The following is a 142465-nucleotide window of genomic DNA, read 5'->3' as shown; positions in this document are numbered from 1 at the left end:
AGGATGGTGGTGTTACCAGAGGATTCAGGAATGCCTGTGATGAAGTCAACAGCTACGTGGGACCAGGGTCTGTGAGGGATTGGCAAAGTTTAAAGCTTCCCGGAAGGGAGAGGAGGGCTTTTGGTTTGGGCACAGACTGGACAGGAGAGTATGTAATCCCTTACATCGGATGCCAGTGAGGACCACCAGAACTTCCGGGCTAGAAGGTTGGTGGTTCGTGTAATGCCCGAATGTCCTGACCCCAAGGACGTGTGGCACCATTGCATCAGTTGGGGTCTAACAGCTGCTGGTACGTAACTCCTCCCAACTGGTGTCTCAGGAGGAGCCGGGTCTGAGGTTAGGGCTTCTTGTATGGCAGAGTGAACCTCCCACTGTACCGGTCCCATAATGCAAGAGGAAGGAAGAATGGGTGTAGGGTCTGAGTTATTGGTCAGAAGGTCAAACTGACAGGAGAGAGCATCAGCTTTTACGTTTCTTTCCAAGGATGTAAGTAACATGAAAATAGAAGCGTGTGAAGAGAGCCCAGCGGGCTTGTCTGGAGTTAAACCTCTTGGCCCCTCTGATATATTCCAGATCAGTTTACCATGATCTGTTAGGACGAGAAAGGGATGTTGTGTGCCCTCCAACCAGTGGCGCCACTCCTCGAGGGCCATCTTGATGGCGAGGAGTTCTGTACCCCACATCGTAATTCCTCTCAGCGGGGATAACTTCCTGGAGAAGAAAGGCACAGGGATGTGATTTGGGAGGTGTTCCCACCCGCTGAGAGAGTATGGCTCCTACTTCGGAGGCATCCACCTCCAGTGTGAAAGGAAGGGTCAGATCAGGTTGGCAAAGGACAGGAGCTGAGGTCAAGAGGTGTGTCAAGTTGTTGAACGCAGTCAGGGCGGTATCAGTCCATTGAAGGGTATTTTGGCTGGTAAGGGCAGTGAGAGGAGCAGCGGTAGAACTGACGATAGAAGTTGGAGAACCCAATAAAACGTTGGAGTTACTTAACGGTGGTGGGTTTGGGCCAGTTACTGACGACGGTGACTTTGTTCTCATCCATGCTGACCCCTCCAGGTGTCAGTACGAAGCCGAGGAAGTTTACCAAGGTTACGTGGAAGGCACTCTTTTCAGTCTTCACATAAAGGTTATGGTCAAGGAGCCGTTGAAGAACCTTTTGCACATGCTGTGTGTGTTTCTTCAGGGAGTAGGAGTAAATCAGGATGTCATCAATGTAGACAATGAGAAAGCGGTTGATCATATCCTGGAAAACCTCGTTCATAAAGGATTGGAAGATGGCGGGGGCGTTCGAAAGGCTGTAGAGCATGACCGGGTATTCGTAGTGCTCTCGAGTGGTGATAAAGGCCATCTTCCATTCGTTGCCTTCACGTATACGGACAAGGTTATATGCACTTCGCAGGTCGAGTTTAGTTTAGATGTTGGCGCGGCCCACTTGTTCAAGGGTCGCTGGGATCAGAGGGAATGGTTCTTGACCGTGACGTCATTCAGGAAATGATAATCAACACAAGGACGGAGCCCACCGTCATTTTTTTCAATGAAGAAGAAGCTGGACGCAGCCGGGGAAGAAGAAGGATGAATGAAACCGTTTGAGTGATTCATCAAATGTAGTTCTCCATTGCCTCATTTTCTGGGATAGATAGGGTGTAAACACAGTCCTTCAGTGGGGACACTCCAGCCAGGGAGTAAGTCAATAGCACAGTCTCCTGGGCGATGTGGTGGCAGAGTGGAGGCCTTGACTTTGCTGAAGACATTTCTGTACTGGGCATATTCAGATGGTATGGTGGGTGGCACTGCTGAGGCAGAGTCCTCAATGGTGGTTGCTCTACAGGGTAGGCTGAGACAACTGGAGAATCAGGTAAAGACCAGGACAGTAGATCACCTTGTTGCCACGAGATGGCAGGTTCACGACGACAAAGCCAGGGGTGTCCAAGGATGAGTGGCTGTTTGGGGGATGAGAGTTCCATGAGTCGAATGGTTTCGGTGTGGAAGACGTCAATCTGGAGGGTGACGCTCTGTGTCAGGTGCGTGATGAAGCCCGTGCCCAATGGCTGCCCGTCCAGGGTGTTAATCCTTAAGGGAGGGGTGACAGGTGTTAGATCAATGTCAAGCGCTTGTACTAGCTGGTGATCGATAAAATGACCTGCTGCTCCCGAATCTATCAAGCCTTCTACTTACTTGATAACTCCCTTCACGGTTATCAATACTGGGATGATCTATAGGACGACCGGAGGGTCGTCCTATAGATGATCGAATAACTCACAAACAAAAATACAGTGACAATGTAGCAAATAACTCACGCAAAAACAAACAAAAATACAGTGACAATGTAGCAAATAACTCACGCAAAAACAAACAGAAGAAAATGTAATTCTACAGACCAACTGCGTAGCTACATTTAGCCTCTGCATTATTATCATTATTATTATTATTATTATAGATGATCGAATACGATCTTAAATGATCGAATACCCTTTTTTAAATTTCACCTTTATTTAACCAGGTAGGCCAGTTGAGAACAAGTTCTCATTTACAACTGCGACCTGGCCAAGATAAAGCAAAGCAGTGCGACAAAAACAACACAGAGTTACACATGGGATAAACAAACGTACAGTCAATAACACAATAGAAAAATCTGTATACAGTTTGTGCAAATGAAGTAAGGGAGGTAAGGCAATAAATAGGCCAATAGTGGCGAAGTAATTACAATTTAGCAATTTACACTGGAGTGATAGATGTGCAGATGAGGATGTGCAAGTAGAAATACAGGTGTGCAAAAGAGCAGAAAAACAAAAACAAATATGGGTATGTAGTTGGTTGGATGGGCTATTTACAGATGAGTGTGTACAGCTGCAGTGATCGGTAAGCTGCTCTGACAGCTGAGGCTTAAAGTTCGTGAGGGAGATATAAGTCTCCCTTTTCAGGGATTTTTGCAATTCGTTCCAGTCATTTCCAGCAGAGAACTGGAAGGAAAGGCGGCCAAAGGAGGTGTTGGCTTTGGGGATGACCAGTGAAATATACCTGCTGGAGCGCGTGCTACGGTGATCAGTGAGCTGAGATAAGGCGGAGCTTTACCTAGCAAAGACTTATAGATGACCTGAAGCCAGTGGGTTTGGCGACGAATATGTAGTGAGGACCAGCCAACGAGAGCATACAAGTCGCAGTGGTGGGTAGTATATGGGGCTTTGGTGACAAAACAGATGGCACTGTGATAGACTGCATCCAATTTGCTGAGTAGAGTGTTGGAGGCTATTTTGTAAATGACGTCTCAAGGATCGGTAGGATAGTCAGTTTTACAAGGGTATGTTTGGCAGCATGACTGAAGGAGGCGTTGTTGCGAAGTAGGAAGCCGATTCTAGATTTAACTTTGGATTGGAGATGCTTAATGTGAGTCTGGAAGGAGAGTTTGCAGTCTAGCCAGACACCTAAGTATTTATAGTTGTCCACATATTCTAAGACAGAACCGTCCAGAGTAGTGATGCTAGTCGGGCGGGTGAGGGCAGCGATCGGTTGAAGAGCATGCATTTAGTTTTACTAGCATTTAAGAGCAGTTGGAGGCCACGGAAGGAGTGTTGTATGGCGTTGAAGCACGTTTGGAGGTTTGTTAACACAGTGTACCTCTTTAAAGAGGCGGTGGCCCAATCCAGGGCTTTGCCTGTGAGTAGAGACAACAAAATCCACCCTGCTCTTGTCGGTGGCGAAGTTAGTGGGCTGTGCTCAATGTATTTGCTGCATTGCGTCAGAAATCCCTGACATTTCCTAGGTATACCGTCATATTTTCCAGGAATGGGTATGAACGAAGGAGGGCTATGGGTTATGATACCGGGCATCGGAGGAGTAGGGATAGGCTGGCGGAGAAGATGTCAAATTTCCTCCATAAGCTCCCCTTGCTGGGTTAGGCGCCGCTGTAGCTCCGCTGAATCCATTTCGTTTTTAGGTAAGGTATTCTGTAATGAATACTCAGGGAGAAAAAGGTGTAGATTCACGCGCAGAGCGCGGCAGATGTTTATTATGCCTTCGCAGAAGGCAGGAATCATGGTCGCAGGCAATGGTCAAACACAGGTAGGTAGTCAAAAACAAACAATACCTCACAACCATACAAACAGAAAGAACTGAACTACAGTGGAAGTCGGAGTTTACATACACTAAGGTTGGAGTCATTAAAACTTGTTTTTCAACCACTCCACAAATTTCTTGTTAACAAACTATAGTTTTGGCAAGTCGGTTAGGACATCTACTTTGTGCATGACACAAGTAATTTTCCCAACAATTGTTTACAGACAGATTATTTCCCTTATAATTCACTGTATCACAATTCCAGCGGGTCAGCAGTTTACATACACAACGTTGACTGTGCCTTTAAACAGTTTGGAAAATTCTAGAAAATGATGTCATGGCTTTAGAAGCTTCTTATAGGCTAATTTACATCATTTGAGTCAACTGGAGGTGTACCTGTGGATGTATTTCAAGGCCTACCTTCAAACTCAGTGCCTCTTTGCTTGACATCATGGGAAAATCAAAAGAAATCAGCCAAGACCTCAGAAAAAAAATTGTAGACCTCCACAAGTCTGGTTCATCCTTGGGAGCAATTTCCAAACACCTGAAGGTACCACGTTCATCTGTACAAACAATAGTACGCAAGTATAAACACCATGAGACCATGCAACCATCATACCGCTCAGGAAGGAGAAATGTTCTGTCTCCTAGAGATGAATGTACTTTGGTGTGAAAAGTGCAAGGAAGAAGCCACTGCTCAAAAACTGCCATAAAAAAGCCAGACTACGGTTTGTAACTACATATAGGGACAAAGATCGTACTTTTTGATGAAATGTCCTCTGGTTTGATGAAATAAAATAGAACTGTTTGGCCATAATGACCATCGTTATGTTTGGAGGAAAAAGGGGGAGACTTGGAAGCCGAAGAACACCATCCCAACCGTGAAGCACAGGGGTGGCAGCATCATGTTGTGGGGTGCTTTGCTGCAGGAGGGACTGGTGCACTTCACAAAATAGATGGCATCATGAGGCAGGAAAATTATGTGGATATATTGAAGCAACATCTCAAGACATCAGTCAGGAAGTTCAAGCTTGGTCGCAAATGGGTCTTCCAAATGGACAATGACCCCAAGCATACTTCCAAAGTTGTGGCAAAATGTCTTAAGGACGACAAAGTCAAGGTATTGGAGTGGCCATCACAAAGCCGTGACCTCAATCCTATAGAAAATGTGTGGGAAGAACTCAAAAAGTGTGTGCGAGCAAGGAGGCCTACAAACCTGACTCAGGTACACCAGCTCTGTCAGGAGGAATTGGACAAAATTCACGCAACTTATTGTGGGAAGCTTGTGGAAGGCTAACCAAAACATTTGACCCAAGTTAAACAATTTAAAGGCAATGCTACCAAATAATAATTGAGTGTATGTAAGCTTGTGACCCACTGGGAATGTGATGAAAGAAATCAAAGCTGAAATAAATAATTCTCTCTACTATTATTCTGACACTTCACATTCTTAAAATAAAGTGGAGATCCTTACTGACCTAAGACAGGGAATTTTAAAAGTTAATGTCCAAGTCAAGAAAGCTTATACCAGCAGCCAGCATCACTTGCCGCGACTGGTAACGTTACTCGTTGGTACTCTTTCAAACCCTTGTCAGATACGCCAGTGAGTGAAATTAGCTACATATTAGGAGTTGAGAACTAAAGTTCACATCGTTAGAAAATCGATATTTCCCTCTTTATAATTAAACATTTGTTTAGTCTGTTGTTGCTAGCGATATTCATAAAAACATTAAAATAAAACATTTATAATACATTTTCGAAGGCTGGGTTCCCCGGTTGAATACCCATGTTCTAAAGGCATACCAGCTAAGATAGCTGGTCTTAGCTGGTATGCCTGCTGGCAAGGTTGGAAGACTTTAGAACATGGGTATTCAACCAGGGAACCGGGCCTTCGAAAATATATATTATACATGTTTTATTTTAATATTTTTATGAAGCTAGCTACTCTAACTTGATTGATAGCCTGAAATGGCTTCTTGGTAGCTAGTTATGTGGTTGGGAGATTGGGAACCTATCTGGGCTAGCTAAAGCCGACTTCATAAAACTGCTGAGTGGCTAGTAAAAAAAAAAGAAGTGTCCCCTAAGGGGCATGATGCCTCTTGAGTGAACCACAGAGAAAGGTAACCTGATTGCAATACTGTGAAATTAATGAATCATCTAAAAACATGGTTTTTCTTCTAGCTGGGTACTCATACTAGGCCCTAGACATACCATTCGCATCCCCTAACCAATCCAATCTCTGTTTCAACTTAGACCTAGTGTACAGCATCTTTACATGGAAAAGTGACTATTCACAGGAGTTAATGTTAGGCCTATATACAGTATATATTTACTTGAGCCAACTATGCACATATGGAGTTCCTGTAGGGGCCCCATTCCAACATGAATTTTCCCAGATTAAGACTTTGCCAGCTTGTGACACATATTTCTAGCATATTTTCTCACTATGATGAGACAATGTATTAATGGTGGGCTTTATTCTAATGTAATTTAAAATCTCTGTTCAAGTGTTTTTTCCAAATAATGGTCCAACATGAATGCTATTTTTTGACGCCAATGAGCAAACATTTTTGTATTAAGGAAGGAATAGGTGATAAGTTGCACAAAAAAACAATATTATATTGGCCAGCATGCAAATGGTCAACCACTACTCCAAGCCAAACGCTACTCCACACCAACGGAGGTATGTAGCAAACAACAAAGCAGAATAATTTAGTGTGAGTCGTCAGGCTAGTAAGTACTATGTATATAACAACAATGTGATTATACAATTTGTAATAGCAGTTATTAGAGAGGTTCATAATTATTGAGAGTAAAACAAATGGCTTTTATTGTACAAAGCATTGTGAATGCTTCAGTGTTCCAAACACACAAAAAGGATGAAACAAGAAATAAAAAATCCTGTTAGAAATAAAACATTGAGGCCAAATTTTACCTTGAAAAATTAATTTTATATTTCGGAGGCAAGATAGCATTTACTAAAGCATATTAAAATTATAACATATGGATCCTGAAATGTCAACCACACAATTGATAAAATAACCTTCTCTTCTAATTAAATTAACTGCTAATTCTAAATAAACAATTTTCTAAGCGTTTACTATAACTGCATACAGACTGTCTAAATCCCTTAACAATGGTGCACTAACTGAGGTAACATTTCTCTTGTACAACACAAAATGTCATTAAAATATCTTCTTTACCATTGGTTAAAAAAACACACAAAAAAACAGGTAAGAAACACACTTAACCTGAGTTAGATTTGTGAAAACCAGGATGATGAAAACATGTGTGTTTCTTATGGCAAGAGTAGCCTACTAACGAGAAGTTCTTTGGTGGCAAAGGAACATCTAACCTTACTATGGGTGCAGAATGAATGGTGGTCAGTAACAGTGCGAGTTGAGAAGAGAGGCAAAATAACAACCCATAAAATGAAGGCACTACAAATGTTTCCAGGTAGGCTACAACAAATGGTGTATTAAAGGCACTGTGTGAGAGAGATGTAGCGCTCTATTGATAGTATGCATTACTGTACAAATAGCACTATGCACTGAGTGTACAAAACATTACGAACTCCTCCTCTTTCCATGACAGACTGAACAGGTAAATCCAGGTGAAAGCTATGATCCCTTATTGATGTCACTTGTTAAATCCACTTCAAATCAGTGTAGATGAAGGGGAGGAGACAGTTTAAATAATGTTTTTTAAGCCTTGACACAATTGAGACATGGATTGTGTGTGTGCCATTCAGAGGGTGAATGGGCAAGACAAAATATTTTAGTGCCTTTGAACAGAGTATGGTAGTAGATGCCAGGCCCACCGGTTTGAGTGTGTCAAGAACTGCAACGCTGCTGGGTTTTTCATGCTCAACAGTTTCCCGTGTGTATCAAGAACAGTCCACCACCCAAAGGACATCCAACCAACTTGACACAACTGTGGGAAGCATTGGAGTCATCATCGGGCCAGCATCCCTGTGGAATGCTTTCGACATCTTGTAGAGTCCATGCCCCGACAAATTGAGGCTGTTCTGAGGGCAAAAGGGGGTGCAACTCAATAGTAGGAAGGTGTTGCTAATGTTTTGTACACTCAGTGTAGGTAGCGATATCACTGGTCACAAGGAGAACATTGACTAAGGGGCGGCTAAATTTGACCAGCACAATTATAATATATTACAGTGCGAATATTGAGAGGGCTTTGCCGCTGAGGTGAAATGTTGATGACGCAGAAAGATAGAATGCCGTTTGCAGTTTTAGTACAAATTACTACAAAGGTAAACAGCTGATGTTACATTATGATGTTATATTAATCGGTGCACCTCTATGGATGTAATGCTACAATCTCATTACTAATAAACCAAACCTTTAGTAGTGAATGTAATACAAACGACATCTTTTGACACAATTAATTAGATCAGAAAACAAATGATGTATGAAAACTGACCAAAGCTTTTCACCTCCTTATGCTGCATAATATTTACATCTTTCCCTTTTCGGTAGATGGTAGAATTGTACACCGAGACTGGAATAACGCTTGTCGAGGGAATCCCTCCTGGAATTGACATAATTCTTTTGAACATACTGATCTCAGTGCAGTGTAACATTCTCCTCTGGGTCAGCTATAGATGTACTGCAGATGTTTCTCTCTTCTGACCCTAACATTGGTTCATTTCGGCTATTAATCTCTTCATTTGAGCATCAAACTTCCTTCCAACCTGCTGCACTTCTTTCTCTCTTCATTGTCGACTCCTGCACAAACTTCCTTTTTCTTTTTTTGGGGGTATAGCTTTGAGTGCTTAAACTCTGTTGTCTGTAAACAAAGCAGAGAATAGAACAAATCAAATCAGGTGAGAAAATGTCTCAAAACTGTAGTTGGGTCGTTCCACGAAATGAGTGACTTTTGAGTCCCTTTGATATTTTAAGTAAAAATTGTTCACCAATGTTAGATTCAATTAAGTGACCTTTAATATAGACCACATGGAGAATTCAATAAATCAGATTTTCAATATGAATAAAGACTTGCTAAAGTGCCAAAATTCAGCAATGTGGTTCAGATTGGCACCCTCTGTGACTTCTAGGAAGATTTTAATCCACTTAACCCCAACATTTCTCCAAGTTTCCACCATCATTGTAAAGCCCTAGTTATTTTGTTGCTTTGACAAAGTAATTTCTGAAGATGCTTATTTATTTAATGTGATTAGTGATTCACTTACATCTGTCCCTCATATTAAGGTCAACCCTGTTACGTGAACTTAACTCTAATCTTTTTGTCCATTTTCTGGTGTTTTGTGGTGGAAAACCGAGCAGGTCAAGCACAACACATCCACCCTATTACCCATATACAGACAGGATAGAAATGCAAAAAATGTATAATAATTGTGAAGCTTGCATTGCTCATCCCTGTTTCACACAACAAGCTTCCATTTCCCCTGTCAAAAGGGGATTTATGGCTGATTTAAGATGAAATCATGAACCTTGTTACTATCTCCCCTGTTACTTTTTTTGGCACGTAATAGGCACTTACTATAGTCATTTTTATTTATTTAACCTTTTGCGATGGGAAAATGTGTTTTTTTATGAAAATTAGGTGAAATCAAATGTTATTTTCTTTTTACGAAATTCATTCTCTAAAGGCACCGAATTGGTGGAACGACCCAGTTCATAGCAAAGCTGCAACCTTATCTAAATCACCCACCAGTGGGCGCTGCTGTGTGCTGCCTGGTGCTCTTGATGACCAGAAAGATGGTGTAGGCGTCATAGGCAAACAGGATCCCAGCCAGCAGGCCAAACACCTAAGGGAATGGAAGAACTGTTAATATAAACATATTCTAAGCACCAAGTTCTACTTTTCAGTGATTAATTGGTCTGAAGTATTGGAGAGCTGAAGAAGCAGGCAATTTGAGATGCTCTAGTTTGTTTCTATTTAAAAATCTCAGGGTGGTTAGACATTTGACTCACCCCTCCTGCAATACGGGCGCCGTCCCCGGCTCCACCAATCACACAGATCAGAGAGGTGATAAGGTACAGGGCTGCACCAATAGTAGCACGGATAAAATCCTGAGAGGAATAGACCAACATTAGTGAATGATTGTCCTTCTAATGGCAATTGGAAAGTCCTTGTGTTACTGTCTGTTTTTATGTCTGTGTGCTTCTCTTTCTCTGTGTGTGTGTGTGTGTGTCTCTAGGTATGTGTGTCTAGGTGTGTGTGTGTGTGCATGTGTGTTTGTGTGCGTGTGTCTGTGTAAACATATATACTGTACTCACACTCCAGACCCAGTGGACCACCTGGAAGGACTTGTCCATTTCCGTCATGAAGACGACAAAGAAGATGGTGGCTAACACCATCTCACAGATGGCCACTGCAGAATAACCTCCATACAATGACGCAGCATAGCAGATTAGGATGATAAAACTGATGAGCTGAAAGAAAATGACAGACAATTAATTTGGGGGAAAGGTAGAGTGAGAGAAAGAGGAGAGAAAAAAAAGCCTGCATGAAAATATTCAGTGTAATATGTTTATAAAGGTACTTAGAAAATGCCAAATCTGTAGGGCAAAAATTGCTTTTATGCTCAATTAATCTGTAGCCGAAATGCTTGAATTTGGGATGTTATTCATAACATTTCCTTTTTAGGAAATTACTGCTACGTATCCCAGAATCCTTGGGGAACGTCTCGCTGTAGTTTACAACAAACTAACAATTTGGCTCCAGATTCCTCCCTTTCCTTTGAATTAGCAGTTCAGGTTGAATGACATGATTAAAACTCATCCCAGACAGCAGATCAGCAGTGATAGGAACAGTCATCTCAGAGTCATTTCCACCACATGAAGATGGTGTGACGGTTGACTTAAGACCATATTTTATCCACGATAGTCTTCTACTCCAAGACCCAGGCTGAGTGAGACCAGGGGGCAGCAATGTCAAATGGACAGACACCATAACTGCCATGTCACACACAAACACTAGCATCTCCCACATCAAACAGGACACAATAAACACAGTCTATACGGGGTTAAAGACCCTGTGTTGACACAACGAAGTACACAAACAACCGAGGCTGTCACAAAACACATGCAACAAAAAACATAGTAGCCAACAGAGCCAATCAGTTTAAAGGCCTATATCACACTGAGTAAGATCCCCAGTGCTGGGATTGATATTTTTTATCCTAAACACGCATGTCTTTCTTTAACATGTTGCTTTAATTTTATCTACAGAGGGGTCTGTACCAAGTCAAGAATGCATTTTTCCATCAGAAAAAAACCCAGCTGGCATTCCCTTCAGTCCATTCCAGTGAAATAGGGTCAGTGTGGAGAGTACATAAACTTGGACAGCCCACAGTGTAGCAGCAACACCAGCCCTTACTGAATCTCTCTATTGTTGCTGCTGTTGAGCTATGATTCTGGGTGGGTAGATATATTTAAATACAACCACAGACAGGTTTTGAAAGAATGGTCACATTTCATGGTGCCACTTGACATCACAAAGCCTTTGTGAGGATGACAAAGATGTTACTGACTTAGATGTTCAGGGAAGATATTGGAGATTGTCAACTTTGCTTGCAATTGCAAAGCTACCCTTTTTTTATTTGATTTGTCACAGAGCAGTAAGCCAAGTTAGGGCAAACCCAGTCAAAAGCGTGGTAGTAGCCTACAGATGATGCAATAAACTGCCCCCCCCCCCCCCCTCCCGGCACACATCAGTGCTTCGTGTGTTCCAGAGACTGGCACGAGCTGCCTCTGTGCACTTGTGGGGTGGCCGGGGCGAGGGGCCTACACAATGAGGCTCTATTCTGTTCTGGCCTCAGCCAGCTGCTCTAAGGGGAACCGGCTAATGAAGAGGCCGTCACATGGAGAAAAACCCACTATCCAAAAGCCCTTCACAACAAAAAAGGGCCTGCGATGTTGACATCTCACTGTTACACCACAGGAAAAACTGCTCCGTTTCTGACCAGACTGAAGACCCAGATGGAATCTGTTCAGTCCTCCTATGGAAAATGACCAACATTTTGTCAATGATTACAGTCAATATATTAACAAACTAAAACAGGAACAGAGTGGCAACCAAAAACACAGAGAGATGTAACTATACACACAATCTCACACAAAGAAATGCCAGGAAAAGTTCAACTGATGTTTCAATGGAACTAGCTTCTCTGAATAGTATCGGGATGAGGCAAAATACAATTTCTAAGCACAGTAATAAGAACAGAATAAGCTACTGCAATGCCTACATCACTCAGCTTACATGGAAGCGATTGCTCATCATCCAGGGAGTGTCACACTGACTATGTTTCACTTTGACATTAGCTAGCTTCTCACAGAGCATGTTCAAAACCAATGAACCAATTCATTGTTTGCGCTACAAAGGTAAAAAGCATATCAAACATTCTTCGTCCCAATTCAGTTTAAATGTGAGAATTGGCAGAACAATCTGAGATAGCTCCAAAAATATTTTTGGTATGCTGGCATGGAATCACCCTTTTGGAGTATGGCTTCCATAGGCCCATTTAAGTTCAGAAGCCAAGAACCATAGTGTCAGAGTGTCAATCCTTTACAGTACATGGGGTTACTATGAAACATTGGGTGAGGAAATTAGTATTTCCCGACTGATTAATGATGGCAAGAGTTGTCTTCTTGTGTATCTCACATCACATGATCCTCCTCTCCCTGATGGAGTATTCTTTGCTCTGTATGAACTACAGTATGTAAACTGTCTGAGACACCTACCATCTCTCGTCCTGTGACTTTCATACTTTCTCCCGGGCTGTTGTGATGTTCCACAAGGGGGGGGTCATCCACCTGACCTGTGTCTCCAGCGAGGTGTGAAACTGTCCTTGAATGCCAAGCCAGGTCAATAAGAGTTGCAAGCTAAGCGATTCCTGCATTCTTTATCCCAGGCTTCAGCAACCTCACACATCCTCTGGAATTTCCATTACCTCTGCAAAGCACTGACTCTTAACATGTGGTGAAACACTGACCTCCGGGATCTGAGTCTAGGAACCCCCTTGCTAGAATAAACTCTACACATACACTACATGACCAAAAGTACCTAAATCATGGGCATTAATATGGAGTTGGTCCCCCTTTGCTTCTATAACAGCCTCCACTCTTCTGGGAAGGTTTTCCACTAGATGTTGGAACATTGCTGCGGGGACTTATTCAGCCACAAGAGCAGTAGTGAGGTCGGGTACTGATGTTGGGCGATTAGGTCTGGCTCGCAGTCAGCATTCCAATTCATCCCAAAAGTGTTCATCTGTCAAACCCAGATTCGTCCGTCTGACTACCAGATTGTGAAGCGTGATTCATCACTCCAGACAACGCGTTTCTATTGCTCTAGAGTCCAATGGCATTGAGCTTTACACCACTCCAGCCGACGCTTGGCATTATGCATGGTGATCTTAGGCTTGTGTGTGGCTGCTCGGCCATGGAAACACATTTCATGAAGCTCCCAACGAACAGTTCTTCTGCTGATGTTGCTTCCAGAGGCAGTTTGGAACTCGGTAGTGAGTGTTGCAAACGAGGACAGAAGATTTGTACGTGCTACGTGCTTCAGCACTAGACGTTTGCACTTGACAATAACAGCACGTTCAGTTGACCGGGACAGCTCTAGCAGGGAAGAAATTTGACGAACTGACTTTTTGGAAAGGTGGCATCCTATGACGGTGCCGTGTTGAAAGTCACTGAGCTCTTCAGTAAGGCCATTCTACCACCAATGTTTGTCTATGGAGATTACATGGCCGTGTGCTCGATTTTATACACCTGTCAGCAACGGGTGTGGCTGAAATAGCAGAATCCACTCATTTGAAGGGGTGTTCAAACTTTTCTATATATGATATATCTATTTTCAGAAAAGGTCAATTATCTTTGACTGTTTAAATAACTTATGAAAGAGATTGGTGTGTTTTTTCACCACCTAATCATGGAATGGGGTTGTTCAATGACAGAAATGTATTTGGTTTAAATCTATCACTTGATGGTTTCATTTCAGAGAGACAAATGATCATGTTTTGCGGCAAAGCGCTATATATCCGCCTCACTCTCAGAGAAATAAGTAGCACTGCTAGGTTTTACCCAGTCAAATAACAAATAACATTTTTAATAAAGAACTGTACAAATGATACATTTGTGACATCAATACGAAACAATCTTTTTTTAAATTAATTAAAACAGTAATATGAGATCTGTATGTAAAATAGCGACATTCATTTTAAGATCGCTAGGTGAGACAACCACATATAACAGTCAAATATACAGGATACAAATATTCAATTCCAGCTAAACAATGGATATATAGTGTTTGCAACAAAACCCATTTTAATGGATATCTAAAATACTTGAATAAAAAATCTGAGTACAGTAATATTTTACACACACATGAATGCACCCATAAGCAATCATTTCTGATGAAAAAACACAAATGTGAAAAATTGGAGGATATAGTGTTTCAGAAAGAAACTCTTAAAATTCTAGAACTTGCTAGAATTATAATCTATTCTGTTCCATTTTATGAGAAAGCTCAGTCTGTGAGTTACTACCCCCTTTAGAACAGAACACCTATCATACTCAATAGTGCTTATCCTGTCTAGCCCCGGGGTTCCGCCAGCGGAACTCCTCCCACATTCCACTGAAAAGGCAGAGCGCGAAATTCAAAAAATATTTTTTAGAAATATTTAACTTTCACACATTAACAAGTCCAATACAGCTAATGAAAGATACACATCGTGTGAATCCAGCCAACATGTCCGATTTTTTAAATGTTTTACAGGGAAAACACAATATATATTTATGTTAGCTCACCAACAAATAGAAAAAAGCAGACATTTTTCACAGCACAGGTAGCATGCACAAAATCAACCAAACTAACCTAGAACAAACCAAAGAAACCAAGAAACAACTTCATCAGATGACAGTCTTATAACATGTTATACAATAAATCTATGTTTTGTTCGAAAAATGTGCATATTTCAGGTATAAATCATAGTTTACATTGCGGCTACAATCAGAAATTGCACCGAAAGCAGCCAGAATAATTACAGACACCAACGTGACATACCGAAATACTCATCATAAAACATTTCTGAAAAATACATGGTGTATAGCAAATGAAAGACAAAGATCTTGTGAATACAGACAATATTTCCGATTTTGTAAGTGTTTTACAGCGAAAACATAATATAGCATTATATTAGCTTACTACAATAGCCTACCACACTACCGCATTCATTCATCAAGGCACGTTAGCGATAGCAATAGGCACGTTAGCGTTAGCGAATAAACCAGCAAAAGATATTAAATTTCACTAACCTTCATAAACCTTCCTCAGATGACAGTCCTATAACATCAGGTTATACATACACTTATGTTTTGTTCGAAAATGTGCATATTTAGAGCTGAAATCCGTGGTTATACAACGTAGCATAACGTAGCATAACGTGCTAACGTAGCATCTTTTCCCAAGAATGTGCGGATATTTCTATTAGACTCTCACCTATTCTGACCAAATAGCTATTCATAAACATTACAAAAAAATACATGTTGTATAGGAAACGATAGATCCATTAGTTCTTAATGCAATCGCAGTGTTAGAATTCTAAAAATATCTTCATTACGACATAAGACTTAGTTATGGTAAGGGAATAACCAAAACCTGAGCGCAAAGCTACTAGTACACAGTTCGACAGATATATGAAATAGCATCACAAAATGGTTCCTACTTTTGCTGATCTTCTATCAGAATGTTGTACCTTTGGTCCTTTGTCCAGAAGCGTCTTTGTTTGGATTCAGAACGTTCTTTTTCCCTCTTGAATTAGCAAGCACACTGGCCATGCGGCGCTAAGCTCTCCAACGTCAACAAAGTCAAACAACGCAACACAACTAACGTCCCGAATAAATTTCAATAATCTAATGAAACTATATTGAAAAAACATACTTTAGGATGATATTGTAACATGTATCAAATAAAATCAAAGCCGGAGATCATATTCGCCCATAACGACTGGTTTCCAGTAGGCAATAACAGGTCCCAACACGCGCCTTGCAGAAAACAGAAAATGGGGGACACGTTGTTCCAAGAAGGCTTATTCAACGTCAGACAGAGATAATCAACTCCTTTTTCCTCTCACTTCCTCTTGACATCCGGGTGAAGGTGTATGACGTGCAAGTATAGCCATACCTATCATGCCCATTTATAGGCAGTCACTTGAACAGAACATAGATTTCAGACTTTCCACTTCCTGGTCACAAAGTGTGCTGCCAAATGAGTTCTGTTTTACCCACAGACAAAATTCCAACGGTTTTAGAAACTAGAGAGTGTTTTCTATCCAATAGTAATAATAATATGCATATTGTACGAGCAAGAATTGAGTACGAGGCCGTTTAAATTGGAGACGTTTTTCCCCAAAAGTGAAAACAGCACCCCCTGTCCTCTTAACTTTACAAAAGGAGAGATTCACCAGTGCTGATTTCTTAGGGCAGTGAGAACACTGAGCAACAAGATAGGCAATCAGTATGCATGCAGCAACTCCACCAGAGTAGTGGGATAGCCCTCTTCAATGCACTTAGACATGGGTAACAAAGACCCCAAAGGACACTTACCCTACAATACATCTCATGGATGTAGAGCACATTAAAAGGGGTCTACTGTGTACAAAAACACTTGGCCTGCTTGAAGTTATTCATGTCTATTCCTGGAGTGCCTTTACATACATCCTGGTTAACTCAATCCAGATGGGTTTAGCATAATGTTGAAAAAAAAAATAGTTTGATTGGCCTGTGCATAATTTTGGATGTCATCTGCAGTGCATTCCTCTTTCCATCAAACCATGTACCCACTTTGTCTCTCTCTGGTTGTGCTCAACAGTTGTGTTTGTTCTACATTTGATGGGCTCCTGTGTGGCGCAGCGGTCTAAGGCACTGCATCTTAGAACGATTCCAGGCTGTATCACAACATAGGGCAGCGCACAATTAGCCCAGCGTTGTCTGGGTTAGGGTTTGGCCGGGGTAGGCTGTCATTGTAAATAAGAATTTGTTCTTAACTGACTTGCCTAGTTAAATACAAAAATATAGGCTGGATTTCAAATGTCCATATATGATTGGACATAGGCTACAGTTTGCTGAAAGATGATTAAATAAACCTTTATTTGAATTTGGCCACAGTTACATGCTGACCAGACCAGACAAGTCGCGTGTGCGAGCACTGCAAAATAAATGTACTCATACATGTTATTCAATTATTGCACCCACACTGCTCGCGCACGTCAGCGAGCTCATGCGTGGCCAGGTCGCTAAAATAGAAATTGGTTCTATTTGTGACGCTCAACATGCTGCAAGGTACGTCCTCTCCAATCAGGTTTTTAGAAGCATATACCCACGTGGGGGATTGAAAGATGAACTTAGGTTCATTCCGGTCAGTTGTAGTAATGCTGTAAAGTTGGTTGCCAACTGCCATATAAAGTCCAAAGAAGAAAAGCCATATAAAGTCCAAAGAAGAAAAAGAAGCCTGAAGGAAGGAGGAGAGATGACGAGAAACAAATTCGGTTTACAGTTTTATCTGTGGATTAATTGTCAAAGCATTTCAGGTAAAATAACAACCCAATGTTTATATACCAGGACAAATAAACAAGCAACAGCAAGCTAGCTAGCTAAATTGGCATAAATGTTTAATGCTTTTTGACCTGTCCCCAAATTAATATAATTGGTTCAGTGTTTGTTTTGATATTTCAACCTGCGTGTCCTGATCGCTTCTGGTGTAGGTGAACAAAATCAATGTGCACGCAATGGTGCACGCGCGTCCAGTTTGGTCCAGATGTCCAGTTTGGTCAGCTTGTTAGTCTACATAACAAGGTTTTCATATTTTTTTTAATTCTTATTTGTTTTTCTATTTTTATTTGAAATTCAGTTTAGTTTAAGTTAGTTTTAGACCTGTTTTGCTAGTTTATTTATTTATATTTTCATTTCAGTATTAGGGACAGAAAGCATGCGTGGGTAACAAGATCCCAATTTGACTTAAGATTCTGATGATTATCCACATTTATCCAAAGTCAAATCCAAAGTCAAAGTCGGTCCAAACATCAAATTTCATAGGCGTTTTCAAAAGCCTGATTTGCTGCTGCAGCTGCCACTCCTTCATGTGGCTCCTCCTACAATAATTCCAAATGTTTAAATGAAGGATTAAGGTTTGGAATATCCCCATGAAATTGATTGAAATTAAATGGTTGGTATGCAGATGCTGCATGGACATTTCACCAGTAAAATTTGAAGAATTATTATTATTATCATTAATTGACAATGAGAAATGTGAAGGGAGGGTGACCACAAAAAAATGTATTGGTAAAGTAGAGGTAAAGAAAAACATGCGCAGAACGTGATTCGGATGTCCAACTCCGGGTAAAATTGATCCAGGGGGGCGGGGCAGTTACCTAGAAGCCGCAGCCTTAATTTATGAAGTCAACCTCAATGTGACTTAGATTTAAAATGAATATTGTCGAGACAGGTTTAAAAAATATGGTGGAAGGAAAAGCTCTCTAGCCCATATACTAATCCATTGCTTTTTAAATTTAGTAGTACATGTAAGAATCAAGTTAGCTACCTAGACATTTTTTTCCCTGTTAGCTAGTGATAGCTAGTGATAGTGATGCATAAATTAGGCCTATTTGAAACAACGTCATCTCCTGACCACATTTTTAACAGCCACATTCAGTAGCATGAAACCCCCCTAAAGCTTGAAACTCCCGTTACAGTTTAGATTTTTTAAAACATTTATATCTGAACATAATTCATGGTGGTTATTTTATTTTAGTTCGTTTGGGGGTCAAAGATAATCATTTCAGTATAGTTTTAGTTTTTTTAGATGGGTTTGTTAATTATTTTATTTCAGTTTTTTTTTTAAAGATTAGTTTGCGTTTTAATTTCAGTTTTAGTTTACTATAATAACCTTGCTACATAACGGAGCATTAATGAGCACAACATCAAAGAGAAGGAGTTTTACACATTTACAGCTAGGTAGTAAATGTGTAAAATTTCTTCGGCATGCCAACTCCTTATCAATCTTAGGGAGAGGTCTGTCATCCTTCCATGACTAATTGTCACACATAATCATAACTATTATGGATATCCTGTAGTATGTGACCCTATGTGCCAAATAAGGGGAGATTCACGCACAACACCACATTAGAAGTGACAGGTGGAAGCTCTTAACCCTTGGCCTACAAACCCAGCCCTTGGTCTGGCCCCTACCTCCAAGCGCACATGGTTCTCATTCTAGTTCCAGTTCCTCTAAGTCCAAATAACTGTGTCAACGATTTTAAAATGGCTCCATTCATTATCATGCTATGATCAAATCATTGGAATAACATCATGGAAATACTCACAGATCTGTATAGCAAAAACAGCTGTAGGTAAATGAACTACGCCCACATAGCCTATTCAGTTATGATCTAAGATACATTTTTGTAAACTAGTAGGTTTACTTATTGCTTAATAGAGGCCTATGCTAAGGATATGAATGCAAACCTAAAGTAGTATGTCATCATAACAAGGATATATTCTAGGGAATTATATTATATTTCTACAACAGAGCTTTCATTCATAGTTTGGAAACTCCTAAATAGCAGTAAGTTTAGGTTGCAGCAGTAGTCTACTCCTTGTGTGAGGCTTTAAGAGTAAATGGAAACAAACGTACTATTTCTGCAGCAAGAGTAGTTCCTTTTCGGGTCCTCACGTAGCCATTCAGTTTCTCCAGGCAGCCCGCAGCGACACTGGCCTCTGTATCAGCCATAATGAAATTAAATGTATAATTTACCAGCTAAGTATAACGGCTGATATTGCAGAACTCAACGAAGACACAAGTTACATTCAGTAGGGAAAAAGCGGACTGCTGTTGCCTCCTAACTTCGGGGTTTTTCTTCTCTCCAACTTGCGACTCCTTCGAATGGGTGAGTAATAGCAACTTCCTGGACTAGAGAACAAAATTGGAAGGAGGGAGTAAAGACGGGCAAACGGGGCGTTGGCTTTAACTTTTCTCTAGAGATTTAGGTGGTGGTGGTGGTGGTGGTGGTGGGGGAACGGAGGTGGGTTTGCTCCAACTGTTGCTGTGATTCATAACTGTTGCTGTGATTAATTTATGGAAGTTATTTATCGTTCATTAACATTATAGCCATCAGCAATATGTTTTCTCAAGTTCAGTGGGCAGAAACTAATGGAAAGCATTAGACATATCCTATGCAGTTGCTGTATGACAAGCCTCTATTTGCTTTGGCAACACCGTCGACTATGTTCTTGACAACGTAACTAGAACTGCCTACTGGTAGGCACATACGGGAACCACTTCTTTGTGCGCAGCTTTCTCACCCAGGGGGTGTGAACAGTAGTTTTTAGAGCAAACAGATTCGGAGCAGTTGCCCACGGCTATGCATGACACGTTACCTTTTTGTAAAATGTGTAGTTTCATTTACTTTGCTCTATGCAGAATAGAATAGGAATAGAACAGAATTCTATTGTTCATTTATTGTTCATTAGAGGAGCAATCTCAGTGGTGTAGTGGAGGGTATACCCACTTATTTTTCAATAGGCATTGCGCATACTCACTTAACCCTTTCATGCGTGAGTTCCAAATATCTCTAACGGTCGCCCCAGCGTGAGTTGTTTTATGCACGTGATGGTAGAACGTTCTCTCCAATTCCAGAATGTGATTGTTATGTAACAGTACATTTAATCTGCGCTGCCCTCAAACCAAAGCACGCCGCCTGTTTTATTTGTCAATTTTAAATTCTTTTCTAAACAGTTTTTTATTTTAGAATAACAGTTTGAAATGAGGTGTGTTCCGCCTCATTCATTCACATAAAAGTAGTCATTTTTACTTTTGCGGACCAATTAATTGTTTTGACATTTCTGACCCGGACAAAATTCCCCAAACACTTCTCAATTGTTTGTGCAGTTCAAGTCTGCAGACATTTACTCATCTGCCGTCCTGCATACACGTGTTCATATTTTCCACCTGTCGCCTGCATCACAATCAAAGTTGTTTTCGTTACCAATAATAACTTTGGAAATGAGTGCGTTTCTATCAAAGTGCCTTATTACGTTATAATAGTTTCTGCATGTCGTGTTATGTCGTTTCTACTGTAGCATCATGTTTTTGTGTATATTCCTTATAACCGCGGACACGCGATGTAACGTTACTCATTTCATAACATGTATGGTGTTATACTCAATGCTTAGGTATCTAGCTACAGTCTTATTAGCTCTGGAAAACAATGCTAATTGCGTCACGGATGTATTAGCATGTGTTGTATGTTGAAGCTACCCTGGCCTTTTGACTCCCAAGTGGCACAGCGTCTCAGTGCTAGAGGCGTCACTACAGACACCCATCTTCAAATCCAGACTGAGTTTCTATCAAAGTAAGTGCCTAATTACGTTATAATAGTTTCTGTGTCGTGTTATACCGTTTCTACTGTAGCTCACTGTGTGTATGGAGCATAATATATTTGTGTATATTCCTTATAACCGCGGACACGCTAGGTAACGTTACTCATGTTACTCACCTTTTATGGTGTTATATTCAATCGTGCTTATGTAGCTAGTTACATTATTCTATTAGCTCTGTAAAACAATGCTAAATGCGTCAGAAGTATTGGCATGTTGTATTTTGACGCTACCCTGGAAAAATATCTTATACCACTTGGTCGTTTTCTGAGTTCATTCCACAAAGCTGTTTATCATGTCGGCCTTATCCACTGCCCCCATTTTGAGGTAATAGTCAAGCACGCAGTCTGGTTTGATGTTTCTCTGTCTGGTTTGTTTCTCTCTCCCGTCAGGTGGTTCACCTTCCCTGTGGCCGACATGGTTGCTGTATGGACAGTGGAGAGGACATGGACGTCTCGTTTGTCATGGCACTTTACTGCCAGCTGTTGACATCTCTTGTTTTGTATACCGGGTCATTTAGGATGGCAGTAGCGTTGATGATGAAATGCAGTCATAGCAGCAGAACTAGAAAGCAGTCTTGGGAAAAGAGGGTGGCAAAGAAGGGAGTTGCAAACATAGGATCTCTGCTCCAGTATTCTCTTAGGGAGTTCTTCTTTACTGTCACCAGGAATGTATACATTTCACTAATTGTGGTTGTCCCCCCACTCCTGGTGTAACAGTATAACTTTACGTCTGTCCCCTCGCCCATACCCGGGCGCGAACCAGGGACCCTCTGCACACATCAACAACAGTCACCCACGAAGCATCGTTACCCATCGCTCCACAAAAGCCGCGGCCCATGCTGAGCAAGGGGAACCACTACTTCAAGGTTTCAGAGCAAGTGACGTAACTGATTGAAACGCTATTAGCGCGTACCCGCTAACTAGCTAGCCATTTCACATCCGTTACACTGGCTCTCTCTTATCCTGTAGCTCCAAGGCATAGCGATTGGTCTCTACTATGTCTCCCACCAGCTCCTCTGTCAGAAACAACTTGAAGCACTCTACCTCAGATGGAAATGGCAAGGGGCGTTGCACTCCAGACTGGGACTCATCAACACAATCAGCAGGGCCAGGAGGGGTGAAATGGCTGGCAGCCTTCCAGCTACCACAGAACTCCTGTACTTCATCCACTGTCAGTCTGACACCATCACCACCAGCATCTTCTAATGGAACTGGGACTTTGTCAGTGGACAAGGGGTCCTCAGATTCAGGGTTCTCAATGGCTACAAGGTTGGGGGGCAGCTCCTCACTGTCAGAATCTGATTCCTGACTTTCATAGTCAGACTCAAAATCTCCAGAATTTCCACATTTGTGAGTTGTCTCCTTTTGAAAGTTATTGCTAATGCTACAGCTTAGCTCACTATCTACATACATAAACAACAACACTGAATGGTTTAGAGTGGGAGGGTACGTGGTTGACTGCCGGCACGCGCCACTTGTCTCAATAAATCACTATCAGAAAATGTTTTGTGTGGCAATTATTTGTGTATTTACTGTTTTATTCACATGTTTTCAATTCTATGTGACAAATCATGCACAGATTGTAATGGGCACATATGTGTGTAAAATACTTTTTTGAAGGTTGTACTGATGAGCTAAGCTAATTCCAGCTGTGTTGACATACAATGCATTCTGGGTTTCACGTAATCGTCTGTTTGACCAAAGATGTTATAACAAAATGAGGTGAGTAAGAGTTCACTCATTTTTTGAGGACTTCCGGAAATGAAGGGTGGGATGTGAACGACAGTGATTGACACACCCCTTCAACATGCATACTATAAACAGACCAAACTCATCTTGTCTTCTCTTATTATCTTCGGTTTCTGTGAGGAACAAATGCATGGCTACGCTGAAACTAACCGTCGGATTACTTTCGATTTCAAAAGTGTTTTACCTAATTATTTCGATCAATGGTGAGCTCACCCGTGATGTGATTAATTATACATAATAATTGCTATTAGCTAATTCATATTGTAGTTTATGTCAGCCGAGAGTTAGAAAATATTACTGCTTGTGTTGGGTCAATCTTTCCTCAGTTAGCGCTTGGACAAATGTAGCCTACATTTTTCCGGTTAGGATGATTGTGTTATGCTATATATACTTCTGTGAATATCTGAACATTGCATCCCAAAATAAACTGCTCACATTCTGGACATAACTTTGTAAGGACTGTTTTTGTGTAAATAGTTTCTGAAAAAAGTGTGGCCAGCTCAAACGCTGATTGTTGCGTCATTCGAAACTGGCCGTTCTAAACGAGCGTTCTAAATGAGTGTTCTAATCACACGGGTGTGATCTTACGCTTCAGGGACCACTGTAGAACGATCACACCCGTGTGATGTTACGTGTGAAAGGGTTAATCCTCATTGATACTTATCAAAGTAGTGTAGTGCAGGTATACGCCCTATCAATGAATAGTGCTGATGGAACAGAATGTTTTACTTAAAATGTTGATAAGCTATTTCTTCACATTTTAGGCACAACAATGTGCACACGGGCAGTAGGCGAATTAATGCACAGAGATGGAAATATCCGTGAGAAAGAGGGGGGATTTAAAGATGCAACAACTATCTTGGGTTGCTAATATGATTAACATAATGCATTTGGCTGCTAGCCAAGTAAATAACGTTTAAAGAAAATCAATAGAACAGAACGCATATGAGTAAGTCTTTAAAAACAATTGCCTGCACGTTTCTATGTTTTTTTGTGTGGCTATAGGCTACTTTGAAGCAACGTAAGACATGCCTCATAATATGAAGTAAAACGTCCAGGTTTCAAACAATTGAGGAACAAGGAAAATATAGCGATGCTAATGATAGGCCTAACTGTCTTCTGCTAGATGGAAAGGCTTTCCCAAAAACCTTCTCTATTAAATCTTAACTAGCTACAAAGTAGCCCATGCCTACCGGTCAGAATTATATCATTATTATTATTTGCATTAATCAAGTGGCCATTTATTTTGCAAACTACATCTCAAGTGCTACAGAAACAATGCCAATCAAATAATAGTGGTAGGTGCCTGCACACTTGAATTAAAGGGTAACTACCTTCAAAAATCTAAACTGTGAACAACCAATATGGGATTGATCATTCACAGTGTATGTCACTGTTTCTCATAGAATTTTTCACACAGGGCACATTTCCTTCGCCAGGCTTGCCGTTTTGATTTTTGTGTGTGCAAAATTAGAGCATACCCACTTCTCCAGGCACAATTACACCACTGGGTAATCTGGAGTTCAAACAATAACAAAGCAACTTCCCCGCCACCTTTTTGGGCAAACAGTTTAAGGATAGTGCTGGAGAGGACCTCTCAAGTAGCACAGCGGTCTAAGGCACTGCTGTGCTAGAGTGCTAGAGGTGTCACTACAAACCCGGGTTCGATCCCAGGCTGTGTCGCAGCTGGCCGCGACCAGGAGACCCATGAGGCTGTGCAAAATTGGTCCAGCGTCGTCCGGGTTAAGGGAGGGTTTAGCCGGCCGGGATGTCCTTGTCCCATCACCCTCTAGCGACTCCTTGTGGTGGGCTGGGCTCATGCACGCTGACTTTGGACGCCAGCTGTACGGTGTTTCCTCCGACACATTGGTGCGGCTGGCTTCCGGATTAAGTGAGGAGTGTGTCAAGAAGCAGTGCGGCTTGGTGGGGTCGTGTTTCAGAAGACGCATGGCTCTCGACCTTTGCCTCTCCCAAGTCCGTACGGGAATTGCAGCGATGGGACAAGACTGTAACTACCAATTGGGGAGAAAAAGAGGTTAAAAAAAGGATTGTGCTGGAGAAATGTAACCACTCTCAAATTCATAGATGGGGCAAAGGGATCAAAATTAGTGTTTTAACCATGCTTTGCATTTAAAAGTAAAAAAAATGTATATATCAATCACAGCCACTTTAAAGGATTTGAAGATTTTCTGAATCATATTTTACAAACCCTGATAATGAAAAAGCATTCAATGCATTACAATAGTAGCATTCTGGAAAACAGAGATATCATGCCATCATGTGGCACAGCAGCAGGACTACATGTGCCAATATTAGAAGTTGTGTCACTCCATTGCTGCGTTTAGACAGGCAGCCCAATTCTGATCTTTATTTCACTAATTGATCTTTTGACCAATCAGATTAGCTCTGAAATAGTTCTGATGTGAAAAGAACTGATGTGATTGGTTAAAATACACATGAATGGAAAAAAGATCACAATTGGGCTGCCTGTCTAAACGCAGCCCATGTAGCTGCCGGATTAAGTGATATGACATGCTATTCTATAAAATAATATCTCTGTAATTAATATTACATGATTAAGCTAATCAGGCAAATGTAATTAACTAGAAAGTCGGGGCACCACGAAATAATGTTTATAGAGCTGTTATCTTCCGAATAAACTCTTAAAGACCTGGTAATCTTTTACCTCAACAGCAGTCAATATTTAATCGTCACCTTATTTAGTCTCATCTGAAAGTTGTAAATTCTTGGTTATCTTCACAAACCCTGGCTAACAAGTTGAATCAGCAATACAAAATGTGGTTTAATTATTTATTTACTAAATACCTAAATAATCACACAGAATTAAATCTACACAGAATGGATCATACATTGATTACAAATTATGTCATAAAGGAAAACGTCCCTAGCGGACAGAACAGATATGACGGCTGGTTACACAAAGAAAGGGGGTTGGGTTTTGAATGAAAGAGCGGGAAGACTGAGGAACAAAAATATTTTGTGTCTCTATCGGGCCGTAGGCAGCTACTCTATCGTAAGTACATAATCTTATGCATTCTAAATAACCGCCCATTTGGAAAAGGAAAATGCAATAAATATTTACTCTATTTACGCTGCGCTTCGATCGGTTGGTCGTAGATGGAAGGCCGGGTTGTTCTTTGAAGAATGTCTGGTGGTAGAACGGGTACTTGGTAGTACCGTCGTCGTGTGGTAGAACAGTTACTCTGTCCGTCCTCTCCTAGCCCACGTCTACAGTTGCTGTGCTAACTCAACAGCTAGGAGGTATCACTTCTTTAGTGAATAAGAGTTCAAAGTTCATACCAAGTTGCCATGCTATATTCTGGCTGGTATAGTCAAAATTCATCCTTCCGGCGTGTAGGTCGTCACCTTCACGTTGAGATTCAATGCTAATTTCGTTAGGTTCCTGTCGTTCAACCAGAGCTCACGCTGAGGTTGGCTGAGTTCAGTAGGTGGTCTTTGTCCTTTGTCAACAAGTCCTCACGTCCTTGGAACAGGAAGTTACATTTTCGTCAACAGGTTTATATAGTGGTGACAGAAGGGTGTGTTTCAAAGTTTACAACCAAAGTCTGTTCACTTGGGCGGGGCTTCTGAGCGAGCAGAGTTTCTCTCTGACAAACCGTTCTCTCATTTAAGAAGCTAAAATTACATTTAATCTTTTCACAAATAGTTTCATATTTAAACATTTAAATAGCACAACAATTCCATGTGAATCTGATAACTAGAATGTGTCGACTTTCCAAGATACAGTTTGTCATCCTGTCATTAGTAATAATGTCTCAGACGCCAACTGATCTGACATCATATTCATTAAGTACCAACGCATATTTTTATATAGTTCAGTTTCCCACCTTTTGATGTTACCAGACTCTCTATGTTAACAAAGGGATTTTCAATAGTCACATTGGTAGAGAGAGGAAAAAGGGGAGAGGTATTTATGGGGGTCATAAACCTCCCCCATCAGGCCAACGTCATGACATAGCCTAGTAGTAGGCATGCCTTATACCCTCAGACATGGGACCTCCCCATGCTACTGAACATCAATCAGTAAATAGTACAGCATGAACAATGCATATGATCTACAAGGTTAGAGAATTAGACAAGACATTTTACCTTCAACAGAATAATTTCAAGTTTATTTGATTTTGTTTCACAGGGATTCCATAAAATAAGAATACAATAGAATTCTGGAGAATCTTGGATATTTTTTTCTCTGAATTGTAATAGTCATTATCATAAATAGTAATAAGAATACATCATAAACAATAACCACAACTATCCAAAGGCATAGAGTATCATAAGACATCATTCACCACTAACGACTAACTATACATATTTCATTGAGCATATTTATAAGAGCTACAAGAGAGAGAGATGGAAAGAGAGAGAGAGAGAACGATATAGAGAAAAACACAGGAGAATGGAGAGAAAGTGAGGTGCCTCTACACCGACTGATAAAAAAAATATGTATGGATCCAAAACTGCATAATGGAATAACATGGATGAAAAACAATTTAATTGTGATGATAACTGTGGAAGCTATTGATCTATCTATCAAGACACCCCTGTCCTGTTTCCATTTGGCAATACAGGTTTTCTATCCAAAGAGAGGATTGGCAGTATGGCAGGTAAGCCTATCTACATGACCTTGAAAAGAGTGACCATTGCAACATGTGAAGTCCCTGTACTTTGTGTAAAATATAGCAGAGCTGCACTGTGCTGTGCTGTCACCTTATGATGAGCCAAACATACTATTACTGTAACACTTGTTTGCCACTTGCACCCCCCCCCCCCCCTAACTCCAGGAGTCAGACACATGGTAAACCTGCTTTTGAGAGTGAACATGTGGTTGTGGGGGGATCGGGGATGCAGGATATTTTATTTACATGGAAACAAGATACAGTTCAGGACAACTCAGTTGGCTATATTAATATGTAAAAATACTTATTTTCTATGGCTTGTATATGGTCTTGAAAATGACACATTTTGCCATACTGATTTAGTTCTATGTAAATATATGGATGCGTTTTGATCAGATAACCAAAATAAATTGTGAATAAACATGATTACTAACTCTGTCTTATGACTCATCTCTAGACTAGATAAATAGTCGATCGAAACATGACAAGGTTCTGGGCCCAATCTATCCGATGCCAAGTTCTAAACTACATTAAAAATAATGATCCCCTTAACATCAGTTGACTTCACAACCTCAAATCATCTTTAAATAAGAGTGTTGATAGCATAGTACGTACAGCAGTTTTTAGGAACAGCATAGTATTAGCAGAATACCAATTCTTACCATGCTAACTACTTTTTCATTATCCTAGATGCATTTTCTCCTTTTTGCATTTCAGCTTTTAAGAGATTCTCTGGAACAAACATAGCTAAATCCTTGAGTAATATTTAAATGGAAAATATAAGACAATGAATACAAGTTGTAATGAATACATAAATCACTGCTAACACCTCTGCACTGCTAACACCTCTGCACTGCTAACACCTCTGCACTGCTAACACCTCTGCACTGCTAACACCTCTCTCATTCTTCTCTACTCTCTCTGTGAATTCGTCGTTCTTTTTGCTTTCTTTTTTGTCTTCATCCTTTGCCATCACATCTTCTCTACTCTATGCCGTTAAACTCACTCAGTAATGTTGAACAAATAAAAAAGCACAATGAGAAAATAGAAAATATATAACTCTATTCTGAAACTGAAAATATGAAGAAACACACATGGAGAAATAAAATAAACACAAAACATAAATATAAAAAAACGACGAGGGTTGAACTATGTGAGCTCCTAAACAGAACTGAAGTAAATACAACGGAATAACTCTGTTCTCTACATTTGTTGTATAACAACTAATATGGAGTGCACAATTATTCAACTGTGTACATTTCTATATGAATATGTTGATATTTACATAGCACAGACAAATACATTCTCCCACGTTAAATATTACTACCATTATTGTCCTTCATGTAAGTGTTATTCCTTTAGAAGATTGATGTTCATGTTTTGGTTTTGTATTCAAGTTTGTCCTTGTGCGATCAAACTGTCAATCAATCCCCTGTTGTCTTCTACAGTTAAATACATCACGAGAATAAACAGCATGTTACAGTAAGGACCCATTTCCCCCTCAACAAAATAACCCTCTCCCAAGGGACACAGTGTTGATAACTTCCCCTTCCAAGAGCCCACCTTCCTCCACCCCTCGCTCCTGCCTCCCTCCCTCCTCTTGTCAACTCACAGATGCACAAACAGACAAACAGAGGAGTGTGGAATTATGGGTGGTGGTCAGACACCACACTCCTAAATCACATGGTGGCCCCTGGGATTGGGGGGGGGGGGGGGGGGGGGGGGGGGAGAGAGAGAGAGAGAGAGAAATATTACAACTAATGCATACCTAAAGATTATGAAGATGTCATAAAGCCACAGTCTGTATTTCCCTTTGGAAGAGTAATGCAGTATTTCTCACAGTCATTTATCAGTATTCTCAGGATTTCTCCATCATATGCACTGACACTCACCAGCTTCCAGCTGCCATAGGGTGGACCAGCTCACATCTGATTGGCGTAGGAGGTGGGCTGCTGTTCGTATCCCCCCTGCTGATAGTCTCCACCTCCCTCGGTGTAGCCACCCTGGCCATAGTCGGGCTGGTAGCCTCCCTGGTTGCCGGTATAGGCATCCCCCTGCTGTGCATAGCCCTCCTGCCCATAGCCGTCCTGGGCGAAGGACTCTGGGGCAGGCGCTTTCTCCTGGGAAGGTGGGTATGTGCCTCCGAAAGCTGCTAGCCAGCCAGTCTCCTTGAACACGAACCACAGGTTCCCTCCCCACAGGATCAGGTTCAGGAAGCCAAATGCCTAGGGGGTGAATGGAAGAAAAAGACGAAGAAAAAGAAAAAGAAGGGGGTCCATATATTGTAGTACAGGATTTTTCCGTCATATCCTCAGCAGTCCATGCCCTTTTACAAATCACAACATTACAATTGAATTCCGTACCACAGATGTGTTGAGACCAGAGACGACAGGGTCATGGACTTCACGGCAGCGGTTCTCCGGTTCGTCGCAGGCCTCGATCAGTAAGAGGACCTTGTCTGGGTCAGTGGATGCCTTCACATCCGACAGACCCTTAGCCCAGGCAGAAGAAGCCACCAGCCAGAAGAAGGTGAACACACAGGTCACAACGAAGTCCTGAGGATAATCACATTATAAAGCATTAGCAAGTTACAGTACCATCGGAAAGTATTCAAACCCCTTGACTTTTAACCACATTTTGTTAGGTTATAGCCTTATTCTAAAATGTATTAAATCATTTTTCCCCCCTCATCTATCTACACACAATACCCCATAATGACAAAGCAAAAACTGGTTTTTAGACATTTTTGCTAATTTATAAACAAATAAAAACATCACATTTACAGAAGTATTCAGTACTTTGTTGAATCCCCTTTGGCAGCGATTGCAGCCCCGAGTCTTCTTGGGTATGACGCTACAAGCTTGGCACACCTGTATTTGGGGAGTTTCTTCCATTCTTCTCTGCAGATCCTCTCAAGCTCTGTCAGGTTGGATGGGGAGCGTTGCTGCACACCTATTTTCAGTTCTCTCCAGAGATGGTCGATCGGGTTCAAGTCCGGGCTCTGGCTGGGCCACTTAAGGACCTTCAGAGACTTGTCCTAAAGCCACTCCTGTGTTGTCTTGGCTGTGTGCTTAGGGTCATTGTCCTGTTGGAAGGTGAATCTTTGCCCCAGTCTAAGGTCCTGAGCGCTCTGGAGCAGGTTTTCATCAAGGATCTTTCTGTACTTTGCTCCGTTCATCTTTGCCTCGATCCTGACTAGTGTCCCAGTCCCTGCCGCTGAAAAATATCCCCACAGCATGATGCTGCTAGCACCATGCTTCACCGTAGGGATTATGCCAGGTTTCCTCCAGATGTGACGCTTGGCATTCAGGCCAAAGAGTTCAATCTTAGTTTCATCAGACCAAAGAATCTTGTTTCTCATGGTCAGAGTATTTAGGTGCCTTTTGGCTCCAAGCGGGATGTCATGTGCCTTTAACTGAGGAGTGGCTTCCGTCTGGCCACTCTACCATAAAGGCCTGATTGGTAGAGTGCTGCAGAGATGATTGTCCTTCTGTAAGGTTCTCCCATCTCCACAGAGGAACTCTAGAGCTCTGTCAGAGTGACCATCGAGTTCTTGGTCACCTCCCTGACCAAGGCCCTTCTTGCCCGATTGCTCAGTTTGGCCGGGCGGCCAGCTCTAGGAAGAGTCTTGGTGGTTCCAAACTTCTTCCATTTAAGAATGATGGAGGCCACTGTGTTCTTGGGGAAATTCAATGCTGCAGAAATGTTTTGGTACCCTTCCCCAGATCTGTGCCTTGACACAATCCTGTCTTGGAGCTCTACGGACAATTCCTTCAACCTCATGGCTTGATTTTTCTCTGACATGCATTGTCAACTGTGGGACCTTTATATTGACAGGTGTGTGCCTTTCCAAATCATGTCCAATCAATTGAATTTACCACATGTGGACTCCAATCAAGTTGTAGAAACATCTCAAGGATGATCAATGGAAACAGGATGCACCTGAGCTCAATTTCGAGTCTCATAGCCAAGGGTCTGAATACTTACATTATGTAAATAAGGTATTTTTGTTTTTTATTTGTAATACATTTTCAAAAATGTCTAAACCTGTTTTTGCTTTGTCATTATGGGGTATTATGTGTAGATTGCTGAGTTTTTTACGTTTTTATATCAGTTTTAGAACAAGGCTGTAACGTAACAAAATGTGGAAAAAGTCAAGGGGTCTTAATACTTTCCGAAGGCACTGTACATGCTCATCCTCATAATCAATTTCAAAGTTCTTATCAGAAACATCATCATGATCAAGCTCAAAGTTAATATCATCATTACTATGATATTAGTATCAGCGGTAGGGGAATATGGTATGGAATAGTGTAGGCCTGCTAGAAACAAGAAGTGCGAAAGACAAACTCACAATCTGGGCTCCCTTGCAGCCTTCACGGTATTTCTCCAGAATGAAAACATACACAGAAAGGGCTGCCATGGAGTAGAGGAAAGAGAAGACACCGACGGTGACAAAGAACCCAGCTGAGGAGGAGTAGTCTCCGATCAGGAACAGACGCTCAGGGTTTCCCCCCTTACAGGTTGGGGCATCGAAGTACACCTGATGTAGCCTGGAAAGGACAAGCGACATAGAAAGACAGAAGATGGGAGACAGTGAGAAAAGGGGAGAGAGAGAGAAATAGAAAGAGAGAGACGTCAAACGGGGTTAATATAGTTAATATAGTAATATAGTTAATATAGTCTCTCTCTCCCCTTTTCTCACTGACGTTTGCAGCCCAGTGGTACTGTAGAAATTACAGACGGACCATATTTGTGCGGGTTCAGGGGGTTACGTGTGACTGAATAGACATACTGACCTGAATGGATACTCAAACTCCACCTCAATGCTCAGGTCACTATCTGACCGGTTTTTACACTCCACACTCATCTTGAACATGCCAGAGTAGCTGCCGCATGTCGAGAAAGCAAAGATGGCAAAGATCTGAAAGACACAGAGGGAGGGATGAGAAGAGGAGTAGAATTACAGACAGCAAAAGTAAGTAAAAGGGAAGTGAAAGGGAAGGGGAGGGAAAAATAGAGTAGTGAGATCAAAGGAATGGGGAAAGAATATCACCCAGACAGAGAGACATGTAGGGAGAAGCAGAATACATCTATTAAATGGCCCTTATTTTGGGATGATTTCTTCACAAAGATTGTGCTCTGTCGAGGAATTGGCATAACTCTAGTTTGGTCTGAAATAGGTGTTGATGTGAACCAAAGGAAAGCTCATGCAGTATAATGGAAAACCCCAATAAAGCTATGCTGTTGCTGAAAGACCGGACACTGTGGTTTCACCATCTGCTGTGTCTCCTGCACTCCAATGTTTCTCCAACCACTGCAGGCTGCTGACAAAGCCACACAGACTGCAAATCAATGCAGCTATATTGCCAGGTTACAGCGCTACACATGTTGCCATGGTTACCCCGACACCTAAAGTTGTGCGCTTTTGTATAAAGAAAATACAAGAAATGTAAAATAACATGTTTGGTTGATATATCTGTTTTACTAAATAAGTTATTCTCTACGGCCCAGGCTACAGTACTACAGTTCTACAGGGGGGTGTACAGTAATGTAAACCAGCGCTTGTGTACCTGACCACTAACCTACTGTCATACACACAAGCATGCAGATACACACACTTGCACACACTGACATAGGAGGTTATACAGTCAGCCTATTTTTACCACACCCTCCCTTCCCTGCAGTTCAGATCCCATTGGATGGAAAATCTGTCTATTACTCTGACTGAGGACCTCCACCATCTGTCACTAAAGGACGCTGCACAGGGCTATTGTACACACACCCTCACGCACGGACACACGCGCACACACACACACCCACAATCGCAAACACACACACGCACACTCCCACACACGCACAACCACAATCACACACACACACATGCAAGCTCGCGCTTGTGCAACGGTACACTCACATTGACACACACACACGCGCAAACACACAAACATGTAACTTACTCCCTTGTCTCATTACTCTTTAGGGCGCCAACACAGCCCACCTCCACCCCATCTCCTTATTAACAGGTTTTAATAATCATTGGGAGGAGTGTGAGGGGGGAGGGTGATAATGAAAACCTCAACAGATTGGATATAAGCATGCATGAAAGATGGAAGGAGGAGGACAACAAAACAGAACATGGAATCATCTCTGACATGGAAGAATCAAATCTGTTTATGCTTTAGCTGACTACTCTTTGCCGTGTTCAGTCGTTGTCATAGTCAGATGAGTTGAAGAACATACAGATCTGGCACCAGGCTAGTTAACTCTCCCACACCCTCCAACGTGGATAGTCCACAACGTATGCCAAATGATCCTCTTGTAATATTTTAGCTCTCACTTAGGTAGTCTGGCATGCACAGTAACATAAAGTATAATCATTTTCCTGGTTCATAAAGATGCTGTGTCTGTTTTCACTTATTTGCAACATTCATGAACACGCTCTTAGTGCAAGAGGTTGAGGTATATGACTATGGTCTCCCTAACAAGAGGTTTAGGTATATGACTATGGTCTCCCTAACAAGAGGTTGAGGTATATGACTATGGTCTCCCTAACAAGAGGTTGAGGTATATGACTATGGTCTCCCTAACAAGAAGTTGAGGTATATGACTATGGTCTCCCTAACAAGAGGTTGAGGTATATGACTATGGTCTCCCTAACAAGAGGTTGAGGTATATGACTATGGTCTCCCTAACAAGAGGTTGAGGTATATGACTATGGTCTCCCTAACAAGAGGTTGCGGTATATGACTATGGTCTCCCTAACAAGAAGTTGAGGTATATGACTATGGTCTCCCTAACAAGAGGTTGAGGTATATGACTATGGTCTCCCTAACAAGAGGTTGAGGTATATGACCATGGTCTCCCTAACAAGAGGTTGAGGTATATGACTATGGTCTCCCTAACAAGAGGTTGAGGTATATGACCATGGTCTCCCTAACAAGAGGTTGAGGTATATGACCATGGTCTCCCTAACAAGAGGTTGAGGTATATGACCATGGTCTCCCTAACAAGAGGTTGAGGTATATGACCATGGTCTCCCTAACAAGAGGTTGAGGTATATGACTATGGTCTCCCTAACAAGAGGTTGAGGTATATGACTATGGTCTCCCTAACAAGAGGTTGCGGTATATGACTATGGTCTCCCTAACAAGAAGTTGAGGTATATGACTATGGTCTCCCTAACAAGAGGTTGAGGTATATGACTATGGTCTCCCTAACAAGAGGTTGAGGTATATGACCATGGTCTCCCTAACAAGAGGTTGAGGTATATGACTATGGTCTCCCTAACAAGAGGTTGAGGTATATGACCATGGTCTCCCTAACAAGAGGTTGCGGTAAAAAAGGAAGGTTGGAGTAAGGGCAAGGGAATGAATGGGAATATATTGAAGAAAGACAAATGGAGACAGGCTGGCTAGTTGAGAAAATACATAGCTTCACACACATTGTCAGATACCATGGTAATGCTATTGGCAACATACAATGAGCATAGAGGGGGGTGGGTGGGGGTTCCCACTCATAGAAATATAATGAATAGAACGGGCTTGGAACTTCTAACCATGCCAATTTGACTGGTAAACTCATGGGTAAAACTCGCAATGGCTGCCTGGTATTGTGATGCAATAATTTCCATGGTAATGTTTTCAAAGGATGTTAACTGATGTGGCTCATGCAATGGAATTAATTTTTTTGTCATGTGAGTTGAGTTCAATCAACAAATCACAGCACATATTGATGGGTACACTTACTTCCTGCTTTGATCCTATGGGTACACTCGCAATGGTCGCCAGTCCACCCATTATGCCATCATTGACTTGAATGGGGACGCCCGTTCTGTTCATTCTATTTCTATGTTCCCACTAACATGGTAAATGTTGCAGTCTCTCACATAAATCCACTGACACACTACCCCTGTTCCAGCAGGCACAAACACACACACACACACACCCTCTCTGTGTTAGAAGCAGCTGCATTTATAAATACCTGCTTATCACCGATTTTATAGCCAAGTCTGACAAGACTGAAAACCACAGGTATTCCAAAATTAACTCAAGTAAATGAATAACTGAACTTAATACATTGATTGATACACAAGCATAAATGGATGTTGTAGGACCACAATTCTAGCCATCACAATGTAATTACTGTATGTATGCTCACCAGCATCTTTCTGTCTCTGAGTTTGGCAGGAATCCAAAGTGTGACAGCTTCAACCAATCACATCTCCTCAAGCCAGGGGCAGACGAGTGGGCAGAGAGCCCTGGCAATGAGTTTGCAAAGGTTTAACATGTAAACTCCTTACCATATCCTACAATCAGCAGCTTTGATGATCAACAACACCAGGAACCACTTATAGAATACTGGGCCAGATTATCACAGATCTCTACTGTATTGACCACACAGTATGAAAACTGTTCTTACAGCACAACAGTGCACTGAGTGAATCAGTAAAGCAAATATGTAAACTGTAACAGAGCATTTAACTGTAAATCCCAAGGTAAGACAAAAATAACCTAGTTCCCAAGCGTAACCCGGGGCAGGATGTTGTTAGGGTAGACACAGTGGTAACCAAAACATAGAAGGCTTGCATTCTAAAACATCGCAACAAATATAGTTAGCCAAAATGTCTGTGTCAGCGTCCCTCCTGTGTGTACACTACATACACACGTTGACAGAAAAACATACGTGTATATTGGAGAGCAGGAATGTTGAATGAGAGGTCAGTAGGGATGTGTAAATGGAGTAAAAGATGAGTATTGATATGTGAATGTATAAATGCTGAATGCTGATTTAGAGTTACATATGGATCTGTTTAGGCCAGGGGATTAACTCCTTTAGGCTCACCTCGATCCAGATGTAGAAACATGCAGATGTAGGCCTTTATGACTTATGATTCCTGAGCTCTGGCCTCCTCCCTGTGTGCTGCTTCAGGCATGGAGGTTTGTTAACCATGTGACCCAGAGAAGTAACGATGTGATGTTCAAGCACTAGCAGTGCTCCGGGGAAGGACTACAGACAAGGTCATGCTGTCAGAACTGTCCTCTGTGTCTGCTACCCTGTGTTACTCTTACCTGCTGTGATTTAGAGTAGAACATTTGTTTGGGGATCTTTTATTTAAATCCTGATGTTGCTTTTTGTATGTAGGTCTATGTGTCTTCTCATAAATTAATCCTATTCTTTCAATCAGCCAATCATCATGGCATTCTAGCAAAGTGAGTCCAAATGGAACATGGGAGGAAGAGATTTCATTACTTTACCTTCCTCAATGAGCACATACTGTACATTGATTTGTTCTGTTGAGTGAGAGTGGTGAGTCAGTGGTGAGTAATGACTATGTATCGTGTTTGTTTGTGTGTGTGTGTGTGTGTGTGTGTGTGTGTGTGTGTGTGTGTGTGTGTGTGTGTGTGTGTGTGTGTGTGTGTGTGTGTGTGTGTGTGTGTGTGTGTGTGTGTGTGTGTGTGTGTGTGTGTGTGTGTGTGTGTGTGTGGGCATGTGTGTGCTAGTTCTGATGCTATCACAAATGTGTGATAACAAATAGATGAGAAAGAATTGGTAATGATGTGGTTGAGAGGTGTTCCTAATTACAAGTTACATACGTAGTACAAAGTACATTCATATTTTGTCCAAATTATTACAGCTCATAATTTCTGCTTAACATCATCATGCTGGACTCAGTGAGAGTCAGAGGCTACATTTACACAGGTAGCTGAATCCTGATATGTTTGCCACTAATTGGTATTTTGTCCAATCACATCAGATCTATTCACATCAGATCATTTTCAGATCTGATTGGTCAATATACTATTTAGTGAAACAAATATCAGAATTTTGCTGCCTGTGTAAATTCAGCCAGACTCCTCTTTGTACAATTGAGAGAGCCTATCTACATAGAAGAATACCTCTAGCCCCTGGCACAAAACAAGTTGGAAGAGGGGTCACACTGTGCCTCGAGTGTTACTGAGTAAAGAGAACATAAAGCATGCAGAAACCATGATGTGGATGTATGAAGTACATTTTGTGACATGAATGTGTGGAATGCTTTATTACAGATTCATCATGAATTGCCAATCAACGATTGTCATGCTACAGCACAGTACAACAAAAAGAGCATTGAGGCGACATGAAGAATTTTAAAAGGTAAACAAACAAGCAAATAGTGGAGATTCAGATTCAGCACCATGGACAGCGATCAATTGGAACCCCGCGATTTTGACGTTTCAGAACCCCAGAAAGTGGACAGCGCCTTCTTCAGGTGACGCTGCAGCAACGTCAATTACTACTACTACCAAGGTTTAAATTCAGTGTAGGCCTATTAAATCATTATGTGCCACTTCTAAAACATGAAATTATAGCGAAAATTATTAGCCCTAGGAGGGAACAACTACACAACACAAAGAAGTGCGAAAATGATTAGCCCTAGAAGGGCGCAACTACACATAAAGAAGTAACTACACCCAAATGCATGAGGTGGTCACAAAATACTCCAGATTAGATTACAGAGCGAAAGGCTAAAGTGACGTGAGTTAATTATCTGGTGGATCAGGTAGACCTACAACAAACTTCACAGGAGAGGACACATAAATACAGTGGCCTGGATAGTTTGAACAAAGATTTATCACAATTACCATGATCGATTTACAGTAACATTGTATCACTGAAACAACGTCGAGTTTTCATGAGACCTGCCTGCCGGTGGTAACCGAGAGGAAGCAGCGAGTGGGAGAATGGGCAGTGTCAGCCACCTCGCGCTGCCTGTTTGTCGTCACGAGCACAAAGCTTCACCTAGCTTTGTGACCTCTGTGTGACAGAAGGACATGTTCTGACACAGTACAAGGGCCCAACATCACTATAAATTCATAATCTATTCTCAGAACAGGGCCAACCATAGCATAATATATGGGCCTATCATTTATAGCTTTTAAGTGTATTGGTTAATATCATCACACTCATCTGTAATCTAGATTTTACGCATGCAATATACAATACCAGTACATTCTATAGTCTTCCACACCCACTCATGCGCGCGGAAAGGATACTGGCGCGCACTCACCTTGGCCTCTCATACACTCAGTCACAAGCCAAATAATGAAACATTGTAAAAAAAACAGTAACTTACCCATTGTAGGATTTTCATAAATCCCAAAGGCTGTTTGATTATGGTGAACTGTCCGGTGGCCACCAACTGTCAACACAGAAATCAACAATCAACAATTAACATTGCTTTATGAATTTGTCGCGAATTATCTTTTGAACGTTTGTAGTGTGTACTGTGTAGGCCTACATGCATTGTCAGCATAGCCTATCTGTCGTTACTCCACAGTTTGCACCTGTCAGTTAATTTAAATGTATCTTTCAGGAGCGGTGGAGGAGGCGGTGATACGATACATTTTTTCATGCTGCCATTTGTTCGCTAGTACAGTAATTGGACTATTTGACTTGGGGCGCGACAGGCCGTGTGACAAAGCACTGACATCGTTTAGTGGAGACGAGAGCGAGAGTGGGAGAGAGACAGAGAGGGGGGGGGGGGGGAGCGAGAGAGAGAGACTTTGCCAGCATAGAATTAGACAAAGCTGCTTATCCCACTGTTTTCGCTGTCGCCAAAGCTTGACAGACAGCAAGCACTCTACTAGAAATGTATACAGAAAGAAAACCTCGAGTCACCTCGATAGTAGTTGGCCCTATAGTGGATATAGCTAGCCCTATAGTTTAGGCTATAATTTGTAAAGCCTTGTCATGTGCGGTTGAAAGCAACACATCAGTCGCATTTGTGATCGTCCCCAAATAAACTGTGTCCTGTAGCCTATCGATTCTGTCTTTAGCCTATCGATTCACCTCGCAATATCTTACTTTTAACTCCCAGTCGGTCTGTCGCCCCTCGTAAATTGATAGGCCTATAATACAACTCGCTACAGGACTAAGAGACGGACGTCGTCTGATATTGCGATATAGATTAAATAGGCTTTCCAACTAAACAATCCATTTCTGTGTCCACAATTCAAACGGAATATATCTTCATATAGCCTATAGCTTTCACCTCAACTAATACCCTGGATGTGTTAAGCCTATTTGACTAGGTTATTTGAAATACTGTTGAAATTATGTTGCACAGGGTGTCTTGATAAATTATTTTGACTTTTGGACCATGGTCTATTTATGAGCCAACCGTTCCACTGCACCAGTCAATTACTGGTGTGAAATTGGTTAAATCACATGTAATCTATCATGCCTGTATTGCGGTGTTTGGAGCTCAGTGCTCGCTTTTCGTTCACATGAGTCGACCACTGAAAGCACTGTATTTCAAACTAACGGTCCGCGGATTTACAATTACAGCGGCCCCTACCATAATGATGTCCTGTTATTTTTTCCCCTAAAACGCTACCGCGTCAAAGTGCGCATTCTGCAGGCGTGCGAAATTATGGCTTTTCAGATAACTAAATCAAATGAAAACATTGGTATTGGTGATTTTCATCCCAGAGTCCTACCTGGTTCACAACATCCATCTTGGCCGTCTGCTTGCCGATAAGAGGATTAGCCGGTAGGCGGGAGGGAGGAGTTACATCCGGAACAGCCCACGGGGGGACGAGGATAAAGAGATGGGAATAGCTGTATTACGTCACGAGCTCGTCTAGGGCATCTGGAGCATAGAGACGTCAGATAAATCATTGGACATACAGTAATGACGATTTCGACAGCTTGGCCAATCAAATGGCTGCTTTATTCTAGTAGACTACAACGATTGCCACAAGGGATAACGGAGAGACTACACCAAGGTATGCAGGCATACGTCTTTTACTACGTTTGTTGGGAGGTGGGCACTAGGCAGGTTTTTGCATTTCTACATGATATTGGAAAGGCAATCGAGTTGCACTGCCAAGACTAGCCTGAGCTTCAGGGCTTCAGGTTGACGCTCATAAGCCTGTAAAGCCTGTTTGATTACCATTAAGCCTACTAAATACCGCCTCATCATTACAGAAAACGGGTCTAAAATAGCCTGATATGATGTGAGAAATCAAACAAGAGCTTCAGTAGCCTAGTGGACGCTGACCATGATGGTGGTGACTGGTAATGGTTTTGACTAGTCGGGATACAGTTTATGTGAGATTTGACTTTTCGTACCAGGTTAAGAAAACTTATGCAGAGGTTTATGATAATTGTTGTAAAAAGGAAAGGTTCCTGGAGGATCCTTTAGGGGTTATTCAAATTGAAACGGTGGGGGAACCCCTATAAGTTCTTCAAAGAACCCCCATTAATGGTTCCACAAATAACCTTTTGGGGTTAATTATTTTTAATCAGCATAAAATAACAACAATAACACAATATTTTAGTTGACAGTGTTAGTTATGATTTTAGTGGCAAAGCAGACATAAAACCCACACATGAGGTACACTCCCAGCCCCAAGTACAATAGGTACAGTATATCCTCTGGCTGTCACGCCCTGATCTGTTTCATCTGTCCTTGTGATTGTCTCCACCCCCTCCAGGTGTCGCCCATCTTCCCCAATATCCCCTGCCTGACCACTCTGCCTGAGCCTGCCTGCCGTCCTGTACCTTTGCCCCACCACTCTGGATTATTGACCCCTGCCTGCCTTGACCTGTCGTTTGCCTGCCTCTGTTGCTGTAATAAACATTGTTACTTCAACACAGTCTGCACTTGGATCTTACCTGTAACGCTATAGTACGAATTGGCCATGATTGACCCAGCAGTTTTTGACCAGCTCCGCAACGCCATCTCCTCTCAAGGAGATACCATTGGAAGGCACGAGGAGTTGCTTCGCTGTCTGATGGAAGGGTTCTAGGCCGTGGCCGAAAGTTCCAACCTAGCTTTGGACGCATTGCGGGAGCAAATCCGTGGGTGACCTACTAGGCAGTCTACCACGACGGTAACCTCCCAGCCCCTCAGTAACCCGGCTGGTAGCAGCGCCGTCACCCCGGTTTCCTGGGAACCCCGCTTACCTCCCATGGAGCGCTATGATGGAGATTCCAGAACCTGCCGGGCCATTCTCTCTCAGTGCTCCCTCATTTTCGAGCTGCAACCTTCTTCATTCCCCTCGGACCGCTCTAGGATAGCGTATATCATTACGCTGATGTCCGGGAGGGCACTCGCCTGGGCCATGGCATTGTGGGAGCAACAATCAGTCTGGAGGTATTCATGGCAGAGGTGAGAAGTGTTCGTGGCTGAGGTGTCTGGGAGAGAGGCAGCCCGGAGGTTACTCCAGCTTCGGCAGGACTCCCTCGGTGTGGCAGACTATGCGGTGGATGCTAGCAGCGGTACCTGGAACCCGGAAGCGCTGTTCGACATGTTCCTGCACAGAGTATTGGAGGAAGTAAAGGACGAGCTTGCAGCCCTGGAACAACCGACGGATCTCGACTCACTCATCGCTTTGACCATCCAGATCGATGGACGGCTACGGAATCGTAGGAGGGAGAAGAGGTCTGATTGCGGTCCCAATTGCTCACTCAAGGATCCCACCTTGCATCTGATGGACTCAGGAAGTCCCCGGTGTCTATGTCCCCGAGAGGATCCGGGCTTACCGGAGTTTCTCCAAAATCCTCTGAAGACTGCCGATTTACCTCTTCCCGGGCTGATGTAGCTCGGCAGGGCTAGGCTGTCTCCAGCTGAACGCGTACGCAGACTTAACACCCAGAGTTGTCTGTATTGCAGTACTGCCGGTCATTATGTGTCTACCTGTCCCTTCAAGAGACCTAACTCATTGGTAGGAATGAGTACACTGGTGGGTCCTAAGGACAATTTAGCTTCACCCGCTACTCGCCCCCCTCTCCATGCCACCCTGCTGTGGGGTGACCAGTCCAACTCTTTCCAGATACTCATCGACTCAGGGGCCGATATGAGTCTTATGGACGTTACCCTGGCATTCGAGCTGCGCATCCCCACTCAACCCCTCTCCTTTCCCATGAATGTTAGAGCGCTGGACGGGCGTTCTATAGGCCGGGTCACCCACCATACCACCCCCATCAACCTACGAGTGTCGGGGAACCACAGTGAGACAATCCAATTCCTCCTATTTGAGTGTCCACAGGTTCCTGTGGCATTGGGATTCTCTTGGCTCCAGCGACATAATCCCTCGATTGACTGGTCTACTGGTGCCATTGTGGGCTGGAGCCCATTCTGCCACACTCATTGCCTGAAATCAGCTCTGCCTGCCCCGGAACGTCTTCCTGGGGACTTGGAAATTGCCCCGGACCTCTCCGCCATTCCCGTGGAATACCAGGACATCCGGGAGGGGTTCAGTAAGGCCCGGGCCACTTCTTCGCTTCCACAACAACGACCGGTACCCAAGGATGTTAAGCCAGATGCGCTGGCACGCTGCTATAGCCCCGCGGCTACACCACCGGAATCTGAGCCCTTTCCCCCCTGCTCCAAGATCATTAGCCCCTCTGCTGTTCGTCCTCGATTGCCCCGTACCCTCCTTATACTTCTTACTTTTCATGTGTCTAGATGTAAACCCATGTCTCACAGCCCTTTGTCTCCTGTTTCCAAAATGATTTAGCAGTGCATGATGATTGAACAGGTGTAGGGAGGGTGAGGTCTGAATAAAACAAATATATAATTATACATATAATTAACAAAACGTGCACACAACAGTAATCATATCTTATTTTTTGTGGTAAAAATTATGTGAATGAAAAAACTGTTCACTTGACAGTGGTTTTCATACACATATCTTGTCCATTATGTAGAGGCCATCTGGGATCTTCATTGAACAGGTAAGGGAGGAGGAAGATGGCTGCTGTGACTGAGTCATAAGGTTTTAAAGACACCATTCATTCAAATGAATTGTAGGTGATACATGTGATCTGCATAACATTATGAGACAAACCAATACAAATTGCACATACCTTTGTGGGCCTCCTCGTCAGTATACCTGCAGACAGACACAAAAAAAAGAAGTGAGCAGTTCAGTCATCTGCGCCCAATATGGCTATAGCCTTTAACATCTTACATATTCTTACCTCGTTGTTGATTCATATCCATTGAAGTGTACATTTTTTGTTTTAAAAATACTTTTTTTTAAAGGGAGAAAGTGTCAAACACAGCCATTTGGACAAATATGAAAAGATAGATGGTAGGCCTATCATCATAAAACAATATCAATTTAGATCATAAAGGGAGAAACCTTACCTTAAATTGAGGACATCTTTACATTTTTCAGTAAGGTGTCTGCACCTCCTGTCCTCTCAAATTCAAATAAAAATATATTTCAGTTGGGCAGGTCGGTTCCTGCAAGAACCCCAAAGAATTAAAGAGGTTCCTCAATGAATCCCATCTCCTATGGGGTTCTTGGAAGAATGTTTTGGGGGCATTTTTCAGTGCCAAAAACCCTAAGGTTCTTCAAGGAACTTTGAGGATCTTAGAAGAACCCTTGTTGAAGCCCTCATTTTTAGAGTGTAGCAAGTTAGGATTATTAGGTTAAGGTTAGGAAGGAAAAGGGTTAGCTAAAATGACCAAAAAACTTTAGATTTTAAAAAGATCTGACAAAGCAGGGGTTCAAACTGTAGAACCCAGTTCCTACATTTTAATATAAAAATGTATTTTGTCAAACAAAACTATGCTACATTTTATCTCTGGGACCCTCAGGATGACAAATCAGAGAAAGATTACTGAATGTAAGTCCATTATTAACCTTGTGAATCTATCAAACAGTGCCGTGATAAGTTTGTTGTTGTGCACTTTCCTCAAACAATAGCATGGTATTTTTTCACTGTAATAGCTACTGTAAATTGGACAGTGCAGTTAGATTAAATGATTGTTAATCTTTATGCCCATATAAGACATGTCTATGTCCTGGGAAATGTTCGTCATGCTAATCACATTAGCGCACGTTAGGTCAACCGCCCCCTTGGAGGTTCATTTGACAAAAGATGTATCCTTTTTAACCATTATCATGTTTCTCAGTCAAATATGGCCAGTCATATACAACTTCATTTATCTTATTTGCAGAAAAACAAAAACATCTGAAAATCAGCCACTAAGCCAAGTGTTGTCATGGTAATTAAAGAGGAGTTTCTAAATGTGGAACTGAGTGGGCCAAGGAAACACAGATGTTCTCCATCTGTTAAGGCACTAATGAGTCATTACGCAATTCATGTGTTTCTTTTATGATTATTTATGATGTTCCTTAAAATCATGAAATGTTACACCCTCTATAATTATGTAGAGTTATGCCAGTTCTTTATGAAAAGCTCATGTCTCCAGTATTTGCATTATTAAATTCCGGCCTTATTGTTACTGCTACTAAATGAACTAGCTACATGACAACTTTGAGAAAAGTACATGATACTTTATTATTGTACACACAAATACCTGACAGTTCAAAGTGTTAGCAGTCACAATAAAATAAATCTAACAATTGTTATTACATTTACAAGTTGCGTTCCGGTTAACCATATACGTACATAAATACTATTTCAAAGTTTCTCACTGAGGGAGATAAATCAATAAATCAATCAATCAAATGTATTTTATAAAGCCCCTTTTACATCAGCAGTTGTCACCAAGTGGTATACAGAAACCCAGCCTAAAACCCCAAACAGCAAGCAATGCAGATGTAGAAGCACAGTGGCTAGGAAAAACTCCCTAGAAAGGCAGGAACCTAGGAAGAAACCTAGAGAGGAACCATTAACATGACTGTCATGAGAATCTTCTTTGGGGTTTCTGTTGATTTAATTTGATATGGTTCAAAAGTCTACTGTTAATGCTATGCTAATGCTTCACTGGGCATCTGACATTACACACATAAACCCATTTTCATTATCTACGGTTACAACTGGAGCTCACTTGCACTATAGACAGGTACTGTATTTCTTATTTTTTTATTTGATTTATGCCAGCTTTTAATATGTTTTTATGGCCCTAGCAGGGTTATTGTATGATTTGGGTGTATAAGTGACAGCAATTCTTAAACAGTACCAAAAATGGAAATACAATCCAAAAATGCCGCTTTTGAAAATAGCGATAAACTACTTCAGAGTAGAATACGAATTGCAATCATGTTCGGCAGGCTATAGTACATTAGAATAATGTGTAAAGAGTATTGAGGCCAAACCTCAATAGTTTGGCTCTGTACTGTATATGCTGTCTAATTCACAATGGTTCTTTCAGACTCTTGTTCAAGACACACTGATGCTTTCAACAAAGCCAAATTAACTGAGAAGATCTGGAAAAGAAAAATAGCATGATTAAAGAGATATAGACCGTTTTCTAAGATCAATAGCTTGCGACAGCATTCTTACCCCCCATGTTGATGGAGACAAAGAGGTAAGGCTCTATCTCATTGCCCTCCAACTCTCCCTCCCTCCCTCCCCCTCCCTCTCTGTTTCCTCTCTCTCAGTAGGAAATCACACAGTTCATCTCATCTGCCAACTCCTCCTCGAAGCGTCCTATTGGCTGTCCAGTAGAACGGGTCAGCAGATCTGTGGCTGCGTTCTCCATCTCATCAATGGTCATGTTACATGCGTCAGCGATCTCCCGCTTGGCGAAGTTCACAAACTTTGGGTCTCTTGCATAGAGGCCCAAGCCTTCCGATATCAGGATCTGTGGGAGAGTAAGAAGAGTAGTGAAACACTGAACACAAATCTCTCCCTCTATCAGTCTCTCTCTCCATATATATTTCCATATCCCAACAACCTACAGCATACAAGTGTTTATTGAATATTCATAAACATTCTAAAAGGGGAACTTTCATGGGGTGTAAATCACTGACTTAGGCAAATATACTTTTTTGGAAAGCAAAGCTAATTTTCAGGTAAATTACTGACGCTTGGAGTGCGCTTGACTCCTCCACTCACCATTAGGCAGATAAGGTATAGCCTACCGGTTAACAATATGTAGCCTTGGGATTTTTAGCTGACTTTTAGCTGGACGTATTGTTTTATTAATCACTTACCGACTCCACCAGGCTGTTTGCACTGCCCTTCTCTATGAGTCTTTGGCTGATCTGGGAGGGCACTCTGCCGTTGGTGTAGCTCCTGTTCTGGGGCGTGTGCATGGGGAGTGTTGGGGCTCCAGGGTACCAGCCGCTGGGCCTAGTTGCAACAGCAGGGAGGCTGGAGGTGGCCTGGGTCCTGTCTCCCCACAGCTGCTGGGTGCCCCCGGCCTCATCCACCAGCATCAGAGGGGCGTAGAGCAGACGCCCTCTCTTTGCGGCTGCTGCTGATGTTGCTGACACCCCTGCACCTGGCATTGACCCTGCAGGTCCTCCTCCATTGTTGGCCCAGGAGGCCGAGGACATGGAGGAGACACTGCTGCGGCGGGAGTCAAGGGTCTGGAGGACGACGGATGACAACGCCAAGAGGAAAATGACAATCTTGATTTCTATTATTAAATAAAAATCAAAATGTCTCTGATTCAGTGAGCATTTGTTGACTATTCTTTTGCATGTGTGTGTTTCTCACCAGTCTTGATCTGCATGGGGGCGAGTTACTCTCATATGTGCCAGGGATGGGGATGTCACCCGCGCTATGCTGTGCCCGCAGACACTGGATGTTAAAGGAGGGCGGCTTACGACCTGGAAGGGAAAATACATGGAAATGTACTAAGACGGTTACTGGGTGTTTCTAGTTCTACTGATTCTACTGGTGTTGAGGAGAAATACTGAGACCATGTGATGATTACCTGCAGGAGTGGGAGGAAGAACACGTCTCCGGACATACGGCTCCAATCCGTTGCCATTGTAGCCATTTCCTATGTAACCATTGCCAGTGTAGCCACTCATGCTAACTCCATTCATAACGCCATTGTAGCCATTCCCATTCATGCCATTTCCATTTCCGTAGGGTACTCCTGCAACACTCCCATTGGTGAAGTTAGGAGCATGACTCTGCATGTACTCTGGTGGGATATGGGATGCTGCAGGTTGCTCTTGATACGCATACCTGTGAAGGGAAAGGGAACACTTATGCACGCACGCACACACGCACGCTCTTCAAATAAGCTTCATTAACCTAGATCTGCCTCTCTCCCCTTTCCACTTACCTGTCGTTTGTTAGCATGCCCACTGGGTACTGTTGGTAGTACACCTGCTGTGCAGCGTAAGTTTCACCTCCTCTTCCCTCCATCACTGGGTCGGTTTGAGGTGGGGCAGCGGCTGCCTCTAACACTATTTGAGCTGCCTCTGGTTCTGGTGGGGCTACCACTATTTGAGGTTGGGATTGGGCAACCATTTGTGGCGGAGAAGCAACCTGTGGTGGGGGTGGGGCTGGTGCTGGTTGGGGAGGGGATGGGGCCTGTGGTGGGGATGGGTTCGGTGCTGGTTGGGGAGGGGATGGATCTTTTGGTGGTGATGTGGCTGGGGCTGGGAGGGGCGGGGATGGGGCTGGCGCTTCTTCTGGTGGAAGGAGGGCCTCAGATCTCGTTGGCTGTTCAATCACCACATCAAAGGATGACAGAGCTGATTCTGATCTCTCACTGGCTGTTAATGGCTGTTCTGTGACCACGTCGCTGAATATAGTGGGCTCGACGAAGGGCTCCATGAAAACGGTGGTGGTGGGCTCCTCCATGTCAGCTGGTATGGGAGTGGTGGATGAAGTATTGGTGGCAGAGGTGCCTGGATCTTCAAAAACATTTTCATTCTGGAGGAAGGGGAAAACAGAGAGATCAGCTTTAATATACAGTCAACCTCTGCTTGTTGTAAACACTATAGAAACATTTATTATGTTTACCTACTGTAAGTGATATTTGCTTATTTGATCAATGTCAAAATAGAAAAGACAAATCATTTTGGCCGCCTTTCTTTCCAGTTCTCTGCTGCCAATGACTGTAACGAATTGCAAAAATCATTGAAGTGGGAGACATATCTCCCTCACTAACTTTAAACATCAGCTATCTGAGCAGCTAACCTATCGCTGCAGCTGTACACAGCCCATCTGTAAATAGCCCATCCAATCTACCTACCTCATCCCCATATTGTTTTTTATTTACTTTCTTGCTCTTTTGCACACCAGTATTTCTACTTGCACATCTATCACTCCAGTGTTAATCTGCTAAATTGTAATTACTTCGCTACTATGGCCTATTTATTGCCTTACCTCCTCACGCCATTTGCACACACTTTATATAGACTTTTTTCTATTGTGTTATTGACTAAGTTTGTTTATTCCATGTATAACTCTGATGTTGTTTGTGTTGCACTGCTTTGCTTTATCTTGGCCAGGTTGCAGATGTAAATGAGAACTTGTTCTCAACTAGCCTACCTGGTTAAATAAAGGTGAAATAAAAAAATGTCAGTACATACTGTTTTGATACACTAATGACAGTCAATAGGAGATACTTACTTTGAAAAACTCTTCGTCCAACTCTCCCTCCATACCCTCCTCCTCCTCTCCCTCCATTGCCAAGGCCAGATGCAACTCTGGGGCCAGTGCCTGCAGTGACCGTAGCCCTGCCTGCCACACACACACAAACACACAAAGTGTGATACACAAACACACAGTCACCAAACAGCAACAAGTGTAAACAGGTAACTGGTATACCTGGAGAGAGTCTTTCTTGTCCTTTCCCTTCTTCTTCCTCTCCCGCTCCTTCCTCTTGCGGAACTTCTTAAAGTAGTCCTGGATCAAGAAGCTGGCATAGAACTTCCCACAAGTGACCTCTTCCCCTAAGTCAGGAAGAATCGTCACAGAGGAGGAGAATGGGAAAAAAAATATTTTAAACAAAGGGAGGAGGCAAATGGGAAAGTGATAGAGAAGGACTAAGATTAAAAAAAACACAGACAAATATCCTAGGGAGATACAGAAAGAAACCTGTATTTCTGTAACTTTAAAACTACCATTAGAGTGGTCTGTGTGGTTATACGGTAGTATACGGTAATACGTCTCTGTCTAGTTGGCTAAAATGGCACCTCCTGAGGTTTACCTCTAGGGGGTGGAATGACCTCTTCAAGGAGCTTGGGTTTAGTGCGCTTCCATATCTTCTTAATGATGGCCCTGAGCTCCTCGTTGTCCTGGTCAACGGGACCTAGTGGAGTGACACAAGACTTTTAAAAACACAGGAGTAAAGGCTGCAAGCACCACTGCACTAAATAATGATGTGTGAATGATACACTGTGTGTGTGCTGACTGACCGTCAGTCTTGATCTTGAGTGAGGTTCTGACCAGCGCAAACAGGGTAGCGTTGAAGGTAACTGTCCCATCACTGTGCAGCGGCACGTTCATAGCAACCAGCCTCTGACAGGACAAGCAAGCAGATGAGAGGAAGAGCGGTAGAAAGGGAGAGGAAGTGGAGAAGGAGGAGAGAGGGAGGGTTTAATTGGATTGGCAGGGGGAAGAGGAGGAAAGGCAGCCAAGACTGAGGGAGTAAATTCCACTGATCCGCTAGATTAGACAGGCTTGTATGGGTACAGAGAGACTGTAGGACATGTAGCCTGTCTTGATATATTAAGTGGGAGTCTGACTTTGATGAATAAAAACGTAATTTTAAGGATATCATTATCACTGCACACTCCCTGACATATATCAAACATTCAATTATACAAATAATACAAGCTAATACGTTTATTATACTTTTTCATTTATGAAACTTTTAACATTAAAATATGATCTGCCCTACCTTGCAGGCCACACGATGGGGGCACAGTTTGCCAAAACCAAGGGGTGGCTGGATCCTGCGCAGCATAGTGACCACATCTATATGTTTGATTCGACCCCTGCAACAAAGAAAAAAAACAGCACAATGTACACAGCTCCACTACAAGCCATTGGAAATAAAGGACCAAATGGGGAAAAGGGATAGATGAGAAGAGAAAAATAAGAAATTATTAATGGGTTTCCTTTCCTTTCAATTTTAAGAGAATGTGTATATTTTTTCTTTTAAATTGGGTTGTTAAGACCATTTACATTAAAATACATTATTTTAAATAAATAAAAAAGAGAGAGAGTCGTCTCTTACGTGGCCTCTGGGTCATAATCCGACCAGACTCGTTTGAACTCGTCCAGGTGATGAGTACCCAGTACGGTCCAATCCCTGGTCAGGTACTCAAAGTTGTCCATGATGACAGCAATGAACAAGTTAATGATCTGAGAAGAGGAACATGGAGTGTATTGATCACAGCCGGTCTGCTTCAGAATGGCTGCAGTCAACATTTCTATATTTTTCCCTTATTTATACAGGTTGGTCTCATTAAGATGAACTTCTCTTTCGCAACAGAGACCTCTCACATACAGATTTCCCCTCCATCCTCTGACACCACCTCCTCCCTCCCTTCCTCTCTCCCTGCCTTGGCGTCTCACCAGGAAAGCGCAGAGCATGAAGAAGCTGATGAAGTAGATGTAGGCCAGGTTGCTGCCGCACATGCTCTCCTCCCCGGGCTCAAAGTCTGACTCAGGGTCACAGCGTCTCCCTGGCAATGCTGCCAACATGATCTCCTGCCACTGCTCTCCGGTTGCACACCTACAGGAACAGCACACACATTAGGACTGAGGAAAGTAAAGAAGACACAGGAAGGAGAGGAGAGGCTGCAGAGAAGAGAAAAGAAGAGAACAGAGGGGAAATGAAGAGTGGATAGCTACGGGAGAAAAGGAGAACGTGGTTGAGTTTCTACCTATTTACTATTTCTCTCTCTCTTCCTGCAGAGCTCACCTGAAGAGCAGTAGGACAGACATGAAGAAGGTCTGAAAGTTGTTGTTCCTGTTGATATGTGAGTTGTCATCTATAGCAATCTTTCCAAATGTCTGCAAAAGGTGTGAGCATAGGCCATATTGTCACCAGCTGCATTTTAAATACTTTTGAAGGGGATACAATACATGGGAGTAGACCCACCTGCATGCCGATCACAGCGTAGATGAAGAAGATCATAGCAATAAGGAGACCGACATATGGCAAGGCCTGTGAGAGGTAGAAACTTACATTTTATTTACAAAATATAAATCAAACGTCACTGTGCATGTATGTCTGTCTCTCTGTTTGTTTGTCTTGACATCTGTCTGAGCATAACACTGACCTGGAGGGACTTGACAAAAGTCCAGAGGAGGGTTCGAATGCCCTCCCCTTTGCTGAGCAGCTTGACCAATCGCAAGACTCGGAACAAACGGAAGAATGTGATGGATACTTTTCCGCTTTCCTTCTTGGCCCCGGGTGGAGCTCCAGGTACGGCTACAGCTACAGCTGCGGCTTTGGCTGCGGCCTCGATGACCTGGAGAGAAACACAGAGGTTTCGGGAACAGAAGCTTGTTTTCACACAATTTATGGAGAGAGATTAAAGGAAATCATTTTTTGAAAGAGAGAGTGACAGAGAGAAAAAGAGAGGCAGAAAGAGAGAGAAGGTGAGAGATAGACACAGACAGACAGAGAGGAGAGAGTTGTGTCCCTGTCGTGGTCTTACTTCTCCATCCTCATCTCCTCCCTGAAATAGAAAAAAAACAGAAAAATATACATTAGATATCATATATCAGAGCTCTCCAACCCTGTTCCTGCAGAGCTACCATTCTGTAGGTTTACATTCCAACTCTAATCTAGTGCACCTTATTCTAATAATTAGCTGGTTGATATGATGAATCAGGTTAGTTATAACGAAGGTTGGAGCGAAAACCTACAGGAGGGTGGCTTTCCAGGAACAGGGCAGGAGAGCCCTGACATATATGAACATCCAACAGTTATTCTGACTGTAGCATACCCTACACAAGATTATTATAAAGCAATGTGTTTGTTAAACTGACCATGAGACGTTACAATGAATAACTGAACACAAATAGAGTTGCAGGTCTATCTTCCAAGTGTTTTCTAAGCATCACATGTTTCCCTAACGTAAAGAAATGGCTGAAGATGCAAGAGATGATGTAACATGAAGTATCTAAAGGAGATACAGAGATAGTACTCACACTAAGCTCTGAGACCATGATGTCTAGCACACTGCCCACAACTATCAGAGCATCAAAGGTGTTCCAAGCATCAATGAAATATTGCTGGATATACAGACACACACAAACACAGTCAACAGCATGGAACATTAGAACATGGTATCGGAACATTAGAACATGGAACATTAGAACACAGTATTGATATCAAAATGTGTCCAGTGAAAGCCTGTTGAACTCACATGTGTTCTGAGAGCCAGTAGCTTGATGACCATCTCTATGGTAAATAGGGCTGTGAAGATCAAGTTGAGGATGTCCATCACAGAGTTGAATGTTTTAGACTGCTCATAATGCTGCAGGGCAATACATGTAAACAGTTTACAATCTTATTCCTGTTGTAATATATACTGAACAAAAATGTAAATGCAACATGCAACAATTTCAAAGATTTTACTGAGTTACGGTTCATATAAGGAAATCAGTCAATTGAAATAAATTCATTAGGCCCTAATTTATGGATGTCACATGACTGGGAATACAGATATGCATCTGTTGGTCACAGATACCTTAAAAAAAAAAAAATAGGGACGTTGATCAGAAAACCAGTCAGTATCTGGTGTGACCACCATTTCCCTCATGCAGCGTGACACATCTCCTTCACATATAATTGGACAGGCTGTTGATTGTGCCCTCTGGAATGTTGTCCCACTACTCTTCAATGGCTGTGCGAAGTTGCTGGGTATTGGCGGGAACTGGAGCACGCTTTCGTACATGTCGATCCAGAGCATCCCAAGCATGTTCAATGGGTGACATGTCTGGTGTTTATGCAGGCCATGGAAGAACTGGGACATTTTCAGCTTCCAGGAATTGTGTACAGATCCTTGCGGCATGGGGCCATGCATTATCAGGCTGAAACATGCGGGGATAGCGGCAGATGAATGGCACGACAATGAGCCTCAGGATCTCGTCACATTATCTCTGTGCATTCATATTGCCATTGATAAAATGCAATTCTGTTAGTTGTCCGTAGTTTGTGCTTGCCCATATCATAACCCCACCGCCACCATGGGCCACTTAGTTCAAAGTTGACATCAGCAAACCGCTTGCCCACACAACGCGATACACGTGGTCTACGTTTGTGAGGTCAGTTGGACCTACTGCCAAATTCTCTAAAACGATGTTGGAGGCGGCTTATGGTAGAAAAATGAACATTAAATTCTCTGGTCACAGCTCTGGTGGACGTTCCTGCAGTCAGCATGCCAATTGCATGCTCCCTCAAAACTGTGGCATTGTGTTGTGTGACAAAACTGCACATTTTAGAGTGGCTTTTTATTGTCCCCAGGACAAGGTGCACCTGTGTAAGGATGTTTAATCAGCTTCTTGATATGCCACAACTATCAGGTAGATGGTTTATCTTGGCAAAGGGGAAATGCTTACTAACAGGGATGTAAATACATTTCTGCACTAAATTTGAGAGAAATAAGCTTTGTGTGTGCTTGGAAAATGCCTGGGATCTTTTATTTCAGCTCATGAAACATGGGACCAACACTTTACATGTTGCGTTTATATTTTGGTTCAATGTACATTATGCATACATTATTACTAGGTGTAGTTGAAACTGCAGTATTGTACCTGCACAGCCAAGGTGAGGGTGTTGAGAAGAATTAAGACAAACATGATGTACTCAAACTGGCTGGAGGCGATGATTTTCCAGAACTTTAGCTGGGATGGGTTTCTGGGAATGTAGATCTTGATGGGCTTGGCTTTCAGAGCGTACTGTACACATTGTCTCTGTGGAGGGCAGGACAGGAGACACAGGGAAGGTGGGAGGTGAAGTGATCACTCGCATTCTCAGTAGACTGAATGCCTTTCACATGATAAGGTACAGTAGCTTTGTGATTGTGATGAACGTCATAATAAGTTCATCAAGGAAAAGGACTAACTTGATTTTTGTTCAGTTCACAGTTTTTGAACTCAGATTCTCCCTGTTCACGGAACGTGATGATGACGAAGCCCACGAAGATGTTCATCATGAAGAAGGCGATGATGATGATGTAGATGATGAAGAATATGGAGATTTCCACACGGTAGTTGTAAATAGGGCCATGGTTTGCTGCATTGGCGTCGATGGCCTTGTACAGCAGCCTACGAGTTTATAATGGGAGAGATGAAAACAACAACTATAATATATAAACAAATAGTCATCATATGTACTAATGTGTGGTCTTGGTACTCACTGCGGCCAGCCTTCAAATGTAGACACAGTGAACAGGGCCAGCATGCCCTGCAGCACATTGTCAAAGTTGAATTCACTGTTTTGCCATTTCCTCTCTCTCACCATAGGGTGATTCATATCACCGTCCTTATACACCACAAATGTTCCCCTAAAACACAAAACACACGCGCACACACACACACACACACACACACACAAAGCTATGCTTATTAGTAATCACATATACTGTAGTATGTCATGACAGGAATTTGAGTGAGGCATTGGCTAAAAGACAAATAAATGACAAAATATTAAGTCTTACATGCACTCATATGGAGTGTGTTTAGCTTCATCAGTGCAACTGTAGAATCTTCCCTGTAATACACAGAGCAGAAAAACACATGGCTTTATAATGAGAAGACAACATACAGAGTATTTTCAAAGTACTGCTAAAAGCAATGACCAAGTACCTTGAAGAGCTGCACTCCAATACAAGCAAACATGAACTGGAGGAGCGTTGTGACGATCAAGATGTTTCCGATGGTTTTGATTGCCACAAACACGCACTGCACTACATTCTGCCAACAAAAGCACAGACAAGACCACGTTTGCAGTTACAGTCAGAAGTTTACACACACCGTAGCCAAATACATTTAAACTCAGTTTTATCCAATTCCTGACATTTAATCCTAGTAACAATTCCCTGTCTTAGGTCAGTTAGGATGACCACTTTATTTTAAGAATGTGAAATGTCAGAATAGTAGTAGAGAGAATTATTTATTTCAGCTTTTATTTCATTCATCACATTCCCAGTGGGTCAGAAGTTTACATACACTCAATTAGTATTTTGTTGCATTGCCTTTAAATTGTTTAACTTGGGTCAAACGTTGCGGGTAGCCTTCCACAAGGTTCCCACAATAAACTCATTTTGGCCTATTACTCCTGACAGAGCTGGTGTAACCGAGTCTGGTTTGTAGGCCTCCTTGATCGCACACGCTTTTTCAGTTCTGCCCACACGTTTTCTATAGGATTGAGGTCAGGGCTTTGTGATGGCCACCCCAAAACCTGGACTTTGTTGTCCTTAAGCCATTTTGCCACAACTTTGGAAGTATGCTTGGGGTCATTGTCCATTTGGAAGACCCATTTGCGACCAAACTTGAACTTCCTGACTGATGTCTTGAGATGTTGCTTCAATATATCCACATCATTTTCCTTCCTCCTGATACCATCTATTTTGTGAAGTGCACCATTACCACCTGCAGCAAAGAACCCCCACAACATGATGCTGCCACCCCCATGCTTCGGCTTGCAAGCCTCCCTGCTTTTCCTCCAAACATAACAATGGTCATTATGGCCAAGCAGTTCTATTTTTGTTTCATCAGACCAGAGGACATTTCTACAAAAAGTACGATCTTTGTCCCCATGTGCAGTTGCAAACCGTAGTCTGGCTTTTTTAATGGCGGTTTTGGAGCAGTGCCTTCTTCCTTGCTGAGCGGCCTATCAGGTTATGTTGATATAGGACTCGTTTTACTGTGGATATAGATACTTTTGTACCCATTTCCTCCAGCATCTTCACAACGTCCTTTGCTGTTGTTCTGGGATAGATTTGCACTTTTCGCACCAAAGTACGTTCATCTCTAGGAGACAGAACACTTCTCCTTCCTGAGCGGTATGACGGCTGCGTGGTCCCATGGTGTTTATACTTGCGTACTATTGTTTGTACAGATGAACGTGGTACCTTCAGGCGTTTGGAAATTGCTCCCAAGGATGAACCAGACTTGTGGAGGTCTACAATTCTTTTCTGAGGTCTTGGCTGATTTCTTTTGATTTTCCCATGATGTCAAGCAAAGAGGCACTGAGTTTGAAGGTAGGCCTTGTTATACATCCACAGGTACACCTCCAATTGACTCAAATGATGTAAATTAGCCTATCAGAAACTTCTAAAGCCATGACATCATTTTCTGGAATTTTCCAAGCTGTTTAAAGGCACAGTGTTATGAATTTTATGAATAATGACTAAATGATGTATACATTTAACGTAGAACTATAACTAATTGAATTCTACCCTGTTTTTCTGTATTGATAAATAATGTTAGTCAATAAGAAAGAGGTTATGTAGCATGTACATGGGAAGAGAGGAAGGTATGTGTGTGCCTAAAGAAAACTCTGGGGAGATAAGATAGGACATGGAGAGCCCCTCCAGATTTCCCGTATCTGGAGGGGACTGGAACTGTCAGCTGTGTGGTAATAAACTTTGTTGAGACTCCAGGAGAAGAAGAGAGAATCCAAAGTTTAGTGTGTATGTATGTGCGTAGGTTAAGAGAATATTATAAAAGGGACGTTTTTGTATATGCACAGCAGATCTCTCGTGAATAAACATTGCTGACAATTGTGGACTGGACTCTGTCTGTTTCATTTCAATAAGAACCTTACAAATTCTTAGTAACAGACAGAGTAGTTTAAGTGACGTTCAGTTTATGAACATTGAGAAAGATATTCTCTTAACACACAGTCAACTTAATGTATGTAGACTTCTGACCCACTGGAATTGTGAAACAGTGAATTATAAGTGAAATAATCTGTCTGTAAACAATTGTTGGAACAATTACTTGTGTCATGCACAAAGTAGATGTCCTAACCGACTTGCCAAAACTATAATTTGTTAACAAGAAATTTGTGGAGTGGTTGAAAAACGAGTTTTAATGACTCCAACCTAAGTGTATGTAAACTTCTGACTTCAATTGTATTTGAGAGAGCGAGAGAGAGGTGTTAAAAGTGTTCAAACGATTACCTTGAGTCCTTTGGCTCTGTTGATTGCTCGAAGAGGCCTGAGCACTTTGAGTACCCTGAAAATCTTGACCACAGAGATAGCGCTGGAACTGAGAATATAAGAGAGGCAGATAAGAGTGTGAGAATGAATCACAAAGACCTGTTCTTGTCTGACCAGCAGAGAGTGCTGTTACAGTATTATGTCAATATAACACATCGACACACCGACACACACACCGACAGCTGATCAAATCTTACATCCATCTGCATAGCTAGCTAACTACCTTGTGATGGCCTTTGATCCAATGGTCCATTGAAAAGCATGGTACAGCTCCAGTATTTGACCAACCTTTACTTGCCGATACTTTTCATAACTCCTGTTTCGGAAGGCACCAGTGTCTTCTTTTTCCAGTTGCAGGTGAAACTCCAAAAAACAGAATATTCAGAGAAATATTAAATCCACTTTTTGCACCTCGAGAGGAGGTTCCTCACCATCTTAGTTGCCGGACATCTGGCATTTTACAACATCTTCGTCATTTCTAAGCAATGTGGCAGTAGCCACATGAAGAAGATGATGACAGCACATCACGCAGAGCGACTCAAACAACACAAACAAATATTTACACACATGTGAAAGGCCATTTCTCACTCGATACCAGGGTTGAGGAGTAACTGATTACATGTACATGCAATCAGTTACATTTAATACGATTACAAAAACTGTAACCAGTTACATTACCAGCAAAGATATTGTAATCAGATTACAGATACTAGATGATTACTTCTTGCATTACTTTTAAATTCAGAGAAGATGTTTGCGAAAAAATACATTGTGTCATCTTTCTGTTTTCTCAATGACATTCATTTCAGCATTGAAAAAAGGCGCAAGTTTCAGTTTAATCCACCTGAGTGAGTCTGGATACAAGTCAGAGACCACTATGATGACGCACCAAATACGTTTCATGGATCAATTTTATCAATTTATCAAATTAATTTTACATTTTATTAGTTGTATGTTTTCTTCTAATGCCTCTTAAGGGGAAAGTAATCCAAAAGCAACTTAAAGTAATCATATTAAGTTACTGAGTTTGGGTAATCCAAATGTTCCATTACTGATTACAGTTTTGGACAGGTAACTAGTAACTGCAACAGATTACATTTAGAAAGTAACCTACCCAACCCTGCTCGATAGAAAAAGTGGATTTAATATTTTTCTGAATATTCTGGTTTTTGGAGTTCCACCTGCAACTGGAAACAGAAGGTTAAAAGACACCAGAGCCATTCAAATAATAAAAGCAGTATTGGTAAGTAAAGGTTGGTTGAAAGTTATTATACCATTTTGTCAATGGACCCCCTGCTTCACCTCAGGCACAAGCTTTAAAGCTGGAGGTTCGAGCCTGCTGGGCTAACATTCTGACAGATACTCACTGGAGGAAGAAGGACGCGAGCGACACACTGACAACCAGTAGGTCCAGAAGGTTAAAGGCATTCCTACAGAACGATCCGGGATGAAGGAACGCACCGAAAACTGTCACCTAGAGAGGGAGAAAAATCACAAGAGTTAAGGGGGATTCTAAATGGCACTAACAATGCCATGTGTACGACTATATATGTTTACAGATAGACATAAAGCTCAGTGGAGGCTGGTGGGAGGAGCGATAGGAGGATGGGCTCATAGTAATGGCTGGAATGGAATGAATGAAATGGAGTCAAACATGTGGTTTCCATATGTTTGAAGTGTTTGATACCGTTCTATTGATTCCATTCCAGCCATTACAATGAGACTGTTCTGCTATAGCTCCTCCCACCATCCCCCACTGATACAGCCACTGCCAGCAGGAAAGATAGCCTATGCAGAACATTGTCAATTCACAATGAAGGAACATTGTCAATTCACAATGAAGGAACATTCCAAAATGAAGTATATATTCATATTTGGTCATATTTTACCTTCAATATAATTTCCACAGTGAATATGGAGGTGAATGCATAGTCAGCATAGCCAAGCATCTGAGGATAGACAAGATATCCTAAGTCAGGATTATGACAGCCATATTGAAACACTATTTGGTGGTGGCCGGTGTAAGGTGAGTGAGTATGAGAACAGTAGTTTTGGTTGAAACTGTTGAGCAGTGGCGGTAGATGTATGGCAGAGTTGAGTGAGAGTGTGAACAGTCGAATCAATGACAGTTATATATTGATTGGGCAGTAGTTTGTGTTTGGTTGTGAGGTCGGGACTGACTCTAGATATCTAGAGGCTCTTTAGTTTCTTTGTTTGTTTGCCTTACGTTGTTCCTAAAGGAGTGAGCTCTGATTGGATCCTCAGCAGCCAGAGAAATGCTACTGGCGATGATGAAGACAAGGATGAGGTTGGTGAAGTAGGAGTGGTGGATGAGGTTGTGACAGGCCACTCGGAGGCTGAGGGGAGAGGAGAGAACATGCAAATTATATGGGTGCTCTGAAATGGCACACAATCCCCTATATAGTGTACTACTTTTGACCAGGGCCCATAGGGCTCTATGGCTGTGACTTACCAGTTTCTCTTTCCAAGAATGAAGAAGGAGCTACCATCTGGAATGGGTTCAATCTTCTCTTTTGGAGCGGATTCAGGCTTCACAGGCATAATTCCTAGAGAGAGAGGGGAGTTGATCAGATCAGCAGATTTAGATAACAATTCATGTGTCACAGTCTGATGAGAAACCATCTGAGGTATATGGAACAACACTTACCCTCCAGACCCTCAATGGCTCTCAACTCCTCATTCTCCTCCCAGTCATCCATCTCATTCTGCACAAGGAAAGAGTGAGCAAAAGAAATGCAAACATGAGATAATTGTTTATCTTTAAAACACAGGATCACAGGCCGTGACCGGGAGTCGCATATGGCGGTGCACAATTGGCCCAGCATCGTCCGGTTTAGAGGAGGGTTTGGCCAGGAAGGCTCTAGCGACTCGTGGCGGGCCAGACGCCTGCAGGATGACTTCGGTCGTCAGTTGAACAGCGTTTTCTCCGACACATTGGTGCAGCTGGCTTCCGGGTTAAGCAAGAGAGTGTTAAGAAGTGCGGCTTGGCGGGTCATGTTTCGGGGGACGCATGACTCGACCTTCGCCTCTCCCGAGCCCGTTGGGGAATTGCAGCGATAAGACAAGATCGTAATCACGAAAAAGGGGGTGAATAATAAAATCAAAAAATAATAATTGTGTATTGGTACCCTGAAACAACATCTAGGTACATACCGCTGCATCTTCCTCTTTGTCTTCGTCATCGTCCCAGTCCTCTTCCTCCTCCTTTTTCTCTCTGCAAAACCATTCATTCAGCACTTGGTCTTTGTTCACCATCTACATATCATCTTTATTACTGATGCTACTTAGCGATGTCCAGTACTAAGCCCAGACCATCAAATTATACCTTTTCTTTGTCTGCCTTTTGTGATACTTACTCTACTTTCTTTTTTCCACCATCTCCTGCCAAGTTGTCCACAGCGATAGCCAAGAAGACATTGAGCAGGATATCTGATCAAGAGATATTAAGGAACTGACCAAGAGCTTGAGAACATCAGTGAATACAGATCAGTACAGTCTGTATCTTCTAGAGTACCTCTTGATAGAGGTTTGTGTACATTGAATGGCTTTGTACAAATGTGGATTATGGAATAACAAACACTCTGTCTTGGTAAACAGAAAGGATACAGTTACCGACAACAAAGAGGGAGACAAAGTAGATGCACACGATCATCTGTGGGAAGACTGGCCCGCCATAAGCCATGATCCCATCATACATCACTGCATTCCAGTCCTCTCCTGTAAGGATCTACAGAGGAAAAAGGTAGAGAGAGAGAGGGAGAGACAGACAGAAAGAGGGGGTCTGTAAGGAAAAGCACATGCAATGTGATTGTAGTGTGAAGGGTATTAGAAGTATAAGTCACCTGGAAGCAGGTGAGCAGGGCCTGGGGGAAAGTGTCAAATGTGCTCCTCTTCATCTGAGTCTCATCAAAGTTGAATTTACCCCCAAACAGCTGCATACCCAGCAGGGAGAAGATGATTAGGAAGAGGAAGAGCAGAAGCAGTAGAGAGCAGATAGCCTTCATGGAGTTGAGCAGCGAATTGACCAGGTTTGACAGGGCTGCCCAGTGCCTAAACAGGAGACAGATGGTTTCAGTGTTAAAGGGTAAAGAATCAAGGTATGCAGTACCCTTCCATATGGAATTCATGCATGCAAAGCATTTAATCAATTGCAGAGTGACATTTCAGATAGTTCCTTCAGAAGTACATTTGATTTGCATAGCAGCGTATTCTGGAAAGATCTGGGACCAGTCTAGCAAGACAACACAAACAGATCTGGGACCAAGCTAGCAAGACAACACAAAACAGATCTGGGACCAAGCTAGCAAGACAACACAAACAGATCTGAGACCAAGCTAGCAAGACAACACAAACAGATCTGGAATCAAGTTAGCAAGACAGTACAAACAGATCTGGGACCAAGCTAGCAAGACAACACACACAGATCTGAGACCAAGCTAGCAAGACAACACAAACAGATCTGGGACCAAGCTAGCAAGACAACCCACACAGATCTGGGACCAAGCTAGCAAGACAGCACAAACAGATCTGAGACCAAGCTAGCACGACAGCACAAACAGATCTGGGACCAGGCCAGCAGTTACCTACCGTGTCACTTTGAACACCCTGAGCAGGCGGACGCAGCGCAGCACAGAGATGCCGATGGGAGGGATGATCTGCAACTCAACCAGGACCGTCTCCAGGATGCCACCACACACCACAAAGCAGTCGAAGCGGTTAAACAGAGCCAAGAAGTGGATCTGGAAACCAAAACTGTACATCTTCAACAGCATCTCCAGCGTGAACAACATCAACAGGATCTTATTGGCCCGCTCTGAAGGAAAGACAGAGAAAATGAAGGTTATTTATTTATGTATTTATTTATTGTTCCTGATGTCTATGTCACCATTTCAACCTGCTGAATTAGAGAGAAAATGACCCAGAGAAAAAGAGAGAGGGGAGGAGGACGTAGAAATAAATAGAAAAGAACAGATACAGGTAGGTGAAGACAGAAAGTAGAACAGACAGAGATGTAGAGGAGAGTGGATCCTGACCCTGCATCTCGGTGAGCCACTTGGGCTGGCCGTAGTGTTCAGAGGCGCTGGCTGCAGTGTTGAGAAAAACCAGAAGAAGCACCAGCCAATAGAAGTTCTGGGATTTGACTGCTACACGACAGTTTTTCCGAAAGGCGTGGTTCAGTTGGCATAGCTGGTCACTGAGTGAAGAGAGAATCAGTAGACACGTTATATGAGGAGCGGAAGGGTCAGAAACAGGCTTTGTCAAAAGTCTGTAGTGTAGTGTACACTTTTAAAAAAAACTGAAAATAAAACATTGTGTATATTCTTAGAGGTATCCTGCTCAACTTACCAGAAACTGTTGGCCATCATTTTAGCCCTACAAAAAAGGAGGAAGAACCATTAAAATATCACCATTGATAACAATGACAAATTAACAAAAAATTTACATTTGTTTATTTCCTTACATTAGAGATGCGCAGCAGCCATTGTCGTCATCTAAATATGCTCCAAATTCAGAGTCTGAATCCGATTCTGTTGAACACAGAGCCATAGATTCGATTTTTTGTTGTTGTTGTTTTTATTAGGATCTTCATTAGTCTTACTAGGGTCCGACACATAACGAAAAAGAACAGGCAAAAGACTTTACAATTTCTATACATTTAAAAACATCAACATGTAGTGTACTTGTGTGTGCGTGTGTATGCATCTATCAGTTAAACATACAGTGCATTGGGAAAGTATTTAGACTCCTTGACATTTTCCACATTTTGTTACCTTACAGCCTTACTCAAAATTATTATATATTTTAAATCTCATCAATCTACACACAATACCCAATAATGAGAAAGATTTAAAAATATATATTTTTGCAAGTTAATAAAAAATAAAAAATAAAAATAACTATGTATTCAGACCCTTTACTATGAGACTCGAAATTGAGCTCAGGTGCATCCTGTTTAGATTGATTACCCTTGAGATGTTTCTACAACTTGATTGGAGTCCATCTGTGGTAAATTCAATTGATTGGACATGATTTGGAAAGGCACACACCTGTCTATGTAAGGTCCCACAGTTGACAGTGCATGTTAGAGCAAAAACCAAGCCATGAGGTCAAAGGAATTGTCCATAGAGCTCCGAGATGGGATTGTGTCGAGGCACAGATCTGGGGAAGGGTACCATAAAATGTCTGCAGCATTGAAGGTCCCGAAGAACACAGTGGCCTCCATCATTCTTAGATGGAAGAAACACCAAGACTCCACAGAGGAACTCTGGAGTTCTGTTAGAGTGACCATCGGGTTCTTGCCCGGCCAAACTGAGCATCGGGGAAGAAGGGCCTTGGCCATGGAGGTGAATAAGAACCCGATGGTCACTCTAACAGAACTCCAGAGTTCCTCTGTGGAGATGGGAGAACATTCTAGAAGGACAACCATCTCTGCAGAACTCCACCAATCAGGCCTTTATGGTAGAGTGGCCAGACAGAAGCCACTCCCAGTAAAAGGAACATGACAGCCCGCTTGGAGCTTGCCAAAAGGCACCGAAAGAACTCTCAGGCCATGAGAAACAAGATTCTCTGGTCTGATGAAACCAAGATTGAACTCTTTGGCCTGAATGCCAAGCGTCAAGTCTGGAGGAAACCTGGCATCCTCCCTATGGTGAAGCATGGTGCTGGTAGCATCATGCCGTGGAGATGTTTTTCAGCGGCAGGGACTGGGCGACTAGTCAGGATTGAGGATAAGATGAACGGAGGATCCTTAATGAAAATCTGCTCCAGAGTGCTAAGGACCTCAGACTCAGACTCCCACCCGTAGCACGCGCTCCAGCAGGTATATTTCACTGGTCATCCCCAAAGCCAACTCCTCCTTTGGCCGCCTTTCCTTCCAGTTCTCTGCTGCCAATGACTGGAACGAATTGCAAAAATCGCTGAAGTTGGAGACTTATATCTCCCTCACTAACTTTAAGCGTCAGCTGTCAGAGCAGCCTACCGATCGCTGCAGCTGTACATAGCCCATCTGTAAATAGCCCATCCAACCAACTACCTACCTCATCCACATATTTGTTTTTGTTTTTCTGCTCTTTTGCACACCAGTATTTCTACTTGCACATCCTCATCTGCACATATCACTCCAGTGTAAATTGCTAAATTGTAATTATTTCGCCACTATTAGCCTAATTATTGCCTTTCCTCCTTACTTAATTTGCACACACTGTATACAGATTTTCTATTGTGTTATTGACTATACGTTTGTTTATCCCATGTGTAACTGTGTTGTTTTTGTCGCACTACTTTGCTTTATCTTGGCCAGGTTGCAGTTGTAAATGACAACTTGTTCTCAACTGGCCTACCTGGTTAAATAAAGGTGGAAAAAAATATATAATAATAAACTCTGGTGAAGATTCACCTTCCAACAGGACAATGCAGAAGTGGCTTTGGGACAAGTCTCTAAATGTCTTTGAGTTGCCCAGCCAGAGCCCTGACTTGAACCCGATCGAACATCTCTGGAGAGACCTGAAAATAGCTGTGCAGCAACGCTCCTCCTCCAACCTTACAGAGCTTGAGAGGATCTGCATAGAAGAATGGGAAAAACACCCAAATACAGGTGTGCCAAGCTTGTAGCGTCATACCCAAGAAGACTTGAGGCGGTAATTGCTACCAAAGATGCTTCAACAAAGTACTGAGTAAAGGGTCTGAATACTAATGTAAATGTTATATTTCAGTTTTTATATTTATATAAATTAAAAAAGTAAAGTGGTCTGAATACTTTCCGAATGCACTGTACATGTCAATACATACACACAAAAAGTAGGTCACATAAGGGAAAGGCATTGTGCCGAGAGGTGTTGCTTTATTTGTTAAAAAAAAAAAAGTTTTGCGGTTCACTTGCGCTATATGAGATGGAAGGGAGCTCCATCCAATCATGGCTCTATATAGTACTGTACGTTTCCTTGAATTTGTTCTGGACCTGGGGACTGTGAAAAGACCGCTGGAGGCATGTCTGGTAGGGTAAGTGTGTGTGTCAATCATGTGTGTAAGTTTACTATGCAAACAATTTGGAATTAATGTTTCTTATTTAAAAAAGCAGTCAGTCTTTCCTCAACTCTTTGCCAAGAGGGACTGGCATGCATAATATTGATATTAGCCCTCTGATTGCAATGAAGAGCAAAACGTGCAGCTTTGTTCTGGGCCAGCTGCAACTTAACTGGGTCCTTCTTTGTAGCAATTGACCATATGACTGGACAATAATCAAAATAAGATCAAACTAGAGCCTGCAGGACTTGCTTTGTGGAGTGTGGTGTCAAAAAGCAGAGTATCTCTTTATCACACACAGTTCTCTCTCCATCTTTACAACCATTGAATCAATATGTTTTGACCATGACAGTTTACAATCTAAGGTAACACCAAGTAATTTAGTCTCCTCAACTTGCTTAACAGCCACACCATTCATTACCTGATTCAGCTGAGGTCTAGAACTTAGGGAATGATTTGAACCAAATACAAAGCTCTTAGTTCCAGAGATGTTTAGGATCAGTTTATTACTGCCCACCCATTCTAAAACTGACTGCAACTCTTTGTTTATGGTTGTAGTGAATTCACTAGCAGTGGTTGCTGACGCGTATAGAGTTGAATTATCAGCATGCATGGACACACAGGCTTTATTTAATGCCAGTGGCTGGTCATTGGTAAAAATAGAAAAGAGTAGAGGGCCAAGAGAGCTGCCCTGTAGTACACCCCACTTTACATGTTTAACATTCGAGAAGCTTCCATTACAGGAACCCCTCTGTGTTCTATTATATAGATAGCTCTGAATCTACAATATGGCAGGTTGAAAAGCCATATATAAAAGCCAACAGTAAAGCTCCCACAATCTTCTTATTATAAATTTCTTTCAACCAATCATCTGTAATTTGTGTCAGTGCAGTACATGTTGAGTGCTCTTCTCTATAAGCATGCTGAAAGTCTGTAGTTAATTTGTTTACAGAGAAATAGCATTGTATTTGGTCAAACACAATTTTTGTCCAATAGTTTGCTTAGAGCTGGCAGCAAGCTGTTAGCAGAATGACTTTGGCTTCCCTCCAGGCCTGAGGACAAACACTTTCCTCTAGGCTCAGATTAATGATATGACAGATAGGAGTGGCTATAGAGTCAGCTACCATCCTCATTAGCTTTCCATCTAAGATTAGAGAGAGTCAATTAGTACAAATACACAGACAGTAACAGTGAGAAGAGGGTGACAGGTTATCATACCTCCGTCCTCGCTGTGTTTATACCAGCCAAACTTCTTCATCATTTTCTTCTTGGCAACAGCAGCACCTTATTAGGAGACACAAAGGTAGAATATATAGGTGCGAGGCTGTGTTTGTGTGTGGGTACAGTTATATGTTTGTATGTATGTGTGTGTGTGTGTCTCTCTCTTAGGCAGTCAGTTAACCATACGTTTGTTTCCTTCCTCATCCACATCCTCGGCCTCGATGAGCCAGTCCATGTAGCCACACATATCCTCCTCCATCTGCTTCTTATTCTGGGCGTCCTGCAGCTCTCCACGAGCCACAGCCTTCTCTCTTTCCTTGGAGAACTCTCTGTACACACAGACATGCACGCATTTACGCACACACACATATAGAGGGTCATTACACAACCTACACTCGGACAAAGCCTTCACACACAAATCTAAAACAAGACAAACATATACACACACTTCAACTCACTCACCCGCTCAACACTCCCAATACAAGGTTGAGTACGAAAAACGAGCCAAAGATGACCAGAGAGACAAAGTAGACCCAGGGCATCTCAAAGCCAATTGCATCATTCATCTGCAGGAATGCAGAGAGAGAGAGAGAGAGAGAGATAGAGGGAGATGAAGCATTCTTAATCAGACACTGCACACAGGGTACAGATGTCAATTCAACTTATATTCCACGTTGGTTGATTTAAGCAGTGTACCCAGTGGGTGTGTTCCATATTTATATGAAGATAGAGAATTTGATCAGAGGAGGACAGACGTCGGATCTTAATTTGAGCCAGTTTGCTACAGCGGGAAAATAATCCTGCAGCAACAGGAGATGTGAATTATTAGGTGGATTAGAATGCATTTTGCAGGGATTGATACATTTTCCGAAAGGGAAGACTGAAATGTCAAAGTGGAAATTACAAACTTCAGAAGCCTCAAATACACTACAAGTTAAGATCCTAAAAGGGAAAAAAAGGACTAGTGTGCATCTGAAATGGAACTATTTTTCCTATGTAGTGTACTACTTTGGACTAGAGTCCACAATGCCCACAGCTTTCTGGTCAAAAGTAACGCACTATAGGGAATAGGGTACCATTTATAAAAAATTAAGTCTGATGTTACCCAGTAGAGCACATCGGTCCAGCCCTCCATGGTGATACACTGGAACACAGTCAACATGGCAAAAAATATGTTGTCGAAGTTGGTGATCCCACCGTTAGGCCCCTCCCACGGTCCTCTGCACTCTGTCCCATTGCCAACACATTCCCGCCCGTTTCCAGCAAATGCACACGGTGTGGGGTCATCATCCACGTTCAGTTCTGGGAGAGAGGACAACATGGGGAGGTCAATCATCGTGACAAATATATTTGTCTTCGTAAAAAGATGAAATCCAGGCTTCCAAAGCATTAATTGATAACAAACTTCTACAGTATGTAAATAACTTGTTTTTCCCCAGTCTGTGTACAATGACTGTGTGTACAATGACTGTGTGTACAATGACTGTGTGTACAATGACAGTAACATTGTTATATAGTGTTTGAATGTGTATGTACAGTATTGAGCAGTGTATATGTATATAAGTATAATTGTATTATTATTATTATTATTATTCTGTTGTAAAAGTGGAGTCTGTACCTGTGCCCACGTAGAAACAGGTCTTGTGCATCCTGCCGAGGAAGAGCTCCAGGCCGATGATGGCATAGATGATGATGACAAACATGACCAGCAGACCAATGTGCAGCAGGGGAACCATGGCTTTCATGATGGAGTTCAAGACAATCTGGAGACCTGGACACACACACACACACAAACACAGCAGAGAGTTTTACTGAAACACACACACACACACAAACACAGCAGAGAGGGGTTTTACTGAAACACACACAAACTTACTGGGCACTCCAGACACCAGCCTAAGGGGTCGCAGCACCCTAAAGGCTCTAAGAGCTTTGACATCCAGTCCTCCTGGTTTGCCTGCTGCATGATGGGAATCTCCAGGCTTGTGGTCAGCCGTCCCCTCAGCAACCACACTGAACAACCTGCAACAACAGCCACACAACAATCAGTCAGCACACAACAATACAGCAAAAACACCATAAATAGAAAGGAGGGGGTAACAGAAGTGGAATGGAGACATGAGCTAGCATACCCGACGACGACGATGACAAAATCAAGCAAATTCCAGCCACTGCGGATGTAGGCGCTGGGGTGCATAACCAAGCCATAGGCCAGGATCTTAGTGAAGGTCTCAATGGTAAAGATAACTAGGAAGATGTACTCTACTTGTTCCTGCACTCACAGAGAGGAAGAAGATGGCATGGTCAAATACACATACTTCTAAATTTGTCTGTTTACTGTAATCAGTCAAGAGCAAAGACAGATGTTGGGAAAATTAGGTAAAGACAATTTACAAGATGTCTGTGGAAGTTCATTATGCAGGGTTAATATGCAACTAATATCCTAATGAATATATTATATGTAGGGATGTATTGTTTTAATGTTGATATACACTACAGGTCAAAGGTTTTAAAACACCTTCTCATTCAAGGGATTTTCTTTATTTTTAATATTTTCTACATTGTAGAATAAGTGAAGACATTAAAACTATTAAATAACACAAATAGAATCATGTAGTACCAAAAAAGTCTTAAACATATTCTTCAAATAGCCACCCTTTGCCTTGATGACAGCTTTTAAACTCTTGGCATTCTCTCAACCAGCTTCACCTGGAATGCTTTTACAACAGTCTTGAAGGAGTTCCCACATATGCTGAGCACTTGTTGGCTGCTTTTTCTTCACTCTGCGGTTCGACTCATCCCAAACCATCTCAATTTGGTTGAGGTCGGGTGATTGTGGAGGCCAGGTCATCTGATGCAGCACTCCATCACTCTCCTTCTTCATAAAATAGCCCTTACACGGCCTGGAGGTGTGTAGCGGCATTGTCCTGTTGAAAAACAAATGATAGTCCCATTAAGCCCAAAGCAGATGGGATGGCGTATCGCTGCATAATGCTGTGTTAGCCATGCTGGTTAAGTGTGCCTTGAATTGTAAATAAATCACAGACAGTGTCACTAGCAAAGCACCCCCACACCATAACACCTCCTTCTCCATGCTTTATGATGGAAAATACACATGCGGAGACCATCCGTTCATCCACTCCGCGTCTCACGAAGACATGGCGGTTGGAAACAAAAATCTCCAATTTGGACTCCAGACCAAAGGACAAATTTCCACCGGTCTAATGTCCATCGCTCGTGTTTCTTGGCCAAAGCGAGTCTCTTATTATTATTGGTGTCCTTTAGTGGTGGTTTCTTTGCAGAAATTCGACCATGAAGGCCTGATTCACACAGTCTCCTCTGAACAGTTGATGTTGAGATGTGTCTGTTACTTGAAGTCTGAAGCATTTATTTGGGCTGCAATTTCTGAGGCTGGTAACTCTAATGAATTTATCTTCTGCAGCAGAGGTAACTCTGGGTCTTCCATTCCTGTGGCGGTCCTCATAGGAGCCAGTTTCTTTATAAAGCTTGATGGTTTTTGAGACTGCACTTGAAGAAACTTTCAAAGTTCTTAAAATGTTCCGGATTGACTGACCTTCATGTCTTTAAGTAATGATGGACTGTCATTTCTCTTTGCTTCTTTGAGCTGTTCTTGCCATAATATGGACTTCGTCTTTTACCAAATAGGGCTATCTTCTGTATACCCCCCTTACCTTGTCACAACACAACTGATTGGCTCAAACGCATTAAGGAAAAACATTCCACAAATGAACTTTTAACAAGGCACACCTGTTAATTGAAATGCATTCCAGGTAACTACCTCATGACGATGAGTGTGCAAAGCTGTCATCAAGGCAAAGAGTGGCTACTTCGAAGAATCTAAAATATATTTTGATTTGTTTAATACTTTTGTGGTTACTACATTATTCCATATGTGTTATTTCATAGTTTTGATTCTACACTGTAGAAAATAGTCAAAATAAAGAAAAACCCTTGAATGAGTAGGCATTCTAAAACTATAGACCGGCAGTGTATCTACTACATGCGGGGCGGAAGGCAGGCACCGTCACGTTGATGGCATATATAGGTCAAAATGTGTGCACAGGAGTAAGGAGCCATAATAAGCCTGTCACTAGAGCGCTAGTCAGTAACCCTGGGCCAAATGCATCCTTATGCTGCTCATCTCTGGCACCACAGTCACTGGGCTTCTATGTCAGGCTGGAATAGAAAGGCAGCCAAAACCTGGCCATATCATCCTGGTCAAGCAAGGTGATGTGACAGATTAGAAGGATAAGCTATAGTAGTATAATGAATGCATGAAGACATAGTGTATCACTATAGCAGAGAGGGGGTGGGGGAGGATTATGGGGAAGCGTCAGACTTCAGCCTCTGTTTCCTCCCCACAAATTCTAATCCAATAAAGGGATCTACTCCAAGATCTATAAAGGGATTTAAGGAGAGTACTATCCAACCACTGTCCTGCCCCACAGCCAAGCAGATGGACTACACTGACCCAGCATGATGATCTGCAAGGTTGTGTTCAGCGCCATGGCATAGATTTGACATATACCCTGATGAAGACAGCTTGTCTGTCGAAACGATGGTCATAAATATTTTTGCATCTGAGCTCCTAGAGTGTGCGGTTCTCCTTTATTTTTTTAAGTGTTCCACTCCGCTAGCCAGCACCTCGCCTAAATAGGTGTGCGTTTCTTTCGCCTATAGATAGATTTTACAAGTGTCTGGAACTCTATTGGTGGGATGAGACGCCATTCTTTCTCGAGAAATTCCGTCATTTGGTGTTTTGTTGATGGTGGTGGAAACGCTGTCTCAGGCGCCGCTCCAGAATCTCCCTAAGTGTTCAATTGGGTTGAGAGCTGGTGACTGAGACGGACATGGCATATGGTTTAGATCCTTTTCATGCTAATCAAACCACTCAGTGACCACTCCTGCCCTGTGGTGGGGGCATAACCATGATAGCCAAAATAATGGCAAAAATAATGGCCTACCCAGCATTTTTATACATGACCCTAAGCATGATGGGATGTGTGGAAGCACCTGCTTTCAATATACAGTTGAAGTCAGAAGTTTACGTACACTTAGGTTGGAGTCATTAAACTTGTTTTTCAACCATTCCACAAATTTCTTGTTAACAAACTATAGTTTTGGCAAGCCGGTTAGGACATCTACTTTGTGCATGACACAAGTAATTGTTCCAACAATTGTTTACAGACAAATTATTTCACTGTATCACAATTCCAGTGGGTCAGAAGTTTACATACACTAAGTTGACTGTGCCTTTAAACAGCTTGGAAAATTACAGAAAATGATGTCATGGCTTTAGAAGCTTCTGATAGGCTAATTGACATAATTTGAGTCAATTGGAGGTGTACCTGTGGATGTATATCAAGGCCTACCTTCAAACTCAGTGCCTCTTGCTTGACACCATGGGAAAAGACCTCATACCGCTCAGTAAGCCAAGACCTCATACCGCTCAGTAAGGTATGAGGTCTGTCTCCTAGAGATGAACGTACTTTGGTGCGAAAAGTGCAAATCAATCCCAGAACAACAGCAAAGGATGTTGTGAAGATGCTGGAGGAAATGGGTACAAAAGTATCTATATCCACAGTAAAACGAGTCCTATATCAATATAACCTGATAGGCCGCTCAGCAAGGAAGAAGCCACTGCTCCAAAACCGCCATTAAAAAAGCCAGACTATGGTTTGCAACTGCACATGGGGACAAAGATTGTACTTTTTGGAGAAATGTCCTCTGGTCTGATGAAATAAAATAGAACTGTTTGGCCATAATGACCATCGTTATGTTTGGAGGAAAAAGGGGGAGATTTGCAAGCCGAAGAACACCATCCCAGGCGTGAAGCATGGGGGTGGCAGCATCATGTTGTGGGGGTTCTTTGCTGCAGGAGGGACTGATGCACTTCACAAAATAGATGGCATCATGAGGGAGGAAAATTATGTGGATATATTGAAGCAACATCTCAAGACATCAGTCAGGAAGTTAAAGCTTGGTCGCAAATGGGTCTTCCAAATGGACAATGACCCCAAGCATACTTCCAAAGTTGTGTCAAAATGGCTTAATGACAACAAAGTCAAGGTATTGGAGTGGCCATCACAAAGCCCTGACCTCATTTTGTGTGGGCAGAACTGAAAAAGTGTGTGTGAGTAAGGAGGCCTACCAACCTGACTCAGTTACACCAGCTCTGTCAGGAGGAATGGGCCAAAATTCACCCAACTTATTTTGGGAAGCTTGTGGAAGGCTGACCGAAACATTTGACCCAAGTTAGACAATTTAAAAGGCAATGCTACCAAATACTAATTGAGTGTATATGTAAACTTCTGACCCACTGGGAATGTGATGAAAGAAATGAAAGCTGAAATAAATAATTCTCTCTACTATTATTCTGACATTTCACATTCTTAAAATAAAGTGGTGATCCTAACTGACCTAACACAAGGAATCTTTGCTAGGATTAAATGTCAGGAATTGTGAAAAACTGAGTTTAAATGTATTTGGCTAAGGTGTATGTAAACTTCCAACTTCAACTGTACTTTGTATCCCTCATTTAGGCAAATGTTTCCTTTATTTTGGCAGTTACATGTACATAAACTACAGTGGAATTGTTTTCTATAAGAGATCACAGATCAGATCATGTCCTCTGCCATAGAGAGAGGGGGGAGGGGTAGAGGGGCTTACATGGGGATGGAACAGATGGTCAGTGTTTAAGTATCATTGTCTCTTATACGGTCACCTGATCTGAGTCAGACCCCCAACTTTTCCTCTTTAAAGGGGCAATCAGCAGTAAAAACAATAACAAAGCGTCTTCTCCGCCCGTTTCGATAAAAAGCTGAGGGATGGGGCTGGGGAAATGTAACCACTCTCAAATTCAGAGACAGAGCTATGGATGCATGTGTAACTAGTGTGAAATGGCTATCCAGTTAGCGGTGCGCGTTAGTGGTGTTTCAGTCGTGACATCACTCGCTCTGAGACCTTGAAGTAGTTGTTTCCCTTGCTGTGCTGCGGTAATTATGCTTCTTGGGTGACCTTTGACAATGTGTTCAGAGGGTCCCTGGTTCGAGCCCAGGTTAAGGCAAGGAAAGGGACGGAAGCAATACTGTTACATTAGTGCTGTGACCCGGATCACTCAGTTGGGCTCTGCCCAGCTGCTGGGGTTTCTGTGGAGAAGGAGGAGGTCAAAGGGGGTTGAGTGTAACTGGAGTGAAATGGCTTGCTCGTTAGCGGTGCGCGCTAGTAGAGTTTCAATCGGTGACGTCACTCGCTCTGAGACCTTGAAGTAGCTGTGGCTTTTGTGGAGCGATAGGTAATTATGCTTATTGGGTGACTGGTGTTGATGTCTTCAGAGGGTCCCTGGTTGAAGCCCAGGTTGGGGCAAGGAGAGGGACGGGAAGCAATACTGTTACACAAGGACTGACCATCCATGATATCAGTATTATAGTTTTAACCATGTTTTGAGGCTATAAAGTATTTGTTTACTTTTATTTTGTTTACAAACAATGGATTAAAACAAGCTGATATTTTGGGTTCTGATCGGATATGACAGTTGAACTGAGTTCATGTGGGATTTATACGTTATATTGTTGAGGAATCAATGGGTACATAGCAATACAATACATGGATGTAGAAATTGCAGATTGCCCCTTTAACGGCATTATTCTTTAGGATTACACCCCTACCTACCCCTACACCCCACATCTCACTTCATAAAATACCTCCAGGCTTTCCTGAAGTTGTTCAAATACTTTGAGCATTTGCTTGTGCCTGCCTAGAGTCCCAGATGGGTTTTGCACTTTTAGGAGTATTCCACTGATTCAATTGTGCCAAGTAAGCTCAGCTAAATTAGCTAAGATTTCAAATACAGTATATCTATTTGAACCCAGGTTTGGCCATTATATAGCACTCCCAATAAGCCAGCCTCTATGATCTCCCTGACTGACACCTCAGCCTCTATATCAGCTGCCTTGCACCAACTCACCAGGTTGTGGTTGGTGGAATTGGAGTCCTCCTCTGGGAAGGGTTTAGATACACCCAGGGCCACACAGTTGGCAAAGATAGCAAGTAGAATGAAAATATCAAAAGGTCTGCAGGACCACAGTTAAGGGTAAATACTACACACCACAGTGAATGCATGATTGATTTACAGTTTTTCTCAATTGCGTACAAGCAATTTTGGGATCTGCGTTTAAATGTATTGCAGAACAGCAATGATCAAATGCTCAAAATACATTTACAAAACGTCTGATAATTTTCTTGCCTTTGTACCTGACGTGCATATCTTAGACCACCTTTTGAAAAACGTTAAATACAAATGTCATCAGTAAATACAAAATTCACTGTTAGGTGTTTTTTTCACAGACATTGTCTTCATTAGAAGAGAAATGTGTGCAATTATCTTCACTGTTTCCTGCTATCAGTAAATACTACTGCACAAAAGTCCAAATCACCCCATCAAGGTCATTCCATGTACTGTACAATGTAGGGAAAGATCTAGGCAATGGAGACTGTCTAATTTGTATGATTTTGTACAATATTGCTGACATGCAGATGTAGAGAATGAATGAGCTTACTTTCTAAGTATCTTTGAGTCATCATCTCTAATATTGTGACCTTCTATTATAGAGGTTTGCTTTGGTGTGGACTGAGGCCTCCACATTCATATCAGTTGTGTTACTCCATTGTATTCACCTTTCCTTATTTATATTGTGGATTGTGTTTCTGTGTGCCGATGTAAAGTCTACAAAACTGTGAGCAAACCAGCCTATGTATTGAACACATGGAATTGAATTGTGATAATATCAATATCAATGAATGAATTCTGCACACAATGTGCTTATTTTTTATTGATTTGATGTGTAGGAAATTGTTTGGTGAAATATGCATAATAGGAGATGAATTGCCCATAATTTTGCACCTTTGGATAGTTGTACTTTCAATTTTGATCACCGTGATTTGGTGACTGCAAAGAAGATGTATTGTTCCCTTTCAGCCAGTCGCTCAGTATAACATACTATGGGGAGTTAATGACCAATCATATCCACCTGAAGAAAACTGAAATCACACCACACGGGCCAATGGACGCCGAGCCCACCCTCGTAAGCCTCACCTTCCTGGCTATAATACTGGGACTTGCATTATTTTTCTCAATTCTTGCTCTTCAGCTTGCCTGATGGAAGAACGTGTCACACAATTTACAAACACAAATACTACGAGATTTGGCTCCGACTAAGGTGTCTGTTACTGGGGAGAAAGTACTCGTCCCCCTAGATGTTGTGAGTTTTGGGTCTTGGTATTGATTTTTGTGTTTGCTAAAAACCCACTACTTTCTGCTCTGCTTGTGTAGCCAGTGCTTCCTTGCGTGAGTAAGATGGCCAGTGGTAAGTGTAAGTTAAAAAATGCTAACCTGCCAAGTTTGAACCTAAAAAGTACTCTAGGGCATGTGGTTTCACAACTTATATTAAAGATACTCACGAGTGCTGTCATGTTTGTCTGGGTTGGAAACACCCTCAGGAGGCTTTGGCTCGGACCAGTTCATGTGACCATTGTCTCCGGCTGGGTTCAACTTCCATTGGGTGTCGGGCTGACTTTGTGAGAAAGATTGTGTCTGCTGGTGAAGGGTCTTCCGGTGAAGCGACCTCGGGAATGGGGTTGTCTGAGCAACGGTGGTGGGAGTTGACAGGGGTGTCATCCCAGCCAAGTGAGGCTCATTCCGGTTTCTCTGGCAGTGTTCAGAGTCCGGATTCCAGGGATGATATACTGTCCCTAGTTGGCTCTGGAGGGTTTTCAGAGTATGAATCGGATGACATCAGTCCGGGGCAGCTTAAAGCCCTGGCTTTGGATTCGGCGGGTGAGAGTGAACCATTGGTGAAGCTGTGTCATAAGGCAGCAGATCACCTGGGAGCGGATTGGCCATCTTCTCCCTAACAGCAGAGTTCCTCCAGGTTTGGCTCGGCTATGGAGTCCTTACAGGCCCGGTTCGAGGAGAAACAAAAACAGGACACAGCTCTACGGGTCCTTTTCCCACAAAACTCCTTTGCGGGGGTGGCTCGGCAGTTCCCAAGGCGTGAAGGAAAGGGTCCAGGCCAGAGGCGGGTAGCCCCGGGCCAGGGGGCGGCTTCGAGTTCAGTTAATGACCATCTTGTTGCTTCTGAACAGCAGGAGATGCTTTGGCACAGACGCCATGCTGGGTCGAAGGAGAGTGGGGTGAATGCTGATTCTTACGCAGTGCGGGGGAAGGAGCAGACCCCGCGACCTTTGCTGGAAGCCGGGGGAAGGGGTCCTGTTCTCGGGGCCCTCCTCCCCAAGCATTTACTGTGGCAACAGTGCTCCCAAGTGGCTCGGTCAATGGGGGCAAGTTACTGGTTGCTGAAGTCCCCGGACCCAGTGTGGGCCGGGTATCAGAACGGCGGTTTCACAAAAGTACATTGTTTTTACCCAAGGTTCCTCTGTGTTCAAGTGTATCGAGAGTGCGGTATCATCCAGGTGTGGGCATAATAAACACAGTTCCTTCCCTACATTCAGACATACAGTTGTCAAGAGTGGTGGATATGAAAAGAAGCATGACAAAAAACTGATCATCCCAGTCCTCAGAGTGGTGCTCTACCCATTCAGGAGCTAATTTATGGGAGACTGGCAGCGTGCTCTGTCCAGTGGCGGGCATGCTGTCACGTTCTGACCTTAGTTCGTTTGTTCATTTCACTTTGTTATTTTGTAGTGTTCAGTTTTATATATTAAAATGGACACTTACCACGCTGTGTATTGGTCCGATCCTTGCTACTCCTCAGACGAAGAGGACGAGAACCGTTACAGAACCACCCACCAAAAAAGGACCAAGCAGCGTGGTATTGGGCAGCAGCAGAAATCTCTGGACTCATGGACATGGGAGGAGATTCTGGACAGAGAAGGACCCTGGGCACAGGCTAGGGAATATCGCCGTCCCAAGGCAGAGCTGGAGGCAGCGAAAGCTGAGCGGCGGTGGTATGAGGAGGCAGCACGGCAGCGCGGCTGGGACGAGAGGCAGCCCCAAATATTTCTTGGGGGGGGGAGGCACACGGAGAGTGTGGCTAAGTCAGGTAGGAGACCTGAGCCAACTCCCAGTGCTTACCGTGGAGAGAGAGTGACCGGGCAGGCACCGTGTTACGCGGTGAAGCGCACCGTGTCCCCAGTGTGCATACGTAGCAGCTCCTCGTATCGGTCGGGCTAGAGTGGATATCGAGCCAGGAGTAATGAAGCCGGCTCAGTGCATCTGGTTTCCAGTGTGTCTCCTCAGTCCGTGTTATATGGCACCAGCCCTACGCACTGTGTCTCCCGTGGGTCTGCACAGCCCAGTGCGTCCTGTGCCTGCGCCCCGCAAGTGCCGGGCTAAAATCAACATCCAGCCAGGACGGGTTGTTCAGGCCCTTAGTTCGAGTTCGAGACCTCCAGTGCACCTCCACGGACCGGTCTATCCTGTGCCTCCAAGGACCAGGCCTCCAGTAGATCTCTCCAGCCTGGTGAGTACTGTGCCTGTTCTAAGAACCAAGTCTCCTGTGTGTTCCTCCAGTCCGGATGCTCCAGAGCCTCCCTCCAGTCCGGACCCTCCAGAGCCGCCCGTCTGTCCCGAGCCGCCAGAGCCGCCCGTCTGTCCCGAGCCGCCTGAGCCGCCCGTCAGTCAGGAGCCGCCTGAGCCGCCCGTCAGTCAGGAGCCGCCGGAGTCTCCCTGCTGTCCGGAGCTGCCGGAGCTGCCGGAGTCGCCCTCCTGTCTGGAGCTGCCCCTCAGTCCAGAGGCGCCCCTCAGTCCAGTGGTGCCCTTTACTAGGGTCTCAAATCCAGGGTCGGTGACGAGGGTCGCCGCTCCTAAGGTATCACAGAAGTGGGCCGAGACTATGGTGGAGTGGGGTCCTCGTCCAGCTCCAGAGCCGCCACCGCGGTAAATGCCCAAACAGACCCTCCCCTATAGGTTCAGGTTTTGCTGCCGGAGTCCACACCTTTGGGGGGGGGGGGGGGGGGGGGGGTACTGTCACATTCTGACCTTAGTTCCTTTTTTATGTCTTTATTTTAGTTTGGTCAGAGCGTGAGTTGGGGTGGGCATTCTATGTTGTTTTTCTATGTTTTGTTCTGTTGTTCTATTTCTATGTGTTTGGCCTAGTATGGTTCTCAATCAGAGGCAGGTGTCAGTTGTTGTCTCTCACTTGGGAGCCATATTTAGGTATCCTGTTTTCCTTTGTGTTTTGTGGGTGGTTGTTTCCTGTGTCTGTGTTTGCACCATACGGGAGTTTTTCGATTTTCCTTTGTTCATTTCACTTTGTTATTTTGTATTTTTGTAGTGTTCAGTTTTATATATTAAAATCCAATCCTTGCTACTCCTCAGACGAAGAGGACGAGAACCGTTACACATGCGTAATTTCACTATGGGTGATGAGGACGGTGACGAGTGGGTACGGTCTGCAGTTGGCTGTGCGTCCTCCTCCTTTTCGTGGCGTAATCAATGTTCCCCGAGTTCCTAGCGCCTGTATTGAGAGGGATTTCCTCTCTCTTTCAAAAGCAGGCTATTAGGGTGGTCCCCGTGTTAGAAGTACAGAGTGGTTGGTACTTCTTAGTTCCCAAGAGCGATGGAATGTTGCATCACATCCTGGACTTGCGTGTTTTAAACAAGCACCTCAAGGCTTGCAAGTTTAAAATGCTCACACTTCGCCGGCTATATTGGTTCACGTCCATAGATCTGAAGGACGCGTATTTTCATGTGGTTTCTCCCTGGCCTCCCGAGAGGCGCAGCGAGAGGTGTCACTACAAATCTGGGTTTGTTCCCAGGCTGTGTCACAGCCGGCCGTGACCAGGAGACCCATGAGGCACAGTGTCGTCCGGGTTAGGGGAGGGTTTGGTCGGCCCCCATATCCTTGTCCAATTGCGCTCTAGAGACTACTTCTGGCGGGCCGGGCGCATGCACGCTGACTTCGGTTGCCAGCTATACGGTGGTTCTGTGTTAAGCAAGCAGTGTGTCAAGAAGCAGTATGACTTGGTGGGGTCGTGTTTTGGAGGACGCATGGCCCTCGACCTTCGCCTCTCCCGAGTCCGTATGGGAGTTGCAGGGATGGGACAAGACTGTACCTACCAATTGGGGAGAAAAAGTACAAAATAATAAAACATTTCTCCCTATCGCCCCACACCTTTCATATGCTGGTGAAGGTGGCTTTAGCACGGGTGTGGTGCCAGGGGATCAGAGTATTGGCCTATCTGGACATTTGGCTGGTCGTAGTGGAGTCAAGGGAACAGGTGAAGCTCCACACTGCCACAATGTTTTCACATATTCAGTCTCTGGTGTTCATAGTGAATCGCAAGAAAGTTGTTTGGACTCAGTTCTGAATCATGCATTTATGTCCCAACAGATGAGGGTTGCATTCCAACTCTGTCTGGCACAGTTCTTCTATGATCGCTGTGGTGCCTCTGGGACTTCTGTTGAGGTGTCTGTTTCAACGCTGGGTGATTGCTACATGTCTGGATGTATCTCGCCACTGCCATTGGTTGCTCAAGGTATCTCCATCTTACCTAAGGGTGTTGACTCCTCGGAGGGACCCGTGACTGCTGTTCCCGGGTAGTGTCCCACAGGGTGATCACAATAGGCGTATCCTTACTGGGATGGGGAACGCTGTGTGTGGGCTACTCAGAAAGAGGTATTTGGTCAACAGCGGAGGGAGGGGGGTGGGGGGGGCGTAGATTGGCAAGGCCGGCGTATATCTTTATGCATCGCAAGAAAACGTGCATTGTCGTCTGTTCTTCTCAATGAGGAATCTGGGCGCTCTGTTGGGAACGGATGCTTTGGCGTATCAATGGTCTCGAACCCTGCTCTATGCGTTTCTTCCGTGGACCTGATTCAGGCCACAATGGAGGGTCCGTCAGGAGGGTTTATGTTGATTCTGGTGGCTCCCCGTTGGCCAAGACCACCCTTGTTCCTGGGGTTTGTCCGCCTGTTGGGCTGGGACCCGTGGAGGGTTCCATGTAGTTGGGATCTATTATCCCAGGCGGACGAGAGAGTTTGGCACCCACGACAGCAGATTTGGGATCTGGGGCCTCCCGAGTGGTGCAGTGGTCTAAGGCACTGCATTGCCGTGCTAGCTGTGCCACTAGAGATTGTGGGTTCAAGTCTAGGCTCTGTCGCAGCCGGCCGCGACCGGGAGACCCATGGGGTGGAGCACAATTGGCCCAGCGTCGTCCGGGTTAGGGGAGAGTTTAGCCGGCAGGGATGTCCTTGTCCCATCGCACACTAGCGACTCCTATGCTGGGCCAGGCGCAGTGCACGCTGACACGGTCGCCAGGTGTACAGTGTTTCCTCTGACACATTGGTGCGGCTGGCTTCCTGGTTAAGTGGGCATTGTGTCAAGAAGCAGTGCGGCTTGGTTGGGTTGTGTTTCGGAGGACGAACGGCTCTTGACCTTCGCCTATCCCGAGTCCATACGGGAGTTGCAGCGATGAGACAAGACTATAACTACCAATTGGATACCATGAAAACGGGGTAAAAAAGTTAAATAAATAAAAGATATGGGATCTGGGGGTTTGGCCCCTGAAAGGTTTATTTTTATGGCTAGGGGTTTACCCTTGAACATGATTACTACTATACAATCGGCACGTGTGCCCTCTACGAAAGTGTTGTAAACATCTAAGTGGTGTGCTTTGAGGGTAGGTGTCAGGTTAAAGGAGTTTCTCCTTTTCAGAGCTCTTTGGTGGAGATTTTCATGTTCTTGTAAGAGATTTTTGAGCAGGGCCTTTCTTTTTCCACATTGAAGGTTTATATGGCAGCCATCTCGGCATGTCATGTAGGTATTGACTGCTCTACCCTGGGGTCTCATCTGGTGGTGCGGTTCCTGAAAGGCGTGCGTTGGCCCAGACCGGTGTCTAAGTCTATGTGTCACGCCCTGAACATTGTAAGCTGTTTTTTCTCTGTGTTGGTTGGGGCGTGATGGTGACTTGGGTGGGTTATCTAGGTGTATTTGTATGTCTATGGTGGCCTGATATGGTTCCCAATCAGAGGCAGCTGTTTATCGTTGTCTCTGATTGGGGTCATATTTAGGCAGCCATTTCCCTTTTGTGTTTGTGGGATCTTGTCTATGTTTAGTTGCCTGTCTGCACTATTTGTATAGCTTCACGTTTCGTTCGTTGATTTTGTTGTTTTGTTTAGTGTTTCATTCATTAAAAGAGAATGTACGCATACCACGCTGCGCCTTGGTCTCACTAATACGACGATCGTGACACTATGGCTCCAACCTGGAACCTGGCTTTGGTCTTGGACACTCTGTGTGAGCCTCTGTTTGAACCATTGTCATCTGTGGACCTGAAGGTCCTTTCATACAAGACTGCTCTGCTCATAGCCTTGGCTTCGGACGAGCGCATTGGGGATCTCCACACACTATCAGTACACCTTTCCTGTTTGGAGTTTGCACCTGGCGAATCCAAAGTGATGTTATGTCCTAATGCAGCTTTTGCCCAAGGTCCCTGGCGTATGAAAGCAAAGGATGAGGGTTGCCTAGCGGTGTGTGTGCTCATTGTTTAGGGGCATGAGGATTTGTGATATCGCTGCTGCAGCGAGTTGGGATTCCCCAGATACCTTTGTGAGGTTTTATTGCTTGGATGTAACTGCTCCGTGTGTGGCTAATAGAGTTCTTATGGCTGGGTCCGGGAGTGGGTGTTAGGCAGCATGCAGATTTCGCATTTATCCGGGTTACAACAGTTCTCTGTAGGTTGGACTCGGGTTGATTCTATGGAGCGTGCAATTTACCAAGTCACGACAGGTGTTCTGTTGTTTTGGACTTGCGGTTCCTTGTACGAGTTCTGACATTTTGGGCTTGCAAGGTAAGCATTGTTCTTGGAACCTTGGGGTCTATGGACTTTGGCTGCAGTGGCAGAGTGTCAATGCGCATAGCCACTTAGCAGCAGGTTCTGGTTCCCTATATGGGACTCTGACAGTTCAGGCCCCATGAGGCTCTGACAGTTCAGGCTTCTCGTGTAAGCCGGTGGAATCTGTGTGCTTGGGTTGCCATGGGCCTCCTAGTTTGGTACCCTCTGAGCCAGCTTGGCGTGTTATTGTATGTCTCCATAGTATGTTATACAGAGTGATCGACCGTCAGGGGATTGGGCTTGCTGAAGAGCGGTACTGAATTGAATAAATGAATACGATCCCCGGTATTACAGCCAGGAAGGCAGGGCTTCCAAGGGAGGGCTCGGCATCTTTTGGACTGTTGGGCGTGATTTCAGTTGAATATGATTGGTCGTTGACTCTACATACTATATTATTGTCACACTCTGATCTGTTTCACCTGTCTTTGTGATTGTCTCCACCCCCCTCCAGGTGTCGCCCATCTTCCTCATTATCCCCTGTGTATTTATACCTGTGTTTTCTGTCTGTCTGTGCCAGTTCGTCTTGTTTGTTCAAGCCTACTAGCGGTTTGTTTCAGAGCCTGCTTTTTTCCCCAGTCTCTTTTTCTTGCCCTCCTGGTTTTGACCCTTGCCTGTCCTGTCTCTGAGCCTGCCTACTCTGCCTGCCGAGTGGTACCTTTGCCCAACCTCTGGATTACCGACCTCTGCCTGACCTGACCCTGCCTGCCTTCCTGCACCTTTCCCCCAATTCTCTGGACTATTTACCCCTGCCTGCCTTGACCTGTCTATTTGCCTGCCCCTTTTGGTTATCTAACTATTGGTTATCTGACGTGGTCTGCATCTAGGTCTTACCATCATATCTGATAATTATAACTTGTTTCCTCCTTCAGGGAACAGTAGTGATATTCATAACTGTACGATATACAGCGATTTTTAAAAAACCGACAAACTTTCTGTTTTGTCTGTTTGGACTCAAGAGATAAGTATGGTTGCGTTATTTTTGCAGGCAGTTTTTTTTATTAATGTATTTGCAATTTGGATGGTATAATATAGTTTTGTTTAATGTATTTATGTTTTAAGAAGGCCACTTTTACATTACATTTACTGTTTTGCAAAAGGCCAGAGTTCTGTGTCTTGTGGACAGTGTTTGAAATCGACAACATTAGTCTCACAACACAGGAGGGGGTTTAACATGCACGCACACACACACATGCATGCGCACACACAAATGCACACACACTAAGGCACACATGCTTTCACACACACACAGAGGTACATCATCATTGAAGGATATTTCCATTCAACAAGGGCCAAGGCAGCCATGCGGATGGGGTTACTGAGGGTGAGGCAGCAGAGCGCTCGAGGAGCTCGGAGAGCAGATTTATTGGCTTGCATCTGCTTCTTCTGTCCTCCACCTCTCTTCTTGCCCGAGGCAGCAGAGCCAAGGGTGTCGGACTTGTCCCCGACAACCGAGCCAGCCAAGGAGACGCCATCCTCTGCAGGAGACAGAGGGAAGATAGTCACCATTCATTCACCAAATGTATTTTCTAGGTTATTGCTATGTAGTTACTATGCACTACTGTGTCTATACAATGTTGTGTATCATTTATTTGTATTTACTAGTCTTTAATATCTAGCCTATCAAGTGGCCTACTCTTTAAGTGTCAATTACTCAAACTGACCAATAATAATTGACAGTAATGAAAAGAAAGTATTATAAACATATCAAACCTGGGAGATAATTTGGATCCTTCTCTGTCCTTTGATACTCATATAAAACATATCTGAAAAGCATACTTTTTCCATCTAAGAAACATTGCCCGGCTCAAACCATTGCTCTCCTAGCCAGATGCAGAGAAACTCGTCCCAGATCGACTACTGCTATGCTCTGTTCAGGGGCCTTCCAGCCAAATCCCTTCAGAGGCTATAACTCCTCCAGAATAGTGCTGCCAGAGTCTTGACCAGGACCAAGAAGTCAGCCCACATCACCCTCATCCTTACTGAACTCCACTTGCTACCGGTCAACTATAGGATTGACTTTAAAATCCTCCTAGTGTTTAAAGCCTTGAATGGATTGAGTCCCACCTATAACAGCGACCTAATTTCTATCAATGAGCCACCTCTGACTTTCCGCTCTAGCAACTCACCAGTGCTTCAAGTTCCAAGACACGTCTCCAAACTATGGGGGACCGAGCCTTCTGCTGTCTTGCCCCTCGCCTATGGAATACTCTCCCTGACCATTTGAGAGCCGCTCGATCTGATTTTTTTTAATAGAATCTGTAAAGTACTTTTAGCACCGAGCCTACTATTGCTATTTCCTGTCTTGATTCTAAATGCATGATGTTTATATTCTATTTTTTCATGCCTATGTAGAGCTTTGAGATAACACTAATGAAAAGTGCTATACAAATAAAATGGTATTATTATTGTTATTATGTTGGATTAGATTATTGACATGTGGCCAGGGGTTAGGCAGGTATTGGTTTCAGCCTGGAGGCCTACATGGTAAGGTATGATAGGTCTACAGAGTACAGTAATATATGATAGGCCTACATGGTACAGTAATATATGATAGGCCTACAATGTACGTAAGGTATGATAGGCCTACAAGGTACAGTATATAGGCCTACATGGTACAATATAGGCCTACAAGGTACAGTAAAGTATGATAGGCTTACATAGCACAGTAAGGTGCCATATTGAGCAGAACAGCCACAGGTGTTGGTTATTATTTCCTATTGTGTTTCATGACAATGGTATGTAGGCCTAATGGCTTTAAATTGGATAATGACATTAACAAAGCCGACAGAGTTGTTTTTAGAGTGACTAGGACTAACACGTCATTTCAAGGTGGATAATATTTGGTTGAGACATTGATCAATGAGATTACAACCTATATTCACCCACTCAAAAAGATAACCAAAAGTGCAGTTGAAATTCCAATGTGGTATCATTATGCTATCAAACAATTAAAAAGAACAACCAAATTCCAATAACAGATTTTTGGTTTAGTTGTCACCCAAATGTCTATCACTGCACTTTCAACCATTTAAAACCACAGCAAAGTTCAAATGGGAAAACACTGTCAGATATTTTGTTTATTTATACAACAGATTGTGTTATCACTGTGCTTCATCTAATAGCACAACCAAATTACCTGAATTGAGATTACATTAAAAGTACAGAACCAGTCAAAAGTTTGGACACACCTACTCATTCAAGGGTTTTTCTTTATTTTTACTATTTTCTACATTGTAGAAAAATAGTGAAGACATCAAAAATATGAAATAACCCACATGGAAGTAACAGTAACCAAAAAAGTGTAAAACAAATCAAAATATATTTTATATTTGAGATTCTTCAAAGTAGCCACCCTTTGCCTTGATGACAGCTTTGCACACTTGGCATTCTCTCAACCAGCTTCATGAGGTAGTCACCTGGAATGCATTTCAATTAACCTTGTTAAGTGCCTTGTTAAAAATACATTTGTGGAATTTCACTCCTTCTTAATGCGTTTGAGCCAAACAGTTGTGTTGTGACAAGGTAGGGGTGGTATACAGAAGATGGCCCTATTTGTTAAAAGACCAAGTCCCTATTATGGCAAGAACAGTTCAAATTTGTATATATTTTTTTAATTTTACCTTTATATAACCAGGTAGGCTAGTTGAGAACAAGTTGTCATTTACAACTGCGACCTGGCCAAGATAAAGCAAAGCAGTGCGACACAAACAACAACACAGAGTTACACATCGAATAAACAAACGTACAGTCAATAACACAATAGAAAAGTCTATATACAGTGTGTGCAAATGAAGTAAGATTAGGGAGGTAAGGCAACAAATAGGCCATAGTGGCGAAATAATTACAATTAAGCAATTAAACACTGGAGTGATAGATGTGCAGAAGATGAATGTGCAAATAGAGATACTGGGGTGCAAAGGAGCAAAAAAATAATAACAATATGGGGATGAGGTAGTTGGGTGGGCTATGTATAGGTACAATGATCTGTAAGCTGCTCTGACAGCTGACACTTAAAGTTCGTGAGGGAGATATGAGTCTCCAGCTTCAGTGATTTTTGCAGTTCGTTCCAGTCATTGGCAGCAGAGAACTGGAAGGAAAGGCGGCCAATGGAGGAATTGGCTTTGGGGGTGACCAGTGAAATATACCTGCTGGGGCACGTGCTACGGGTGGGTGCTAATATGGTGACCATTGAGCTGAGATAAGGCGGGGTTTTACCTAGCAAAGACTTATAGATGACCTGGAGCCAGTAGGTTTGGCGACGAATATGAAGCGAGGGCCAGCCAACGAGAGCATACAGTTCGCAGTGGTGGGTAGTATATGGGGCTTTGGTAACAAAACGGACGGCACTGTGATAGACTGCATCCAATTTGTTGAGTAGAGTGTTAAAGGCTATTTTGTAAATGACATCACCGAGTCAAGGATCAGTAGGATAGTCAGTTTCACGAGGGTATGTTTGGCAGCATGAGTGAAGGATGCTTTTTTGCGAAATAAGTAAAGAGAAACGAGTCACCATCCCGGATCCGGGAGCACCCTCATCAGTAAAAAAGCTGACTAGCATAGCCTAGCATAGCGTCACAAGTAAATACTAGCATCTAAATATCATTAAATCACAAGTCCAAGACACCAGATGAAAGATACACATCTTGTGAATCCAGCCATCATTTCTGATTTTTAAAATGTTTTACAGGGAAGACACAATATGTAAATCTATTAGCTAACCACGATAGCAAAAGACACAACTTTTTTTTCCCACCATTTTTTTCCTGCATAGGTAGCTATCACAATTTCGACCAAATAAAGATATAAATAGCCACTAACCAAGAAACAACTTAATCAGATGACAGTCTGATAACATATTTATTGTATAGCATATGTTTTGTTAGAAAAATGTGCATATTTCAGGTATAAATCATAGTTTACCATTGCAGCCACCATCACAACTCTCACCAAAGCAACTAGAATAACTACAGAGACCATCGTGTATTACCTAAATACTCATCATAAAACATTTCTGAAAAATACACAGCGTACAGCAAATGAAAGACAAAGATCTTGTGAATCCAGCCAATATTTCAGATTTTTTAAGTGTTTTACAGCGAAAACACAATATAGCATTATATTAGCTTACTACAATAGCCAACCACACAACAGCATTGATTCAGGCCAACAATAGCGATAACGAATAAACCAGCAAAAGATATTAATTTTTTCACTAACCTTCTCAAACTTCTTCAGATGACAGTCCTATAACATCATATTACACAATACATATAGAGTTTGTTCGAAAATGTGCATATTTAGCAGCACAAATCGTGGTTATACAATGAGAAAAGTAGCCAAGCTGCCAACAATATGTCAGGAGAAATCTTGGGAGAGGCACCTAATCTAATCAGTAACTAATCCTAAACTTGACTAAAAAATACAGGTTGGACAGCAAATGAAAGATACATTAGTTCTTAATGTAATCGCTGTGTTAGATTTTTTAAATTAACGTTACTACGACATAACAGCGTGCGTTAAAGCGAGACCGCACCGAAATTAATGGCGGAATATGAGTTTAACATTTTTCAACAGAACAACGAATTAACATCATAAATAGTTCTTACTATTTGATGAGCTTCCATCAGAATCTTGGGCAAGTTGTCCTTTTTCCAAAAGAATCGTTGCTCGGTTGTAGATTGTCGTCTTCAACGTTGGAATTAGCAGTAAACATTAGCCATGTGGCAAAGACGTGTCCAACTCACTAAAACGCAGCACTAATAAATATCCGAAAATCGCAATATACTGATATAACTCGGTTTAAAATAACAACATTATGATGTCTTTAACACCTATATCGAATAAAAACAGAGCCGGATATATCTAAGGGCTATAACGGGAGCTTTCTAGAACAACATCCAGATGTCCTTTTTGCGTCATGGCGAAGAGAACAAAGGACGGACCCCACGTTGCCAGCCCATTTATAAGCTCTCAGATCTGCCCAGCAACTCCATTTCAATTCTCACTATTCGCTGACATCCAGGGGAAGGCGTATGCAGTGCATCTCAACCAATAGAAGACAGGCAAATTAATAAACCGACCTCAGAACAGCCAGCAAAATTCAGCACTCACATCCTCATAGGAGAATTGCTCTAACTCCAGTTCTGTTTTACTCACAGATATAATTCAAACGGTTTTAGAAACTAGAGAGTGTTTTCTATCCAATAGTAATAATAATATGCATATTGTACGAGCAAGAATTGAGTACGAGGCAGTTTAATTTGGGAACGAAATTATTACAAAGTGCCAACAGCACCCCCTATTGAGAAAAGGTTTTAAGACATGAAGGTCAGTCAATGTGGAACATTTCAAGACATTTTAAAGTTTCTTCAAGTGCAGTCGCAAAAACCATCAAGCGCTATGATGAAACTGGCTCTCATGAGGACAGCCACAGGAAAGGAAGACCCAAAGTTACCTCTGCTGCAGAGGATACGTTCATTAGAGTTAACTGCATCTCAGATTGCAGCCCAAATACCTTTTTCACAGAGTTCAAGTAACAGACACATCAACATAACTGTTCAGAGGAGACTGTGTGAGTCAGGCCTTCATGGTCGAATTTCTGCAAAGAAACCACTACTAAAGGACACAAATAATAAGAAGAGACTTGCTTGGGCCAAGAAACACAAGCAATGGACATTAGACCAGTGGAAATCTGTTCTTTGGTCTGATGAGTCCAAATTTTAGATTTTTAGTTCCAACCGCTGTGTCTTTGTGAGACGCAGAGTAGGTGAACTGATGATCTCTGCATGTGTTGTTCCCACCGTGACGCATGGAAGAGGTGTTATGGTGTGGCGGTGCTTTCCTGGTGACACTGTCAGTGATTTATTTAGAATTCAAGGCACACTTAACCAGCATGGCTACCACAGCATTCTGCAGCAATACACCATCACATCTGGTTTGCACTTAGTGGGACTATCATTTGTTTTTCAACAGGACAAAGACCCAACACACCTCCATGCTTTGTAAGGGCTATTTGACCAAGAAGGAGAGTGATGGAGTGCTGCGTCAGATGACCTGGCCTCCACAATCACCCGACCTCAGCCAAATTGAGATGGTTTGGGATGAGTTGGACCGCAGAGGGAAGGAAAAGCAGCCAACAAGTGCTCAGCATGTGGGTGGCTACTTTGAAGAAACTAAAATATATTTGGATTTGTTTAACACTTTTTTGGTTACTACATTATTCCTTATGTGTTATTTCATAGTTTTGATGTCTTCACTATTATTCTACAATGTAGAAAATAGTAAAAATAAATAAAAAACACTTGAGTAGGTGTGTCCAAACGTTTGACTGGTACTCTACATGCTGCAAGTGATCAATGCTGTTTGAAAATCTGCACAGATTATTACAGCAATTGTGAAGGTCTCCACAGAACTGTGGAGCTATGCATGCTTTCTTGAACATGCACACTTTATATGATTACAGAAGAAGAAATGTATAGTTACAGTAACCTCAAAATCTGGCCATTGATGTGTTAATGATTTTAAGGTCGAATGTTACATTAGTTTTTAAATTAGCCTTAACTTCAAGCTATTTACTGTACTACAAAAATAATGTTGAATTGTGTTTGGTTGACATTTAAATATCAACGTTTAAAGGAGATGTATCTACAGCTTGGATAGTTCCATCTAAACCACTGGCTTAATCACATTCATTCACTTTTATTTTTGGTTGAGTTGGAGACCTGAATCCAACAGCTATAATTTCTTAGCTTGTCGACAAGTTAATAGGCTATTTATTGTATTTCAAAAGTGATATTGAATTGTGTTTGGTTGTCAACGCAACCAAATATCAACATTTGAATAAGATTTATCTTCTTCTTCTTGGATAGTTCCAGCCGTGCCACTGACTTAGTTTGGATTTAATTCCAATTTGTCTACAAATGCATAGTTGATGTTGGATTCACGTCTCCGTCTCAACCAACAATCTAAGTCAAACAGGACTAAATCAAACTTTGAATGCACTTTAAATAAAGTTTGATTTAATTTAGTCCTATTCTTTAACTTTGATTGTTGGTTGAGATAGTAGTAGCAGGAGGTGGCCAGTAAGTAGTCTTGCAGTTAAGAGTGTTGGGCCAGTAACCGAAAGGTTACTGGTTTGAATCCCTGAGCCAATTAGGTGAAAAATCTGTCAATGTCACCTTGAGCAACACACGTAACCCTAATTGCTCTGGATAAGAGCATCTGAAATGAAGTGAATTGAACATATAAATTATTAATTTGTAGAAAAACTGGAATAAAAGCCAGACTATTGTAAATCAGTGGCGCAGATGGAACTATCCAAGCAGAAGAAACATTTCCTTCAAATGTTGATATTTGGTTGTGTTGACAACCAAACACAATTAAATATCATTACAAATCAACCAGAGCGTGAAACCCTATGCCTATTGTATTGTCTATTTTTAGTTGAATTCAAACAATTGCTGTTGATCGCTTTCCAAATGCTATATACAGTGGGGAGAACAAGTATTTGATACACTGCCGATCACTTAAAAATCATACAATGTGATTTTCTGGATTTTTGTTTTAGATTCCGTCTCTCACAGTTGAAGTGTACCTATGATAAAAAATTACAGACCTCTACATGCTTTGTAAGTAGGAAAACCTGCAAAATCGGCCGTGTATCAAATACTTGTTCTCCCCACTGTAGGTCTAAATAGCATAATTGATAAAGTATGGTTACATTTCATTTGCTCTGTTAAACCCACCCTTTGAAATAACTTTGATAGCAACAGTGAATCTTTTTCAGTTTGAAGTGGAGACCTCTCAACAATCCTTCTCACAATAGCACATTGGTAATAGATTCACCAATATCAAAGCTAAGCAGGGCTGGGATTTGTTAAAACCCTGGATGGGACAACAAAGGGTAGCTGTTCCCAAACTGTTTATAGTCCCGTGCCCCTTCAAACATTCAACCTCCAACTGCATACCCCCTCTAGCACCAGGGTCAGCGCACTCTCAAATGTTGTTTTTTGCCATCATTGTAAGCCTGCCACACACACTATACAATACATTTATTAAACATAAGAATGAGTTTGAGTTTGTCACAACCCGGCTCGTGGGAAGTGACAAAGAGCTCTTATAGGATCAGGGCACAAATAATAATAATAATCAATAATTTTGCTCTTTATTTAGCCATCTTACATATAAAACTTTATTTGTTCATCGAAAATTGTGAATAACTCACCACAGGTTAATGAGAAGGGTGTGCGTGAAAGGATGCACATAACTCTGCAATGTTGGGTTGTATTGGAGAGAGTCTCAGTCTTAAATAATTTTCCACACACAGTCTGTGTGTCACGTACGTCGTAGTGAGGAGACCAAAGCGCAGCGTGATGTGAATACATCTTCTTTAATGAAACGAAGAACACTAACAAACTAAACAAAATAACAAACGAACGTGAACGCCATAAATACGGAGTGCAGACATGCAACATCAACATAGACAATAACCCACAAACCAAACTGGAAAATGACAACCTAAATAGGATCCCCAATCAGAGACAACGATAAACAGCTGCCTCTGATTGGGAACCAATCCAGGCCACCATAGACCTACATATGTCTAGACTAGACACACACACACCTAGACATACAAAAAACCCTAGATAAGACAAAAACACACATACCACCCTCGTCACACCCTGACCTAACCAAAATAATATAGAAAACTAAGGTCAGGGCGTGACAGTACCCCCCCCCCCCCCCAAAGGTGCGGACTCTGGCCGCAAAAACCTGACTCTAAAGGGGAGGGTCCGGGTGGGCCTTTTTCACGGCGGCGGCTCGGGTGCAGCGGGCCCCGGACTGAAGACCATCGTAGAGGGCGCCACTGGACGGAAGGGCGCCTCTAGACTGAGGAGCGGCTCCGGCAGCTCCGGACAGGAGGGCGACTCCGGCAGCTCCGGACAGGAGGGCGGCTCCGGCAGCTCCTGACTGTCGAGGCGGCTCCGGCAGCTCCTGACTGTCGAGGCGGCTCCGGCAGCTCCTGACTGTCGAGGCGGCTCCGGCAGCTCCTGACTGTCGAGGCGGCTCCGGCAGCTCCTGACTGTCGAGGCGCACTGTAGGCCTGGTGTGTGGTGCCGGAACTGGTGGTACCGGGCTGAGGACACACACCTCAGGGCGAGTGCGGAGAGGAGGAACAGGATACACGGGACCGTGGAGACGTATTGTAGATCCAGAACATAGAGCTGGCTCAATATGTCCTGGCTGGATGCCCATTCTAGCCCGGCAAACGCGAGGAGCTGGAATAGAGCGCGCCAGGCTACGAATGAGAACTGGAGACACCGTGTGCATTTCTGCATAACACGGTGCCTGACCAGTTACACGCGCCCCACGGTAAGCACGAGTTGGCTCAGGTCTCCTACCTGACTCTGCCAATCTCCTCGTGTGCTCCCCCCAAAACAAATCTTGGGGCTGCCTCTCGGGCTTCCGTGCTAGCCGCGTAACTACATATTTTCGCTGTTCCACTATTCTCCGGTATTTTTCCTCGTAGTATCGCCGTTCCGCTTTCGCTGCTTCTAACTACTCCTTAGGACGGCGATACTCCCCCGGCTGTGTCCAGGGTCCTGCTCCATCCAATATTTCCTCCCATGGCCATGATCCTTTTCCGTCCAGTATTTCGTCCCAGGTCCATTTTTCCACAACGCGCTGTTCCTTCCTATCACGCTGCTTGGTCCTTGTTTGGTGGGTTATTCTGTCACAAACGTCGTAGTGAGGAGACCAAAGCGCAGCGTGATGTGAATACATACTTTTAATGTAAGACGAATGAACACGAAGAACACTAAACAAACTAACAAAACGAACGTGAACGCTATAAACAATGAGTGCAGACATGCCACTTCACATAGACAATTACCCACAAACCAAAACTGGCAAATGGCAACCTAAATAGGATCCCCAATCAGAGACAACGATAAACAGCTGCCTCTGATTGGGAACCAATCCAGGCCACCATAGACCTACATATGTCTAGACACACACACCTAGACATACAAAACAATAGACAAGATAAAAACAACACATACCACCCTCGTCACACCCTGACCTAACCAAAATAATAAAGAAAACAAAGAATACATGCTAGTGAGGGCCGAGAATCCACTCTCACATAGGTACGTGGTTGCAAAGGGCATCAGTGTCTTAACTAGAGGTCGACCGATTATGATTTTTCAACGCCGATACCGATACCGATTATTGGAGGACCAAAAAAGCCGATACCGATTAATCGGACGATTTTTAAAATGTATTTGTAATAATGACAATTACAACAATACTGAATGAACACTTATTTTAACTTAATATAATACATCAATAAAATCAATTTAGCCTCAAATAAATAATGAAACATGTTCAATTTGGTTTAAATAATGCAAAAACAAAGTGTTGGAGAAGAAAGTAAAAGTGCAATATGTGCCATGTAAGAAAGCTAACGTTCAAGTTCCTTACTCAGAACATGAGAACATATGAAAGCTGGTGGTTCCTTTTAACATGAGTCTTCAATATTCCCATGTAAGAAGTTTTAGGTTGTAGTTATTATAGGACTATTTCTCTCCATACGATTTGTATTTCATATACCTTTGACTATTGGATGTTCTTATAGGCACTTTAGTATTGCCAGTGTAACAGTATAGCTTCCATCCCTCTCCTCGCCGCTACCTGGGCTCGAACCAGGAACACATCGACAACAGCCACCCTCGAAGCAGCATTACCCATACAGAGCAAGGGGAAAAACTACTCCAAGTCTCAGAGCGAGTGACGTTTGAAACGCTATTAGCGCGCACCCCGCTAACTAGCTAGCCATTTCACATCGGTTACACCAGCCTAATCTCGGGAGTTGATAGTCTTGAAATCATAAACAGCGCAATGCTTGAAGCATTGCGAAGAGCTGCTGGCAAAACGCACGAAAGTGCTGTTTGAATGAATGCTTACGAGCCTGCTGGTGCCTACCATCACTCAGTCAGACTGCTCTATCAAATCATAGACTTAATTATAACACACAGAAATACGAGCCTTATGTCATTAATATGGTCGAATCCGGAAACTATCATCTCGAAAACAAAACGTTTATTCTTTCAGTGAAATACGGAACCGTTCCGTATTTTATCTAACGGGTGGCATCCATAAGTCTAAATATTCCTGTTACATTGCACAACCTTCAGTGTTATGTCATAATTACGTAAAATTCTGGCAAATTAGTTCGCAATGAGCCAGGCAGCCCAAACTGTTGCATATACTCTGACTCTGCGTGTAATGAACGCAAGAGAAGTGACACAATTTCACCTGGTTAATATTGCCTGCTAACCTGGATTTCTTTTAGAGCGTTGGACTAGTTAACCGTAAGGTTGCAAAATTGAATCCCTGAGCTGACAAGGTAAAAATCTGTCGTTCTGCCCCTGAACAAGGCAGTTAACCCACCATTCCTAGGCCGTCATTGAAAATAAGAATGTGTTCTTAATTGACTTGCCTAGTTAAATAAAGGTGTAAAAAAATAAAACATTTAACATTTTAAAAAACATTTGGCAAAATCGGCATCCAAAATTACTGATTGTTATGAAAACTTGAAATTGGCCCTAATTAAATCGGCCATTCCGATTAATCGGTCGACCTCTAGTCTTAACAGCACGATTTGCCAAGGCAGGATACTTTGAGTGCAGCCCAATCCAGAAATCTGGCAGTGGCTTCTGATTAAATACAATTTTCACAGAACCGCTTGTTGCAATTTCGACGAGGCTCTTGTTCAGATATCGGTAAGGGGACTGGAGGCAGGGCATGACAGGGATAACGAATCCAGTTGTTTGTGTCATCCGTTTTGGGAAAGTACCTGCGTAATTGGGCACCCAACTCACTCAGGTGCTTCGCTATATCACATTTGACATTGTCCGTAAGCTTGAGTTCATTTGCACACACAAAAAAAATCATACAATGATGGAAAGAGTGTTGTCCTTGTTAATGCAGACAGAGAAGAGCTCCAACTTCTTAATCATAGCCTCAATTTCGTCCCGCCCATTGAATATAGTTGCGGACTGTCCCTGTAATCCTAGATTCAGATCATTCAGGCGGGAAAAAACATCACCCAGATAGGCCAGTCGTGTGAGAAACTCATCATCATGCAGACAAGTGAAAATGATGGTCAGTAAATAAAACTTTAAGTTTGTCTCTCAATTAAAAAAAACGTATCAATTCCTTGCCCCTTGATAACCAGCGCACTTCTGTATGTTGTAAAAGTGTTACATGGTCGCTGCCCATATCATTGCATAGTGCAGAAAATACATGAGAGTTCAGGGGGCTTGCTTTAACAAAGTTAACCATTTTCACTGTAGTGTCCAAAACGTCTTTCAAACTGTCATTCCTTTGGCAGCAAGAGCCTCTCGGTGGATGCTGCAGTGTACCCAAGTGGCATTGGGAGCAACTGCTTGCACGCACGTTACCACTCCACTATGTCTCCCTGTCATGGGTTTTGCACCATCAGTACAGATACCAACACATCTTGACCACCAAAGTTTATTTGATGTCACAAAGCTGTGCTGTACTTTAAAAATATTCTCTCCTGTTGTCCTGGTTTCCAGTGGTTTGCAGAAGAGGATGTCTTCCAAAATTGACCCCCCATCTCCTGCCATGTCACTGATGCGTTGTGAAACAGTGTGTTTGATGAAGGCATTGTCTGTATAGTTTTTTTGGCCTTTTTCCCCAGCATTGTCCCAGCCATATCCGCTGCTGCAGGAAGAATTAAGTCCTCCACAATAGTATGGGGCTTGCCTGTCTGTAACGATAGTCATTTTCTTCCTCCTCCTCGGACGAGGAGAGGCGAGACGGATCGGACCAATACGCAGAGTGGTTAGTTTCCATAGTGATTTAATATATAACAAAAACAATATGCGATACAAAATAACTACCGTGACAGTCCCGTGTGGCGAAACACTGACACAAGAACAAACACCCACAAAACACACGTGAAACCCCGGCTGCCTAAGTATGATTCTCAATCAGGGACAACGATTGACAGCTGCCTCTGATTGAGAATCATACCAGGCCGAACACACAAAATCCCCACATAAAAATCACACATCGACAACCCACCCAACTCACGCACTGACCATACTAAATAAATACAAAAACAAGGGAAAACAGGTCAGGAACGTGACACTGTCCAAGCCACTCGGTAGCTCACCATATAAGATGCTTCTAGCCCCTTCTTATTAATGGTATCTGTTGCATTTATACATGTCTTACTACTCGAAAGTAATCTTAATTCTCTCTCAAAACTACTGTGGCTTATTTTTCAAATGGGCATGTTTTGTTTCTAAATGTCTGAGCAAGAATGAAGGTTTCATCGAGTTGTGAGATAGTAATGTTACGTTTGCACATATAACACACTGTGGCTGAGGAAAGGCACTACTCCCAATGTAAGTGAACCCCAAATCATTGTAGTTCTCATCATATTTGCGTCTCTTCACTGGTTCAACGTCCTGGTCTGTTGTTCGGTGCTTTCCTGGGTAAGGGGGCAGTAACTCTCCGGTTGCATCAGATTCACAACTGTCAGTGTCCATGCTAGCTGGGCTAACAACAAATGTAGAATTACTGATGCTAGCATTGGATGTGCTCGTGGAAGCAGAACAACTTGTGTCGTCGACAGGTGCAGGTGTAGTACTGCGGGAAGTAGCAGTACTACCAGTAGAGCTGGTATGTGTCTATGGACGCAGGCCGTGCTTTTTTTTAACCTTCTATCAATTTTCGAGCAAACGGAATGAACAGCACGAGCATGCTTTTGCGGCACAGTCGATAGCGCGCCGGACCTCGGGCTAGGGGGTCGAGGGTTCGAGACCTGCTCCCTGCTGTTTCATTAAAATATGTTATGCTGAGTTTGTCTGTTGAAATTTGGTTACCACAATGACATAATCCTGTGGTTTAAATTTCACCCTCAAAACAGTTGATTACTTTTTTCAAATCCAATGTATTTTCCATATAGATTCCACGTCACAATATGTTGACAAATTATGTTGAAACAACGTTGATTCGACCAGTTTGTGCCCAGTGGGTTACTGTAAGAAATTGTATTAGATACTGGTAACTTGTTTTACAACTTCTCAACACAAGCTATACTTGGCACAACATGCACCCATCCCCACTATACCCCCACTACTTTGTACCCTTATAAATAACCGCAGACCCACACACACACTCCCCTCCCCCATGAATAGGGCCCTGTGAAAACAAACGCACATGCAGGATGCTTTTGGATGAGACTAAGACAAAGAACTGTGTGAAGAGCCAATGGAATGTCGACATCAGGCCCGGACAGGACTACCCACGACCCAGATCGACCAATCGGAAGGCCAGACTACAAGATCAACCTACTTTGCTTGTTGCCTATATAATCTGTATGAACTGTTTAGAGCGCTCTCTTTTCCGACGATTCCATACGAATCAGACAGAAGGGGCCGTGCTGCACGCTTTGCCAGATATTTTTACACTTGAATAAAACTGCCTTATTATACAATTATACACCTCGTCCTATGTCTCAACTTGATCTCCTGTCTCTAGTAACTGTTTTACTAACATTACTTTCCTTCAATTTGTAGCCTACATTTTGCATCATTCCATTACATCGTTAGTTTACCTTTCTTTCCTCTGTCACGTCCGTAAGTGTTGTTGATCCTGATGGTTGCTAGCAATAGTGGATAATATTACGCTAACACTACACATCTGATTCAAATGATCAAAGCTTGATGATTCGTTGATTATTTGAGTGCTAGGGTAAAAACCAAATGTGCACCCCTTGGGGTCCCGAGGACCGAGTTTGTGTAACCGTGGGCTAACATATTACAAGTTGTGCATTAGTTTCGGACATGTAGCCTATTTGAATCATTATGGAATGCAGACCATACATAGCGGTTTAAACCTGGAGCCTGGCGCATGGTTCACGACAACTGGACTGTTGTCATCACAGTTCTATGATTAGTGAGGATTAGGGTACATTTATAAGACTATTGTTCAACCCATATTGTACACTTTCTCACCGTCCAATATTTAATGGATTGAACAATTTAATATGTCAACTTTCAGGATATATTTTTGATCCACCTATATATTTAGAGCGTAAAGGCTCTCCAACCCTGTTTATGTACGATTCATAAATACTTCACTAACCCTAAATAAATGCCCTAAGTATTCTTTTAAATCTAATTGGTGCTGAAAATGAGACGTATATGCGTGTATTTAGATGGCTTTCTTTCATTGATCCCTATTCTGAACTTGTCTCTAGATACATTGTAGTGAGTCTGTCGAGAAAATTCGAATTAACGGTACACCATATTTAAAGGATTGCTTTAGATAAATGTACTGAATGAAAACTCCAGGAGAAAATCTATTGGCCAGCAAGTGGGAGGGTTTTCAGCGGTTGAATTAAACGTATTCAGTCTGCTAGGGAGCCACATGTGCCTGCAAAGCCTGTTACACACCTGCATACCAACTATTGAGAAGTACTTTTAAATCAAAACGCATAAAAACTCAATAGATTTCCTAAGTCTGAATTGGGCCAACAATGCATAAAAGAAACAACCAAAATACATTTTGCATGGTCTACAGCTTACCTTTTCCTGCCATGTCGCAGTTCAAAACCGCAATATGCCTTCAGGGAAAGAGCCACCATCAAATAGTTGTGCAAGTTGCAGAGTTTGACTGACAACCAATTTCAAAATTGGCTGTACATCGAGGTATTGACTATTGACCAAACAAACACTTGGAGTTAGCAAGCCATTTCTTAATCGTGTCAGTGCGCCACACCGGTAATTGGGACATCCTTGCCCATTAATTTCTACAGCAAATTACTCATGAAATCTGATCTTCTTATATATTTGATCCAATGCAGCATCTTTTTGAACATGTATGCCCAGTTAAAAATGGAACAAGAATAATAATAATAAACTCGTCCCCACACACTCTACATGTTGCTAGCTACCTGCTGTGGTCAGCCTTGAATCAGGATTAGAGTAATTGAGCCGTTTAAAAGGATGACCGTCCTGAAATCTTTAAGGGGAGGGCAGTGGGGACGTAGAGAAACTTCTGGTCAGTGTGGTCAGTGGATATACATTTCAGCACCGTGGACAGCAACCGACCACTCAATAACAGGGAAGACGGGCAAGTGGTGTATGAAGTGTTGCAGTGGACCCTTGTGGGGGCATACTTTTATCGTAAATTGGTTCTGGTACACAATGTCTCTTACTTCCAAGTGCAGCAGCATTCTCTTTACATTCATTTCTATATAGTTGATCATTAATAACAGTTGCATGCTACAGAGAAAATGTGTGATTCTATTTAGAAAAAGCTTTGTGTGCTTGAGCTTTTCCCAGCAGTGCTGACCAGGTACATGTTTTCAGTTATTGTGTGACCAGGCAGGCAGGATGTATCTATTCTTCTACTTTGATCATCAGATCTAATAAGTTATAATAGGCTGATTGAAAAATAAAATCATGACAAGATATTGCATATGTATTAAATGAAGTGTAAATACATCTTGACAGCATTGGAGGAAAAAAAACATAACCACAATATTATAAGTCCATAGAAGGCGCTGCTAAAAATAAATACAACATTCTCAATGGAATAACATTTTACACAATGAAGGCAAACTGACATTAATATTCTTGTCAACACATAATGCTTGGACAGAGACACATACATAATCCTGGTAAAAATGATTGGAATCATAGCATCATAGAAGTAGTATTCATTGTATTTCTATTAAAAGCATACAGTTGTTCCACAATTGTCCTTGATCTATCCCAACTCATTGAAACTTTCAACTGCATCAAATAGTAAAACCCAACAGCAGTAGAGAATAGACAATAACACAAAAAGTAGTGTGTTCAGGAGTTAGAGTAGTGGCTCATCAAACACCTTCAGGTTTCCATGTAAAAGAAAATTGTAACCATAACGCTGGCATTTAAATTGCATTTTAAAAACCATCTCATTGTAGCACTCTCCACACTCCATGTCTGTTAGGAGGACACATTTGCTTCTCAGCGCAGTATTTTAGCTCACATAATGTCAGCTTTCTGAGGATAAAATGCAAACTCTAATAAGGAGCTTGTCAAAGTGTGCAACATTACTTGTGTGGGAAAGAACCCACGACAGTTAGTGTGTGCATTAAAAAGGCTGCAGAGCCCATAGAATTTGCAATCTGTAACACCACATTCGTGACACTGTGATATCATAATAATTTCACCACTGCTTTCCTGTACTTCCCTCCTTTCTTCCTCTACTTTCCTCAGCCTCCCTCCCTCACCACATCCCTCTGTCTCCCACTCTTAGTCTGAGAGGACTCGTTCCATTTAGGTCTCTATCCCCTACCACTGTGATTACATATCAGGCCAGGATATGTGAAGGAACTTAGCTCAACATATTGATAACATTTATTCAGTCCTTTCCGATCTGGGAATAGGGCTAGGTGCAAAAGATTGAAATAGAACCAGGCATCTCTCTACCCCTTCCTCTCCTCCCCCTCTAGGACCCAGCCTCCTGTTCCTGTCGTAGTGACTCCAGTAGGAGCCCCATGGGTGTACTCTTCAGCCCAATGTTCTCCAGCTTGTTCTCCAACTTGTTCTTGAGGGTCCTCAGCCTAACAGAGGCGTGGATCAGTATCACTGTAAGATAGATAGAGGTAGAGAGAAAAGAGAGATCAGGGGCTTAACAAAGGGAGAGAGAGCGTGAGCCAGTGTTATGTTACAATATTGCAAAAACCGAAGATTGATATATGTTTACATTGTGGCAACAATAGTGGGGGCGAGGTGAAAGAGAGAATAAATACTAACATAAGATGAGGAAGGCTATGCCGAAGAGGAAGACGGATACTCCTCCGAGCACTGTGATGAAGAGGAAGCTGGCCCCCAGGATGGCACCCAGGGCCAGGGATGGGTGGTTCCGGCGCAACTGTCTGATGGGGGCCACGGTCCTGCAACTGTCTGATGGGGGCCACGGTCCCGTGTGGCTCAGTTGGTAGAGCATGGCGCTTGCAACGCCAGGGTTGTGGGTTCATTCCCCACGGGGGGACCAGGATGAATATGTATGAACTTTCCAATTTGTAAGTCGCTCTGGATAAGAGCGTCTGCTAAATGACTTAAATGTAATGTAATGGTTCTCTGCTGCCCACACAAACCCCATAAATATCAACGTCACCACTGTGGCCCCCAAGAAGAAGTGGAAGGGCCGCAAAAACCTGTCAGAGCAGGAGGGATATCAAATCGTATTGGTCACATACACATGGTTAGCAGATGTTATTGCGAGTGTAGTGAAATCGCTTGTGCTTCTAGTTCTGACAGTGCAGCAATATCTAACAAGTAATCTAACAATTCCACAACAACTACCTAATACGCAGAAATCTAAGTAAAGGAATGGAATAAGAATATATACATATAAATATATGGATGAGCAATAACCGAGCGGCATAGGCAAGATATGAGATGAGTAATGCAAGATATGTAAACATTATTAAAGTGGCATTTTTAAAGTGACTAGTGATCTATTTATTAAAGTGGCCAAAATTTTCAAGTCTGTATGTAGGCAGCAGCCTCTCTGTGTAGAGAAAAGGCTGATGTTAGTGGATTTCTCTATATAGGTTAACTAAATTGTGTGTCACATTGATAAGGCCATGAATCCATTAAAACGATTAATCAGTGCACTATCACAGCCAATGGCTTGTTAGCTAGCTTATACATGATTATGTTGATTATGGACCATGGACCCAGCACATCCATTTCCACAGAATTTGTGATGTCTCACATTACAATATTAGCTACTAAATAGCTTTCCAGCTTGTAGTCCTAAAAAACGGAAATTAGTTACCTCTTGTTGGTTCAGTCATCCCTATTGGGAAAGGGGAAAGAATAGGGCTTTGGGATGAACGCCGAAAATAAGGTCTGGGGTTAACACAGGCTTAGATCTTATACGTTTTGTTCTATGAGATAATATCAATATGTTAACATGACCTTTATGAATTATGAAGCTTTTATATACTTTTTGTATTACATAAATGCTTCAAAATTCACAAAAAGTGACATCAACCTATTAAGATTACCATAGAACAAAACGTATAAGATCTCCTAAACCTGTGTTGACAACAAAACCCTACTAAAACGCCATTAATTTCCCCATAGACTTTGTCCAACGAACCATGGAGCTGCCTACAAAAAGACGCCATTACTATTTATCTCCATAGCTGTGGTTTCATGCAACAAACGACCACTTCAGAAACATACCCTACTATTCCCAGAAATGTCAAAAACGAGACAAAATAGTTGGACTGGTAATACAGCAAGTTATTTATGATCCGATTGTTCCTTCTCTCCAGATGACGAATGTCTCGCACGGCGAACCGAGACAAATCCAAAACAAAATCATCCAAGGTTCGGATAGGAGGCGGCTGCACGTCCATTTTCACAATATTCAATCTAAAAACGAACATCTCCCATTACTCAAAGCGGCGGGAGGGGCGTGTTCGATTACGGACTTGTTCAAGAGTTTTTCCAGTCAATTACACTGTAAACATTTATTTTTCTGCATCATACATACATTAAAACCAACAACTATTGTACAGCATTCTATACATTACAAAACATATCTTCATTGTGTCAAAAAAACCATCTCATTTTTCTCAACACAATAACACAGAGAGATGGAGTAAGAAAGTGCTTTGGTTCATCAACGTGGATAGATAGACCTTATAGTGCTTAGATGGCGGGAATGTCTAGTAATGCATGGCATAGTGGCAGGCATCCAATGAAGGTAGTGACATAAACAGCAGAACAAATGAGCGTGACTGTATTTGGTCATGACATTCCATTCCAGCTATCTGAGTTTCACAAATGGAAACAAATCATTGGTGCGTTTGTGATGTGACACAGACCCTTATAAGCAATACAATTATAAAAGAGAAGAAATGAAATGACAGTGCATTTTACAAGCAGGAGAAAATACATTCGTTTTGAACGGCATTGATTGTGCCATACCTGACACACTTCTGATAAGATTGAGAAAATGTCTAATCCTAAATCTTGGCATCCCATACTTGTATGCCGGTATTAATGCCTATACATTTTCAGCTACCCATTCTATTTCTGTAGCTGTGGTAATAAAGCACCAACATTCTTACAGTCACCATAAAATGACAGGTTTGGGCATAAATGTATCTGATAAAATTGTGTATTATTCGGGACTAGTCAGAAGGAACACTGGTGTACCGGTATACACAAACATATATTAATAAATAACTCAAATCAACTGTAATCTAGCCCTGAGGAATAACACTAAAGTGCATCTACATTCTTATTTCCATTGAGAGGATGGGGGCTTAGGTTAGATATTTCCATTCCCCTGAGGTTGCTGACACCTGTGTGGTCAGGTGACAGAGCGCCTCTCTCCTCTCTAGTCAGAGACTGTCACAGTATGCAGGGCTGTAAGCTAGGCTCATTAGCTCCAGACCAAGTTGGGCTCTACTGGAACCCAGTCTGCTGTTGGCTGGCATCCTTCGGAGGAAGCTGGCTGGGGTCATACACAAAGGGACTCGCTGGATAGGAGAAAGAGACATAAAAAACTGATTTGTCATGTCTACTAGTTACTCCTGTGTGGTGGTTTATCAGATGTTTTTCATTCTATAGCTAGAGTCTTTCTCTAAACATTACTTACGGTTCTGAAACTGCTGTGCTGTGTATCTGGTGAGAAGGATCCCAAAGCCCTCGATCAGGGCCAGTAGGATGCCCCCCATCATAGCTGACCCCATCATAGCCAAGGGCCCACCTGAGAAGAGCACAAAGCCAACAGTCAAGCCCTTGAGGTAATCTGACTTTGTTGGGTCGGTGGGGCAAGATGGTCAGGCAGGGGGTGGGGATGTGCTCAGATTAGAGGGTCTAGAAAAAATGTGAAATATACCAAATTTAAATTATTGTCAAATAAATGTTTGCTTCAACACTCACTGCGTGCAGCCAGGACTGCCCCAGTCATCGCTCCACTAGTTATAGAGTTCCAGGGATCCTCTTTCCCTCGAATATGGACCAGACCACAGTCGATCGTTGAGAAAAGTCCACCCCACACAGCAAAGCTACCTACAGGAACATCACACAAACTGTTAGTGAGAAATAAACAAATAGTGATGATGGGGTTTGTACTTTGTGCTGTACGAGAGAGAACTCCTGTAGAGACAGTGACCCTTACCGCCGATCTGTGGAGCTCTTATTCTCACAGCATTGGCACTACCTTTTAGTCTGTGCTGAAAGCCCTGTGCAGAGATGGAAAAAAGGATAGAATCACTGTGCTGATATTGATCTTAAAATATATTTGATATGCTCAGAGAAAGTATTTTAAACTGACCACAGGAGCGTTCCGGAAGCCCTTGATTGATTGGAATACCCCTCCGCCAATTGTCCCCATGGTGAATGCACCACCACAATCATCTACTATTCTCCAGGGACTGAGAAGTGTGTGTAAAAGACAATAATGACAGATTCAAGAGAAATCCTTTGTCAATCTATGCATAAATGTGTAGGCTTATTACTGATTTATACTATATATACACACACACTACCATAATATTTAAATAGCTAATATTATTATTAGGATACTAATTAAAAACCATTAACAAACATTTTACAAAGACCATGTATAAAAAGGCTAGTTTAAAGAGCAACTGAGTGCACCGATTCTGCCTGTGTTTTTCTGTTGCTCATTACGAAAAACGAGATTTCAGTCTTAGGGGTGTGGTTCGATGTGGCAGTTGCTAATGTTTGTCCCCCATGAGATACCATAGGAACAAAGCTAGTATCACTTACTCAAAATAGTCTGAACGAATCAAGACTCAAGAAAATCTGTAATTACTGTTTAGTTTTTTTCTGATAAGGTTTTATTCACGCAATTTTACATCTACCTAAAGTGTTTGCTGCAGTATTTCTCAAGTAAAAACATGGACAGTGTTTATAAATCTTCTTGTCAATATGGGGGCGCTGTTTTCACTTTGTAAAAATTCGTTCCCAAATTAAACTGCCTCGTACTCAATTCTTGCTCGTACAATATGCATATTATTATTACCATTGGATAGAAAACACTCTCTAGTTTCTAAAACCGTTTGAATTATATCTGTGAGTAAAACAGAACTCAAGTTGCAGCAAACTTCCTGTCAGGAAGTGAGAAATCTGAAATCGGGCACTCTGTTCCAGGGTCAGTTTATTAATTTGCATGTAATCTATGAGTCGACATGCACTGCATACGATTTCCCCTAGATGTCAGTAAGCAGTGAGAATTGGAATGGGGTTGCTAGGCAGATCTGAGGCCGTATAAAAGCTCTTGGAACCGGGGGTGCACTCTTTTCAACGTTCGTCATGACGCAAGACAGACCTCAGGATGGCATTCTGAAAAGCTCTCGTTATAGGCCTTAGATATATCCGGCTCTGATTTTATTCGATATAGGTGTTAGAAACATCATAATGTAGTTATTTTAAACCGAGTTATATCAGTTTATATCAGTATATTGCGATTTTCTGAATTTTCTTTGTGCTGCGTTATGAAGAGTTGGACACGTCTGGGCCACATAGCTAATGTTTGCTGCTAATTCCTAAGTTGAAGACGACAATCTACAACCGAGCAACGATGATTCTGGACAAAGGACAACTTGCACAAGATTCTGATGGAAGCTCATCAAAAAGTAAGAACTATTTATGATGTTAATTCGTTGTTCTGTTGAAAAATGTTACACTACTATTCCGCCATTAATTTCGGTGCGGTCTCGCTTTAACGCACGCTGTTATGTCGTAGTAACGTTAATTTTAAAAATCTAACACAGCGGTTGCATTAAGAACTAATGTATCTTTCATTTGCTGTCCAACCTGTATTTTTTAGTCAAGTTTATGATTAGTTATTGATTAGATTAGGTGCCTCTCCCAAGATTTCTCCCGACATTTTGTTGGCAGCTTGGCTACTATTCTCATTGTATAACCACGATTTGTGCCGCTAAATATGCACATTTTCGAACAAACAATATATGTATTGTGTAATATGATGTTATAGGACTGTCATCTGATGAAGTTTTGAGAAGGTTAGTGAAAAATTTAATATCTTTTGCTGGTTTATTCGCTATCGCTAACGTGCATGAATCAATGCTGCTGTGTGGTTGGCTATTGTAGTAAGCTAATATAATGCTAAATTGTGTTTTCGCTGTAAAACACTTAAAAAATCTGAAATATTGGCTGGATTCACAAGATCTTTGTCTTTCATTTGCTGTACGCTGTGTATTTTTCAGAAATGTTTTATGATGAGTATTTAGGTCATTCACGTTGCTCTCTGTAGTTATTCTAGTTGCTTTGGTGAGAGTTGTGATGGTGGCTGCAATGTAAAACTATGATTTATACCTGAAATATGCACATTTTTCGAACAAAACATATGCTATACAATAAATATGTTATCAGACTGTCATCTGATGAAGTTGTTTCTTGGTTAGTGACTATTTATATCTTTATTTGGTCGAATTTGTAATAGCTACCTATGCAGGAAAAAAATGGTGGGAAAAAAAAGTTGTGTCTTTTGCTATGGTGGTTAGCTAATAGAAATACATATTGTGTCTTCCCTGTAAAACATTTTAAAAATCAGAAATGATGGCTGGATTCACAAGATGTGTATCTTTCATTTGGTGTCTTGGACTTGTGATTTCATGAACATTTTATTATATGATATCCCTGTCGCTTTAGGCTAGGCTATGCTAGTCAGCTTTTTGGATGGGGGGATCCCAGATCGGGGTTTGTGACTCGTTAGAGGTTTTAAGTAAACAAAGTCCGATCCACTGAGCTGCTGGGCAGGTCTGTGTGTTCTGCAATATGGATTGGATAAAGTGCAAAGTGCAATCACCGCAGCTGTATATATCCCGTATTGGTGGGCATTATAGAAAATAAAAAAACAACCCTAAAGTAAGTCCTGACGAACTCTTGTACACAACATTTTATAAAACTCACCGTTGAAAGATACTGACTTCACGACCAAAATGTATATTACTTACACTTTGTCAATTTTTGGCACTGGAATAAATGTTTGACCATATGTCGTTTTCAACGAGAGAAGTTGGTTCTCTATTGCAATTCTCATTTAAAGCAAGGAGTTAAATAAAGGTTATATTTAAAAAAAGGACAAGTAAGCACCAGATCTCTCTTAAGGTTACTGCTAGCTAATTCAACCATAATTTTTGTAATAACTCAGGCATGAAAGGCATAACCATATGGGGAAGCATACTCTTTAACCATATATGTTGGCTAAAGAGAGATAGTACCAATATTTAAAACGGTTTACTTAATTCTGAAATGTACTTTACCAAGGTTCACGGGCATATTCCTCCATGTTTGTTGTTGCTGTTCGGGCTGTGTGATGACAAATTTCTGAGACGAAGGAATTGGGTTGGTTCACATGCGTCAATTTCGCCAGTCTGAAGCGATGCTGCGTAGGTAGCTAGTTGTTTGCAATTTTGCATTGTTTCTGGTAGACACAAAACTGGATAGAGCCATAGCTGCAAAAACCAGGAGACTGCGTTTCTATATTTCCCGACTTCAAAATAGAAATGCAGATACAGCAGGCATGTTAGCACGTGAACCCCCCCACAAATAATGACAATCCTAGTGCGGTTGTGCTGTTTCTATTATCACTGAGGGGGCTAGCTAGCTAGATTTCACTCCACATCTGAAATTAAGTAGCTAAAGACAATTTTGGCTGCAGGTAACGTTAACTATAAACCGGGTATTTTAGTTGTATTCACATTATTATATTAACGTTTCCCTTAAATTACGGCTAATTTGGATTATCTGGAAACGTTAGATTGCTGGCTACAATACTGATGCTTAGACGCGAGTGAGCTAACGTCAGCTACACGTACTTTTTTTTATTTTAAATCTAGCCAACTAATGTATTTGGGCAATGACTATGTGAGTGAGGCTAGTTATAATCATTCATTTTCTCTTAGGATGCCTCTGCCCCCGGCGTTACTGGCTCGCCTCGCTAAAAGAGGGATTCTTAAGCACTCAGATGAAGGTATGGCAACAAACTGTTCCAAACAATCTAATTTATACTCACTGAAAACGTTAGCTAGCTATCTGTCATTTACCGGCACTACTTGTCTATAGATGTGGAAATCATTGCTGAGGACTACGACGACAACAATTTAGATTGAGGCCACTGCCCGTGAGAATTTACCTCCCAACTGGTACAAAGTATTTGACCCTATTTGGTAAGCACTCTTTCAGATTCTCTACTAAATCTGTAAATTGTACAAAACCCATTGGGTATGGCTACTAGACAACAGCTATGATGGAGTGATTTATTTTTGCTCGTAGACTGACTAAGATTCCATGTATTTTGTATCCTCAGTGGTCTGCCATACTACTGGAATGTGGAATCTGACCTGGTTGCCTGGCTGTCCCCAACCGACCCTACATCTATGATAACCAAAGCTGCCAAGATGTTGAGGGGTAAGATGAGTCCTAGCATGACCACCCAGTAGGAGACTGTTTTATGCATTCACTCAATATTTAGGATGGATTTGATTGACATTCATTAACCCCAATATTCTGTTTTTCTGTCTTACAGCAGAAGTTGGAGAGGACAGAGAGAGGGAGAGAGGGAGAGAGGGGCAATTGGTCCACTGGCTTGCCCAAGCGCAATGAGGCGAAGACTGGGGCAGACACCACGGCATCAGGGCCTTTGTTCCAGCAGCGTCCGTACCCCAGCCCTGGAGCTGTACTCGGGGCCAACGCTGCCAATAAAAAGCCCCCCAGTGATTATGATGACGACTGACCACAGGGCTTCAAACTCTGAGGGAAACAGAACTGTGTGCTCGTCTGCTACGTTTGGATGAAGTCTCTGAAGTTACCATTCTATTCTCAATCCATACACAGCATGGAATGTGAGACTCCTGACGAAGCTTATCCGGTGAGACGAAAACAAGTTCTCATGTGCTTCAGTACATGTATAAATATTACTCATTTTTGTATTGCTCAGATGTTACCTGCAGGCTACCTTTTTGTTTTCAATGATCATCAGATGAGTGTCATTTCTAAATAAATTACTCATTTTGTAATTTCTTTTGACTTGAACTGGCTTTTTTCCTTTGGAGAGAGGCTTTGTGCAATGCTATTGCAGGAAACCTAGTAAATATAAAAATGGCATAAATCAGAATATTGTAGTATGGCTAACATGATTTTGCCATTAGTGTTATTGCCACATTTGAGTCGGGACAAAGCACAATAAAATGGCTTTGCTTTTGACATGATTTTATTAAAAAAGGTACAATATGACAAGTTACTCAGTGTACATAGATAATCTTGCATTTTATGACAAAGTGTAAAATGTAGACATTACATATCCACTAAGAGGACGTTGGGGCATGTTGACATCAGTGTTGTAGTGGAGGGTAAACACCGTTTACACACTTGTGCACGAGCGTTTACCCACCTAATATGGGGAAATGCATTGAAAGTACAGGGAACGTTACTTCACACACTTTTTTTTTTTACCACTGCATCACTGGTTGAGCTGGTAAGACCAGAGGGGGTCAGTTATCTCCCCCTCCTACATAATGGCAGATGGAGTCATAGTCCAGGGTGAAGACTTTCTCCTCATATCTGTCCAGCTGCACCATGGCTCTGCTTCGGTCTCTGTCCCTCTGGAGGATGCGGCCCACCTGAAACACCACGTAATTGACAACGGACCCTTTCAAATATGTACTTAAACATTCCCAATTTTGTAGCCCTTCAATCCAATCAGTAATGAAAGCTATGAAACAGAAATCCACATGGATATTTTACAGGCAAAATGATTACGATGAGCCAGCCAACTCATCCACTCACCTGCCCTCTGTGTTCACCGAGTACAACCATTATGTCCTCCGAGTCACTCTTTGGCACAATGGTCTCTAGCATTGTCTGTTTAACATCTACATTATCATAAAGACAAGGGCATCATTGAGTAAAAAAAAATAGATGAGTAGAGGGAATACCATTTAAAAGCATATGGGTTGGAGTGAGTAGAATGTAATTCAGCAGTAAACCGAAGACTCGTGAACTCACCATCTAAGAATCTGCCTTCCTCAGTACGACACACACAGATGTTTGGCGTCAAGACATCCTCTATTCGCATCTACAAGAAACAAACATTGAATGTTAATTAAACTGATTCTAATGATCGACAACAGAACTGTTGTGGGCTGTAAAGTGTCAATAGGCAATGATTTGTGTACTAGTGCCCCTTGTGTTAGTACCTTTGAATTGTAGTATCTTCCCCCTTTGAAAGCTTTATCTACAAAGCGAACTTTCAGGTCTCTCTGGAGCCAGGGGGGAGAAGCAGGGGGTAGCTTCGCCATAGGCTTCTCTCTGAGGAGAGAAGGAAAAGGTGATATGTGAAGATCAAGAAAAAATTACATTACAAATCTGAAGCAATCTACCCATACCTTTTCATGATTTGTTAAAAGCTGCAATATGTAACTTTTTGGGCGACCTGACCAAATTCACATAGACATGTGAGTTATAGATCTTTCATTAATTGAAAGCAAGTATAAGAAACGGTAGATATGTTCTATTTCTATGCTTTCCGGTCTTAAGTTTAGTTTTTCGCATTATACTTTCGGTTTTGTACACCAGTTTCAAACAGCTGATAGTACAATATTTTTGGTTGAATGAAAATACATTTCACAGTGGTTTAGATGGTACAATGATTCTCTACACAATCTATTGCTTGTTTTGTCAAACTGAAATTAGGCAAACTATTAGAATTTTAGCAACCAGGAAATGGCGGAGCGATTTCTGCATATTGCACCTTTAACAAATTAAATGGCGCGGGTAAATAATTGCTTCATATTTGTATTTCTATGAACGAGTACTATATTCCAAAATAAACTAATCCAAGTCATATACGTTATCCTCTTGTATTTAATATAAATATTACACTTCCAACATTAAATATTTTCAGGATATTCCACCTGTCCTGACTTGAATCCCGATGTTTCCTTTTTCTTTGGTCCTTCCCTCCATCTCTGTCCCTCTCAGAAGATCTACCTTTCTTCCTCTCATCTTCATTATTCCTTTCTTTCTCCTTCTCTTCCCGTCTCTGCCGTTCCTTCTCTTTCTCCTTTTCTTTGTGGGCCCTGCTGAGGCGACCTGTTTTGAAGAAAGATCGTATTACAGGGGCTCCATTAAACAGTTGCATAAGCATTATCAAGTAGTCTCATCTGCATCATCGATAATAATAGTGCTGATACACATTTACCTGTTCAGCAATAACAAATAAGCCTGTGCATAAACACATGAGCACCAGTATTATTTGACTGGCATTCCTGATGTGTGAATCTCCCTCCACTTTTGGAACAGGTCTGTGATTACTGATAATAGAAGTAGTAACAGCCTGGCTGTTTTTGGTTTAAATGGATATGGCCAGATTGCTCCTTTTCACACAGCGGCTCAAAATGTCAGTTAGCTAGAGAGAGCTCAGCTCATCACTCAGACATTTTTTGTCCTTCTTGTCTGGAACCTTCCAGCTTATGTAGAGGGGGTATCTCACAATATTGCAAAGACAATAATATTGGAAATAATGACGGAAAGATAATTTCCATGACTCCCTGTTTGCTCAATTTGTCCAGTATTTTACTGAGAACAGGTTCAATGTCATTTCATAGAGCATTCACAAAAGGAAAATGATGTCAGCAGACAGACTTACTGAGGTCTTTGCAGTTTTTGTCATATTCTGTGCGGTCAACCAGTTTCAGTGCATATTGACTGATTGTCACTGTCTTGCTACCAATTGCGAGCTTGACCACTACTCGTGCATTGTCCGGATCAACCCCTTCGATCTGTAACAAGAATGGTACGGTAATGGGAGGGGTGTGAGAAGGAGGGTGAGACAAAACAGTCAATCCCTGTGAAAATGCACAAGTAGAGGGGCAATAACATTTTAGCAAAGTGAAGCAAATTGTCTTGCTCTTTTCAAATAAGGCATCAAACTAGAACAACTATGACACAGCATATTGCCTACTAGACAGTGATATACCACAATGTCATGGTCTCAGGAAATTGCTGTTGCTTTCTGTGGTTTCAGGTACTCCAGACACAAAGTCAGATATCTCACCTTCCCGTAAAGGTCCTTGTGTGCTCCAGACTCAACCAGTACATGGCCTCCAGGCCCCAGGATGAGGGTCTCCTCCTTCCGCTCATCGCCTGGCTTGGGGGGCCTCCGGGGCCCACTGGGCTCCAGGTCTCTTATGGAAGAGCGATCAGCTCCCAGACCAAGACCCTTAGGCCTCAGCTGGTGCTCTATAGGCTTCACATCTCTAGAGAAAGAAAAAGATAAAAAAAAATACTGATGCAATAAGCATGGACACTATTGACATTATAAATAAAGCAGACAGTGCAACCTGGTTCTAAAAAGGCATTAACAACAATTTATAATAAATAAATACACACAGTACCAGTCAAAAGTTTAGACAATTACTCATTCCAGGGTTTCTCTTTATTTTGACTATTTTCTACATTGTAGAATAATAGTGAAGACATCAAAACTATGAAATAACACAAATGGAATCATATAGTAACCAAAAAAGTGTTAAACAAATCAAAATATATTGTACATTTGAGAATCTTCAAAGTAGTCACCCTTTGCCTTGATGACAGCTTTGCACTCTTGGCATTCTCTCAACCAGCTTAATGAGGTAGTCACCTGGAATGCATTTCAATTAACAGGTTTGCCCTGTTAAAAGTTAATTTGTGGAATTTCTTTCCTTCTTAATGCATTTGAGCCAAGGTAGAGGTGGTATAAAGAAGATAGCTCTATTTGTTAAAAGATGAAGTCCATATTATGGCAAAAACAGCTCAAATAAGCACAGAGAAACGACAGTCCATTATTACTTTAAGACATGAAGGTCAGTCAATCCGGAAAATGTCAAGAACTTTGAAAGTTTCTTCAAGTGCAGTCGCAAAAATTATCAAGCGCTATGAGGAAACTGGCTCTCATGAGGACCGCCACAGGAAAGGAAGACCCAGAGTTACCTCTGCTGCAAAGGATAAGTTCATTAGAGTTAACTGCACATCAGATTGCATCCCAAAAACATTTTTCACAGAGTTCAAGTAACAGACACAGCTCAACATCAACTGTTCAGAGGAGACTGCGTGAATCAGGCCTTCATGGTCGGATTTCTGCAAAGAAACCACTACTAAAGGACACCAATAAGAAGAAGACTTGCTTGGGCCAAGAAACACGAGCGATGGACATTAGACCGGTGGAAATCTGTCCTTTGGTTAGATGAGTCCAAATGTTAGATTTTTGGTTCCAACCGCAGTGCCTTTGTGAGACACAGAGTAGGTGAACGAATGATCTCTGCATGTGTGGTTCCCACCGTGAAGCATGGAGGAGTTGGTGTGATGGTGTGGGGGTGCTTTGCTGGTGACACCGTCTGTGATTTATTTACAATTCAAGGCACACTCAACCAGCATGGCCACCACAGCATTCTGCAGTGATACGCCATTCCATCTGGTTTGCGCTTAGTGGAACTATCATTTGTTTTTCAACAGGACAAACACACACCTCCAGGCTGGGTAAGGGCTATTTGATCAAGAAGGAGAGTGATGGTGCTGCATCAGATGACCTGGCCTCCACAATCACACGACCTCAACCCAATTCAGATGGTTTGGGATGAGTTGGACAGCAGAGTGAAGGAAAAGCAGCCAACAAGTGCTCAGCATATGTGGGAACTCCTTAAAGACTGTTGGAAAAGCATTCCAGGTGAAGCTGGTTGAGAGAATACCAAGAGTGTGCAAAGCCGTCATCAAGGCAAAGGGTGGCTACTTTGAAGAATCTCAAATATAAAATATATTTGGATTTGTTTAACACTTTTTTTGGTTATTACATGATTCCATATGTGTTATTTCATAGTTTTGATGTATTCACTATTATTCTACAATGTATAAAATGGTCAAAATAAAGAAAAACCCTGGAATGAGTAGGTGTCCAAACCTTTGACTGGTACTGTATATTTTTTTTATGGTTAACTCCGCATTGTTAGAAAAGGACGTATAAGTAAGCATTTCCCTGTTAGTCTACACCAGTTGTTTACGAAGCACGAGACAAATACAATTTTATTTGAAGACTGACCATGAGAGAGAATACTCACTGTTTGAAGGTCCGTCCAATTCCCTCTCCTGCCTTCCAGCCCATCCCCTTCAGCATGGCTAACCCGTACGCCTCGACAGGAACACTGTCATAGTCTGCCTCTGTGGACTGAACATACAGCAACTGATCAGAAACACATCAGTCTTGATGCAGTCCCAGAAAGGGAGAACATTTTAAATCACTCTTTACACACCCACTGGTACAGTCTAAGGCTCTGTACATCTGATTGTCATTTATGTCAGCCTGCCAGACAGTGCTTCCATAGACTGATAAATGCTTGTGTACGTCCGGACTCCATACACAATAAAAGTTGATGCCAATGTTGTTCTTATACAATCCTTTGGCTCAATGCTCACAGACTCAGCCAGTCCAGGCTGACTGATGTCACCAACCACATCACAGCAGTGTAGAGAGATGCTGCTGCCATTAATGTGGGTACTCTCTGTCCCAGTGGCCATGCTCATCAATAGCTCCCTTGTGGGCTCTGTCTACTCTAGGAGAAGCTGGGATCACTCTAATGGGGGGAGAAGCATGAAAGTGACCCAGAGGTGGAATGAGCCAACCCCTTCCGCATTTCTACAGTCAAGACAGATGTGGGCGGTGGGAGGGGTGATGAGGAAGAGATGCACAAAGGAAGATGACTGTTGGTCTCTAGGGAGAAGGAGGGTGAGCAAGTGTCATCTCGTTCTTAAGACGCTGTCAGATCTGAAGTGTGTAAATATCCTGCGGTCAGCACTTTCACACAGTCTATGGCTTCAGTCCCAGTTAAACTGGTCAGTCCACATCCCGCTGTCATCGTACACACTCTGTTGACCTGACTTACACACACTCTTGGTAATCTATCTCGCTCTTATTCACTCACCCTTATCATAACTTTCCATCTCTGTTTATGAATCAACTTCTCTCTCACGAACTGAACCAATTTTCAATCTCCCTCTGTAAAAGTTGCCTTCCCTAATTCGATTTCACACATAACATTTGCTGTGAAAACACATTGAAGTTACTTTACAGCCCAATGAGAAAAGACCTAAGACCCAGACAACAAGAATCAGGCAGTCACAGACAAGGTTTCTCTGACCTTTAACCCATACTTACAGACTCTGGTCGCAGGTCCACCTTGATGTGGTCTCCATCCTCAAACCCCTGTGGAGCCTGGTTCTGCATCAGCAGGGGGATGGTGAGGTTGGGGTCTGCCTGGTCCCCATTTTTCCACTGGTCAAGCTGCCTCTGGGATTCTGAAAGATAGATGTGACGTTTAAAGAGTGCTAACCGACTATACCCTGTGGATTCACAACATTAGGATAATTTCTCAGAGGCTTTTTTCACTGAAGTAGTAACTGAAGCTGACGAACACAAACCTTCAATAATTTCTTTGACAGCCTGTGATTCCACTGAGTCCTGCTCCTGAGAGGGGGGTTGTGTTTTGGCTTTAACCCCTCCTCCATCACCTTGCCCCTGGACCAGGCCAGCTTTGTTTTCCTGCCTGCTGCACCAGCGGTTCCTTTGGATGAGTGGAATGATCAGCTCCTTCGGCTTCTCCACAGGCTTGGTACTACGACAGACAAAAGAGACAGAGGTAGAAAGCATTTACTAACTAGACAACAATTAGCTATACAAGGGCTATGTCCCAATTATCTCTTCTTTCCCCCAGTGTGTGCCCTTGTTCACTTTCCTTCACTGATTTAATGACTGGTCTAAGAGATATTGTGGAAATTCCCACTAGCCCATGCCTCCACCAATCCAGATTTGTGGGAAGTAGGGAACGATTGTACACACTTTAGGAGAAAAGAGATATTATTAGGACGCACCCCCAGTCTCTCGTGGACAGGCGTCACATCGAGAAGCTGGCCGGCTCTCACGTGGGAAAACTGGGCTATGAGATTACTAGCTAGTATGCAAGGCTAACAGCCAGCAGACCACACCAGGCAGGGGGAAGTAGAGTAAAGAGCGGGTATTGAGGGGCCTTCATATTGCGAGGAATAACAGATGACGAGATGATGCGAGGCAGAAAGAAGGGCGCTAGGTACAAACCGTACAAATCTAAGTCCACGCAACACAAACCAAGTACTTTGTCCTGCTTCGCTCTCCAGAGCAGAGCGCCGCTGAAAGGAGTGATAGCTGGGGTGGGTTTGATTGTTGAGGTGGATCAACTGAAGTTGAGGATCCCCGGTGTCTGTGATGCACGCCGTTTGGTGCAACGCAGACCTGGTGGTGAGCGTGAGACTGAGGAGACCGTGTCCTTCTGAGTTTTGATGCATTGTGTTCACTGGATAAAGTCATGCTAAGGTACTGTATATAAATTATCCTGTGAGAACCTTTGTTCCGAACCCACTACGGTGTTTCAAGTTTATGGTCATGTTGCAGCAATATGTACAGTACCAGTCAAAAGTTTGGACAAACCTACTCATTCTTTATTTGTACTATTTTCTACATTGTAGAATAATAGTGAAGACATCAAAACTATGAAATAACGTTCAAAAGTTTGTGTTGACTTAGAAATGTCCTTGTTTTTTAAAGAAAAGCAAATGTTTGGTCCATTAAAATAACATCGAATTGATCAGAAATACAGTGTAGACAATGTTAATGTTGTAAATGACTATTGTAGCTGGAAATGGCTGATTTTTATGGAATATCTACATAGGTGTACAGAGGCCCATTATCAGCAACCATCACTCCTGTGTTCCAATGGCACGTTGTGTTAGCAAATCCAAGTTTATCATTTTAAAAGGCTAATTGATCATTAGAAAACCCTTTTGCAATTATGTTAGCACAGCTGAAAACGGCATTTGTGATTAAAGAAGCAATAAAACTGTCCTTCTTTAAACTAGTTGACTCTCTGGAGCATCAGCATTTGTGGGTTCGATTACAGGCTCCAAATGGCCAGAAACAAAGACCTTTCTTCTTTTTGACTGGTACTGTACATATTGCTGCAACATGACCATAAACTTGAAACACCGTAGTGGGTTCGGAACAAAGGTTCTCACAGGATAATTTATATACAGTACCTTAGCATGACTTTATCAGTGAACACAATGCATCAAAACTCAGAAGGACACGGTCTCCTCAGTCTCACGCTCACCACCAGGTCTGCGTTGCACCAAACGGCGTGCATCACAGACACCGGGGATCCTCAACTTCAGTTGATCCACCTCAACAATCAAACCCACCCCAGCTATCACTCCTTTCAGCGGCGCTCTGCTCTGGAGAGCGAAGCAGGACAAAGTACTTGGTTTGTGTTGCGTGGACTTAGATTTGTACGGTTTGTACCTAGCGCCCTTCTTTCTGCCTCGCATCATCTCGTCATCCGTCATTCCTCCCAATATGAAGGCCCCTCAATACCCGCTTTTTACTCTACTGCCCACCCGCCTGGTGTGGTCTGCTGGCTGTTAGCCTTGCATACTAGCTAGTAATCTCATAGCCCAGTTTTCCCTTTCTTCTGAAACTCATCAGTCTATTTTTGTGCTGAGAAATGAAGGCTATTCCATGCGAGAAATTGCCAAGAAACTGAAGATCTCGTACAACGCTGTGTACTACTCCCTTCACAGAATTGCGTAAACTGGCTCTAACCAGAATAGAAAGAGGAGTGGGAGGCCCTGGTGCACAACTGAGCAAGATGACAAGTATATTAGAGTGTCTAGTTTGAGAAACAGATGCCTCACAAATCACAAATCCTCAACATGAAATAGTACCTGCAAAACACCAGTTTCAGCATCAACAGTGAAGAGGTGACTCCGGGATGCTGGCCTTCTAGGCAGAGTTGCAAAGAAAAAGCCATATCTCAGACTAGCCAATAAGAAGAAAATATTAAGATGATATGGGGGGGAAACACAGACACTGGACAGAGGAACTCTGCCTAGAAGGCCAGCATCCCAGAATCGCCTCTTCACTGTTGACATTGAGACTGGTGTTTTGCGGGTACTATTTAATGAGGCTGGCAGTTGGGACTCCCAATCACGGCCAGGTGTGATACAGCCTGGATTCGAACCAGGTACTGTAGTGACACCTCTTGCACTACCTTAGACCGCTGCGCCACTCGGGAGCCCAAATGGGGGAATAGTGGTATATATTTAGGGTTAGATGGAGGTGCAATTTATCCACCCCCCATTTCCCATTTTTGTGAACAGAATGTGCAATTCACTTTCCGAACTGTGAAAGGCAGCAATACGCAACAAAGCGTCTAGTCTGCCGGAAAACCACATGGAGAAGAAGATCGCACCAGGTTCAAACAAGTGTAGCTAATACATAGCTAACAAACTAATACATGAAGGGGCAGCAACATGTTTATTCAACACAGACTAGTAAAGTTATTAGCTACCTTGGCAACAATACGTACCTAATGGAACTGTATTTAGACACCAACGTTAGAAGAAAGCTAGATTTCTTACCTTAGCAATTCTTTCCCATCGACTCCGGTTAAATAATCTCGTTCATCTGCATCTATAGCTTCATCCCGAGTAGATTTAAATTTACTTAAAGTTTTGCTAAAACCAAAAGATATAGCCCCTGCTTTTCTATCTCCTTGCTGTTGAACACTAGATGTTGAAGTATCAACATTACTGCAGTATTGTTCATGTTGCGACGACGCCATGTTTGCAATGTACGAGAGGAGACAAGAACAGAAAGCTTTGGGCAATATAGTTTTATATGCACCGACAGCGACTTGATGGATCAGTGAAGACACTACATTTCCCAAAATGCAATCGGCTAATGCCTTCGTTATAGGGAATATTATTACAGGCGGGTTTATTGCACATGCAAACAGTTTTTGTTGTTGTTGGCTGTAGTCTATTTTCCTTTCATATATGTTGTATTTATATTAGAATAAACTTTAACGATTTTATGTCCAACCTGAGTTAATCCAATGAAAGTTCTGTGTATGGTGCATTACTTCAACTACATCGTACTGTGTGTGTACTCATGTCAAAGTAGCCTAATGCTGAAAGACGAGCGCATCAGACAAGAAATAAAGTGTATAATACTGTACACCACTTTCTCTAGGGGCGGTTCTTTCCCCCCATTTTCATCCCCTCCCCTCCATGCCCCACATCCCTTTTACTCATTTGCTTCATCACGGTTTTTCCCCCAGCTTTTTGTGACCGACAACATTATGCCAAACATAGCATGCAATTTTGACTTGTTCAATTGCCTCAAGCCATGGGTATCGCGCTCTGACAGCATCTCATCTGCAATTCCGTAACACCTCTGTCCAGATAAAACCAATTTCGTCGCCGTGTCTTTCCTTTACATTAATGGTCTCAACTACAGTGTAAAAATCGTTTGAAAGTCTATAACCACACTGATATATCAAAAGAAGATAAAAAGCTAAGGAATATGCCTAGAAGAAAGCAGGATATTATGAAGGTGAGCGTCAGTGTCTGGACCGGGTTCGTGTGTTAGCTTATCGATTTTGTATCCCGTCACAAATAAGTAATATGCCACTGTACACCTACGTCAATTCAACGTCTATTTCACGTAGAAATTACGTGGAACCAACATTGATTCAACCAGTGTGTTCCCAATGGGATAGCCCCATAATAAATTAAAACACCCATGCAATGTACCCATTATCATAATTAACAACAGCCCGGTGTATAGCCTACCAGCTCAGGCTCTTAATTTAGAGTAAACCTGTCAGATGTTTTGTCTGACAGTTTTTTTTTCGTCTGTCAGATCATCGCGGGTCTCGTGCTCAGCTGTAGAGCATCCTCGTTGTTCATGACACACAAGTCTCCACTACAGTGTCCAAATACTCTGTCTGGCGTGCACATTGGGTCTGAGTGTCTGCAGAAACTGTCGATAACAGCTGTCAATAAACGCGCGTTAGTCCGATTTCAAATAGCTTGTATTGAATTCATGTAGAATAGAAAACTATTTGGCATTTATTTTGTCATATTCAATTCAGTGACCGTTGGGGTCAAGTGTAGTTTTGGTCGGGTCAATGTATATAGACGCGTTTAAACGGCTCCTCTTTGAACGGCTAAATTGCTTGAAAAGAATGTGTGTATGTCAGCGCCAAGGCAGGTCAGTATTTTTACCTAAATATTACGTATTGTGAGAGTGTGGGCTCGTGAGACAGAGATAAGGGAGGGGAGATCGTATTGATAAAGGTATCAGTTGACTGGTCAAAGTTGACCCGTAGGCTGTAGCTTTTCATTTTGTTTAGGTACTTTAACGTTTTGTTATTACAGTATAGTCAGAATGTGATTTTTTTCACCATAAAGTACTTATTAGGCATAGCCTAATTGTTTTCTAAGAAGTAAGTGTTATTTGTGTTTCTATAATTAAGACAGTCTCAACATGCTAAGAAATATACTTTCATTTTATTGTTGGATTCTGTTTTATACCCAAACAAAAATGTAAAAGGTAATAATGACAAAAGTGTATTATACGTTTGTCTACTGTAACAGTAGAGCATATGTTCAATGAGTGTTTACATAGATACAGCTTTGACATATTTCATGCCTACAACATCTATTGTGCTTGACAAACAGCTTGTATGTTGTTGATGAAATGATGTGTGCAGATGTCCTTTATTATCTGTAAGAAAGCCTTTGTGTTATTGTGTGTGCTTCACTGTCAATTGGTATGTAGGGTGTGTCCCTGCTTGTGAGAGCCTGACTTCACACTGAGCAATGCTCTGGGTTCTAGGAGCAGTCAAGGTTATAGTGGTATTATGAATCATTAATTAAGTCCAAGAGAATCAGAGACATGCGGCGCTATCCCAGACACTTGTGCTTTGAGAACACTGTCCCCCATACTTTGACAAACACTGTATCCCAGAGAGACCTGATCTTTCCCTCTCATCTTCTCAAACCCCCAAGTTTACCAATTTTTATTTATATTTTAATTACATTTTAGTCATTTTGCAGACACTCTTATCCAGAGCAACTTACAGTAGTGAGTGCATACATTTTCATTTGTACTGGTCCCCCGTGGGAATCAAACCCACAACCCTAGCATTGCAAGTGCCATGCTCTACCATCTGAGCCATACAGGACCACAGGTCTTGAGTATTGACTTTTCAGGATCTTGTTTGTGGAATCAATCAATCAATCAAATGTATTTATAAAGCCCTTTTTACATTAGCCAATGTCACAAAGTTCTGTACAGAAACCCAGCCTAAAACCCCAAACAGCAAGCAATGCAGATGTTGAAGCTCGGTGGCTAGGAAAAACTCCCTAGAAAGGCTGGAACCTAGGAAGAAACCTAGAGAGGAACCAGGCTCTGAGGAGTGGCCAGTTCGCTTCTGGCGGTGCCGGGTGGAGATTATAACAGAACATGGCCAAGATGTTCAAACATTCATAGATGACCAGCAGGGTCAGATAATAATAAGCACAGTGGTTGTAGAGGGTGCAACAGGTCAGCACCTCAGGGGTAAATGTCAGTTGGCTTTTCATAGCTGGTCATTCAGTGTTAGAGACAGCAGGTGCGGTAGAGAGAGTCCAAAACAGCAGGTCTGGGACAAGGTAGCACGTCCAGTGAACAGGTCAGGGTTCCACAGCCGCAGGCAGAACAGTTGAAACTGGAGCAGCAGCATGACCAGGTGGACTGGGGACAGCAAGGAGTCATCAGGCCAGGAAGTCCCGAGGCATGGTCTTAGAGCTCAGGTCCTCTGAGAGAAGAGAGAAAGAGAGAGAGAGAGAAAGAGAGAAATATAGAGAGAATTAGAGGGAGCATACATAAATTCACACAGGACACCGGATAAGACAGGAGAAATACTCCAGATATAACAGACTGACCCTAGCCCCCCGACACATAAACTATTGCAGCATAAATACTGGAGGCTGAGACAGGAGTGGTCAGGAGACACTGTGGCGATACCCTCAGACAGGGCCAAACAGGCAGGATATAACCCCACCCACTTTGCCAAAGCACAGCCCCCACACCACTAGAGGGATATCTTCAGCCACCAACCTACTACCCTGAGACAAGGCGAAATATAGCCCACGAAGATCTCCCCCACAGCACGAACCCGAGGGGGGCGCCAACCCGGACAGGAAGATCACGTCAGTGACTCAACCCACTCAAGTGACGCACCCCTCCTAGGAACGGCATGGAAGAGCACCAGTAAGGCAGTGACTCAGCCCCCGTAATAGGGTTAGAGGCAGAGAATCCCAGTGGAGAGAGGGGAACCGGCCAGGCAAAGACAGCAAGGGTGGTTCGTCGCTCCAGTGCCTTTCCGTTCACCTTCACACCACAGGGCCAGACTACACTCAATCATAGGACCTACTGAAGAGATGAGTCTTCAATAAAGACTTAAAGGTTGAGACCGAGTCTGTGTGTCTCTCACATGGATAGGCAGACCATTCCATAAAAATGGAGCTCTAAAGCCCTGCCTCCAGCTGTTTGCTTAGAAATTCTAGGGACAGTAAGGAGGCCTGCGTTTTGTGACCGTAGCGTACGTGTAGGTATGTACTGCAGGACCTTATCTCCTTCTGTTCTTCCCCCGTTTTCTATCCATTCTTTCACACAGTCTTAACCAGCTGTCATTAATCTGAAATATCCTTGGCTGTTTGCCATCTGTTTTAATTTATCCACTAACATATTTCCACTAACTAGCTAATAACGGAATAGCAGATTAAGTGGGAAGTGACATGCTCTTGTGTAGTATTAGTGTATGTCACCAGGAAGTTGTTGATTCTGTAATGATGTGCATGTTGTGCCCTTCACACTCATGCATTTTCATGACAGGGGTTTAAGGTGTGGTTAAGGAGGAGGAGGCTGCAGAGGGAAGATGTGCGTCAGTTTACCCTTGACAGGGCCGGGCTACACAGACACTCCCCCCATCTGTGGACCGAACCTTTGCTCTCTGTTACTGCATTGGAATTCTGTAGCTGTAGCACTCACTGTCTATTGTCTCAAGTATAGCACGTCTGGCCGTACAATGTGATAGACATACTATAGTATACTTTGATTAGATAAATGTTTGCTAAGTGTGCAGATGTAAAAAAATATATACTCAAATTGGCGGACAAATTAATGTAATGACATATCAGCTTGTGAAATAACAATTGCACAGCAATAATTTTGGAAATGTCAATAAGGCCCTGAAAAGGCCCTGGTGGTGGTATCCTTGTGATCAGGTGATGCAGGGAGGGATGCGGTAGGAGTGGAGGGAGGGTCACCTTCACCCATCCCTACTGAATCAGCACAATACCACCCACCCACACACTAGAGACTCATATATATACACACTCTCTCTCGCTCTCTCTCTCTCCCCCCTCTCTCTCTCTCTCTCTCTCTCACGCACACATACACACTCACCAAATACCGATCGGTTTCGCCTTAAGTTACCATACTGTGACCTCGCAAAACACAGAACCACACCTCTCCTCCTCTTTATCAGTTCACTGCTTCATCAGAAAAACAGCCAGTCCTTCCTTTATTTCCTGGTCTTCCCTCTTTTTTTTTTTTTTTTTTTTACTTTCCTTTCTCCTTTTATCCCATTTTCTTTCAGTCTCTCTCTCTATCTAAAAGTGAGCTATCTGCCTGGTAATGAGAGCTCATCGTTGACCTCACTGAGGAGTGATATGCTTCCCGGCAGACTTTTAAGGAATCTGTTGTTGCATTCTTCTTCCTAGGAGTACTGGACGGCTAAATAACACTGCTTACTTGCCCCATGCCATACTGTGTTCATTTGAGGTTCAACTGAACGTTCCCTACTTCACTCCTTAGGGAGCGCCCTTTACTGAGACTGCCATCTATAGACAGACAGGTGTTGTATTTGACAGTATGTTTTCATTTTGCGTCTATCCTCAGATCTCTCCCATTCTGTACTGTGTGTTAGTCCCTAAGCACCATTGTGAGAGGAGTACAAAAGGACGCCATGAATAGACTAGAGGTACACACTACTCTAAATTCATGGATGAGAAGAGAACATCTCTGATTGAGGATATTGAATGGAATATCTATCAGATAGACGGGTTTACAAACAAATGCATCTTACATTGGGGTTTATGTATGCCACAGGTTTGTTTGTGTGTGTGTGTGTGTGTGATATTGTGGTTGGGTGCGTGCCTGTGTGTGCGGTTGTGTGTGCATGCTAGCGTGCGTTTGAGACAGAGGGAGTTATTTTATGTTTTCATCCCACAGGCATTTAATCTTTTATTTTTAAATCTGCCACTGCTGTCTGTTTTGTGTTGAACACTCCTGTGCCCTAGATTTAATAGTGAGTGAGCACCCCATGTTGTTGCACAGCTAGTTTAAGTAAATATTCTGCAGGGGGGGTCAAAAGAAAGCTGCTGATCACGATGAACATTGAACCCTAGGAGAAACCCTAATTTGCATTTCCTGTCTGTTAAAGAGAGTATGGTCTTCCTGAATCCAGTTTATTAGTTACAGTGAATTTAAGGTCACTGGTTATTGTTGGCTGACCTCCAACACAGACAAGCCACAGGAGGATGGTGTAAGATTAGGAGCAGAGGACTCAGAGAAATACAGGTTAGAATGAATGAAGGAAAGGGCTTAGTGTAGTAGTAGGGGGAGATGTTGTGACAGCAGCTTAAATACTTGTACAGTGATACTTAAATAGTTTTAATGCTTATAAATGTGTGTAAATAGTTCAAAATGGAATCTCCTACCACCAGCACTTGAAAAAGTGTTTTGTCTTAGTTTCTCTTCTTTACAAGGTCTGATGTAGCTATACATCTCTTTGACATGGGTGAAGGATGACCGATAGATTGACATTAGAAGCACTGAGATACTCATCAAACCTGACAGTCTCTTCACCATGAAGACATTGTAATGTCACTACAGAGGTGATACTGGGTGAGATACCAGATGAGATACAGAGTGAGATACCGGGTGAGATACAGAGTGAGATACCGGGTGAGATACCGAGTGAGATACCGGGTGATATACCTGGTGAGTTACTGGGTGAGATACCGAGTGAGATACCAGGTGAGATACCTGGTGAGTTACTGGGTGAGATACCTGGTGAGTTACTGGGTGAGATACCGAGTGAGATACCGGGTGAAATACCTGGTGAGTTACTGGGTGAGATACCTGGTGAGTTACTGGGTGAAATACCAAGTGCGATACCGGATGAGATACCTGGTGAGTTACTGGGTGAAATACCGAGTGAGATACCGAGTGAGATATCGGGTGAGATACCGGGTGAGATACCTGGTGAGTTACTGGGTGAGATACCGAGTGAGATACTGGGTGAGATACCAGGTAAGATAGCAAGAAGCACGAGGCTACTGTATCAGTACTGAGATTGGTTATCAAGACAGGCAATTGAGATAGCCTATTGCCTATGAGTTGTGCCTGGACCAATGGCTTTATAATGTACACTGAGTGTACAAAACATTAGGAACATCTTCCTAAATTTGAGTTGCAAACCCTTTTGCCCTCAGAACAGACTCAATTCGTCGGGGCATGGACTCTACAAAGTGTCTGAAGCGTTCCACAGGGATGCTGGCCCATGTTGACTCCAATATTTCGCATAGTTGTGTCAAGTTGGCTGGTAGTAGATCTCAACTCCAAATATCTTGTTTCATCTCACCCCACAGATGCTCAATTGGATTGAGAGCTGGTGACTGGGTAGGCCACTGCAGTAAGCTGAATTCACCTTCATGTTCGTGGAACCATCCCTGGACAATCCTAGCATTGTGGTATGGGGCATTATCCTGCTGAAATTTTTTTTTGCAGATGGATACACTGCTGCCATGAAGGGATGCACCTGATTGGCAATTATGTTCAAATATCCTGTGGCATTCAAACGTTGTTTCACTTTTTTCAATGGGCCCAATGTGTGCATGAAAACACCCAACACCATCACACCACCACCACCAGCCTGTAATGTTGACATGTGGCATGATGGATGCATGTACTCATGTGGTTTTCTCCATACCGTGGTCCTCCCATCAGTGTGAAACAGCAGGAACCGGGATTCATCAGACCAAGCAATGCTTTTCCAATTCTCCAGTGTGTTTTCGTTCCTTAGCCCACTGCAACTGCAGTTTCTTGTTTTTTGCTGAAAGAAGTGGAACTCCGTAAGGTCATCAGCTGGCATGCCCCATTTGTGTCAAGGTATGATGAGTTGTGCATTCTCTTATTGGTCTTTGGGCACCAATGTTGTATTGGACCGTCAGTTCACTAACTGTATCCCGTCTGTTGCTCTGCACAATTCGTGTCAGCCTCCTTTGTCCTTTTTCATCAATTACCGATTTCGACCACTGTCCTGCCGTTGGCTGGATATCCTTTGGTTGGTGGATCATTCTTGATAAACACAGGAAACTGTTGAAAAACCCAGCAGCGTTGCAGTTCTTGACACACTCAAACCAGTGGGCCTGGCATCTACCACCATACCCCCCATACCCCGTTCAAAGGCACTTAAACAATTTGTCTTCCCCATTCACCCTCTGAATGGCACACATACACAATCCATGTCTCAATTGTCTCAAGGCTTAAAAATAATTATTTAATCTCTCCTACCCTTCATCTACACTGATTGAAGTGGATTTAACAGGTGACATCAATAAGGGTTCATCATAGCTTTCAAGTGGATTCACCTGTTCAGTCTATGTCATTGAAAGAGCAGATGTTCCTAATGTTTTGTACACTCAGTGTATATAGCATGTGATGATCCAACTGATATGTGTCTAAATGCTCTCTCCCCCTCGTTTTCCCCAGTCCTGTTCTGATAAATCTGCAAAGCAGTTTTTCTATTTTCCAACGCCCTGCATGAGCTGCTTAGCTGTGGTATTAAATTAGCCACTGTCTTAATTGAATTGATTTGCTTACACCATTTTCTTGAAGGTCTTTGAAGATTTTATGGCCTCCAATGTCAAACACAGTGTCTCGTATCCTTTGTTCTTTCTTTTAACTTGACATTGAATTATTGAACTGAACTCAAGGCCTCATCTGAAACGGTGTTCTCTTTAGTTGGGAACTTGTGTTGTAAATAGGTCTAACCTGAACTGAAAGAAGCGCCAAGATAATGCTTGGTTCTAGGGTCTTCCCAGTATGCAGTTTCTCTGTGTTTTGGGTACTGTTTGGTGGCATTTGTAGTACAACAAAGGGGTCAGGTGGGTGATATGTGAGCTTATGAGTGGTTTTGGTTTGATATTAGTATGCAATCTTAGTACTGTTTTAAGTGCTGTGATTAGTGGCTTTGTTTGAGTGGATTGTTCAGTATTCAGTGCAAGAAAACAAGCATGTTGTATGTTCCTCAGGATTAAAAAGCACATACTGTGCATTTGGAAAGTATTCAGACCCTTTGACTTTTTTCACATTTTGTTACGTTACAGCCTTATTCTAAAATTGATTAAATCATTCCCCCCCTCATCAATCTACACACAATACCCTATAATGATAAAGCAACATTTTTTCTTTTTTTACATTTTAGCAAATGTATTACCAAATAAAAAAACTGAAATATCTTATTTACATAAGTATTCAGACCCTTTGCTATGAGACTCGAAATTGAGTTCAGGTGGATCCTGTTTCCATTGATCATCCTTGAGATGTTTCTACAACTTGATTTGAGTCCACCTGTGGTAAATTCTATTTATTGGACATGATTTGGAAAGGCACACACCTGTCTATCTAAGGTCCCACAGTTGACAGTGCATGTCAGAGCAAAAACCAAGCAATGAGGTCAAAGGAAGTAGAGCTCCGAGACAGGATTGTGTCGAGGCACAGATTTGGGGAAGGATACCAAAATAATTCTGCAGCATTGAAGGTCCAGAAGAACGCAGTGGCCTCCATAATTCTTAAATGAAAGAAGTTTAGAACCACCAAGACTCTTCCTAGAGCTGGCCGCCCAGCCAAACTGAGCAATCGGGGGAGAAGGGCCATGGTCAGGGAGGTGACCAAGAACCCAACGGTCACTCTGACAGAGCTCTAGAGTTCCTCTGTGGAGAAGGGAGAACCTTCCAGAAGGACAACTATCTCTGCAGCACTCCAACAATCAAGCCTTTATGGTAGAGTGGCTAGACGGAAGCCACTCCTCAGTAAAAGGCACATGACAGCCCGCTTGGAGTTTGCCAACCAGATTCTCTGGTCTGATGAAACCAAGATTGAACTCTTTCGCATGTGTGCCAAGTGTCTCGTATGGAGGAAACCTGGTACTATCTCTACGGTGAAGCATGGTGGTGGCAGCATCATGCTGTGGGAATGTTTTTCAGCGGCAGGGACTGGAAGACTAGTCAGGATCGAGGGAAAGATGAACGGAGCAAAGTACAGAGAGAGATCCTTGATGAAAACCTGCTCTAGAGCGCTTAGGACCTCAGACTGGGGAGATGGTTCACCTTCCAACAGGACAATGACCTTAAGCACACAGCCGAGACAACGCAGCAGTGCCTTCAGGACAAGTCTCTGAATGTCCTTGAGTGGCCCAGTCAGAGCACGGACTTGAACCTGATCGAACATCTCTGGAGAGACCTGAAAATAGCTGTGCAGCAACGCTCCCCATCCAACCTGACAGAGCTTGAGAGAAGAACGGGAGAAGCTCCCCAAATACAGGTGTGCCAAGGTTGTAGCATCATACCCAAGAAGATGCTTCAGCAAAGTACTGAGTAAAGGGTCTGAATACTTATGAAATGTGATATTTCAGTGTTTGCTTTTGTATACATTTGCAAAAATACATTTGCTAAAAACCTGTTTTTGTTTTGTCATTATGGGATATTGTGTGTATATTGAATGGAAACAGGATGCACCTGAGCTCGATTTCGAGTTTCATAGCAAATGGTCTGAATACTTATGTAAATAAGGTATTTCAGTTTTTTTTCCTGTTTCTTTAATAAATGTGCAAAAATGTCTAAAAACCTGTTTTCGCTTTGTCATTATGGGATATTGCGTGAGATTGCTGAGGATTCGTGTTTATTTAATCCATTTTAGAATAAGGCTGTAACATAACAAAATGCACTGTACTTAAAATGGAGAAAAAAAAGAAAAGCCTTTGCTGTTTATGCTTTTCACGTTTTCCTTCTAAATGTGGCCTGAAACAGTAGCTATTCATTCTTTCTCAATAAAAGAATAACGATCGTATAGGAATGAAGATTGACCTCCAAGAATAGCTTCCTCAGGGAGATGAATACATTGAGGTCTTTGTCAGGCGGGACTGGTATGAAATTACCTCAGAAAGACAGTAAGGCAAAGCAGAGAGCCTAAACAGATCACTGGAAGAAGGAAGCCTGTGAAATAGGATATGTATTGGTCAGCTCTTCCTTCTGCTAAAGGTCAGCATTTTCAATACTGGGTGCTGTTTATAGGACGAGATATCCTTGAATCTGTATAGTGTGTTCTCCTCTGTCAAGCCGTTTAATTGCAGTCCAAAGTATTGCTGTTTTTATTTGTGATAAGAGCCTTCCCAGTGGGCACAGGCGTCATTTCAACATATAGTTTTGATTTGGTTAAATTGTCAACTATGGGAAAGGGGGATACCTAATCAGTTGTACAACTGAATGCATTCAACTGAAATGTCTCTTCCGCATTTAACCCAACTCCTCTGAATCAGAGAGGTGCGGGGGACTGCCTTAATTGACATCCACATCATTGATGCCCGGGGAGAAGTTGTTGTTGGGGGTTAAATGCCTTGCTCAGGGGCAGAACAACAGATTTTTACCTTGTTGGCTACTGGCCCAATGCTCCTACCCGCCAGGCTACCTGCCGACCCAACTAACGTGAAATCAACCAAAAAGGTCACCTTGTCATCAGATTTAGGTTAAAAGTTTGGTAAAAAAATGCTACATTTCTTTACGTTGATGACTTTTTGCAAATCCAATCAGTTTTCCACGTTGATTCAACTTCATCACATTTCATTTTTGGTTGTTGAAATGATGTGGAAACAATGTTGATTCAACCAGTTTTTGCCCATTGTATTTGTATTCATTAAAGATCCCCATTAGCTGCTATCAATGTGTTGTTAATAATCATTTAACCCTAAAAGTGCCAAAACGGGTAAATTTTGACACCAAAGGGTACAAATGTCATAATTTCTAAACCATTTTTTTTGGAACTAGTAACCGACAAAATAAACACAATTTACCATGATTTCTGTGTTTATATGGAGGAATGAAAAATAATCTCTCTTTTGTACACTAGTGGTGCGTGGCTAAACTGAACTCAATGGTAAACTTTGTGAACATTTGCCACCTGTCACGCCCTGGCCTTAGTTATCTTTGTTTTCTTTATTATTTTAGTTAGGTCAGGGTGTGTAGTTTGTTTAAGTGTTCTTCATTTTCGTCTTCAATAAATAGAAGATGTATTGTTCTCACGCTGCGCCTTGGTCCTCCTCTCTTCCACCATATAACGATCGTGACAGAATAACCCACCAACAAAGGACCAAGCAGTGTGGTAAAAGGCAGCAGCAGCAGCTGTAGGACTCATGGACTTGGGAGGAAATTCTGGACGGCGGAGGACCCTGGGCACAATCTGGAGAATATCGCCGCCCTCGTGAAGAGCTGGAGGCAGCTAAAGCCGAGAGGCGGTGGTATGAGGAGGCAGCACGGAAGCGCGGCTGGAAGCCAGAGAGGCAGCCCCAAACATTTCTTGGGGGGGGGGCTCTCGGGGAGTGTGGCGAAGTCAGGTAGGAAACCTGCGCCAACTCCCCGTGCTTACCGTGGAGAGCGAGAGTACGGGCAGACACCGTGTTATGCGGAAGAGCGAACGTTGTCTCCTGTACGTGTGCATAGCCCGGTGCGGTACATCCCAGCTCCTCGTATTGGCCGGGCTAGAGTGGGCATCGAGCCAGGTGCCATGAAGCCGGCTCAACGCATTTGGTCTCCAGTGCGTCTCCTCGGGCCGGTGTACATGGCACCAGCCTTACGCATGGTGTCCCCGGTTCGCCAGCACAGCCCAGTGCGGGCTATTCCACCTGGCCGGGCTAAGGAGAGTATTCAACCAGGTAAGGTTGGGCAGGCTCGGTGCTCAAGAGCTCCAGTACGCCTTCACGGTCCGGTCTATCCGGTGCCACCTCCTCGCCCCTGCCCAGTACCACCAGTGCCAACACCACGCACCAGGCTTCCAGTGTGTCTCCAGAGCCCTGTTCCTCTTCCACGCACTCGCCCTGTGGTGCGTGTCTCCAGCCCGGTACCACCAGTTCCGGCACCACGCACCAAGCCTCCTGTGCGTCTTCAGAGCCCTGTACGCCCTGTTGCTGCTCCCCGCACTAGCCTTGAGGTGCGTGTCCTTAGCCCGGTACCACCAGTTCCGGCACCACGCACCAGGCCTACTGTGCGCCTCAGCAGGCCAGAGTCTGCCGTCTGCCCAGCGCCACCTGCGCTGCCCGTCTGCCCAGCGCCGCCTGCGCTGCCCGTCTGCCCAGCGCCGTCTGAGCTGTCCGTCTGCCCAGCGCCGCCTGCGCTGCCCGTCTGCCCAGCGCCGTCAGAGCCGTCCGTCTGTCCGGAGCCGTCAGAGCCGCCCGTCTGTCCGGAGCCGTCAGAGCCGCCCGTCTGTCCTGAGGCGCTAGAGCCGTCCGTCAGTCAGGAGCCGCTAGAGCCGTCCGTCAGTCAGGAGCCGCCAGAGCCGTCCATCAGTCAGGAGCCGCCAGAGCCGCCCGCCAGTCAGGAGCCGCCCGCCAGTCAGGAGCTTCCAGAGCCGCCCGCCAGTCAGGAGCCGCCAGAGCCGCCCGCCAGTCAGGAGCCGCCCGCCAGTCAGGAGCCGCCAGAGCCGCCCACCAGTCAGGAGCTGCCAGAGCCGCCCGCCAGTCAGGAGCTGCCCCTCAGTCCGGAGCCGCCCCTCAGTCCGGAGCCGCCCCTCCGTCCGGAGCCGCCCCTCCGTCCGGAGCCGCCCCTCAGTCCGGAGCCGCCCCTCAGTCCGAAGCCGCCCCTCAGTCCGGAGTTGCCCCTCCGTCCAGTGGCGCCCTCTAGGATGGTCTTCCGTCCGGGACTCGCTGTAAGGGTCCTCGCTCCAGAGGCGCCACCAAAGCGGGTATTGACTATGGTGGAGTGGGGTCCACGTCCCGCACCCGAGCCGCCGCCATAAGAAGGCCCACCCGGACCCTCCCCTTCTGTGTCAGGTTTTGCGGGCGGAGTCCGCACCTTTGGGTGCGGATTTTAGTTAGGTCAGGGTGTGACATGGGGGATGTTTGTGTTTTGTATTGTCTAGGGGTTTTGTATGTTTATGGGGCAGTGTCTAGTCTAGGTGTTTGTATGTCTATGGCTGCCTAGATTGGTTCTCAATTAGAGGCAGCTGTTGATCATTGTCTCTGATTGGGAACCATATTTAGGCAGCCATATTCATTGGGTATTTCGTGGGTTTTTGTCTATGTTAGTTGCCTGTGTCTGCACTATTTGTTTATAGCGTCACGTTCGTTCGTTTGTTGTTTTGTAGTTTGTTTAAGTGTTCTTCATTTTCGTCTTCAATAAATAGAAGATGTATTGTTCTCACGCTGCGCCTTGGTCCTCCTCTCTTCCACCATATAACGATCGTGACACCACCGAGGTAGTATATACCCTGAAAAGATATAGATATGGAGCCACCCTAGATTTGGCCCGTGGTGGGTGTGGCAGCCACTATAGTTTAAAAAATGAATTAAATATTTAAATACATATTTAGTTTAGAGTCAATATACTAACTGGAGAGTAGCATCTTTCAGATGCAATTGGAACCGAGTTGGTAGCCTATAGCGTTACAAAGTTTGATCTAAAAGTGTAATGGCACCGGTACCAACAGTGCTTTCAGAAAGTATTCAGACCCCTTGACTTTTTCTACATGTTGTTAAGTTACAGCCTTAATCTAAAATATATTAAATAAATACAAATCCTCAGCAATCTACACACAATACCCCATAATGACAAAGCAAAAACTGTATTTTTTTTGTGCAAATTTATTAAAAATCAAAAACAGAAATACATTATTTACATAAGTATTCAGACCCTTTGCTATGAGACTCGAAATTGAGCTCAGGTGCATCCTGTTTCCACTGATCATCCTTGAGATGTTTCTACAACTTGATTGGAGTCCACCTGTGGTAAATTCAATTGATTGGACACACACTTCTCTATATAAGGTCCCACAGTTTACAGTGCATGTCAGAGCAAAAACCAAGCAATGAGATCAAAGAAACTGTCCGTAGAGCTCCTAGACAGGATTGTGTCGAGGCACATTATTCTAAAGTGAAAGAAGTTTGAACCACCAAGACTCTTCCTAGAGCTGGCCACCCGGCCAAACTGAGCAATCGGAAGAGAAGGGCCTTGGTCAAGGAGGTGACCAAGATCCCGATGGTCACTCTGACAGAGCTCCAGAGTTCCTCTGTGGAGATGGGAGAACCTTCCAGAAGGACAACCACCTCTGCAGCAATTCACCAATCAGGCCTTTATGGTAGAGTGACCAGACGGAAGCCTCTCCTCAGTAAAAGGCACATGACAGCCCGCTTGGAGTTTGCCAACAGGCAACTAAAGACTCTCGTACCATGAGAAACAAGATTCTCTGGTCTGATGAAACCAAGATTGAACTCTTTGGCCTGAATGCCAAGTGTCACATCTGGAGGAAACCTGGCACCATCCCTACTGTGAAGCATGGTGGTGGCAGCATCATGCTGTGGTGATATTTTTCAGCAGAAGGGACTGGGAGACTAGTCAGGATCGAGGGAAAGATGAAGGAGAAAAGTACAGAGAGATCCTTAATGAAAACCTGCTCCAGAGCGCTCAGGACCTCAGACTGGGGCAAAAGTTTACCTTCCAACAGGACAACGGCTTCGTGACAAGTCTCTGAATGTCCTTGAGTGGCCCAGCCAGAGCCCGAACTTGAACCCGATCGAAACATCTCTGGAGAGACCTGAAATAGCTGTGCAGCAACACTCCCCATCCAAACTGACAGAGCTTGAGAGCTTGAGAGGATCTGGAGAGAAGAATGGGAGAAACTCCCCAAATACAGGTGTGTCAAGCTTGTAGCGTCATACCCAAGAAGACTCGAGGCTGTAATCGCTGCCAAAGGTGCTTCACCACTGTACTGAGTAAAATGTCTGAATACTTAAGTAAATGTGATATTTCTGTTTATAATTTTTTTAAATTAGCAACAATTTATTAAAAAACATTTTTTCTTTGTCATTATGGAGTATTGTGCGTAGATTGATAGATTGATGAATTCATACATTTTAGAATAAGGCTGTAACCTAACAAAATGTGGAAAATGTCAAGGGGTCTGAATACTTTCCGAAGGCACTGTATATCGCCCATATCGTTAACGCTATGTCAGATTAGCTCAATTGCCAATTTCTCAGTCTCTGAGTATCACAGAAACACACCACTTTTAATGAATACCAGACGCATGTTCTAAGTGGCTATGGATGAAATTGATCAAAATATCTATTCAAAATATTTTATGTTTAAGGTCAGGTTTTCTTTACTGTTTGTTATATTACATACAGGACAGGACAGGGACAAGCACACATTTTTCTGTACCCAGTCAGAGGTATCATGTGTTCATAGAAAACAACCTTCTCTTGTTTCTTAGGGCAACATTGTTATAAATAACCAGTTGAAAGAAGAAGGATATTTCAGTACAAACACACAGCACTAGAAACAGTCTAGGGAGAGTGGGGCAGAGTGGGGCAGAGTGGGGCCAGGAAAATAACCTCTCTCTCAATGTCAACAAAACGAAGGAGCTGATCGTGGACTTTAGGAAACAGCTGGGGGAGCACACCCCTATCCACATTGACGGGACCACAGTGGAGAAGGTGGAAAGCTTAAACTTCCTTGGCGTACACATCACTGACAAACTGAAATGGTCCACCCACATAGACAGTGTGGTGAAATAGGCGCAACAGCACCTCTTCAACCTCAGAAGGTTGAAGAAATTCGGCTTGGCCCCTAAGACCCTCAGAAACTTTTACAGATGCACAATTGAGAGCATCCTGTCGTGCTGTATCAACGCCTGGTACGGCAACTGCACCGCCAGCAACTGCAGGGCTCTCCAGAGGGTGGTACAGTCTGCCCAACATATCACCACGACCTACAGCACCCGATGTCACAGGAAGGCTAAAAGATCATCAAGGACAACAACCACCCGAGCCACGGCCTGTTCATCCCGCTATCATCCAGAAGGCGAGGTCAGTACAGGTGCATCAAAGCTGGGGCCGAGAGACTGAAAAACATCTTCTATTTCAAGGCCATCAGACTGTTAAACAGCCATCACTAGCCGGCTACCACCCAGCTACTCAATCCTGCACCTTAGAGGCTGCTACCCTGTATACATAGACATGGAATCACTGGCCACTTTAATAATGGAACACTAATCAAATCAAATCAGATCAAATTGTATTAGTCACGTGCGCCAAATACAACAGGTGTAGACCTATCAGTGAAATGCTTACTTACGAGCCCCTAACCGACAGTGCAGTTTCAAAAAATACGGATAAGAATAAGAGATAAAAGTAACAAGTAATTAAAGAGGAGCAGTAAAAAATAACAATATATACAATATAAGGGGGGTGCCGGTACAGAGTCAATGTGCGGAGGCACCGGTTAGTTGAGGTAGTATGTACATGTAAGTAGAGTTAATTCAAGTGACTATGCATAGATGACAACAGAGAGTGGCAGTGGTGTGGAGGGGGGGGGGGGGGGGGGGGCAATGTGAATAGTCTGGGTAGACATTTGACTAGATGTTCAGGAGTCTTATGGCTTGGGGGTAGAAGCACTAGTCACTTTAATAATGTTTACATACTGCTTTACTCATCTCATATGTATATACTGTATTCTATTCTACTGTATTCAGTCAATGCCACTCCGACATTGCTCGTGCTAATATTTATATATTCTTTAACTTTTAGATTTGTATATTGTTGTTAATTGTTAGATACTACTGCACTATTGGAGTTAGGAACACAAGCATTTCGCTACACCCGCAATAACATCTGCTAAATATGTGTATGTGACCAATACAATTTGATTTGATTTGTACTAAGCTGTGTTGACTGGCACAGTAAGACTCGGAGCCTCACCAGAGCTGACACAGTTGCGACTGAAGGTAAGAGACCAAGATAGCAGCCACCACACCAGAACACCATGAATCTAGACAACAGCCAGAGCCATGCAAAACCCAAACATCATAGGATAGTTGGTATTTTTAGCGTGAGCATGTATAGCTAAGAAGATAGATAGAGCACTTGGGATCTCAAAGCTTATTGAACTTGTATGAAAACATGATGGAGTCAGGGTACTGCTCTCAGAAAGATGTACAGATCACATATGTCGATACTAATACAATTTGTTGAGCGTTATTATTTTCGTTCTGTATCAGATGGCCTGACAATGCCTCTTTTTGTGTTCATTCTGTATTTGGTGCATGTGTTTTATTGGTTGTGTTCGTGTGTACTCTGTGTATGGGTGGAAGGATGGGTGGTTGGGAGGTACAATTTCAGCTGCAGAAGGTCTCTCAGCACGTCAGAAAGAGAGAGAGAGAGAGTGAGGGCACAGAGAGGACAATTAGGGATAAATTAAGAAATAAGCATAATATCTAAAAACAAATTCAGAAACAGCACCTACTCATGACTTTGCTTTGTATCAATTAAATTCACAGACTCACTTGTCTCTGGACCAACAGAAACATAGAACAAAATAGCTGTTATTTCCCCCATGGAGCAGACCAGACTGTAATCAAGCTCTGGCTCCTGTCGCCCTGCAAGGTCAAACCGGCAACTCCACTGCCAACCCCAGGCTGTGTAGTGCCTCTCTCTCTCCCCCATTCTCTCTTTTTTCCCTCTCCCCCCTCTCTCTCCACCCCCCCCCCCCCCCCCCCACCCCCCCCGCTCGCTCTATTTCCAGCTCTCACTCCCCGCTCTCTTCCCCTCCCTGATAAACATTACATTGGGGATCTGTGGAGTTGTCCTTCCTATATTTCTATCTTTCCTGTCTTTCATTATATGTCAGTCTCTCTGTGTTGTGTATCTCATTTAGAGTCCATCTTTATGTTTGACTGTCTCACAAAGTCTCTCATCCATGCACCCACCCGTCCCTGTGGTGTGTTTAATGCGACCCTCTCTCTTTGTCTAAGATCAGTGTGTGTCCTATGTAACCGTGTGACATGGCTGCTCCAGTCCTGTCAGACCAAGGCATTCTCTCTGTCACGGTGTAGGAGCACCTGCCCTCTCTCTGAGCCGCCCATCTGTCACTTCACTGGCTCTCAACAAAGACCTTTAAAAGTCAACTGTTGGAAGAGGCATCACACTTAACTTACAATTTTGTTCTTATGGAATTCTAGACAGTGGTGAATCATGTAAATCACATAGCCTACAGTACAACATGTCCTATGAACAGCAATGTTTTGACTGCAGTGCATACTCATTTCCATAGGCTGCGATATGTGACTCTAAAGCAGACATTACCTCAACAGGAGCTTTAGTGAACATGGAATAGTCTTCATTATTCATGTCTGACAAGACGATTTATAGATGCATATTACTGTAAGTGCAATTCATAGTGGAAATGAAGGAGGCCCAATCATGATGATTCCTTACTGGAATCATTAAAACAACAACACTTAGCTGTCAATTTATATGAAATATTTGATTTGTATCAAATTACCCCTTATCAATTATGAGTATTAATTTACCCTGTCTGGTCTCGTCAGTATTGACCTGTCCATCTGATTGTGACAGTTTGTTTACTGTATTTCAGTTCAACCCACTGCCAAACACCACATACACAGTGTTTGTATAACACACAAATACAGTTGCCAGGTTAGTCTGCTTCACATGTTCTAAAGGAGGGAATAGTTTAACTTGTACTGCAATAATTTTCTATCAGAGGCATGCTATGTTCTTTACCTTTTCTCAACAGTGCCTTAGATAACTTCTGTGTTAAAAACTATTTCAGGGCAATGAAATCCTGAGCTTAAAGACATGAAATCACACCTTAACACGATTGTGTGAGTGACACTGCCTTCCCTCTGTGTCTGTCTCATTCTCTCTCTCTCTCTCTCTCTCTCTCTCTCTCTCTCTCTCTCTCTCTCTCTCTCTCTCTCTCTCTCTCTCTCTCTCTCTCTCTCTCTCTCTCTCTCTCTCTCTCTCTCTTTCTCTCTCAATTCAATTTAAATTTAAGGGCTTTATTGGCATGGGAAACATATGTTTACATTGCCAAAGCAAGTGAAATAGATAATAAACAAAAGTGAAATAAGCAATAAAAAATTAACCATAAACACTATTCCAAAAGAATAGAGACATTTCAAATGTCATATTATGTCTATATACAGTGTTGTAATGACGTGCAAATAGTTAAAGTACAAACAGAAATATAGGTTGTATTTACAATGGTGTTTGTTCTTCACCAATTGCTATTTTCTTGTGGCAACAGGTCACAAATGCTTTGATTGCACACTGTGTCATTTCATCCAGTAGATATGGGAGTTTATCAAAATTGGATTTGTTTTCAAACTCTTTGTGGGTCTGTGTAATCTGAGGCAGATATGTGTCTCTAATATGGTCATATATTTGGCAGGAGGTTAGGTAGTGTCTCAGTTTCCACGTCATTTTGTGGGCAGCGTGCACATGGCCTGTTTTCTCTTGAGAGCCAGTTCTGCCTTCGCCGGCCTTTCTCAATAGCAAGGCTATGAGCTATCTGTACATAGTCAAAGATTTCCTTAATTTTGGGTCAGTCACAGTGGTCAGGTATTCTGCCACTGTGTACTCTCTGTTTAGGGCCAAATAGCATTCTAGTTTGCTCTGTTTTTTGTAAATTCTTTCTAATGTGTCAAGTAATTATATTTTTGGTTGGGTCTAATTGTGTTGCTGTCCTGGGGCTCTGTGGGGTCTGTTTGTGTTTGTGAACAGAGCCCCAGGACCAGCTTGCTTAGGGGGCTCTTCTCCAGCTTCATCTCTCTGTAGGTGATGGCTTTGTTATGTAAGGTTTGGGAATTGCTTCCTTTTAGGTGGTTGTAGAATTGAACGTCTCTCTTCTGGATTTTGATAATTAGCGGGTATCGGCCTAATTCTGCTCTGCATGCATTATTTGGTGTTTTACATTGTACACAGAGGATATTTTTGCAGAATTCTGCATGCAGTCTCAATTTGGTGTTTGTCCCATTTTGTAAATTCTTGGTTGGTGAGTGGACCCCAGACCTCACAACCATAAAGGTAAATTGGTTCTATAACTGATTCAAGTATTTTTTGCCAGATCCTGGTATGTCGAATTTTATGTTCCTTTTGATGGCATAGAAGGCCCTTCTTGCCTTGTCTCTCAGATCGTTCACAGCTTTGTGGAAGTTACCTGTGGCGCTGATGTTTAGGCCGAGGTATGTATCGTTTTTTGTGTGCTCTAGGGCAACGGTGCCTAGATGGAATTTGTATTCGTGACCCTGGGTCTCGACCCCGCCCTGTGCAACTGGGTCCTGGACTTCCTGACGGGCCGCCCCCAGGTGGTGAGGGTAGGTAACAACATCTCCACCCCGCTGATCCTCAACACTGGGGCCCCACATGGGTGTGTTCTCAGCCCTCTCCTGTACTCCCTGTTCACCCATGACTGCGTGGCCATGCACGCCTCCAACTCAATCATCAAGTTTGCAGACGACACTACAGTGGTAGGCTTGATTACCAACAACGACGAGACGGCCTACAGGGAGGAGGTGAGGACCCTCGTAGTGTGGTGTCAGGAAAATAACCTCACACTCAATGTCAACAAAACAAAGGAGATGATCGTGGACTTCAGGAAACAGCAGAGGGAGCACCCCCCTATCCACATCGACGGGACAGTAGTGGAGAAGGTGGAAAGTTTTAAGTTCCTCGGCGTACACATCATGGACAAACTGAATTGGTCCACCCACACAGACAGCATGGTGAAGAAGGCGCAGCAGCGCCTCTTCAACCTCAGGAGGCTGAAGAAATTTGGCTTGTCACCAAAAACACTCACAAACTTTTACAGATGCACAATCGAGAGCATCCTGCCGGGCTGTATCACCGCCTGGTACGGCAACTGCTCCGCCCACAACCGTAAGGCTCTCCAGAGGGTAGTGAAGTCTGCACAACGCATCACTGGGGGCAAACTACTTGCTCTCCAGGACACCTACACCACCCGATGTCAAAGGAAGGCCAAAAAGATCATCAAGGACAACAACCACCCGAGCCACTGCCTGTTCACCCCGCTATCATCCAGAAGGCGAGGTCAGTACAGGTGCATCAAAGCGGGGACCGAGAGACTGAAAAACAGCTTCTATCTCAAGGCCATCAGACTGTTAAACAGCCATTACTAACATTGAGTGGCTGCTGCCAACATACTGACTCATCTCTAGCCACTTTAATAATAAAAAATGTTTGTAATAAATGTATCACTAGCCACTTTAAACAATGCCACTTAATATAATGTTTACATATCCTACATTACTCATCTCATATGTATATACTGTACTCTAGACCATCTACTGCATCTTGCCTATTCCGTTCGGCCATCGCTTATTCATATATTTTTATGTACATATTCTTATTCATTCCTTTACACTTGTGTGTATAAGGTAGTTGTTGTGAAATTGTTAGGTTAGATTACTTGTTAGATATTACTGCATGGTCGGAACTAGAAGCACAAGCATTTCGCTACACTCGCATTAACATCTGCTAACCATGTGTATGTGACAAATACATTTTGATTTGATTTGTTGAAGAGGGTGGGGCTTAAGCTGCATCTCTGTCTCACCCCCCGGCCCTGTGGAAAGAAATGTATGTTTTTGCCAATTTTAACCGCACACATGTTGTTTGTGTACATGGATTTTATAATGTCGTATGTTTTTACCCCAACACCACTTTCCATCAATTTGTATAGCAGACTCTCATTCCAAATATGGTCGAACGATTTTTTGAAATCAACAAAGCATGAGAAGACTTTGCCTTTGTTTTGGTTAGTTTGTCAATTAGGATGTGCAGGATGAAAACCTGGTCTGTCGTACGGTAATTTGCTAAAAAGCCAATTTGACATTTGCTCAGTACATTGTTTTCGCTGAGGAAATGTACGAGTCTGCTGTTAATGATAATGCAGAGGATTTATCCAATGTTGCTGTTGACCTATATCCAACGGTAGTTATTGGGGTGAAATTAGTCTCCACTTTCGTGGATTGGGGTGATCAGTCCTTGGTTCCAAATATTGGGGAAGACGCCAGTGCTGAGGATGATGTTAAAGAGTTTAAGTATAGCCAATTGGAATTTGTGGTCTGTATATTTTATAATTTAATTTAGGATACCATCAACCCCACAGTGGTTTTTGGGTTGGAGGGTTTGTATTTTGTCCTGTAGTACATTCAATGTAATTGGAGAATCCAGTGGGTTCTGGTAGTCTTTAATAGTTGATTCTAAGATTTGTATTTGATCATGTATATGTTCTTTGTTATAGAGCCAAAAAGACTGGAGAAGTGGTTTATCCATTCATCTCTGTTTTGGATAGATAACTCTTCGTGTTGGTGTTTGTTTAGAGTTTTCCAATTTTCTCAGAAGTGGTTAGATTCTATGGATTCTTCAA

General features: G+C 42.8%; 5 protein-coding genes and 2 pseudogenes across 6 annotated transcripts; 1 reads left to right on the top strand and 6 right to left on the bottom strand.

Annotated features, from left to right (window-relative positions):
* Positions 1–8291: 8291 nt before the first annotated feature.
* Positions 8292–20050, bottom strand: plp2 (proteolipid protein 2). Its single transcript, XM_039008115.1, has 5 exons — positions 19735–20050; positions 10317–10472; positions 10011–10109; positions 9748–9844; positions 8292–8862 (listed from the first exon to the last, which is right to left on the bottom strand). Exons 1-5 carry the CDS (start codon positions 19828–19830, stop codon positions 8849–8851), a joined length of 462 nt encoding a protein of 153 aa, XP_038864043.1. The 5' UTR covers positions 19831–20050; the 3' UTR covers positions 8292–8848.
* A 9757-nt stretch (positions 20051–29807) lies between these two features.
* Positions 29808–40385, bottom strand: sypb (synaptophysin b). Its single transcript, XM_039007621.1, has 6 exons — positions 40368–40385; positions 39002–39067; positions 32685–32809; positions 32240–32438; positions 30249–30440; positions 29808–30110 (listed from the first exon to the last, which is right to left on the bottom strand). Exons 1-6 carry the CDS (start codon positions 40383–40385, stop codon positions 29808–29810), a joined length of 903 nt encoding a protein of 300 aa, XP_038863549.1.
* A 5846-nt stretch (positions 40386–46231) lies between these two features.
* LOC120058636 lies at positions 46232–84242 on the bottom strand (annotated as a pseudogene).
* A 17172-nt stretch (positions 84243–101414) lies between these two features.
* LOC120059227 (PRA1 family protein 2-like) lies at positions 101415–104367 on the bottom strand. The gene is made up of 4 exons (XM_039008114.1): positions 103166–104367; positions 102043–102126; positions 101723–101856; positions 101415–101554 (listed from the first exon to the last, which is right to left on the bottom strand). Exons 1-4 carry the CDS (start codon positions 103369–103371, stop codon positions 101415–101417), a joined length of 564 nt encoding a protein of 187 aa, XP_038864042.1. The 5' UTR covers positions 103372–104367.
* Positions 104355–108467, bottom strand: LOC120059225 (mitochondrial import inner membrane translocase subunit Tim17-B-like). Its single transcript, XM_039008113.1, has 6 exons — positions 108253–108467; positions 105273–105372; positions 105117–105180; positions 104879–105007; positions 104592–104702; positions 104355–104472 (listed from the first exon to the last, which is right to left on the bottom strand). The coding sequence occupies exons 1-6, from the start codon at positions 108276–108278 to the stop codon at positions 104399–104401; spliced, it is 504 nt and encodes a 167-aa protein (XP_038864041.1). The 5' UTR covers positions 108279–108467; the 3' UTR covers positions 104355–104398.
* LOC120058635 lies at positions 108107–110001 on the top strand (annotated as a pseudogene).
* A 182-nt stretch (positions 110002–110183) lies between these two features.
* Positions 110184–119680, bottom strand: LOC120058877 (G-patch domain and KOW motifs-containing protein-like). 2 transcript variants are annotated; one of them, XM_039007618.1, is made up of 11 exons: positions 119468–119680; positions 116441–116634; positions 116178–116317; positions 115084–115190; positions 113046–113247; positions 112638–112770; positions 111904–112081; positions 111187–111298; positions 110996–111065; positions 110777–110862; positions 110184–110610 (listed from the first exon to the last, which is right to left on the bottom strand). In XM_039007618.1, the coding sequence occupies exons 1-11, from the start codon at positions 119668–119670 to the stop codon at positions 110482–110484; spliced, it is 1554 nt and encodes a 517-aa protein (XP_038863546.1). In that variant the 5' UTR covers positions 119671–119680; the 3' UTR covers positions 110184–110481. The 2 variants fall into 2 exon arrangements, with proteins under 2 accessions (XP_038863546.1, XP_038863547.1); XM_039007619.1 differs by lacking the exon at positions 110777–110862.
* Between the last annotated feature and the right edge of the window lie 22785 nt (positions 119681–142465).

The sequence above is a fragment of the Salvelinus namaycush genome, chromosome 14 (genome assembly GCF_016432855.1).
Source record: "Salvelinus namaycush isolate Seneca chromosome 14, SaNama_1.0, whole genome shotgun sequence".
NCBI lineage: Eukaryota > Metazoa > Chordata > Actinopteri > Salmoniformes > Salmonidae > Salvelinus > Salvelinus namaycush.
The sequence above is the reverse complement of the archived record's forward strand: the minus strand, read 5'-3'. Positions and strand labels throughout refer to the sequence as shown.

Excerpts from the sequence above, each read along its gene's own strand:
- plp2 (XM_039008115.1), bottom strand. The coding sequence starts at position 19,830 with ATGGCTGATACAGAGGCCAGTGTCGCTGCGGGCTGCCTGGAGAAACTG. Across the intron at positions 10,110-10,316 it reads TGGTCCACTGGGTCTGGAGT|GATTTTATCCGTGCTACTAT; the intron begins GTGAGTACAGTA and ends TATTCCTCTCAG. Across the intron at positions 9,845-10,010 it reads GCGCCCGTATTGCAGGAGGG|GTGTTTGGCCTGCTGGCTGG; the intron begins GTGAGTCAAATG and ends CCATTCCCTTAG.
- sypb (XM_039007621.1), bottom strand. Across the intron at positions 30,441-32,239 it reads GCTGCAAGGGAGCCCAGATT|GACTTCGTTGTGACCTGTGT; the intron begins GTGAGTTTGTCT and ends GATTATCCTCAG. Across the intron at positions 30,111-30,248 it reads CTGGTCTCAACACATCTGTG|GCATTTGGCTTCCTGAACCT; the intron begins GTACGGAATTCA and ends TTCACCCCCTAG.
- LOC120059227 (XM_039008114.1), bottom strand. The coding sequence starts at position 103,371 with ATGTTCGTTTTTAGATTGAATATTGTGAAAATGGACGTGCAGCCGCCT. Across the intron at positions 102,127-103,165 it reads ACATTTCTGGGAATAGTAGG|GTTTTTGCGGCCCTTCCACT; the intron begins GTATGTTTCTGA and ends CTGCTCTGACAG. Across the intron at positions 101,857-102,042 it reads GTGTGGGCAGCAGAGAACCA|GGCCCCCATCAGACAGTTGC; the intron begins TTACATTACATT and ends TTGCAGGACCGT.
- LOC120059225 (XM_039008113.1), bottom strand. The coding sequence starts at position 108,278 with ATGGAGGAATATGCCCGTGAACCTTG. Across the intron at positions 105,373-108,252 it reads GAATATGCCCGTGAACCTTG|TCCCTGGAGAATAGTAGATG; the intron begins GTAAAGTACATT and ends CACACTTCTCAG. Across the intron at positions 105,181-105,272 it reads GCTTCCGGAACGCTCCTGTG|GGCTTTCAGCACAGACTAAA; the intron begins GTCAGTTTAAAA and ends ATCTCTGCACAG.
- LOC120058877 (XM_039007618.1), bottom strand. The coding sequence starts at position 119,670 with ATGGCGTCGTCGCAACATGAACAATACTGCAGTAATGTTGATACTTCA. Across the intron at positions 116,635-119,467 it reads GATGGGAAAGAATTGCTAAG|TACCAAGCCTGTGGAGAAGC; the intron begins GTAAGAAATCTA and ends TGTCTGTCGTAG. Across the intron at positions 112,771-113,045 it reads ACAAGGACCTTTACGGGAAG|ATCGAAGGGGTTGATCCGGA; the intron begins GTGAGATATCTG and ends TTCTTGTTACAG.